The sequence below is a fragment of the Genypterus blacodes genome, unplaced genomic scaffold (assembly GCF_046128005.1).
Source record: "Genypterus blacodes isolate CSIRO-AG114 ecotype Tasmania unplaced genomic scaffold, CSIRO-AGI_Gbla_v1 ptg000055l_1, whole genome shotgun sequence".
Lineage (NCBI taxonomy): Eukaryota > Metazoa > Chordata > Actinopteri > Ophidiiformes > Ophidiidae > Genypterus > Genypterus blacodes.
In genome coordinates, this window is record NW_027466867.1 from 2,958,746 (window position 1) to 3,067,129 (window position 108,384).

General features: G+C 45.9%; 5 protein-coding genes and 2 long non-coding RNA genes across 12 annotated transcripts; 2 read left to right on the forward strand and 5 right to left on the reverse strand.

The window, feature by feature from the left end:
- Nucleotides 1-821: 821 nt before the first annotated feature.
- On the reverse strand, nucleotides 822-12,564 carry ace (angiotensin I converting enzyme (peptidyl-dipeptidase A) 1). Its single transcript, XM_076151908.1, has 24 exons — nucleotides 12,194-12,564; nucleotides 9,970-10,140; nucleotides 9,790-9,877; nucleotides 9,160-9,303; nucleotides 8,547-8,738; nucleotides 8,267-8,364; nucleotides 7,988-8,157; nucleotides 7,657-7,880; nucleotides 7,424-7,568; nucleotides 7,024-7,122; nucleotides 6,089-6,211; nucleotides 5,773-5,978; nucleotides 5,497-5,633; nucleotides 5,087-5,245; nucleotides 4,851-4,938; nucleotides 4,608-4,751; nucleotides 4,330-4,521; nucleotides 4,120-4,217; nucleotides 3,650-3,822; nucleotides 2,662-2,885; nucleotides 2,430-2,574; nucleotides 2,221-2,319; nucleotides 1,871-1,993; nucleotides 822-1,725 (listed from the first exon to the last, which is right to left on the reverse strand). The coding sequence occupies exons 1-24, from the start codon at nucleotides 12,425-12,427 to the stop codon at nucleotides 1,332-1,334; spliced, it is 3,870 nt and encodes a 1,289-aa protein (XP_076008023.1). The 5' UTR covers nucleotides 12,428-12,564; the 3' UTR covers nucleotides 822-1,331.
- Nucleotides 12,565-17,373: 4,809 nt separating this feature from the next.
- On the forward strand, nucleotides 17,374-21,294 carry abi3b (ABI family, member 3b). 2 transcript variants are annotated; one of them, XM_076152311.1, is made up of 6 exons: nucleotides 17,374-17,808; nucleotides 18,358-18,525; nucleotides 18,608-18,787; nucleotides 18,891-18,961; nucleotides 19,539-19,828; nucleotides 19,931-21,294. In XM_076152311.1, exons 1-6 carry the CDS (start codon nucleotides 17,665-17,667, stop codon nucleotides 20,128-20,130), a joined length of 1,053 nt encoding a protein of 350 aa, XP_076008426.1. In that variant the 5' UTR covers nucleotides 17,374-17,664; the 3' UTR covers nucleotides 20,131-21,294. The 2 variants fall into 2 exon arrangements, with proteins under 2 accessions (XP_076008426.1, XP_076008425.1); XM_076152310.1 differs by having other exon boundaries at nucleotides 19,539-21,294.
- A 5,821-nt stretch (nucleotides 21,295-27,115) lies between these two features.
- LOC143002139 (uncharacterized) lies at nucleotides 27,116-42,677 on the forward strand. The gene is made up of 4 exons (XR_012963754.1): nucleotides 27,116-27,136; nucleotides 32,876-33,081; nucleotides 33,223-33,306; nucleotides 39,407-42,677. It is a non-coding gene; the product is annotated as an uncharacterized LOC143002139 (long non-coding RNA).
- Nucleotides 32,561-35,828, reverse strand: LOC143002140 (uncharacterized). The gene is made up of 2 exons (XR_012963755.1): nucleotides 35,270-35,828; nucleotides 32,561-32,797 (listed from the first exon to the last, which is right to left on the reverse strand). It is a non-coding gene; the product is annotated as an uncharacterized LOC143002140 (long non-coding RNA).
- Nucleotides 42,678-44,110: 1,433 nt separating the features above from the next.
- On the reverse strand, nucleotides 44,111-59,088 carry LOC143001957 (ATP-citrate synthase). 4 transcript variants are annotated; one of them, XM_076151828.1, is made up of 30 exons: nucleotides 58,929-59,088; nucleotides 56,054-56,236; nucleotides 55,399-55,521; nucleotides 54,648-54,710; nucleotides 53,952-54,142; nucleotides 53,782-53,861; nucleotides 53,085-53,215; nucleotides 52,774-52,892; nucleotides 52,545-52,681; nucleotides 52,174-52,235; nucleotides 51,862-51,979; nucleotides 51,617-51,771; nucleotides 51,206-51,296; nucleotides 50,889-50,945; nucleotides 50,024-50,053; nucleotides 48,541-48,682; nucleotides 48,287-48,455; nucleotides 48,080-48,184; nucleotides 47,785-47,981; nucleotides 47,608-47,689; nucleotides 47,402-47,512; nucleotides 47,183-47,310; nucleotides 47,006-47,099; nucleotides 46,762-46,916; nucleotides 46,480-46,630; nucleotides 46,232-46,375; nucleotides 45,981-46,094; nucleotides 45,777-45,859; nucleotides 45,564-45,640; nucleotides 44,111-45,473 (listed from the first exon to the last, which is right to left on the reverse strand). In XM_076151828.1, exons 2-30 carry the CDS (start codon nucleotides 56,210-56,212, stop codon nucleotides 45,379-45,381), a joined length of 3,363 nt encoding a protein of 1,120 aa, XP_076007943.1. In that variant the 5' UTR covers nucleotides 56,213-56,236; nucleotides 58,929-59,088; the 3' UTR covers nucleotides 44,111-45,378. The 4 variants fall into 4 exon arrangements, with proteins under 4 accessions (XP_076007943.1, XP_076007944.1, XP_076007946.1 ...); XM_076151829.1 differs by lacking the exon at nucleotides 58,929-59,088 and adding an exon at nucleotides 56,381-56,478; XM_076151831.1 differs by lacking the exon at nucleotides 50,889-50,945.
- Nucleotides 59,089-59,448: 360 nt separating this feature from the next.
- On the reverse strand, nucleotides 59,449-65,023 carry LOC143002158 (dnaJ homolog subfamily C member 7-like). Of its 2 annotated transcripts, none has more exons than XM_076152118.1 (14): nucleotides 64,913-65,023; nucleotides 63,617-63,705; nucleotides 63,292-63,416; nucleotides 63,084-63,197; nucleotides 62,901-62,975; nucleotides 62,655-62,773; nucleotides 62,395-62,548; nucleotides 62,114-62,278; nucleotides 61,751-61,842; nucleotides 61,586-61,659; nucleotides 61,338-61,484; nucleotides 61,078-61,236; nucleotides 60,884-60,964; nucleotides 59,449-60,764 (listed from the first exon to the last, which is right to left on the reverse strand). In XM_076152118.1, the coding sequence occupies exons 1-14, from the start codon at nucleotides 64,981-64,983 to the stop codon at nucleotides 60,727-60,729; spliced, it is 1,503 nt and encodes a 500-aa protein (XP_076008233.1). In that variant the 5' UTR covers nucleotides 64,984-65,023; the 3' UTR covers nucleotides 59,449-60,726. The 2 variants fall into 2 exon arrangements, with proteins under 2 accessions (XP_076008233.1, XP_076008232.1); XM_076152117.1 differs by having other exon boundaries at nucleotides 61,072-61,236.
- A 1,305-nt stretch (nucleotides 65,024-66,328) lies between these two features.
- Nucleotides 66,329-107,723, reverse strand: LOC143002155 (zinc finger protein 385C-like). Its single transcript, XM_076152113.1, has 9 exons — nucleotides 107,010-107,723; nucleotides 89,489-89,776; nucleotides 74,865-75,019; nucleotides 74,668-74,775; nucleotides 71,407-71,590; nucleotides 69,272-69,631; nucleotides 68,779-68,981; nucleotides 68,592-68,690; nucleotides 66,329-67,484 (listed from the first exon to the last, which is right to left on the reverse strand). Exons 1-9 carry the CDS (start codon nucleotides 107,053-107,055, stop codon nucleotides 67,254-67,256), a joined length of 1,674 nt encoding a protein of 557 aa, XP_076008228.1. The 5' UTR covers nucleotides 107,056-107,723; the 3' UTR covers nucleotides 66,329-67,253.
- Nucleotides 107,724-108,384: the final 661 nt, after the last annotated feature.

Below are 108,384 nucleotides of genomic sequence, written 5' to 3' on the forward strand. Positions count from 1 at the left end.
ATCCGTTGATTTTCCTCTGATTGTATTCATCTGTATAGCTCAGCGTCGCTCTGTGGCCGGTAGCTGTTAAAACGGCACCGGTTTTGATCCGCACGTTCAGATGCGGTTGACCAGAACCAGTTGAGCGTCTAGTACAGCGACGCCAACCTCGCATAAAGTTGTACGCAGGAGGTGAAGGTACGTGAAAGCAATATTTCCCTGATGTCAGGGAGCATTGTAGAGGTACGGAGAGAAACCTTTTCATTATAGGTGAATAATGAGTTTGAACCCTGCTGGGCTTGTTCTTATTGTCACAAAATCCCCCTGATAGTCCTGTAATCAACTTCTGTTTATGTTTATTTGCCTCATGCCATCACTTGTTGATTGGATGATGGGAGTACACTTGAAACCTCAGTAGACCTTGTGATTATTATTTATTACACTGTTCTATGTCATAAGAGTAGAGGTCCTACCTGGATATCCTTAACAAAACACAGAAACATGGAGTCACAACACTGAATTATACATGAGGTGATCATCTGTCTAGACTTTGTAATTCTGTAAATTCCAGTACAGATATATTATAAATTGTACATATATCGATGATTGAAATGCATATTGATGGCTTTTGTTGTTTCGCTGTCCTTACCGTTGTGTTTTTGTACAAGTCACTAAGCTGACACTTGGATTGTTTCCAAGCCATTGTGGCCCCCATTGAGGTCGACCTCCAGCACTGCAAATAGACTGGACCAAGAGAAGACATTAAGTCATTCAATGGCCTCTGTTGGGACGGAGTGTTACGTTATCACTCCAGTCTGTGTCACCTGAGCAACCCACAGTTATTCTTCTTCTGTGGCTGTGACAGAGGCGGCATTGACTGGGTGAGGGAAGAGGGAAGGGCTAAAAGCAACGCACGCAACTCTTTATCTGCGGTGTTGTTGTTTTTTTACTGTGCAGTTTCCATGTAATTAAACAGTTTGTAAGAACCTTGAATAGTTACATTGTAATTCTGTGTTTCTACAACGTCTCGCTTTAATACTTATCAAAAGAAATATTGCATATTCAAAAAAAATGCTTAAACAATTAATGACTTTACAAACATTCATTTCCTCCTGAAACATTCAAATATTACAAATAAATTACAAAACTGTAGTGTGCTTCTTGCATAGGCAAAATAATTGGACTCCAAGTGTTATATACACAAGACAAATATACACGACTAGGAAGGGAGGCAGACAAAAGCAAATTTGATCGGACGAACTGTACAGTACACACACACACGTGGATGTTCACATTGAGGTTGGTACTGTGCTAGCTACAGCAGGTTAGACGCCTCGGCCCCTGGCTGCTGACTAGTCCTTCAGCTTGAGTTCCATCGCAGATAGAGACCTTTCTGGTTTTTTTGACTTCCTGTACTTGTAGGCGAGCAAGATGGTGGCCACCAGCAGGACGACGCCGAGGACCAGCAGGATCCACTGGCCGACGCTGGCTGCAGAACTGTCCACGCTCAGACCCAGGAAGTCCACGTTTGGAGTCTGGGTCACAGGTGGTTTGGACGGAGCTGAAGGTTTCCAGTCGTACTCTGGCCACCCACGGACATCCATGTTCTTGTTGTTCTCTGCTTCCAGCCATTGAATAAGGGGTTGGAAGTACTGCATGAGCGGCTTGGCGCTCATTTTGGGCTGGCCGGTGAACATGGTCATCGCCTCGGGCCACGGCTTACTGAAGCCCAGCTTCATCACGTCACTGCAAACACAGGAACACGTCAGAGAGGTCAGAGGTGATCGTGGTGAGAAGCGACAGTCAGCTCAATGTGTTTTATGGTCCGGTAGACAAAATTTAGTCCATGTTTTTGTGTGTGTGTGGGGTACATGTGGGTGTGTGTACTTACCCCAGTAGTTTCCCAGCATCCTTGGACTTGTAGATATCGCAGGTATGCAGGTCACCCTCATGCTTGGCAGCGGCACACAGAGCTTCCTGGAACTGGAACTGGATAATGAAGCTAACAAAGTACCTGAGAGAAGACGACACTTGTGACCTTTGGGACGAGCCAGACACACAAAGCACCCGCACCCACGCCCTCAATTGTTCAGAGCAGCGATTAAATTTTATATAAGCCATGTGATTACATGTTGCCCACGTGTTGGTCTTATCTATCTTCCGCAGCTGATTTAAGTCTGTTGAAGCAGATATCGTCAATGCTTGATTATCAGTCTGCTCGGCCCAATCTGGTGGATTTACCTCACATACGGCACGTTAGCAGGGATATGGAACTTTGCGCCCGGGTCGAAGTCGTCCTCGGTACGCAACACGGGCGGACAAAGACCCTGGTACTTTGTTCTGCAACAGTAAAGGAAAGAACACGGCCTTATCAGTACTCAAGTTTGGTTAGGCAATCATTCCCCTTTTGTTTGTGTTTTTACAGGAGCTGAACTGCGTCTCGTCTTCACCTGAGGTTCCACCACTCCTTGTTGTACTCTGATGGTTGGATGCGTCCGTCGAATACCTTCCATCTCCACTGATCCATCAGGTAGCCGAACGGGAGGAAGGCGATTTTGTCCAGTGCCATGCTCATCAGGAAGTTGATGTCGCTCTCTAGAAGAAGAACAAGATTAACCCGGCGCTCTAACCCGACGCTCTAACATCACATAACAACGCCGTCCACCGCACACGTTCGCTCACCCTTGTTGCTTTCTACTTTGTCGAGTAGGCCGATGCTCTGCAAATGTTTGGGGGTGGACACGGACAGCGCGAGTACGTCGCCGATGGCCTCGTGGAAGCCGGGGTTGGCGCCGTCGCGGAAGGACACGGGCAGGTCTTTGTACTGCAGGAAGTACTGGACGTGGCCCATCTCGTGGTGCACAGTGATCAGGTCGTCCATTGTCACCACAGTGCACTGCTTGATCCTGGGGACAACAGGGGTCGCAGGGTTTCATACACTGGACAGCGCACAGACGCAAAACCTTGAAGCGACAAGAGTGACGGGACGAAGGTCTATGTTGGAATATAACAAATAATGTCAACACACATATAAGTAAATGCAGTAACTGAAGTTAATATAGTACAAGTAACCAAATGGCTGGCTCCGGGAAAGTCTGGAGATGGAGTAATACATACGAACATTTACAGCGTCTCTCTCCAGGAGGGCTAGATAACACATATCTGCCAATAGGTGAAGAGGTCACTGTATTACTTTATCAAAGCTACAAACATCTGTGGTCAGGAAGAGGGAAGAGAGGGGGTTTGCATGGACGGGCAGTCAGGGGGAGCTTCTTCAGATCAAAGGGCTAATTACACTATACTGTTGTTCTTTAATTTACACAAAGAGAATTCTACTTTCCCCCACAGACATCTGTTCATCCCTCAGATTTGAATCTTAGCGCTGCCCCTCTTGAAGCTGGCTGACCAAAAGATAACAGTTAAACTACATTGTCATCAGTGAATTAGAATATTATGTAAATGCCCTGTATATGCGGGATAAATAGGGAAGCACGGAGATATTTGATTGTCCTTCTTTGATGCATGCGAGAGTTGGAACCAGCGCTGTCCAAGGTCTTATTCCAGTAAAGCTCTTCTGAAGATTCCAGTTCATCTTTGCCTCATCTTTTCCTCTTGATTCACCACAAACGAACACGCAGAAGAATATCAGAACGATTCTTCAATAGTCTACCTGAAGTCTTTGCGGTTGTAGAAGTCCCATGCTGAGGCGTGGCACACCACCTTGCGTCCGTCTGTGGGCTTCTCCAGCATGGACTTGTCCCAGAATTCCTGAGGCATTGGGATCAGGCCGAGAGAGGTGAAGAAGTTATCCGATTCCACGAACATTTTGGTGGCATTCCATTTCTGAGTGGAGAGAGTGAGATTAAAGATGTGGCTGTGCTGCGTATAAACAATTACGCTCCACAATGAGACATCCATCAAAAGCTGTGAGCCTAGTGGCGGAAAATATGCACAACTGTGTTAGCGAGCATGCAAGTTGTTGCACACACTCTTAGGCAACTGCCAGAAGATGAAGATTGTTTGGAAAAGCAGATGTCAACATAAACGAAAGTATTAAAAAGCGAGCGTGGCGAGTTCTTCTGCCGTGTTTATGCGTTTTGTGTTGATCATGGTGAACAGCTGGACCGCGTCTTCACTCACCTGGTTCACCATAGCCGGCGTGGCGTCGACTTGTGTGGCATGTGGGTACGGCATGACCAGATCCATGATGCCAGACCACGTCTGAGCCCACATGTTGCCTAGAAAGAGAGAAGGGACAGCGGTGAGGTCGCAGTAGAGGAAGGAGGGGTAAGACTTTGCTCAGCCAGGATCTGTGAGTTGGTCTGAGTCAACAGCTCTGCACCTACTCACCCAGGAGATGAGCAGGGATGGGGCCCTTCAGGTTGATGTGGTCGGCACCGTATTTCTTGTAGAGGGCTCGGCGAACGTAGGCGTGAACGTTGTGATAAAGTGGCTCCAGCTCCTTCCACAGCGTCTCCAGATCCTCCTCGAAAGTGGGAGTTTCGTACAGGGATCGCCAGAAAGCCCCATTATCAGAATGACCTACAGTCGGTACATCCATCAGTGAGGAGTGTTTGACAGAGGAAGTTAACATTCACTTCATCTACATTTACTTCATGCATTCCCACCATTGAGCGTAGCAGCTTTGTTGGCCAGCTCCACGTATCTCTTGTAGTCTTGGCGCAGCACTTTGCCAGCGACGTCTCTCCACCCTTTCCAGGCGAACAGCAGCTCGTCGTAATCTCTCGACTCCGCCATGATCTTCTGGAGATCTGAAATGTGCCGCGGATTATGACTACACCACATTACTACAGCGGTACACAGCCTGAGGGTTATTAGTAAGTAAGGACTGTCCGGGTGCATATTCCTACCTGGATCCAGTGGATGGCAGGTGCCGCCCTCCCTGCAGACCTCAGCCACGCTGTACTTGGTCTCCATATCGGACAGGAGGTTGTTATACTGAGAAGAAAACCACTTTGAGCTAAAGGACACAGCGCGTACTCGTACTCGTATACAGTTTGCTGTTGTCATGCAAAACATCAGCTACACTGTTTACTCGATCACTATTTGATTTAAAGCAGCAATGCAAAGTTGCCATTTTTCGCACCTCTTTCAGCTCGGCTGGGGACAGCGCTGCCCGCTCGATGTCGCTGAGTTTTTTCATGATGCGTGTGACTGAGCCGTCCTGGAAGTCGGTGGTGTCATACTGGCGGGCCTTCTTCCCGTATTCCAGCGTGTGTGCGGACATCTCAAGGCTCTTCTGAAGCTAGACAACGATAATACAGACCTTAAGAATAACAATGTGATGGATGGATGGATGGATGGATGGAAGATGGCGAGATGGACATACATACTGAACATTCATAGATTAGTGGACACACTGATTTCTGTTTATTTTATTGGTCAATCAATCATCATGAATCATCATTTTATTGATCAGAGGTCTTTCATGTTTGGGACGCATGCAGATGCTGGAACAATACGAGGTGATGTCATGGCTCAGTCTGACGAGCTCACCATATTCTGCTTATTGGTTTCGCTGATGTCGGTGTTGTAGGCCCAGGAAGCCTCTGTGTAGGCGTTCCAAACCCCCTCTGCCGTCTCGTTGTACTGATCCAGGAGCGCCTTTGCATCCATCTCATCTGTGTTCTTGTCTGCATGGACAAAGAGGGAGAGAAGTGTTAGTATGGCAGATAAGAGATTCCTGACTAAAGTGAAGCTAAGGAGTGACACTTCCTAACTGACAGTATGAGCTCTGTCTCCTTTTCCAGTGTCAACGTGAGTAAATCTCACCGATATCCTCCGGGTAGCCCTCAGGGATGGGCGGGGTCCACGTGAAGTCAGGCCATCCCAAGGTCTCATTTACATTTTGCTTCTTCAGCCATTGAATAATTGGGTCAAAGTATCGCATCAGTGCGCTTGCGTCCATTTTGGCGGTGCCAATAGCCTCTTTGAGGACCTCAGGCCAGGGTTTGGATGAGCCAGACTTCAGCACCTTTCTGTAGGAACAATCAAACTTCAGCTAAAGCGTTTTGCGGTTGCCCAAACATAACTTTTTTTAAAAGAACGTGCACTGGTACTGGAGGCCGGACAGGATGACGTAACGTACTCTAAAATGGCTCCGGCTTCCTTGGATTGGTAGATGTCACACGTGTGCAGGGGGCCGGTGTGTTTGGCTGCCACACACAGTTTTTCATGGAACTGGAACTGCAGAATGAAGCTGACAAAATACCTGCAGAGGAAACAAAGAGCTCAGTGTCACTTCAGTGTCTTACCTTTTATCATGAAGACAAGATGACGTGTAGAAGCACTGAAGAAGTCTTTAGGTTTCCTTTACATCATATTGATTAATCAGCCCTGGGCAGGCTGCTCTATGTCTTTAAGCTCTGGTGGCAGATGTTGATGATGTGAGTATATACTGTATATTTCTACTTTCAGGCATTTTAGGGATAATTTGGGCCATTTTTCGTACATTATAGCTCATAATTGTAGAGATCCTGAATGAAAAAATACAATTTGGCAAATATTCAGCAGGTGAAAAATGGAAGACTTCATATAAACAGTTTAGATGGCAAAGTATGCAGTCATTGTGTGATTCAGCGACTAAAACACAAAAGAAGTGTTGAATGCTCTGTGTCGTTCTTAACACAACATCTGGGCTGGGAGGCTTTTGTTCCAGATCCCCCTGCTTCTGGATCAAGCTTCCTGCTTTTGTGGGCTTATTGTACCGTTTAAAAACATACTCACCAGACCGCTACACACAGATTACAGCCTGCTTTAGCCCCACCAGCCATCATTACCCTGCTGCCCTCATATGCCCTCGTATGTTTGCAGCCTTGTATAGTCAAATGCATGCCACACAAACATGAATACACACACACAGGTTTGTGAGTGGAGAGGGTGCCGTGTTATGACAACCACCATGACGTGACGGAGTTGTATATGGAAGGAGAAGAGATGCGTTGGAGGTTTTGTTCCTGCACATAAACGTAGTCAGTGAAGGATGCGTGGTGTAGCAGAGGCGTGGCTGCAGTAGGATCCTACCTGATGTACGGCGTGTTTCCAGGAATGTGGAATTTTGCCCCTGGATCAAAGTGCTCCTCTGTGCGCCTGGTGGGTGGGCAGATTCCTTGGTATTTGGTCCTTTAACAACAGCATAACAGAAGGGAAAGGTGGATTGAGAACATGGATCAGCGTGAGTTATGAAACGTCTCAACTCCTGGAACACATTTCTTTTTTTGATCTAGGGAGTGTCCACCCCACCCAGCATGTTTTTCTAAGCGCACCTTCCCTCCCACAGACACACACTCACATATGCAGACGTGGGAACCAACAGTCAAAGCTAAATAAACAATAAAGCCACAGTCTCTAGGACAGATTACCAAACAGGTCGGCTCACACACTTTACCACGTCCCCTCGTTAAGTCTTCATGTTGATACACACCTGAGGTACCACCAGTCCGAGTTGTAGCGGTCTGGAGTCGTGTGTCCGTTGAACACGCCCCATCGCCACTGATCGATGAGGTAGCCGAAAGGAAGGAAGGCGATCTTGGACAGAGCCATCTTCAGGAGGTAGTTGATGTCAGTTTCTGCAGGGACGCAGAACACAGTGTTAAGTCTTAGTAGCTTTATAACTTTATTGATATTGTCTTGGTTCTATCTTTGTGGTCTCATTACCCTCGTCAGATAATGCATTTTCCAGGAGGCCGATCTTGTTCAGATGTTTGGGTGTAGAAACGGAGAGAGACATGACATCGCCGATAGCCTCGTGAAAACCTGGGTTGGCTCCGCGACGGAACCCTACAGGCTGGTCCTTGTACTGCAGGTAGTATTCCACGTGTCCCATCTCGTGGTGCACGGTGTTGAGCTGCTCCATCGTCACTGTGGTGCACTGCTTGATCCTAAACAGACAACAGGAGAGGTTGCAGTATGTAACAGTTTGTTGTTTCTTCATTACGTCCTGATCGCTGTTATAATTATAAGTAAATGACACTTTGGGTGATTGTACCTGAAGTCTTTGCGGTTGTAAAAGTCCCAGGCGGACGCATGACACACAACCTCGCGATCTTTGGGCTTCTCCAACATGGACTCTGCCCAGAACTCCTCCGGCATCTCAATCAAACCCAGAGAGGTGAAGAACTCCTCTGCCACACGGAACATGTGCGTGGCGTTGTAGCCCTGACCAAAGGAAACACATTGCCCTTAGAGGATTGCAACCTCATTTTACTAAACAATCTACCGTCTGTAACGTCCCTCGGTTCACCCCGTCACCTCTCCCCTCACTCACTTGTTTGATCATTTCATTAGTTACATCAATGTTGGGTTTGTGAGGAAATGGGATCATCGTACTGTAGATGTTGTTCCAGGTCTGAGCCCACATGTTTCCTGAGGGAGAGGAAGAAAACACACTTCAGCACCAACGCAAACTTGCAATGGGATACTTCACGCACAAGCGAGGTGAGGAAATGCCTCCAGGCAGCATGTAAGCAGATAAGCGCTCTCGGAATTCATGACTGCACGTTGTTATTTTAATGTACACATCACGTAAAGAGGTAGACTTGCTGTACCGAGCAGGTGGGCGGGGATCGGTCCTTTGAGGTTGATGTATTTGGAGCCGTACTGGTTGAAGAGCTGGCGGCGCACAAAGGCGTGTAGGTGCTGGTAGAGCGGCTCGATGGTCTTGTAGAGCTTCTCCAAGTCGTCCTGGAAGGTCGGCGACTCGTACCCGGAGCGCCACTCGTCTCCGGCGTCCTTAAATCCTAGATGATGAGGCACAATCATCATTGCCTTGCTCTCTCCTCTTTGATGCTGCAGTGACTAGAATGTACTTGCTAACACATGTAGCAGACACAACGTCTTGAGTAATCAGGGATTTTAGTGATTTTGTCATCTTGTCCGCTTGAGCTCAGTTTCTGTTTCCACCAACTCCTGAGAAAATCGTCTCTAGCTCGCTGGACTTGTTTAGTCACGTAGATGTTTTTGCAGCTTTGTCAGTTCTGAGACGTGACTTTGATGAGTCTTAAAACACGACTGCTGTGAGAAACACTCTGACCCAGAACCTTTATAGCCTATTTGCTACCATGGAAACCAAAAACTACTGTTAACATTGGACAAACGCCAAACAATTTCAGTTAATGCAGGTTGAAGGATGTCGTGTTACAGTGGAGAGCGAGTTCTCACCGTCAGCTTGAGCGGCTTTATTGCTGAGCTCCACGTATTTGATGTAGGGCTTCTTCAGAGGCACGCCGGACGCGTTGTGCCAGGCCTCCCAGGCGTACAGCAGCCGCTTGTAGCTCCTGGAGTTGGCCATGATATTGGTCAGTTCTGGAACAGGGAAAAACACGGAGCCCAGATAAGACAAGAGCAGCTCGGGTTCCTAAAACAGTGGAGTCACATTGGGGCCAAGAGATGAAGTTTGAGTGATGAGCATCACTTAACAACAACATAGCCTAGGAAATGAAGGTGAGGAAATGGAGAAAGTCGCCCTCTACACGAGACGGTCAGGGTGGTGGAAAGTCAGCTTGGTGGTTGGATGTGTTTGTTGTTGTACGGAGCGGCGTGTTTGTGCTGAGGGGTGCGATGATACTTGGACTAACCCCGGTCCGCCCTCGATCATTTTGGCCATCCTGTTACTTTTCTGAGAAGTGATAGATTCTTAAGCGCTTACACTTGTCTTCCTGTCTCAAAACCCCCCTCCCCCCTCCCCCTACCACCACCACATTGTTGGGTTTGAGCTTCTTTTTAGACTCTGCATCATGTACTTCAAACGTTTACACCATCGCTTGGCTGTTTGCTTGTGTGTCCACTCACCGGGCTCCAGGCTCCAGGTCACGTTTGGCTGCGGGTGCACCTTGGCAGTGGAGTAAATGCTGTCCATGGTGCTGAGGATCCCGTTGTACTGCAGGCCAGAGAAGAGATCAGAGGTCGTTATTAAATATCAAATTATCGCCAAAAGCATTTATTCATTTGGATTCTTTTCATGAAACAAACCTCCTCTCTTTCGGCCTGTGGCAGGTTGGCGGCTCCCAGCAGGCTGATCTTCTTCATCAGCTTCTTAACTGTGGTATCAGTTAGCTTGTCCAGGACGCTCTGAGGGAAAACCTCCTTTGCCTTCTTTCCCCAGGCCTCCGTGAAAGCTTGCTCATCCAGGGACGCATTAACCTGCAGACAAGAGGAGCAGGATGTGTGTGTCATGACAGGATCTGATCAGCTTTTGGCTCTTAATGGCGCCCTGAAGGTGCGGAGCTCCACGCCACTGATTTAGACCAGCGTGTCGTCTTTGTGACTTTCTGCTTACTCATCTATCTACAGATGGTTGCGGTCATGTTGTAATGGAGCAAACAGACAGACAGCGTTTTTCCTGTGATGTTTTCCTTGACGCTTCTCTTATCATTTTTTTTCCTCCGCCACAATCTGAAATAACATGACGGCGTGGACGGGAAAACCGGTGGCAGCGGGTTGAAGTATGAACTCCCGACCTTTGTGCTCTTCCTCTCAATCTTTGTCTTTTTAATCAGCTGTTTTTCTTCCCCCCACCCCACCCCCGGCCGGACTACAGCCCATCACCCGCCCAGGCAGATAATCGCTTTTGCACCCAAAGAAACGTGATAAAGATAAAGCTGAGATGACACTCTAGTGCATTCTCTTTCCTTCAAGGCCTTCCTATCACACAAGCTGTCATATACGCTTGTGTTAACTGTGAAGCAATGAATTCACAGCTGCAGCTTACAGGATAACTGCACCAGAATCATTACCCGTATGATAGTAAGAGCCTCTCTTGTTAAGTTAAGCATTTTACAGTCGCATTGTTTGTCCCTGTAGCACTTTTTTACCTGTGTGAGTCACGGGGCAACGCTGGTAATATTCAAATGGAGAGGAGCAACTTTGAAGGTATACAAGCCTCAGGTCTGACTGAGACACAAGGTTTCCACTGGGAGGTTCAAAGGACGAGTCAGCCACGGGTGCCCACTCTGATCTTTCTCCTCTTTCTCTTCAGTATAATTACAAGCCATCAAACTGCTCCTGGTGCCATTTGATCCTCCGCATGTCTAACCTGAGTCTCAGTTTGAATCCAAGTCACCCACGACCTCTTGAACATCGGCTTAAGTGTGCGTGTTAAAAATCTAACAGGACTAACGGCGGAGAAATGCCAAAGTTGGCAGAGGAAAAAGCTGCAATAGCCATTTTGATCCCCGTCTCCTCGCCTGCCAGATCCCGGGGGACTCGAAGCTCTGATTCACTTTGATCCCATCTTTGAACTGTCCAGAAAAATCATATTTCCCCCCTTTATAAATTATGTAGAGCAGAACACATTCTGACATTCTGTACTCTGACCCGGGTGACACTGGTGGGGGGCGGAGGGGGGGGCTACACCTGTTGTGATCAGGGTGTGAGGGGAGAAGGATCCGAAGCCTGTGCAGTGGAGTGAAATTCTGTTGTGACAGCTGTCTAAGCACAGAGGGAAAAGAAAGCCTGTGCAGACTTTGTGCAGAGTGTGTTTGTGGGTTTGACAGACTGCCTGTATAAGTATGCATGCATGCATATGACTACGCACGCTCACACCAATGTGTGTTTGTTTGGCTTTTCTCCTTCCCTGAGGCCAGCAGAGACTCTGCCATTAATTTTCCCTTCCATCCTGTTTAACTCTGTCTTCACTACACAGTCAATACTGAAGCTCCTTAGGTATTTGCTCTGAAATTGTGACACAGAAATCATCTGCCATAAACATTAATGTCTCACGGCTTACCTAGTTTCATTTTAATGGTTTTATCTTCATCGCCTGCAAATAGTTCCACACAGAATCATAAACACATCCAGAGTCCTGAATCCTGAATCCTGAATCCTGCACGCTGTAATGACTCTAATTTCCATCTACACAAAATACATTTTCCTGACTTTCATCCCTGAGTGAAAATGTCATAAAAAAATGCACTCAGCCCTTGAAGGCGCTCACGCCACAGGCATTTAGATCCGTTTCAGCGTTCCAATAACACACAAGCTGAGTTGGTCACATTGGGAGGAAGCTGAGCATGTAAATCTGGAGCGAGATGAATAGGGGCGATCTCCAAGTCTAACGGGGGCCCCGGCTCCACAGAAACTCTCCACCGTGCCTGAATTTGTGTTGGCGAGAACACGCTTCACGCCCAGCGCCTGGGAGATGTCTGTGTGTGTGTGTGTGTGTGTGTGTGTGTGTTCCCTCTCTTGTTCCTCTTACCTGGAGTGCAGAGTTGTTTTCAGTCAAGTTGGTGTTGTAGTTCCAGCTGGCAGTAACGCTGAGGAATAGCACCTCCTCGGCCGTGTTGTTGTATTCTTGGACAAACTGTAGTGCCCCCACGTCTGTGGGGGCATAGTCCCCTGGCAGCCAGTGGGCTGGCACGGCCTCACAGACCCCCAGGGCTGGCAGCAGCAGCACCGCTCGCCACAGAAACCTAACCATCTCAGTCCGCATGGCTCTCCCCCGCTAAGATACTGACTGTAATGTGGAAGAGTTGGAATTGCAGGCTATAAATACACTGGCTGCGATGAAGTGAGAGAGCACCTTCCCCCTGGAGCTGTTGTCTCATCCACTCCTTTACTCTTCCCACTCTGGACTGCTGGAGAAAAATGCACAAGACTCACCGCCAGCTCCTTTTAAGCAGGAGTGTAAGCCAGCCCACACTTCTCTGCAGCCTTCCCTCTCACCACTCCCCCCCCCCCCCCCCCCAGCTCCCTTCCTTAATCCAAGCTTTCCCCCCCCCTCCCGCCCTCCAGTTTCTAGTATCTATGATCAAATCCAAGTTTGTTATTAGTCAGATGTGGGAGATACGAGATGAGATTAGGGATGCAGGGCTGTCGGTGTCCCCGCCTGCCTCACAGAGCGGCGGCTCCTCAATATCCAGCACCGGAGTGAGTGTCTGGGAGGGACTCCACATACTTTGCTCTCAGTTTCCTCCTTCAGCTTATTAGGAACAGAGGGGAGGGGGTTCTAAAGAGAGGGGCGAGTGAAAGAGAGGGGACAGAGGAATGAAGGAGTGAGGGGAGAGAAGAGGCACACAGCCAGTACAAGATAAGAGAGGCTTGCCTTGAATGAGCCATTTTAAACCACGTTATGTTCAAATATCACACATTAAATGAACACACACTCTTCTCTTCGTCATCACAACTGTTCCTCTTTCATTATTATCTCAGGAAATGTTGATGCTCCTTTCCTAAAACAGGGTCTGTGTATGTATGTATAGTGACACAAGTTCACTGACAGTAATCCAAGCAAGAGCGGTAACAAATCCTGCCAGACGGGTTTAAGTTTAAATTGACACATGGACCGGTTCAGCTGTGGCGTTGATGTAGCGCCTGCTACCGGCCAAAGGGTGGCTCTGTTTGCCCTGAAAGATTGTCAATGAAGTGGTGATTCCACTTGTGGTCAAAGGGCCTTAAGGTTTTTACCAAATCAGATTCCATCAGTAGGAGGCGCTGCAGAGGCAAAGCATTAAATGCGTCAATGCCTATCAGGACGTAAGGAAGATTGCATTCAGAGCTTTGAAATGGTTACATAGTTTAACCAAACAAATCAGACTAAGTGGTCAACTCGGATGCGAGCCAGTTTGTTTTGTCAGAACACAAAATGAATTACTTCATCCAAGTTCCCAAGAGGAGTCCTGACCTGAACAATGTCGCAGTAACACAAAACAGTGGAGATATTTTTATTTAGCTATGCTGTGCAATATGATGTCATCGCCACATTGTAGAAGAACGTTGAACCTGAAGAACGCACACATCTCAAGGAGGTGACGGGTCCCCTTTACTGTTTTCCTTCTTATAGATTCTCATGTTCTCCCTCGTTTCTACAGGGTCCTGAGAATCCAGGAAAGCTCCATTCTCTGGGCGAAAAGAGTGAAAACCCAGCCAGTGTGGTAAGTTCTGTTTTAGCAAGATCACAGCACCAGATGAAGGAACGCTTCCTTTCCTCGTAAATGGGACATTTACAATTCAATTCAGTCTGTGGCCCCACTTCCTACATAGTAAATGTAAATATAAAAATCATAACCAAGCAGCTGTTTTAGTAATCAGCTATCCTGGTCGACAGGAAGACGACTGACTGAGGCCATAAACACCAGCGGATGTTAAAGTGAGTGATCTCACATTAAGATGAGGGACTTGTGGGTATAGACGTGTTTTCTTTGGGGTGAGACGTGAAATCTGATTTTTAGACATTTTAATTCTCTCCCTGTGTCCATCATGTTGCTTTGATGTGTAATGGAAAAATCCCATCTCTCCTTGCACATGAAGTATCTGACACTACTGTGCTTATCTGGTGTCTATATCATGTAATATCTGTATAAAACTGGGATCAAAGTCTTGTGTACTGTCGTATCTGACAGTGTGTCCATGATCGATCAAGGCTTTCTAATAATGCCCCGTAATAATTTCGATCCTTATCATTAAATAAAGGTCCTTGATTGAAACATCATCTAAAAAAGATGCCGGCTTTGTTTGTGTAGGAACACAAGCGGCTGTTAAGATAAGATCTCCCATCTGGTCCTGATAAGATTTTAATTGTGCTGGGATTGTACTTTAGAAGTAATTGACCTCGAGATAACTAACGTCAGCCCGTCACCATATCTTGATATCTCCAACACGTTCTTCTCAGGTGCTGATGTCGCTGCAAACGTGAGGTACATGTCCAACACGTGAGGCACCTGTGGTAACTCATTCACAGACAACAACCAAGGTGATCTGATAGATAACAACGTGACGCCGGGAAGTAAACTGGGGCAGGTGGCTGAAGATGCCTCGTCATGATGATGTCATGCCAGAAAAACAATCATCAATATAAAAGTGACAAAATATGATAAAGAAATGGTAACAACAAAGTACATAAACAGTTATTAGACGTTACGGTGTTGGTATACGTGGTGATTAGTGAGTATTATTACTGAGTACAATGACACAAACAGTAGTTGTGGTAGTGAATAACAAAGAGGCTGCTGGTGTGATGGAGGTTAACACACAGACAATCATTCACAGTATAATTGACTGGAAGTGAAATCAAACATGCAATCAATAAAAAGTGTTATCTACTAATGACTTACTATGTACCTGTCTGTTATTCAGCATGTACCAGGGAACTTTGATATGAAAGGCAGCAGCTTGTAAAGTGATAAAGAGCCAAAACAAGGTGACTGTTGGGTTTAGGTTCAAAATTATGAGGCCCAAAAGCCCATCAAACAGCTCGCAGCAGTGTTAACAGTGTGTGTAAGCCCATCAAACAGCTCGCAGCAGTGTTAACAGTGTGTGTGTGCGTGTGTGTGTGCGTGTTTGTGTGCGTGCGATCTCGTCTGTACAGAAATGTAGTTTTCCGACAGATTCCAGCACAATAATCGAATTTGGCTTTTCCTTTAATGGAATTCTGTGAAGTGTGGAGAAGGCTGTGATAGCCCAGAACATCCAATCTTGACAAAGAGGCATATGTCGCACACCATTGGACATGGCTGCTGGGCTCCAGTGTGTGTGTGTGTGTATGCGCGTGTGTGTGTCTGTGCCTGCGTGCATGTGTGTGTGTGTGTCTGCGTGTGTGTGTGTGTGTGTGTGTGTGTGTGTGTGTACTACAGGGTATATGGTAATGTGTAATCTCTGAGAGTTGAGATGTGCTGTTTCCTCTCCCGTGAACCAGACGAACTCTAGCTACATGCATTTCACATTACACACTCACAGCCAGGAGGCACCGTCATCCAACACGATGTATGCATGTGTCCTGCTTTGCAAATTCTTAAAAAATATGAAAGTGACAAAGCCAGACGTCATCGTTTCATGCCTCCATAAGATAGAAAATAACAAATTAATGGTCATTTTGTGAGCTGGATATTCCCACCTGTTTTATAACTCCATGTGAGTGAAAGAGAACAGTTTGTTCCACTTCCTGTTGATGATATTGTCTTACATTACTTTAATTGCGTCTGGCGTCACATTGTACACCCTGGTGTCGCCTGTCTCAATCTTAAAGCTGTTTACAGGGAGCTGGGCTGTCAAACCCACGAGACAGCAGTGCACTTTGCTTCTCTGAGTGAGGATTGTGATGATGAAGGTCGGAGTAGGTGAATGTATTTAATAAGTAGTAGATGACAGCACAAAGAGCCAAGATCAGCTGAAGATGTTTTATTTTGTTAAAATCATAGTACTTTCATGTTCACAGCAGAGTCAAAACCGTATTGAATTTGAAGTATTAATACTGAAATTTGTAAACTTACCTCAAAGTTTGTATCAAAGTTTTAAATTGTAACATTATGACATTATTGTACAGTATACAACATTAGGACATGTTATATACAGCGTTTCATAAGAGGGGAATGCGTTACTGACCTTTCTGATAACATTCAAGAAGATAAAATGTGCCTCAGAACAAAGCAGTCAGTATAAAGGTGGGATAATGATGAATTAGGCCATTGGCAGTTACAAAACCTTATACTGTATGTAAGTTAAAGGTTGGGGTATAAAATGAAATAATGGCCAGGGTCAGTGAGAGTATAGAGAAGGTGAGTGTGCTGTATCTCTCCCTTTCCCTCTCTCTCACTCTCCCCCACCCACCCACCCACCCACCCTCAGCTGCAGTGGGCATCTGCTGCTGCTTTCTGTCGGTCGGCTGGAACTCTTCACGTCTGTTGGAATCATACAAGTCTCTTTGCGAGTATACATTACAGACTGCATCATTTCAACTGGAACACAGAGCATGTGAATCCATCAATGCCATTCGCCTCTGCCAGAAATGGCTCGGAAAGTTTAGTTTGCTGCAGCACAAAAAACACACAGGCTGGAGGAACAAATCAGACTCAGTGGCAATAAGAGGTTAAGCTACTTCACCCACAGCTGTATCAGTTGTTTTCTAATATATCGGTAATCATTTAACTAATCCTACTTTATGATGCCAACTACTGACCAAGCAGAACTGATTCACTCTCTCTTATCAGAAGGACAAAGATCTTAATCGTTCAATATTAAGGAGTTAGTATGTTTCCTATCTGGATGGGCGTCGGTGTTGCGCGCTCTCTCTCTCTCTCTCTCTCTCTCTCTCTCTCTCTCTCTCTCACACACACACACACACACAGAGAGGGAGAGCTCTGATGTGGAATTCAGCTGTTTATACAGGATATCCTTCGTACTACAATGGGTTTTGACTCCACAGTATTCTGTAATTAGGCGATTGTGCAATTATGTAAGTGTTTAGGAATGAGGCTTTAACTGGCTTCTGTCGAGTTAAATGTTGACAGTGGGTTGTGCTGACTGCGGTGGCAGACCTGGCCATCATCGTCATCATCACCACCTGTGGATCATCAAACTAATGAGAGATGCACTTTACACGAGGCAACACTGCCCTCTAGCGGACATGATAAATATCGCAAGCGGGTCACTTCCAAGGTCCTGCGCAGTTAGTCGGTTGATTACTTTATATCACGGCAAACGCAGTGTTGATGTGAAACGGCGGCGTACAAAACAGCGTGTAAACTACGGCAGACATGATGAATGTGATTGTAACCAGTCTCGGTGGTCTCGCTGATCACCTGCGACGGTGGAAATGTGTCGCCTGCGGTGATTCCACGTCCGGCTCCTCCCTGCCTGAGGATTCCCTGGAAGTTCTCCCGACCGCTCCAGAGCAGTGTGAGGGACACGGTGAGAGGACGCCGTTAACGGACGCTGTGACACGCTTTGCTCACAATGGGAGAAACGGCGGAGCCCAAGAAGCTTTCTGAGGTCATTACTCAGATATTCGAAGAAGCTCCGGCCGCCAGGAAGGGGCTTGTTGACAACTGCAGCAACCTCTACCAAGTAGCCGATTACTGCGAGAGCAACTACCTGAAGGTGAGAGCTGATCGAATCATTCCGATCCAAGGGAGAACTTTTTATTGACTAAGTTTCATTTACCACTGGGCTGTAGTCGCGCACTTTTCAGGTTTTTCCTCAAATCTGAGATAAGTCTCTTATTTCCTTCATTTCCTGCTTTATTCTATTTCTATTCTGTCTTTCTTCCATCTGCACTTTCGCATTCCCTGGTGTCCTTCCTTCATTCCTTCCTTCCTACCATCTTGAACAGTGCAGATTTAAGCTTTTCACTTAAGTTGAACTTTTACTTTTGAAACTTCAATATATCGTGTTTATCTCAAATTACAAGATAAGATCAAAACAAACATGGCGTGACTCTGCAAGGTAAGCGCAACCTGCTATCAGTGTGCAATGCTTTATCTAATATACAACAGCTGTAAGGTGTGTGACTGTGTCCTGACTATTTGCATCCCAGTATTTTGATCCAAACCTGGTACTGGTGCCCTCGGGATTTCAACCTTCAACCATGTTTGATAACATATATATGGAACCTTTTATTGTGACATTGACCTTGTAAAAACCCTGTAGGGTGACGACCCGGCCAAGGCTACAGAGGAGACCAAAGCTTTGGCGGCCCAGGCTTTGGCCAGCGTGACTTACCAGATCAACAGTCTGGCCACGTCTGTCCTGAGGCTGCTGGACTCGGAGGCCACGCAGATCAAAGACATGGAGTCCTCCATCAACCTTCTGTCATTGGTGAGGAATCCCTCCGTCAGTTAAAGGAAGTTGTACCCTTCTTTCCTCCCCGTGAGGCTGATAGCGCTGTGCTCTGTCCCAGGCTGTAGCCTTTCACAAGGACAAGGTGGCGAGGCGAGAGATCGGCGCTTTCACGGCTCCAAAGATCAAGATGCGCACCAAGACGATGACCCTGCCCAAATCAGGCAAGGAGCCACTAAGGGGCTACACAAGAGTGCCGATATCATACTCCAGTCTGGACTACGTTGGACTCTCCTTTCAGGTACTTCTCCTCAATTCTCCCCATCACATTCAGCTAAGCACATTATGTTCTCCTTTATAATGTGTGTATGATGTGTTTGTCCTCATCCATGTTCTCCCTAAAGGCCTCAGACCAGAAGCCCAAAGAGACGGCAGAGACATCGGACAGCAAACAGGGCACCAGGGACATGAATGTGTACGTAAACATGCCCTACAAACACATTGTTCTATACATGGCGTATAGTTTTGGCAATGACTTGAACACATGGGCTGAGAGGTTCCTGGCAGTGGAGCTCAATGTTATCAGCAAACAAACACGGGAGGTAACGCGCACCAAAGGAAGCTCTCACTGTCGCTTACAATGGCCGTGTGTGTGCTGTAATTTGTTATCACATGGCTGCTGTTGTCGCGGCGGCCGGCAGGATCAGATTTGTGTTTGTGTGTTTGCTCTTCATCAGAGTGTTTTTGTTTTTCCATTTGGAACCCGCCTACTGACAGGAAGTTGGGCAATTCAAGCAATAGGATTGTTTTGAAGTGCTGCAACCTTTGTTTTCCTGCAACACACTTCAACTTGGCAGAAGTACAAATCCGGATTAACTGTGTAAATTCAGACTGATCATGGTCTGCAGAAGCCTGCATGAGTGAACTCATATTAACATTAAAATAACAGATAAAGCCACTTCAACAACTGGTGAAACAAAGTGCTAACTACTGACTCTCACTCTCACTTGCACACATTAAAGATTCTGAATATTTTCTCTCTTGTCCTTCAGCACCGCTCATGGCATCGCTGTGCCTCCTCCATCAATTCCCACCTTGGCGACCTCTATACAAACCAATGGCGGCCCTCCTCCCCCACCTCCCTCTTCCTCCATGGACACAGGCCTTCCCCCTCCGCCATCTTTGACCTCACCCACAAGTGTGCCTCCTCCTCCACCTCCTCCACCACCAATTTCAGGAAATTCCCCCCTTCCACCTCCACCTCCACCAGTGTCGGGCGGTTCCTCTTTTCCACCTCCACCATTGTCAGGAGGCCTCCCTCCTCCACCTCCACCACTGTCAGGTGGCATCCCTCCTCCTCCACCTCCACCAGTGTCAGGTGGCATCCCTCCTCCTCCTCCACCTCCACCACTGTCAGGAGGCCTCCCTCCTCCTCCACCACCAGTGTCAGGAGGCCTCTCTCCTCTTCCTCCGCCAGTGTCAGGAGGCCTCCCTCCTCCTCCTCCTCCACCAGTGTCAGGAGGCCTCTCTCCTCTTCCTCCTCCTCCGCCAGTGTCAGGAGGCCTCCCTCCTCCTCCACCTCCGCCAGTGTCAGGAGGCCTCCCTCCCCCTCCACCTCCTCCTCCTCCTCCCATGCATCAATGAATATCATGTTTGTGTTATTTTGTGGCATTATTTACATTTCCTGTTTGCATGTTGTGTTGCGTAAATGGTGATGTAATATTCTGTGTGTGCAGCATGAGAAATATTTGGACGAGTGTGGACTTGTTCATCAGTGTAGAATCCAAGTAAAAGAAGCTTGGAAAAGGTGTGACACTTTCTCTTTAGACTTGAGTCTGTGTTGTACCGCTGTAGTTGTCGTGCGATCGGCAACATTTAGGTGAAATATTTGAAGCAGGGAAAATCCTTCAAAGTGAAAGATTCTTGTGCACGGAGAGCTGCAGCAGCAAGTCTCAACACCTCCGCTGCATTCCAACAAAACAAGCTGAAACACAACTTCATCCTTATCTTTTTTTTGTGCAAAATTTCACCTCAAAACCCAAATGCATGGATGAGTCATGGTGCAGTGGGTTTGATCCCCGCCACAGCTTCTTTTCACAGTTTGGCTCACACGGTGTGAAAAGAACCGAACTATGAAAAGAACTGTAACTGGAGATCTTGATCCAAGTCCCACATTTCACAGAGCATTCCACTCTGTGCAATGTCACACAGACAATTATCCTGTTGAATCAAACAGCAAACAACAGTATGCCTTGAACTCACAACCCTGTGGTCACCAACCATCAGCTTTACTCTCTAAAGAGAGGAATGAACTTCTTCAATGTTTTCTTTTGTCTTCATGCTGGTTTGCCTACAGGTGGCGACTTTCCACTTGATGTGTGAATGCGCTCAATATAGAAACCCTTCATTAACAAGCTGTTCTGTAGCTCAATGAGTTAAGTTGCTGCCACATGACCACAAGGTTATGAATTCAAATCCTGGCCTTACTCACAGTTTCTTTTCAAAGTGCAGCTCCAAATCAAAGAGAAGACGCATCAAGTGAGAAGTTGCCACCTTGTGGGCAAACGAGCCTGAGGACCAACGAAAACCTTGCTGTTGTGTTCTTTGCTGTTTGACTCAACAGGATGATTGAGGCTTTGTCTTTATTGGATGTTTGAAGGTTGGGCCTTGAACTCACAACCTTTTGATCACCCAGCACCACCTTTACCCTCTGAGCTCATGTGGTTTGGTTTGGCGGCACAAAAGTAAAATCATGTAGTGTGCCGGCTGCCCCCAAAACTGTTAAGTTAGTAAAATCATGTGGTTTGCCGGCACACCACACAACAGCTGTGAATCCCCAGGCCCTGGGTTGTGAGACCTTGAACCAGCTGGTGGTGTGTGGGGGAGATGGGGTGGTGTAAGGATGGAGGTGCGGCATGTCCATCTTCACTGGTGGTGTGTTTGCATGCACACTCAAACACCATCAGCTGATTGATGATGCATGACTCACTCTTAAGCTGTGTCTCTATTTGATAAACATGTAAAATAAGAGACAGTAAGAATGACAAGGTTTGAATTCATATCATATATATATATATATTAAAGAATCAATACTTACAATATTCATTATTAATAATTAATTATTTCTTATCCACACATCATTCAACTGAATAGAGGGTCGATGATATAAGATGACGTCATTATAATGGAAAGGCAATACTTAATACAATGATCACTACATTAAATTACAGATCGTTTCAGTAAAACTCTCCCATGTTATCTGCTGCTCCTTCCTCACCACATGGCCAAGCAACTGGTGTGGATGAGGGTTGGTTGATAAATTCTGTGCCTAACACACACACACACGGACCTAAATTTGAACTATTCCCAGGGGTTTGGACCTCTTAGACTCGACTTGGAATCGAGTGATGAATTGACTTGAAATAACTTCACACAGTGCTTGTTAAATGCAAACACATCGTCCGGAAATCTGTTGTCGAAACAACACACACGCACACGTTACATACACTGCCAGCCAACATTAGCACCGCGCTTCTTGAATTGGGAGAGTTCATTAGAACTTTAAACACGCAAACAAACTTTAGAACTCTTTTTCTGACTCAAATGCAGTGACATCATGTAGTGCACATGGCGCTGTATTGTTGTGAGTACATGTATGTACTTATAAGCACAACACCGACCTGATAACAGGGAACTAACGAGATGTCGCTTTCTCTCGCTCGCTTGTTTCATCTGCAGATTAGTGATGGAAGTATCGATTCCGTGGTATCGATATATCGATACTGACATGAGTATCGATTGAGTATCGATGACACTCATAAAGTATCGATTCTAATTTATAAATGAAAAATGATGTGTCACTTCCACATCTTTTAGGGTTATGTTAATACATACAGGCTTCTGTGCTGCAACACCCGCAACATCCATTCATGTCACGTGGCCACTCCACGGAGAACGGAGAAAGTGCAACAGCAATGTCCTTGCACCAGTGAAAAAGAGGTGCGGTGTGTGGACCCACTTTACGCACTTTGCGCACACCCAGGCTCACGACACGACACAACAAGACTACTAGTTGTGATGTTTCAAGCACAAATCACATATTACTCTATTTTTACACTGTGTAACCTACTTTTTTATACATAAATATTTGAATCAACTTCAGTTTTGCTATTAAATACCAAATATTTGTTTTCAAATATTCTAACCGTCATAATCAGGACTGAAGTTGATCAAAATATATTAAAACTATTATTATTATGGTTTTTGAAGAGGACATCTTTGTCCCTTAATGGTAGCAATTAAACTATTTAGGTTAGATTGTGTAAAAATGAAGCAATGTAATTTGTTATGACTCAAGTTGTGAAAAATACACATTTAAGTTGTTAAATTGCCAGTATTTGTCATTTGTTTTATTGGGGTAAAAAAAATCACCCAAAGTAATCGTTATCGGTATCGGTATTGAAAACGATTGCCGAAAAAGTAATCGGTATCGTATCGGATCAAAAAATCTGGTATCGCCCATCACTACTGCAGATTACCCCTGTTCTCACACGGAGACACCGCCCCCTACTGGCGAAAGCAGGATTCGCCCGCAAACCAATATTCAAGGCAACTCAGTGCTCGTTTGTTGCTAGCTAGTGGTGTTGTGACCCAAGTCCGCTTCGTCTCCGCTCCTCTCTCAAACTCTGGTTGTGGTCGGAGAAACCGGCGCAGGTCACACAGCAGCTGACGGAGGCTCGTCAGTCACACGGGAGCCGCCTGGGCCGGAAGGTAAGTGACCGTAAAGAGGACGAGAGGTCATCGGCTCGCTCCATTTATCTGCGCTGCGTTTCACTCCCACCATTCGCTCTGAAGACGCACCAGCACGCAGACGGTGATCAGGAGCGAGCAGAGGGAGAGAGAGCCTCATCCACTCACACATGATCCAGGATCCACTCATGCTGTCCTAGTGGAGGTCCTGGACACCAAAGATCTCTGACGCTCATCACTACTATCATCACTTCAATACATTTGGTGTGGTTTTCCTCAACAGCAATGTAATCCTAATGCCATCTACATGCTGTGTTTGAAATTCTAGAGCTCTATCTTTTATAAATACCAAAATATTGGCTTTTTACAAAAACAAAGGATTTGGAAGAGGTGACAAGGGCCTAACAAAGTGCGTACGATGACCTGTAGGGTGGTGAAGGATAAAGAGGGAAATGTATTGACAGGAGACAGAAGTGTGATAGGAAGATGGAAAGAGTATTTTGAAGAGTTGATGAATGAGGAAAATGAGAGAGAACGAAGAGTAGAAGAGGTGACAGTTGTGGACCATAAAGTACCAAAGATTAGTAAAGGTGAAGTTAGGAGGGCATTGGAGAGGATGAAGAGTGGAAAGGCAGTTGGTCCTGATGATGTACCTGTGGAGGTATGGAAGTGTCTGGGAGAGGTGGCACTAGAGTTTTTGACTCCGTTGTTCAACACGATCTTCGAGAGCGAGAAGATACCTGAGGAATGGAGGAGAAGTGTGATGGTGCCAATCTTCAGGAACAAGGGAGACGTGCAGAGTTGTGGCAACTACAGGGGAATAAAGTTGATGTGCCATACAATGAAGCTGTGGGAAAGAGTAAGAGAAACTAGGCTACGGACAGAAGTGAGCGATATTGCTTCATGCCAAGAAAGAGTACCACAGATGCAGTATTCGCCTTGAGGATGTTGATGGAAAAGTACAGAGAAAGACAGAGGGAGCTTTATTGTGTCTGCAAGATGGGGGAAATTTTAACCTCCAACATATGGGCTTCTTAAAAGACAAACGATTTGGTCCATGGTTACACTGTTGTTCGGGAAAATTGGACCAAAAATATAATTTGCCCAATTAAAGGAAACACAACAAGGCTTCATAATTTAAAAATATGTCACCCACCTGTGTGTAGATTCGGCTGAGCCAATAAAAAAAAAAGAAATCAGGATTCAACGGTAGATGGGCAAACTTTGAAGTTGTATGTATCTGTATATGTCACACAGCGCTCTCTTGTGGTTAAAATTGAATACTGCATTCTCAGCAGCTCTTCAGAAAACAGTTAAAGAGAAACAAGTTGCTGATCACAAGTTGAGGATGTGCTTATTTGGAAAATTAAATGATAATCATTTGTATTTAATGGGGATTCTGACTTGAGCCCCAAACTAAAATGAGTGTGACCCCCCTGCTCTAGGCTCTTTCCATTTGCTCCATGGTTACACTGTCGTTTTGGAAAATCGGACCAAAAATTAAATTTGCCCCAAACTTACAGAAAATGATCCTTGTGTCCTGTAGATGCTACGTTTTTTAAATTTTAGAGAACCTTGCGGAGAAGAGCGCAGCAGTGGAGGGAGAGAAGAAAAGCATTTTTGAGGTTTTATTAATTTATTTCCATCCATGTTTACATTTTGTCGGCATTTTGCTCTGAAACACGACACCGACTGCACTGTATGATGTCTGCGGGGAGAATGTCTTCGGTTCTAAATGTTTTACATGGACAAAGAGTATGACATGGTTCAATGTTTCATAGAAAAACATTGAAAACGTGGTTCAAAATGAAAAAGAGGTATTCAGTTAAGACCATTTGTATTAAACGCTGTGTTTAAAGTCTTGCTTTTCACTTTTGCAATCCTATGAATGTAACTTTTCATTCAATTGAAAAAGTCAACACAGCTTTGGAATCTGTTGTTCACTTGTTATGTTGTACACAAAATGCTGAAAGAGTGTATCTTTATTTGAATGAATTAAACATTTTGCTAAAATGTTCATTGTTGAACGTTTCATCCCGTGCCTGTCACTTCTGGCTGAAATGAGGAGCTGCTGTGACCAGGTAGGAAACATAGTCACTGACGGTGTTCCCGACGGAATCTTACACGGATGCACGTTCCATACGTCCCCAAATTGTAAACAGACAAACATGTTGAGCAGTGTGGCCACTTTAGCGACTTCCTCGCTAATCTGGCGACTTTTTTTGAGACAAAAGCGACTAGCGACAAATCTACCGACTTTTTCTGGTGTTATTGGAGATTTTTGGAGACTTCTGGTGTTTTGGAGACTCTGACGTATCGTTCCGCAGTTACTGTCCACTTTCTCTCCTCCAGCGTCCATTACAATGACATCCAACCCGCCAATTGGGCAAATTAGGTGAGTGTGTCATATGGCGACTTTTAGGACAACTTATAGCGACTTTCCTTACTGAGAAGTTTGCAACAGTGGTTCTTGTGTATTTATTGAACAGGAGAAAGGTGTGAGGTCATTTGGTTGGACTCTTGAACAGTAAGCGTACAGAGGTATAATGTAGTCACTGATCTCATGATTACATTGAGTGATGATCCCATGGTTTACATTACTACATTTAAGTATATTCAGTCTGGGCATATCTCCCAAATCTCCAGTTAGACCACCTGGAGTTGTTTAAATCCTTCAATACTACCACATGTGTCAACTGCATGTCAATAGTCCTGCTTGAACCTCTTCAACCTGGATGCCACCAGCTGAGGGTCCTCCAGTAAGGTCAGGGAGGTACACACAGACGCAAAGCTGATTGAAAGAGTGCAAGTAATAGGTTTTATTGGTATTAATTGATCATTAGTTTTTATGTGTTAGTATTACATAATTTAATATTCCCCTCTCCCTCTGTACCAAGTTTGTGTCGTGAAACTACTCCTGGCTCAGTTCGCACTTGGCTTGTCTTTTATTGAGGCTTTAGTTCCCCCTTGTGGCCATTCTGTAAACCGCAAACAACAGACAAAGAATGATGTGCTGTCAATTTTAAGGCTTCACCTAATTTGAACCTTAAAATGCCACGCTCACATGCTGGTGCACCGCCTGTACACAGTGTTTCAAAATGAAAACGTGGTTCAAAATGAAAAAAGAGGTATTCAGTTAAGACCATTTGTAATAAACACTATATTTAAAGTCTTGCTTTTCACGTTTGCAATCCTATGAAGGTAACTTTTCATTCAATTTAATAAGTCAACACAGCTTTTGAATCTGTTGTGTACATAAACGATTTCACTTGTTATGTTGTACACAAAATGCTGAAAGAGTGTATCTTTGTTTGAATGAATTAAACATTTTGCTACAATGTTCATTGTTGAACGTTTCATCCCTTGCCTGCTTTCCCCCGGGTAGCCACTGGGTGGCACCAATTGATGACTTTAAAACCATCAAACACAACAGCAAAGAACACAACAACATAGATAAAGACATCAACTGGTGAGTGTATCATCACAGTTGTGAGTGTCTCTTTTATGCAATTACGACAAGGTTGTGAGTTCGAGGCCTGACCTCTCCCAAATCTCCAGGAAGACCAGCTGGAGCTCTAGAAATCTTTTAATACAACCACATGTGTCTCCTGCATGTCAGGGTTTGCAATAGTCTATCCTGCTTGAACCTCTTCAACTGTCAACTGAGTGTCCTCCAGTAAGTTCAGGGAGACAAACTAGATCACCTCAATGCACCTTCCTCCCTGCACCTCCACATACATTGATGTACACTACGTGTTTTCCTTTTAAGAACCATATTTCAGCCTGTTTATTGAATTGAGTTCGTGTTGGTTCAAAGGCGATTCCTGGTTTCGCCGGTTGGGGCGCTGTTGCCATTTGAGACCAGGAGAGCGGCAGGTGAAATAAGCGAAGGAGTGAAACGGTATGTTATTGTTGTCGTCTCGTTATTTCTCTGTTATCAGGTCGGCATTGTGCTTATAAGTACAGATATGTGCTCACAACATGCAGCGCCATGTTCACTACATGATGCCACTGCATTTGAGTCAGAAGAACAGTTATAAAGTCTGTTTGCGTGTTTAAAGTTCTAATGAACTCTCCCCACTTAGGTAGCTCGGTGCTAATGTTGGCTAGCAGTGTACGTAATGTGTGCTTGTGTGTGTGTTGTATTAACTGTTTCACCAACAGATTTCTGGACGTTGTGTTTGCATTTATCAATTATTGTGTGAAGTCTTTTCAGGTCAACTCATCACTCGATTCCAAGTCCAGTCTAAGAAGTCCAAACCACTGGGAATAGTTCAGATTTAGGCCCGTGTGTGCTTCTGGCACAGAATCTATCGACCCTCTATTCAGATTTCATTGACGTTGAATGATGTGTGGATAAGAAATAATAATTATTCTTAATAATAATAATCAATATTGTCAATCTTGATTCTTCAATGTATATATAGTTATTATGATATCGATTTTAACCACGTCAACTTTGAAGTTGGATGTGTATATGTCGCCCTCTTGTGGTCAAAATAGAATACTGCATTCTCAGCAGCTCTTCAGAAAACAGATAAAGAGAAACAAGTTGCTGATCACAAGTTGAGGATGTGTTTATTCGGAAACTTTAATGTAAATAATTTGTATTTATTCTGACTTGAGAAGCTGGGCTGTAGTGGTGCACAGCAGGCCCTTGTAGCCAGTAGACTCCACAGAGTCTGTCCAGTTGTACCAGACGCTCATGCTTCTGATTCATGACTTTGTGAAAGTCTGGCATAACTGCTGCTTCAGGTCCTTGTAGGCAGTAGACTATTCTGAGACTCTTTAGATTCTCCGGCCTCAAACGACCAGCTGTGTGTCTACAACAGCAGGCCACCAGAGCACAGCTGAGCTGAGTTACTGGGTGTAGAACTTCACACTCTAAGCTGAGGTCGAACCTCCTCCTTGGCTGAGTTGTGGCGCAGTGATCTTGGTTTCACTCCTGTTTATGGGAGGAGCCTAATGTAAGAGCAGTCAGGATGTCTTGGTTTTAAGTCGAATCCTGCTTTCGCCACTAGGGGGCGGTGTCTCCATGTGAGAGCAGGTAATCAGCAGGTGAAACCAGCGAACGAGAGAAGCCGTGTGGTTGTTTTGTCGCTACCAGGTCGGTGTTGTGTTAACAGTTCATATATGTGCTTGATGTGCTACAAGATGTTACTGCACTCTACAGACAACAGGCAGGAAGTCAGGTGTTTACGTTCCTGCTGAAAGGTTAGAGCCGTTTAGCCTTCGTGGCGACGCACCGGTATTGAGCCATTACGGTGTGTGTGTGCCTGTTAAATCCATGCTACGGAGGGGTACAGTAGTGTGTGTGTAAGCAGTAGTGACTGTCTGTTGTGTGAATGTGTAAGTGTGTCTGTGCGTGCATTTGTGTGTGTGTATGCGTGTGCTGTTTTAAATGTTTGCTGTATTTCTCAAGCTGTGGTGTTTGGATGCTGCGTTTGAAAATTTTAAAGCTCTAACTCTTAAACTGACCAAGATACGGGCTTTTTAAAAACAAATTATTTGGTCCATGGTTACACTGTCGCTCTGGAAAACTGGACCAAAAACGAAATTTTCCCCAAACTTACGGAAGATGATCCTCGTGTCCTGTAGAAGCTGCGTTTGAAAATAAGGTAAAGTATTTGTTATTATATATATTATATTACACTTAGACTAACTACTTTACTTTAATCTTACTGCTAATTTCTTTGAAATATGTTCAATAAGTAAATATATAAATGACTTTTTGAGATGTGAACACATATCGACTTATAAGCTAAGTCGATTGAATAACTAAAAATATCCTGTTTAAGTCATTTAGGAAAATGGGACCAAACTTTTTTTTTTTTTTTTTTTTTGTGATGTCAGCACCAAATCAAAGAGACAAAAGAAAAATGTAACCTTTCCAAGGTTGGGTGGGCGGTGGCTCATTGATAAGGCACGCGTCTGGGAATCAGGCACACGCTCCGGTGCTGGTTCGCCTCCAACCTCGGTCCCTCACTCTCCAGCTGGTAGCTGGAGAGTTGCCTGTTACCCTCCGGTCCAGAGCCTGTTACCTTCCGGTCCCCGCGCCCACCTAGGCACGGAATCTACTGCATTCAGTCCGTCTGTCAGAGAGAGTGACAGACACATAGCGAGAGACTGATAGTCATAGTAGAACACGTCACGTAGATTTAGGGACACACAGTGTGTCGCTCGGGCTGCGTGGCAGGCACAGTTCTTGTGTCTGGCACCAGAACGAGTGATGCACTGTGATAGAACATATAGGAACACATAGGCACTGACACACAGACAGGCAGGCAGGGTGCGGAAGAGGAGGTGCTTTTAAATAAACTCACTAAGTGTTTCACTGGGAAAGATAGATAGCAGAAAAAACGTGTGACATTTTTTTTTTCTTTAGCTCAGAGGGTTAAGCTGATGGTTGGTGATCACAAGGTTGGGAGTTCGACTCCCAGTTACAGGAAGGTAACTGGCTCTGGACCGGAGGGTAACAGGCAACTCTCCAGCTACCAGCTGGAGCGTGAGGGACCGAGGTTGGAGGCGAACCAGCACCGGAGCGTGTGCCTGGTTCCCAGACGCGTGCCTTATCAATGAGCCACCGCCCACCCAACCGTGAAAGCCTCAATTTTTCTTTTGTCTCTTTGATTTGGAGCTGACATCACAAAAAAAAAAAAAAAAAAAAGTTTGGTCCCATTTTCCTAAATTACTTCATATATGACTTTAACAGGATATTTTTAGTTATTCAATCGACTTAGCATATATGGTAATGTTTTGTTTGGATCTCAACTACGTGTTCACATCTCAAAAAGTCATTTATATATTTACTTATTGAACATATTTCAAATAAATTAGCAGTAAGATTAAAGTAAAAATGTAGTTTTTGGTCCAGTTTTCCAGAGCGACAGTGTAACCATGGACCAAATCGTTTGTTTTTAAAAAGCCCGTATCTTGGTCAGTTTAACAGCTAGAGCTCTAAAATTTTCAAACGCAGCATCCAAATACCACAGCTTGAGAAATACAGCAAACATTTAAAACAGCACACACACACACACACACACACACACATGCACGCGTACACAGGCACACGTATACAAACATACACACACCCTTCTGTACCCCTCCGTAGCATGGATTTAACACGCTCACACCGTAATGGCTCAATACCGGTGCGTCGCCACGAAGGCTCAGCGGCTCTGACCTTTCAGCAGGAACATAAACACCTGACTTCCTGCCTGTTGTTTGTAGAGTGCAGTAACATCTTGTAGCACATCAAGCACATATATGAACTATAAACACAACACGGACCTGGTAGCGACAAAACAACCACACGGCTGTCTCTCGTTCGCTGGTTTCACCTGCTGATTACCTGCTCTCACATGGAGACACCGCCCCCTAGTGGCGAAAGCAGGATTCGACTTAAAACCAAGATTCGACTTAAAACCAAGACATCCTGACTTCTCTACATTAGGCTCCTCCCATAAACAGGAGTGAAACCAAGATCACTGCGCCACAACTCAGCCAAGGAGGAGGTTCGACCTCAGTTTAGAGTTTGAAGTTCTACTTTATCAAAAAATATTAGCAGTACTCTCTCTCTCTCTCTACACCAGGAAAAGGAGCCATCTTGTGGTGATTTGTGAGAATACACACGCTTGTTTCAAATTAACAAATGATTTATTCAATCACAACTTTACATTATATGCGTCCATTTTAAAGCCAGTTTACGTGAACATTTAAATATAATTATAAACGGGAATCCAATGTGTACTCGCAACTTTATCAGCAGCGTTCTCGTAACATCGCGCCAACAACATAACATGAGTAACATCCTCTCTGCTCCCTAACCCTCTCTGGTCGCTATGGTAACGTTTAAACATGCCTTAAACATAAGATACACCACAAAAACAGATGTAAAGGGCATGAAAAATACAACTCACCATAACGCTGAATCAGTGGGAGCCCTGAGCCTGTTTCTCTGTAAACAGACGGTCCCATCCAGGGCGAATGGGAGACACTGACACCCAGGCCCGGCCCTGGGCATGGGCGAACCGGGCGGTCGCCCGGGGCGCCATCTAGTGGGCAGGGCGCCAAACTGCAATCCACATAAAGTACATTTAAATAAATTTGTTAATAATCATTTTGACTTCTGGTCTTAATCTGTGAGTGTGAGATCATGACCTGTCGCCCTGAACCTGACCTGCTGTTTACAGTGAAAGGTGGGGGGAGGGGTAGCGGCCTGGCTGCATTGTGCGTCTACAACTAGAATAAGATGACTTTATGATGCACAACTTCACTACATAATCAGAGCTAAACCCAGGTGTGTTCTGATACATGCCTAAAAGCAAAAACGTGATGTCCGTGATTTTAGCCGGCAACGGACGTTCCCGGCGCCCGCGCAAAACTGGTTCCGGGTTAAAGATCGTCCAGACCCACTAATTATGTCGGACAGTGATCCCGGTGGCCGGAAATACTCTAAAGGCAAAAACGTGTTGTCCGTGATTTTCACCGGCAAGCGTGCCGGCAACGGACGTTTCCGGCGCCCGCAAAACTGGTTCCGGGTTTCTGGCAGGAACCCGGAACCAGTTTTGCGCGTGAGTGACAATGGTTGACCATTTCCATAACACCTAAAAGGAGGACATTATGCGGCATGTCAATAAATTACCATGGTGTGCATGGGGCTCTGGTATACTCTCATTAACAATACAATTTTGTGTGGTTTGAAGATGTTTGTGTAGCTGAATAGGAAAAAATATTAATGAAAAGTCAAAAAGTGTTTGTTCACAGTATTTGCATTTATTCAGTACATTGTGGTGTTCAAAAACTGATCACTGAGATGAATCTTTTGTGCCACAATACATAACATGTGTGGACTCAAATGTAAAAAACAAATAACAGGTAACATATATAATAATAAAAAAATGCTTTTTTGAAAAGCATAAATAACCTTTGATGTCAACAACATCTGCCCCCCGCAGGAGCGACATGCAGCGCACACCCCATGCAGCGCACACCCCAACCCTTGTGTCTGCCCCCCGAAGGGGGCAGGGCACAAATACTCCGACTGTCATAGAGACACTCTGCCAGGAGAGTCCGACTGTCATAGAGACACTCTGCCGGGAGAGTGTATAGAAATACCTTTTGCTGGAACTTACTATGTGTCACTGTCACTGCGCAAGATAAGTAGCACAAAAAACACCTCGAAGATTCTTTTTATTTAACTCAGAGGGTAAAGCTCATGCTTGGTGATCACAAGGTTGGGAGTTCAAGACCTTCACACATCAAATACAGGCAAAGTCACACATGCACACTTTTCACACAAAGAGGAGACCAATCTCCAGGCAGCTAAAGGTAAAGGTACTTTATTTATTTGATTTTCATCTCTCTTCCTCTCTGAGCCAAGTGGACCTGGGAGTAGAGACTTGAAGATCTTTGGCCTCTCATCTGCAGGCTTTGCTCCAGCTCCTGGCTTGTGGCAGCTGCTTGTGTGTGTGGGCTGGGGGGTGGACTCCTCCAGTCCTCCCTCATTTCCTCTCCCCTTCTTTGTGGGCGTGGCTTGATGCTTGGCGTTCTGTAAAGCGTCCTGATAACAGAGAAACACAAGAATAAAAGGTCAACATAATCTTCATTCATTCTTCCTAATCCCCTTTTTCCTTTTCAGGCATCCCCACATGCTACACTGTTCATTGTTGAACGTTTCATCCCTTGCCTGCTTTCCCCCGGGTAGCCACTGGGTGGCACCAATTAATGACTTTAAAATCATCAAAAGCAACAGCAAAGAACACAACAACATAGATGAAGACATCAACTGGTTTACAATAGTCTATCGTGCTTGAACCTCTTCAACTGTCAACTGAGTGTCCTCCAGTAAGTTCAGGGAGACCAACTAGATCACCTCAATGCACCTTCCTCCCTGCACCTCCACATACATTGATGTACACTACGTGTTTTCCTTTTAAGAACCATATTTCAGCCTGTTTATTGAATTGAGTTCGTGTTGGTTCAAAGGCGATTCCTGGTTTCACCGATTGGGGCGCTGTCGCCATTTGAGACCAGGAGAGCAGCGGGTGAAATAAGCGAAGGAGAGAAACGGTATGTTATTGTTGTCGTCTCGTTATTTCTCTGTTATCAGGTCGGCATTGTGCTTATAAGTACAGATATGTGCTCACAACATGCAGCGCCATGTTCACTACATGATGCCACTGCATTTGAGTCAGAAGAACAGTTATAAAGTCTGTTTGCGTGTTTAAAGTTCTAATGAACTCGGTGCTAATGTTGGCTAGCAGTGTACGTAGTGTGTGCGTGTGTGTTGTATTAACTGTTTCACCAACAGATTTCTGGACGTTGTGTTTGCATTTATCAAACATTGTGTGAAGTCTTTTCAGGTCAACTCATCACTCGATTCCAAGTCCAGTCTAAGAAGTCCAAACCACTGGGAATAGTTCAGATTTAGGCCCGTGTGTGCTTCTGGCACAGAATCTATCGACCCTCTATTCAGATTTCATTGACGTTGAATGATGTGTGGATAAGAAATAATAATTATTCTTAATAATAATAATCAATATTGTCAATCTTGATTCTTCAATGTATATATAGTTATTATGATATCGATTTTAACCACGTCAACTTTGAAGTTGGATGTGTATATGTCGCCCTATTGTGGTTAAAATAGAATACTGCATTCTCAGCAGCTCTTCAGAAAACAGATAAAGAGAAACAAGTTGCTGATCACAAGTTGAGGATGTGTTTATTCGGAAACTTTAATGTAAATAATTTGTATTTATTCTAACTTGAGAAGCTGGACTGTAGTAGTGCACAGCAGGCCCTTGTAGCCAGTAGACTCCACAGAGTCTGTCCAGTTGTACCAGACGCTCATGCTTCTGATTCATGACTTTGTGAAAGTCTGGCATAACTGCTGCTTCAGGTCCTTGTAGGCAGTAGACTATTCTGAGACTCTTTAGATTCTCCGGCCTCAAACGACCAGCTGTGTGTCTACAACAGCAGGCCACCAGAGCACAGCTGAGCTGAGTTACTGGGTGTAGAACTTCACACTCTAAGCTGAGGTCGAACCTCCTCCTTGGCTGAGTTGTGGCGCAGTGATCTTGGTTTCACTCCTGCTTATGGGAGGAGCCTAATGTAAGAGCAGTCAGGATGTCTTGGTTTTAAGTCGAATCCTGCTTTCGCCACTAGGGGGCGGTGTCTCCATGTGAGAGCAGGTAATCAGCAGGTGAAACCAGCGAACGAGAGAAGCTGTGTGGTCGTTGTGTCGCTACCAGGTCGGTGTTGTGTTTATAATTCATATATGTGCTTGATGTGCTACAAGATGTTACTGCACTCTACAGACAACAGGCAGGAAGTCAGGTGTTTACGTTCCTGCTGAAAGGTTAGAGCCGTTTAGCCTTCGTGGCGACGCACCGGTATTGAGCCATTACGGTGTGTGTGTGCCTGTTAAATCCATGCTACGGAGGGGTACAGTAGTGTGTGTGTAAGCAGTAGTGACTGTCTGTTGTGTGAATGTGTAAGTGTGTCTGTGCGTGCATTTGTGTGTGTGTATGCGTGTGCTGTTTTAAATGTTTGCTGTATTTCTCAAGCTGTGGTGTTTGGATGCTGCGTTTGAAAATTTTAAAGCTCTAACTCTTAAACTGACCAAGATACGGGCTTTTTAAAAACAAATTATTTGGTCCATGGTTACACTGTCGCTCTGGAAAACTGGACCAAAAACGAAATTTTCCCCAAACTTACGGAAGATGATCCTCGTGTCCTGTAGAAGCTGCGTTTGAAAATAAGGTAAAGTATTTGTTATTATATATATTATATTACACTTAGACTAACTACTTTACTTTAATCTTACTGCTAATTTCTTTGAAATATGTTCAATAAGTAAATATATAAATGACTTTTTGAGATGTGAACACATATCGACTTATAAGCTAAGTCGATTGAATAACTAAAAATATCCTGTTTAAGTCATTTAGGAAAATGGGACCAAACTTTTTTTTTTTTTTTTTTTTTGTGATGTCAGCACCAAATCAAAGAGACAAAAGAAAAATGTAACCTTTCCAAGGTTGGGTGGGCGGTGGCTCATTGATAAGGCACGCGTCTGGGAATCAGGCACACGCTCCGGTGCTGGTTCGCCTCCAACCTCGGTCCCTCACTCTCCAGCTGGTAGCTGGAGAGTTGCCTGTTACCCTCCGGTCCAGAGCCTGTTACCTTCCGGTCCCCGCGCCCACCTAGGCACGGAATCTACTGCATTCAGTCAGTCTGTCAGAGAGAGTGACAGACACATAGCGAGAGACTGATAGTCATAGTAGAACACGTCACGTAGATTTAGGGACACACAGTGTGTCGCTCGGGCTGCGTGGCAGGCACAGTTCTTGTGTCTGGCACCAGAACGAGTGATGCACTGTGATAGAACATATAGGAACACATAGGCACTGACACACAGACAGGCAGGCAGGGTGCGGAAGAGGAGGTGCTTTTAAATAAACTCACTAAGTGTTTCACTGGGAAAGATAGATAGCAGAAAAAACGTGTGACATTTTTTTTTTCTTTAGCTCAGAGGGTTAAGCTGATGGTTGGTGATCACAAGGTTGGGAGTTCGACTCCCAGTTACAGGAAGGTAACTGGCTCTGGACCGGAGGGTAACAGGCAACTCTCCGGAGTGTGAGGGACCGAGGTTGGAGGCGAACCAGCACCGGAGCGTGTGCCTGGTTCCCAGACGCGTGCCTTATCAATGAGCCACCGCCCACCCAACCGTGAAAGCCTCAATTTTTCTTTTGTCTCTTTGATTTGGAGCTGACATCACAAAAAAAAAAAAGAAAAAAAGTTTGGTCCCATTTTCCTAAATAACTTCATATATGACTTTAACAGGATATTTTTAGTTATTCAATCGACTTAGCATATATGGTAATGTTTTGTTTGGATCTCAACTACGTGTTCACATCTCAAAAAGTCATTTATATATTTACTTATTGAACATATTTCAAATAAATTAGCAGTAAGATTAAAGTAAAAATGTAGTTTTTGGTCCAGTTTTCCAGAGCGACAGTGTAACCATGGACCAAATCGTTTGTTTTTAAAAAGCCCGTATCTTGGTCAGTTTAACAGCTAGAGCTCTAAAATTTTCAAACGCAGCATCCAAATACCACAGCTTGAGAAATACAGCAAACATTTAAAACAGCACACACACACACACACATGCACGCGTACACAGGCACACGTATACAAACATACACACACCCTTCTGTACCCCTCCGCACGCACAGACACACTTACACATTCACACAACAGACAGTCACTACTGCTTACACACACACTACTGTACCCCTCCGTAGCATGGATTTAACAGGCACACACACACCGTAATGGCTCAATACCGGTGCGTCGCCACGAAGGCTAAACGGCTCTAACCTTTCAGCAGGAACGTAAACACCTGACTTCCTGCCTGTTGTTTGTAGAGTGCAGTAACATCTTGTAGCACATCAAGCACATATATGAACTATAAACACAACACCGACCTGGTAGCGACACAACAACCACACGGCTTTCTCTCGTTCGCTGGTTTCACCTGCTGATTACCTGCTCTCACATGGAGACACCGCCCCCTAGTGGCGAAAGCAGGATTCGACTTAAAACCAAGACATCCTGACTTCTCTACATTAGGCTCCTCCCATAAACAGGAGTGAAACCAAGATCACTGCGCCACAACTCAGCCAAGGAGGACGTTCGACCTCAGTTTAGGGTTTGAAGTTCTACTTTATCAAAAAATATTAGCAGTACTCTCTCTCTCTCTCTACACCAGGAAAAGGAGCCATCTTGTGGTGATTTGTGAGAATACACACGCTTGTTTCAAATAAACAAATGATTTATTCAATCACAACTTTACATTATATGCGTCCATTTTAAAGCCAGTTTACGTGAACATTTAAATATAATAATAAACGGGAATCCAATGTGTACTCGCAACTTTATCAGCAAAAAAGTCAAAAAGTGTTTATTCACAGTATTTGAATTTATTCAATACATTGTGGTGTTCAAAAACTGAGCACTGAGATGAATCTTTTGTGCCACAAAGCATAACATGTGTGGACTCAAATGTAAAAAGGAAAATAGCAAAATAACAAGACAACAATCACATGGGGTTCTCTCGTTCGCTTGTTTCACCTGCTGATTTCCTGGTCTGAAATGGCGACAACGCCCCCGACTGGCGAAAGCAGGAATCGACTTTGAACCAATAGGAATTTAATGCACAGGCTGAAATGTGTTTTTTAAACATAAAACAAGTATTTCAAATCACAAAATGCCAATGCAATTCTAGTTTGTAGCTCACTTGTTATCTGTGATCTCACACATTTATACACACAACCCATCTCCCCATCTCCCCATCTCATTCTTGACTCATTCATCTTGCATGTATTGTAATGATTAAATCAATGTATGTGGAGGATCAGGAAGGAAGGCGCTGTGAGGCGATCTAGTTTGTCTCCCTGACCTTACTGGAGGACCCTCAGCTGGAGGCATCCAGGTTCAAGAGGTTCAAGCATGGATGGACTATTGACATGCAGTTGACACATGTGGTTGTATTAAAGGATTTAAACAACTCCAGGTGGAGATTTGGGAGATATGCCCAGGGACTATGGTTAAAGGTCAAGTCCTCCCAAAAGACACAGACTGAAAATACTTGAGTGTAGTAATGTAAACCGTGGGATCATCACTTGATGTAATCATGAGGTCAGCGACTACATTATACCTCTGTACGCTTACTGTTCAAAAGTCCAACCAAAGGACTGCACGCCTTTCTCCTGTTCAATAAATCCACAAGCCCACTGTTGCAAACTCCTCAGTAAGGAAAGTCGCTATAAGCTGTCCTAAAAGTCGCCATATGACACACTCACCTAATTTGCACAATTGGCGTGTTGGATGTCATTATAATGGACGCTGGAGGAGAGAAGGTGGACAGTAACTGCGGAACGATACGTCAGTCTCCAAAACACCAGAAGTCTCCAAAAGTCTCCAATAACACGCTAGTCGCTTTTGTCTCAAAAAAAGTCGCCAGATTTAGCGAAAAAGTCGCTAAAGTGGCAACACTGCTCAACATGTTTGTCTGTTTACAATTTGGGGACGTATGGAACGTGCATCCGTGTAAGATTCCGTCGGGAACACCGTCAGTGACTATGGTTCCTACCTGGTCACAGCAGCTCCTCATTTCGGCCAGAAGTGATAGGCAAGGGATGAAACGTTCAACAATGAACGTTGTAGCAAAATGTTTAATTCATTCAAACAAAGATACACTCTTTCAGCATTTTGTGTACAACATAACAAGTGACATCGTTTTTTAAATGTACACAACAGATTCAAAAGCTGTGTTGACCTATTAAATTGAATGAAAAGTTACCTTCATAGGATTGCAAAAGTGAAAAGCAAGACTCAATATATAGCGTTTATTACAAATGGTCTTAACCGAATTCCTCTTTTTTCATTTTGAACCACGTTTTCAATGTTTTTCTATGAAACATTGAACCGTGTCATACTCTTTGTCCATGTAAAACGTTTAGAAGACATTCTCCCCGCAGACATCATACAGTGCAGTCGGTGTCATGTTTCAGAGCAAAATGCAGACAAAATGTAAACATGGATGGAAATAAATTAATAACACCTCAAAAATGCTTCTCTTCTCTCCCTCCACCGCTGCCCTCTTCGCCGCAAGGTTCTCTCAAATTTAAAAACGCAGCATCTACAAGACACAAGAATCATTTTCTGTAAGTTTGGGTCAAATTCGATTTTTGGTCAGATTTTCCAAAAACAAAACGACAGTGTAACCATGGAGCAAATGGAAAGAGCTTAGAGCAGGGGGATCACACTCATTTTAGTTTGGGGCTCAAGTCAGAATCCCCATTAAATACAAATGATTAACATTTAATTTTCCAAATAAACACATCCTCAACTTGTGATCAGCAACTTCTTTCTCTTTAACTGTTTTCTGAAGAGCTGCTGAGAATGCAGTATTCTATTTTAACCACAGGAGAGCGCTGTGTGACATATACTGATACATACAAGTTACAAAGTTTGCCCATCTACCGTTGAATCCTTTTTATTGGCTCAGCCAAATCTACACACAGGCGGGTGATATATTTTTTAATTATGAAGCCTTGTTGTGTTTCCTTTAATTTGTTACCACTCTGCTGTTTTTCAGTGTGACAGGGTGTAGAGTTTCTCAGCGCTGCTCTCCAGTCGCTCCCTGTTCTCCAGGTTGGCAAAAGAAACTTGGTGCGGCACCCCCTGGGTGCGGTAGAGGAGACCCCAGAAGCAGCAGGCAATACCAGCTGTGCTGCCACTGTCGCCTGGGAGGAGAGAAAGGAAGACAGCCATGGTGAGAAGAGCCAGAGCCAGAGACCCCTGCAGTGAAGACACACTGCACCAATACAGTTCTCCTATCATTAATGAAGTTCACTCAAATTCACACAAAATGTCACTGTAACTATGGACCATGATGGTCATTTCTGAGACACCGCCCCCTGCAGGATTCGACTTTAAACCAAGACGAATTCAATTCATGAAATGATTGTTGTCATTTGCTCTTGATCTTGAATGTTGTCCTAACGTAACGAATCTGGTGGAATACCCTACAAATGTCAGTGGCAAATATCACTTCTTCTCTTCATAATGAAATGCTGACATCAGAGAATGCACAATTTTATAAAGTAATAGCAGAGAGATTAGGAAATGTGGTTTTAATGGAAGTCAATGGGGCAATTTTCATATCATTGCTAATGAAATGAAAATTGCTTTAAACGGTTAAAATCCTGAAAATTATTGAATATTTTTTAGTTTTGAGCAGCTGAGAAGTTGTTTGAGATTTATGAAAAAAAGTAGAACAAATATTGACTTAGACACTTAGACATACACACACACACACACACAGTTGTCATTCATAATTTCATCTATTCAGGAGTTGTCTATGGTTTGTAAGATCATTTAGAAAGTGTAAGTAAATAATTAACAAACTATTTAGATGTGCATTTATACATGTAATGACTTAGACATGCACTTACATGCAGTAAAGACAGCAGTTTGCCACTGCTCTGAGTCACTAGCCGATCTCAGGCATAAGCAGGGACTTGTACAGCATTTCATGCCCAATGCAGCCATGTGCTATGGCAGCTCAGCTGATGTTCTCAGCAGGGCTGTATGGTACACTGGGTTTGCCATTTGGGGCCAACTAGGTGTTGTCCAAGTTTGGCACTCGTTTGGCATCGGTTCTATTCATGTACATCTAATAACCACCGATATTAACCAAATTATTTAACTCATAGCTTGAGCCTGCAAAGATGTATATTTACATAGGATATTACCACTGCTGCAGCATGTAGGAGACAGAGAGCTACCTCTCTTTGGAGATGTCAGCAAAATGGTCAGCTCACAGAAGCTAACATTTTACTGACACCTTGGCCACGACAGCTCACTGGGTATCCAATGGGTCGTCTACCACAGCCAACCACCTGTAGCCAATAGCCCTGCTGAGAACATCAGCTGAGCTGCCATGGCTGCATAGTGCATAAAATGCTCTATCCAACTTCAAAGTTGACGTGGTTAAAATCGAATATCGAAATCATAACTATATATACATTGAAGAATCACTGTCTACAATATTGATTAAAATTATTATTATTAATTATAATTATTATTTCTTATCCACACATCATTCAACGTCAATGAAATCTGCATAGAGGGTCGATAAATTCTGTTCCAGAAGCAAACACGGACCTAAATCTGAACTATTCCCAGTGGTTTGGACTTCTTAGACTCGACTTGGAATCCAGTGATGAATTAACCTGAAAAGACTTCACACAATGTTTGATAAATGCAAACACAACGTCCAGAAATCTGTTGGTGAAACAGTTAATACAACACACGCGCACACATTACGTACACTGCTAGCCACCATTAGCACCGAGCTACCTAAGTGGGGAGAGTTCATAAGAACTTTAAACACGCAAACCAACTTTATAACTCTTCTTCTGACTCAGATGCAGTGGCATCGTGTAGTGAACATGGCGCTGCATGTTGTGAGCACATATCTGTACTTATAAGCACAATGCCGACCTGATAACAGAGAAATAACGAGACGACAACAATAACATACCGGTTCTCTCCTTCGCTCTTCTGGTCTCAAATGGCGACAGCACCCCTACCGGTGAAACCAGGAATCGCCTATGAACTAATACGAACTCAATTCAATAAACAGGCTGAAATATGGTTCTTAAAAGTAAAACACGTAGTGTACATCATGTATGTGGAGGTGCAGGGAGGAAGGTGCATCGAGGTGATCAAGTTTGTCTCCCTGAACTTACTGGAGGACACTCAGTTGACAGTTGAAGAGGTTCAAGCAGGATAGACTATTGCAAACCCTGACATGCAGGAGACACATGTGGTTGTATAAAAAGATTTCTAGAGCTCCAGCTGGTCTAACTGGAGATCTGGGAGATGTCAGGCCTCGAACTCACAACCTTGTCGTAATCGCATATAAGAGACACTCACAACTGTGATGATACACTCACCAGTTGATGTCTTTATATAATTTCCCCTCGGGGATCAAAATAAATCACCTTTATCTCTGTTGTTGTGTTCTTTGCTGTTGTGTTTGATGATTTTAAAGTCATCAATTGGTGCCACCCGGTGGCTACCCGAGGGAAAGCAGGCAAGGGATGAAACGCTCAACAGATCAAAATACCATTAAATGAAAAAGACAAAAAAGAAAGAGGAAAGATTGAATCTAAAATTAGACTTTATAAAGAATAAAATAAACATGAACAATAAGGCGACCATAGTTTCCCTAACTAACTTGTCTCATTCTGCCCCCACTCCTCCCCTCCTAAATGTCCCGAAGCCTTTTTTCTTTTCCACCCTCCATCCTTTGCCTTCAATTCCATTTCAAAACGAGAAAACTAGAGCAGTCAGAAAGGCTTGCCAGCCTTATTTTCTGTCATTGATTCCTTTTTCCACGATTGCTGTCCCTCATGGTGTGTAGGACCTTAGTGGGAGCAAGGTGTCAGAGGTACGTGCCATCTAATCATTCACAAAGCTTTGGTCCTTTTCTGGTGTCTTCCTGCTCTTCCTCAACTGATCTGATCTGAAAACATGAACTCTCCCAAACTGGAAATACAAGGTTTTTGATACAACCAAACTCTACCCGCTGCTAGAGCTCTAAAACTTTCAGAATCAACATCTACAGGACACGAGGATCATTTGGGGCTAATTAAAAAATGTTCCCCATCGACACTGTAACCATGGACCAAATCACGGAGGAATGTTTGCCTTTCACCATGGGAGGCCCTAGAAACATGCATATGACTAGACAGGAAATGGACGACCTGAGCCACATGATAAAGCCTTGTAACGCTTCGCCATCCAAGGCACACCCACACACGTACCAACTGGTCCACAATCCAAAGGCCCCATACACACACACATTACATTACGAGCATTTGGCAGACGCTTTTATCCAAAGCGACTTACATTACATTACCACCCTACGCAGAGGGGGGAGCAATTGAGGGTTCGGTGCACTACCCACTGTGCCACTGCCTCCCTACACACACAAACTCACACTGGCTCTACTGGTGCGTGTCTAGCAGGCGTGTGTGTAGACACGCACACACACCTACACACACACACACACAAGCTAAACATTAGTCCGACACACACCCACACACAAACTGAACACTAGTCTGACACACCCACCCACACACAAACAAACTATTAACACTTCAGTGAAGAGCTTGACACACCAACATCCACATGCACACACACGCGTGTGTGTGTGCCTCACCTGCTGGAGGATGTCCTGCACGGTGCTGTAACGGGTCGCCTTTAAAACGGTGTGAGGCTGTTCTGGAGAGACTTCAGGGACCTGGACAAAGAACATGTCGTCCTCTCCTCCCCCTTCTCCGCAAGATTCTGCCCCCCCCCCCCAAGAAATTCAGTCAGAGTGAAAACTCTGTGTACAGGCGGTGTACCAGCATGTGGACGTGGAATTTTAAGGTTCAAACTAAGTGAAGCAGATCAGAGCACAAAATCTGAAAAATTATCAGCCTTAAAATTTACAGCACATCATTCACTGTCTGTTTGCGGTTTACAGAATGGCCACAAGGGGGAACTAAAGCCTCAATAATAGACAACACTACACTATGAGCCAAGTGCGAACTGAGGCAGGAGTAGTTTCACGACACAAACTTGGAACAATGGAAGAGGGGAATATTAAATGATGTAATACAAACAGATCAAATCTAATGATCAATTAATACCAATAAAACCTATTACTTGTACTCTTTCAATCAGCTTTGAGTCTATGTATGCCTCCTCTCTCATTTTGAGGCAGATTCTCCCGACGCATCCCTCCCCGGCCTGCCAGCTGTAGACCAGCCTGACCACTTCCTCCTCGGGCGCCAGGGGGCGCTGTTGGGCACAGCGCTTCACCTCGCTACGCTCCTTCGAAAGAGGAAGCTTCTCCTCACACAGGAAGTACTCTGACGGGTTTTCTGTGGATGGTACAACCTGCAGGAATTGCACAACATATCACCTGACCTGCCATCTCGCTCTCTCTCTCTCCGTGTGTGATGTTTGTGCATGCGTTTGCCGTTAACTCACCGTGTATCCTCAGGGTGTCTCACTCTAAGCGGCTCCTTAACTCAAATCACCTGCTGAGGTTTCCTGAACCTTTCTCTTGTCTCTCAGTCTGGTTCAGTCGGCAACACAATCATGGGGAGGACGACGAGATTCTAATGATTGAGATGCACCTGTACATGCTGAATATACACTTAAAGCTTTGACTTGACTGGTAGAAAGGTCTGTATATGGGTGTAATTTGTGTCCAAAGACAACAGGACCACAGCCCAAATGAAAAGTAAAGGTTTTTATTGTACCACTATATAACAGCATATATTAAAAACAAAAACATAGCATTTATTTCACAGTTAAATAAAAACAGCAAAACAAAAAGGTCAAACGGAGCAGAGGCCATACAGTGGGCATGTACGAAGCGTCTTGAGGCGACGTCAAGTCATCAGAGAAAGTATTTCTTCATTTTCTTTACACAGCCAGACATCCATAGTGCGTGAAGTGAAGCAAACCGCTTTCATGGTCCCTCGCCAAGAGAAGCTTTAAGACTCACTGGGCACATTCATGAAACACTTTGTTCAACCCCTTTACATCCTTCCACTACATTTGTTTCCTGACAAATAGAAATTGATTCAGCAATGCAGAAGGTCCAGTTTTTTGATACTTTGTGTGAAAGACTTGAACAGAAACACCTCAACATTGCAATCTAAATTAGTTTATAAATTTCCAACTACAAAGGAGGGTTGTGGCACGAGGAAAGGCGACGGTGGAGTGTCACTTACATCGTCACGCGATTGCTTATAACACAAGATGTGGACAAGCCCTGTAATATCTGCCACCGTACAATTGATCACCTGGTTTAACAAAGACATCAAATACTTCAATTACTTTGGTTTAGCTTTTTGATGATGGTAGATTAGAGCGGAATTGGAATCGCGCAAAGGAAATGAACTGATCAGATCTAAATTTGCATCAGACACAAATCTTCAAAGTGAACTCGGTAATCTTTGCTTGGGTCTCACACTGTCAAATGCTGAATACAACACCAAACTGTTGTTAATTTTAGAAAACAGGGAAATGACAACATACAGAACTTGCCGAGCTTGAACGTGACTGAACACTCAACATTAACTGTTAAAGCAAAGGAACATGACCGTGTTATTAAACAGATTCATGTGCGTTTCCCCCCCTGAGCATCGTCCAATTGTGTGCTACTGCAATCGCTGGAGTTTGCATTGGTTTGGCTCTTTGTTCAAAACTGAATAAGTTAAATTTCAGGCCATCTAAACAGTCGGTCAAAAACCTCAATTTAAAAATATAGTTCCCCTTTTACTCCATAAAAACTAGATCAGAAACTCCTCCCCCCCAACCGTCCCAACAGTACCTTCATCTTCCAGAATCATCCCACCCAGTTTTTCCCCAAAGGCATCCGTGGTCATCAGCATAGAGTTTAAGTGTGAAGTGAAATGCTGCCCGACTCATTTGGGGCGGTTTCATCCGGAGGCATGTCCGATCCGGAGGTGTGTGTCCCACTGCGCGGCGTGGCGTTTACATGGACATGTGTTCAGGAAGCACGTAGGAGATGTCATCCCAGGGATGGCGGTACAAACCCTGCTTCAGCCTCTTCTGGTCCAGGTAGTGCCCTAAAGCAACACAGGTGCAAGTTTGATTTCCTGGTTTAGGATTGCAGTCAGAACGCTGCTGAAGCACCGAGACGAGCTGCAGCTACTCACCAATGAAGCCCATACTGCGGCCCAGCACAAAGATCCCATTCAGTGCACCGATCTCCACAAACTCGTCTGCTTCATCCCTGGAACGCACACCAGACACATCAGGCAGTGATTCAATCATCATTGAAATTGATGACATCATCAATTTCATACATGAAGACTGAAGCAGCCCCCTTTTGTCTCCTCAGCCTCACATTAAAGTTGAAACCTTCTTACCTCGTGAAGCCTCCGCACGTCCTGAGCAAGTCCACAAAGGCCACGCCGATGAAACCGTCTACGTTCAGGATCAGATTGGGTTTCTAAAGATGACACAGAAGTCAGTGTGGTTGAGAAATAAACCAATAAAGGAGAGGCAGTTAGGTCAAATATTGTGTGGAACTTTTAAACAGAGTGTTAGTGTCATCAGTCTGCCTGCAGCACCTTGGAGGTGGTGATCTTCTCTACATCTAAGGCGTAATCCAGCAGCTGGGTGGAGGGGAATTGCTGCTTTACAAAGTCCTTCAGGATCTGCACTCGCATGTCCGGGTTGTTTATCTGCCAACAGACGGGACGGAAACGGAAGGAAACGTTAGGTGACAGCAGCGCTTTGTGTTTAGTTGTAATGCAGATGTAAATAATGTGGCGGTCGTCACTTATGGAGGACGGCGTTGTGAGTGCAGAGTGCCGCTTACAGATTTGACCCTGTGACCAATGCCCATGATCAGCTTGCCGTCCTTCTTCATCTTATTGACAAACTCCATTGGCAGCATGCCGCTGTCGAACGCCTTGCTGAACTGCTTGGCCGCCGCGTCCAGAGCTCCTCCAAACCGATCCCCCTGGAACAACAACGCACCGTTTCACAACAGGAAACCGCTCTGTGGAGATCAACGCAGCCTTTACTCATAAACGGCAAACAGATGTGAGCGTGTGAGGGACTGACGATGGTGAGCAGGCCGGAGGTCAGGCTGGAGATGAGGTCTTTGCCCGCCCGTGCACAGACGATGGTGTTGTGAGCCCCGGACACAGCGGGGCCGTGGTCGGCCGTCACCATCAGGCACATCTCGATGAACTGGCAGGCGTAGCGCGGTAACCTAGACAACAGCACAGCGAGGCTCGTCACGTTTACGGGTCGGATAAATATTTATAAAAAAATCAATTATTCAACGCCACCGACAAACCCGATCCGCTAACACCGGAGTGTCTCTCCCTCGCTCAGACGTACCTGCGCTGGAACCAGAGGAGGCCCAGCACCCCGCCCAGACCCATCTCCTCCTTGAAGACCTCTGTGATGGGCATGCCGGCGTAGATCAGCTCCTGGCCTCGCTCGTCACAGATGCTCGTCATGAAGGAAGCCGGTTTACGGATCAGACCCAGCTCCTGGTTCAAACACAGCAAGAATAAAGAAGATGTGGACCAACGTGGAAACTATATGAAGCCTGTTTGGATCCAGCTGGGAGCGTTCTTACCCTGGCCCATGAGTAATCCATGGGGACTGTAGGGGGAGGAACCTCCTGGGCCGGGACGATGGTGCCACAGATGACCAGGTTATCATAAACGGTCCTGTTTCAGCACACACACACACAAACATTGGTGAAAATGTTCCCACACCGTTTGCTGCCACAGTTTGGTACGATGCCTCTCACCTGATGACGTCGCCCAGCTCGTCAAAGCTCCGGGGCACGTAGGCGCCGGCTTCCCTCAGAGCCTGATTCTTGGCCACCGCCGTTTCGGAAGCCTGGTTGGCACAGGCGCCGGCGTGGCCGAACTGAACCTGAGGAGGTCGGGGATCGCGGGTTAACACGGCGCCACTGGCGTTACAAAATAAAAGCCCCAAATGAATTCCTTTGGCTCTTCCCACAGACCTCAGAGGAGAACATGGTGGCACAGGTTCCAATGCACCAGCACACCACAGGTTTGGTGATCCGGCCCTCTGTGATCCCTTGGCAGATCCTGTACTCCTCTGTGCCGCCGATCTGAGTGTGACAGCACCGGATTAGAAACACGTCGATTCATAAAATGCATACAGGAGCCGGAGTAAAGCCTGAAGGTATAAGGAAGGAAGTCTCACCTCTCCCAGCACCACCATCATCTTGATCCCTGGGGTGTCCTGGTAACGGAGGACGTGGTCCATAAAGGTGGAGCCTGGGTATCTGGACAACAACAACAACAACAACAGAAAGGTTTTGGCAACTTCCCCAGACTCCTCCCTCACCGTGCGCCACGCCGCCGCCCCTCGCGCCGTTACCTGTCTCCCCCGATGGCCACGCCCTCGTAGACGCCGTCGGTGGTGCGGGAGATGATGTTGTTCAGCTCGTTGGACATTCCCCCGGAGCGGGACACGTACGCCACGCTGCCCGGCCGGTACAGTTTGGACGCCAGGATGTTGTCCAGCATGCCGCCCGTGTTGCCGATCTTAAAGCAGCCTGGCTTAATGCCACCCACCTGGCAGATAAGATAAGATCGACTCTGTGAAGTGGTTCATACCGACACACACACAGATTACACACGCAGGGCGGCGTGTTTAGCCTGAGGTCACATACCGTGGCCGGGCCGATGATTGTGACACCTTTCTCATCTGCCATCTTGATCATCTTTCTGGTCTGGGCTTCGGGGATTCCCTCGGCGATGATTGCGATCGTGTGAATCTGTAGATGGCAGAGCGAACAAAGTGACCAATCAGCTTTCAAATGGCTGCGACTCTCTGGATGATGATGATGATGATCCAGGGTGGTTTTGTTTTTCCTCACCTGTGAATACTGCATGGCTTCCATCGTGCTGTCGAAGGCGGAGCGCAGCGAGGCGAAGCTGATGATCACGTCCACCTCCGGGTGCTTCTTCATAGCGTCGGCCATGTTCTTGTAGACGGGAATCAGGATTTCTTTGTGGCCCCAGTAGAACTTCTGCTTGTGGTCGCCGCTGAGAAACACAGAAACAAAGGGCGACTGATTAATGAAGCTTCAGATACTTAAGAATAAAACACAATGTCTCCCTCTAAACCTACGTGAAGGGGTAAACCATGGCCGCCACAGACGGCTCGTCCCTGGAGCACACGTAGTCAAAGTCCAGCATGCCTTGCACGGCGCGCGTCTGCATGCCCCAGACGATGGACTTGGTGCTTTTGCTGAAGAGCGTGGTGGCTTTGGCTGAGGAACATGAGACGGCACAGAGAGAGCGAGAGAGAGAAAGAGAGAGAGAGAGAGAGAGAGAGAGAGACACACGTTAGAGGGGGAACGTGGAGGAGGAGGAGGGAGGGGAGGTCAGGATCAGGAAGGCCACAGGTACAGGGGTAACATCAAGCACAGGAGGAAGAAAGAGAGTGCACACTTCAACACAAACCAGGACTATTGCAAACACTGCTACACATGTTTTTTGGAGTACGCAAGGTCCCACATCAATCAAAAGTGTTTGTCGACCTTCAAATACTCTGGGAGGACAAACCTGCGACCCGTCTTTGTCCATCCAGTTTGTCTGCATTTGGGGAATTCTGCACACTCGACCCCTTTGACCCGATCGGCCTTGAACCATCGTTCGACACAAACACGCAACTTTGTAGCAGTATTTGTAAACGTCCATGACCTCCACACACACTTCTTATTCTGTCCGCCCCCTCGTGCTCCACAAGATTAATACAGCGTCTCAAAGTTAAAAACCTAAATGAACTGAACACTTTAAACTCCACACTGTTAGTTCTGTGAAAGCCAGAGACGCCACACACTGTACAGCTTTGGGGATTCATAGATGGATTCTTTGATAACCTTGGATTTGTGAGTGTTTAGGGAGGAAACTGATCCCAATCATCAAGGGACTTCACCAATGATGTACTGCTGTGTTTAAGATATGCAACAAACAAATTATTCTCCTTTACTTTCATCGTTTTAGACATTCCAGCAATATTCTCACCCCCATTCTTATTAAGCCTGAGAGTTACTGAGCGCTCCAAAGCGATCTTGAGATAAACACACTTCAAAGCAGCAAAGCTCCAGATACCACAGCGACCCAGCAGTGCTCAAGCTCCCCCCACAACACGCACGCACACACACACAGTTATGTTGTGCGTCCGAGTGCAACAAGCAGAGATCAGTTGCACACACAAATGAGGCATCGGTCACAACTGAACGCCGCCTGGACAGAGAGGAAGAGTGAATCATTTGGTTTTAGAAAGAAAATTGCAAAACACATTGAAACAAATCCACCCAGAAGGTCATGTTAACGTCTCCGAGTCTCCCCTCCTCTCTCTCTCGCTCTCTCTGCATGGACTTACTGCCTTCTGTTGTCACATCTGAACACTGAATAGGGAAATCTTCTTAAACTAATGGAGACTGGGGGTCCATTAAGGGGAGGGGCCACAACCATGAGGACAAAAACAGGGAGAGGCCGGAGAACTGCAGAGGAGGAAATAAAACACAGAGCAGAAGAGGGGCAGAGAGGAGGAGGTGGAGGAGGAGGAGAAGGCGGGGAGACAGGTTCATCACACCCTTCCATACCTCCGCTGTAGCCTGAGGAGGCCTGTGCTTCTGTGGCCCCACAGGATGGAGACACACACACACACACACACACACACACACAGACACACACACGACACAATGAGCACAAAAAGAGAACAAAACAATGAGTTCATCTTCAATTTGATTCCCACAAAACAACTTCAATTGCATTCTACAGTCAGCCGCATGTGTGTGTGAGCGAGTGTGTCATGGACGACGTCACGCCGTGTAGAAGCTGAGTGACAGCAGAGGAAGGAGCATGCAAAGCTCGGCTGCTGCACGGCTTTAAAAAGCAAAACTAAAACATTCTTCAGCCACGACTAAACATCTCAACACTACACAGCCCACACTGATCTACGTCTAACTCTATAACCAGAGTCTACACGTCTAAACCTGATCAACCAACACCACTCTGAGCATTTAAAGACCAAGCAACAAGCTCAATGTGTAGAATTTGAAGAAAGCTGATGACATCATTATAAATCTTCCATAGCAGATGAATGAACTGCAACCGCAAAAGACTTCTGCAACAAAAGGAGCGACCGATGAGGAGCAGACATGTAGACGTGAGGCCACACACACACACACACACACACACACACACACACACACACACACACACACACACACACACACACACACACACACACACACACACACACACACACACACACACACACACACACACACACACACACACACACACACACACACACACACACACACACACACACACCCATAGATCAGGAGAGCCAACGGGGAGGAGCAGAAGCAAAACCGACCCTGTATAGTGTGGCGTGGCGTGGCGTAACGTAGCGTGTTTGGCGGTGGAGTGCAATGTGGGCGTGGCACACCTGGGACTTACCTCTCCAATCTGCTGTGACCACATTCCTCGAGGGCCACAACAAAGACTGAAGCGAGTCTTAAGAGAAACAAGCACGGGAGAGGGGAGGGGGGGGGAGAAAAAAAAGACGACGGTAAGTGGACAGAGCGCAAATTAAAAAGGGGAGGGGCTTAGGGGGAGGGGGCGGAGACGTAGCGGCGGCAGAGAAATACAACAAGAGAGTAAGAGAAATAAAAGAAGCAGAAGTGTATGAATATAAATGGAGTCTTGCCGCTGACAAAGCACTGCGGGGAGGAGGAGGAGGAGGAAGAGGAGAGGGGAGCTGCTGCTGTAATCACCTGCAGGGAGACCCGCCTTGGACATTTTGGTCGGACTGGAATCAGCGGGCCTGTGCTCGGAGAAGGAGGCCGTCCTGGTGGCGGCCGGTGTCTGGTGCGGAAGAAGAGAAACGTTGCATTATTCACAAACGTACAGGAAGGAAGACGAGAGATGAGGCAACTGGACGAAGGTTCTGTGCCCTAAATCAAACTTTTTTGAACTACAATGATTCATATTTGCAAGTTAAAAAATGTGTGCTCTAAGGGGAAATAGATTAGAAGAGGTAAACAGGAAAAGCCAGAGTAAGAGATCAATCATAACATTAGAAAAGAGGAAGAGGAGTGAATTTATGAATGAGCGGCGGCTCTGCTGTGATGTTGAGGCGATTAGGAGCTATAAATACACATCCCCATGTTATTGTGTGAAAATACCACAACGCTGGCGCTGGCGTTGAGCAGGAAGTTGGCGGTGTGCGCGTCCATGGGAGGCTGGTTGGGGATCGGCCGGTGGCCCAGAGCCATCCCCACGATGGCCGTCATGTGGGTCTCTGTGCCAAAAACATGGATAGGGATACCAGTGGTCTTCCCTGCAGAAACAAACGCACCCAAAGCTTAGAAACAGTCCAAAGGACACTGTACACACTGTACACACAACCATGACCTTCCTCTTCACTCACCTACTTCCCCCATCACCCTCAGCCCCTCCTGGTAGTTTGGCCCGCCACGGCGAACAAAGATGGTGACCTCATGCTCCTTTAGAGGGCCTTGGTAGTCTTTGATGGCCCTGACGATCCCCTGCGGTAGTGAGATAGCACTAGTGAGTCAACTGGGTGTAAACCAAAGAATGAAGCAACAGTCCTGTAAACCCCACACCTTATTTACTTTAAGAAGAAAAGAAATGTAATGTTTGACACAGGTGGTTAAGTCAAGTGGGAGCCAAGTCCGTGTTTGAACATGACTCCAGACTGAACGCTTTGAACGCGTCTCACCTTGAACGTAGCTGCGACATTGGTGAAGTTGGCAATGCTCCCCCCAATGATCAGAACTTTCCCTGCAAGGAGATAAGACACACACACACACGTCAAGAGAGAGTCAAGCGCTCCGGTGTAACTTGACACTGCGGCACACACACACACAGCTCGGTGGTAGGCATGAAGTCTATAACTGGAGACCTACAAGGTGAACGCCGGCCTTACGCAACACTTAGAGACGTGCAGCTGAACGACTGCAGGCCGGAGAAGGAAGCGTGAACAAACTCCTGCTCACAACGTTTATGAGACATCAAACTTCTGCTGCTGTAATCTAAGTCGTCTCCTGCACATTTTGCTTATTTGACGGCGTCCGGTTGAAGTGCGCCCACCTTGCTGATGCTTCTCGCGGGTCATGAGGGAGAGGATGGTCTTTGCGTAGTCGTAGGTCTGCTGCTCGCTGGGCGCCCCAGAGTACTCGCCGTAGTTTGCCAGCTCGTCCACCCCGCCGAGGTCACAGATTGTGTCACTGAGAGAATGGAGACAGACAGTTCCTTTAATGGCTGCTGATTCATGCGTTTCACTTCCACATTACGGCTTTGAACAAACTGTGGTGCCCACCTGTACACTACTGAAGCCCCTCCTCCCGCCACCATGGTCCAGATCCTTCCACGAGGGTTCAGCAGCGTCAGCTTGAGGCTGGCGCCGCTCTTTGCATCCAGGTCAGCTATGTAGGCCTCCTACAGCGGAGGGACCACAGAAGGGAAAGGCACTCTTGGTAAATTAGCAAACAAGGCCGAGAACAGAAGCTCAACCAAAGACATTTAAGCTGCTTGTGCGTTTAAATGAAACAAAGGCGGCGTGCCAAACTCATAGACAACCTTCCCCTCACACGCCAGTCAAAACACGTTCTGAACGAGTCACATCCTCACCTCTGGATAAGCTTCTCTGCCAAAGGGCGGAGGAAACTCCACGTCGCCCCATTTGGCCTTGCAGAGGTAATCGGCCGTGGCGTCGATCTTTGCTGCCATGTCCAGGACGTACACGCCTTCATTCGTGACAACTGGTAAGAGGGTCAAACAAGGAAGAAACATCAAATTGGACTTGTTATCTTTAAGCCGATTGTTATTTAAACACATCTGCACTGGATTCATGCGGGCAGAGTGATCCTCTGTTACGACTGTGCCCGGCCCGGCCCTTTCACATTGTTTGAGGTAATGACATAGGAGAGCGGTGCATCATTTTCAGCGGTATCAAGAAAAACAGGTATAATGACATTATTCCTGCTGCTTCCGCCTTATAATCAGCAGAGAGAGAGAGAGAGAGAGAGAGAGAGAGAGAGAGAGAGAGAGAGAGAGAGAGAGAGAGAGAGAGAGAGAGAGAGAGAGAGAGAGAGAGAGAGAGAGAGAGAGAGAGAGAGAGAGAGAGAGAGAGAGAGAGAGAGAGAGAGAGAGAGAGAGAGAGAGAGAGAGAGAGAGAGAGAGAGAGAGAGAGAGAGAGAGAGAGAGAGAGAGAGAATCCCCCCCGCCCGCCCCAGTGACAAGCCTGAATATCTGCTTGAGCTTGACTCCACACATAACGCTCCCTTTGTTATAACTTCACCTCACATGTCCCAGAAGGTAAACGTACCTAGGGGGTTGATCTCCAGGTATGTGAAGTAGAGGTCCTCATACAGGTTGAAGAGGCCAACGATAAAACTGGACAAGACGCTAAAAAGGCAAAGAAATTGGATTGAAATCAGCACAATAACAAAATAACACCCGACCACCCGTTTTTTTTGGAGAATGATGGTTTCCTACTCTTTCTTATCGTCGGGGACGTTTGTGAGGAGCTGCTCTTTGACTTCGTCCCCGCTGAGCTTCTCGTCCACCGCCACCATCAGCCTCTGGGCCTTGGCGTCCACGTCGCCCACCTCCACTCCTCCTTCGTGGTGGAAGAGGACCTGGTCGCCCTCACGTGTGGCGTAGATGCACACGTAAAACTCTTCCTCCTGGGTGAGCAGAGTTCAAAGTTAAGACAAATCTATACACAGCACACGAGGGGAGGAAATACTGATTTTGCAGTATTTCTAGGTCACTAATCACAAAAGCAGGACAACACCATGAGAAGACCTCATCACACACAGGAAACATGCTGGATAAAGATAAGGTAGAGTCAGAAACCAGGATACATTGTCTCAAAGGACGAGTAGCAGTTTCTGAACGACACATCAGGACAGGAAACGGGCACGGGGCCAAGACAAGTTTAAGTGAAAACAGTGTTGCAAGTTGTTTGCAAATAGCAGAACATACATTATTTGCTGAAGAGTCTTGAGGAACACCCGGTTCCTTATTCTAACCCATGCAACCCTTTGAACACAAGTACAGGCTGTCATTTTGTTTCTTTCTTCTCAAACTAACTTCAATCCAAGGAGAACAGACAAAAGAAACAAAGTTGACCTTGGTCTTCAAACATGACGCAGACTTTAGAAACAGAAGACGCTCCCAACACATTACCTGTTCGTGTGGCACAAACGGCTCGATGAGGAAGTTCTTCAACACACCGTTTGCTCTCCCCACCTGTTGAAGAGAAGGAATAGTTTGTTTAAACTCGTCTAAACTACTTAGGGACTCAACTGGAAACTTCTGGTCAGGCGTGGATGTGAATAGATTTAGTGAAGGTAATGACTTAGCAATGTCTTCACTGTGTGTGTGTGTGTGTGTGTGTGTGTGTGTGTGTTACTTTATGGTGGCATCTATAAATAGAAATGTTAAAGGTATGGCTGGCTTTGACTATATACTGGAATAATGCAAACAGGTTGTGCGAGGTGTCGGGTAAGGATGGCGGGATGACGGGAATAGATCGCCCTCCTCCGCTGGGACAAATTACCTCTGACCCCACAGATCTAAACATAAACACACACACCGGTCGCGACAACATGCCAAAGCACATATGCTGGGACGGTGAGGCTCGATAGCATTGCAACAATCATTGGCGACATAATGACATTGAGGAACACAGCTGTCACCGTGGTTACATACAATGTTCAGTGAGCAACAACCGCCTTTGTATCTGGCTTCCAAGACATTTCAGGTGTGGAAGACCAAAATTGAATCTTTAAAGTGTGTGTGTGAGTTGGTGTGTGTGTGCAGAGTGGTAAAGGCTCAGTCAAATGAAGTTGTTTTGACAGCTGATGGCACGCGACAGCTGATCTTTCACACAAGACAGGACAGCCAACAGGAAGACACACAGACAGTGCCGACTCACCGTGGTCTCTCTCATGAGGTGGCCTTTGAGCCACTCCTGGACACCTTGCAGGTCCAGGTTGATGCCCACCAGCCCCAGCTTCCCACGGCGCTTTATCAGCTGGTCTGGCTTCACCACCAGCCGCTGAAGGGGGAGCCAGCAAAAGCCATATTGGTTAGATATTGAACAGGAGCCAAGACATCAGGTCAAACAAACGCACCCAAACTTTACTGTGACCAGTTATTAGTCTCAGGCACTTAAATAGGTGTTAGTTATCCTTTCATCTGATGTGATACAAACACACACACACACACACACACACACACACACACACACGATGGTTGCTCAAGCAAGGGAGGAAACGCTTGCTTAACCTTTCAGTCAACAGCGAGTGTATTCACCCTATGTCTCATGTGAGGCAAATACACTGTGAGTGTAATAGGAGGCACATGAGCTGCACAACGTCCAGAAGTATCACATTATATTAACCCCTCATGCAAATAGATTAAATATCCTGTTCACAAAAAAAACTCCTTCAACATTCCTTCAAATATTTTGGATGCAGTAGTAGTAGTTCAGCAATCTAAATTAGTTTAAATTATTAAAGTACACTCAAGGTCACAGTTTCAATAGAGTAGCTCTTGTGGTCACACTGAGTGCGTCGCGGCAGCCTCACCTCTGTCAGCAGCCATGGGTGCTCCTGTGCCAGGCGGTCCCAGTCGGTCTCACAGGTGACGCTGGCATAGCGGAAGCGGTTCTGCACTGCCGCTGTGGTGCAAATGTGTTTGTAGAGGAATTCCTTTCCGGTCTGCTCTGAGATGGCCTTCGCTGACATGCTAGCACTGAGTTAACACAGGACCTGGAGGAGAGAAAGAGCAACATTTAACTTCATATAAACAGAAACAATCAGATGTAATGTTGATACAAGACGAGCTAGAAACTCATGTTACTGAGAGCCACGGGCAGAACAATGACACTAATATGATTTGAATGGAATTCAGACCGAGCAGCCTTGTAGAGCCTTCTGCTTCCTTGACAGCAACACTCGTCAGTTTGTGGCTCTTCTATTTGAACACAAGCCTGTACACACATGAGGTGATGATGTGTTCACTGGCAGTGGTGTGACACGCAAACGTGAACATCCCAGCCAACCAGCCTGGAGGACAATGTCTACTAGGTCATAAAATGATGTGGATATTTGTCTACGGGGTTTTCCCAGCTTGAAAAAAAAAGTTACAAACGTGATTGAAATCTGCGCAACTGCCACATTTAGGAAATAAGTAGACTTTGATCCACACAACTGTATGCTGCATACAGATGTGCATGTACTTTGTCCCAGACACATTGGTAACACCAGAGTCATAAAAAGGAATCTTATGATATTGCATTAAAACAAACAAACAAAAACACATCAGTACATTTAACTGATTTATTTACTAAATGTTTATTCACTATACCGCCAGGCTGGATGATCACGAAGCTGCCGGTGCGGTTAGACACCAGCTGAGCCTCCTGAGAGGTGTGTGTGTCCCGCAGGTGATCTTCTTAACGCCGCTTCTATTGCGTCACACATCTTTAATAATGGAACTCTACTAGCAGTTATGAGCGCGAGCCGAAAATATATAAGGGGGCGCAGAAAATAACCGAATTATCCATCATCGTCTGACGTCACAGCGATCTGACGGCAGACACACACACACGCTCCCGCCGGATGCTTCGAGCTGGAGCGTCGATTCCTCCACCGAACGCACGCAATGGAGACGAAACCATCTTATTCACGTTAAGATTTGTGTTGTTTCGGTTTATTCTCTCACCAGACGGAGCGCTCCGGTGGTTTACAGAGATTTGACATTTATGACTAATGAATACAGATTATCCAGTAGCAAACACTGGTAAAACATAAACTCAACAGAAAGTACTTTATGTTTAATCATTTCCAGTTGTACAGAAGCACATTTACCAACCGGTGCAGTGGTCTTGCATTTCTAATATGTATGTGTTTGTGTGTGAGATCATCAGTTCAGTCACTTCATTTCAAACTAGAATCATTAAATACAGATTGTATATTGCATGTGGGAGGAATTTGTTCTCTGCTGTATCCCACACGCTGAGGTGGAAAGGTACCTGCACTCCTTCCTCCAATTATAAAAGAGTCTTGGCCTGATGTGCAATAAAACCCCAAAACAGCCTTGTTCATTAAGAAGGTGTGGTGTTATGTCTGGGTGTCAACCCGTCTCAAACCTAATTAAAAACTAGTTTTATAATTACATGATAATCGCTGGGCATCTCAACACAGCACAGATATGATTGGAATTTTACAACAAGAAAACCCGATGAACTCTTTGAATTGGACTGGGATGGCTGCAGTGGCGTTCAAACAAACCCAACGCCTTAACAATCCACTTTATGACAACACAGCATGTTGTCAGACCTGCTCAGTCAACTCATCCCTGCCAATGCTGCTCCAGTCAACACATACATACACGCACACTTTTGGCCCGTCCTTTCTTTAAGTACTTGCAGTTTACAGCTGGGGAGCTTGCGTGAGGCGTTCAGGTGCTGCATTAATAAACAACATCAACCACCATAAAGCAGTAAACCCTGATAAATCATCTTATCTAATCTCGCTAATAGACATCAATAATGGAGGTTTCTCAGCATCTGTGTCACCCCGGATGCAGTTTCAGTGTGTAACTCATCACACACACACACACACACACACACACACACACACACACACACACACACACACACACACACACAGGCTTCAAGATGTTAATGATACATTAACGAGCTACTTAGCTGGGATTTAGCTTTAAAAGGCTACGCTGGAATGCTTTCAGAGGCAGATGCCACAGATTTAACCTTACATAATCCAGTGGTCAGGGCATTGTTCGAGTCGTTTAAGCGTGAAATGTGTGTGTGTGTGACGGCGCGGATTGGAACAACTTGTACGGCTCTGTGGCCTGGACAAAGATGCCCCAAAAACAAACGCACCACATCTGCCGTGTCGTTGCATCACTTTTACAGCGACAACTAACAACGCTACTTTCATGTGCGTCAGCTGGTCCAGCCGCTACCACACCCACTAACAAAGATGCCCGGACGAGCTAAACCAAGCAAGTTGAATAACTGTGTCTAAACTGTGAGGGATACCGGAGAAACTACCTCCCGGGTGTAACAGACCGGGGGGCGCAGGTAGTGAGGCGTTCAGGCCCGCGGGGAAGTAAACACGCTTGTCCGGCAGGGAGACGCTGTTTTGGGGGAAGATGTCGCGGTAGTTTAGCCTGCATTGGCGGCGCTTCTTGGCCCAAGCTTTCCAGAAAACACAATGAAGACATGATAGTTTATAGTTTAACATTACACCACCGGGCAGCTAAGCGGGACGACGTAGATACATGGCGGCCGTGTCGGGGGTGTCGGTCAGGGGAACTTGACAGCATCATAACCGCGCGTCCTCACTCACTGGCCGGCTAGCTGCTGTAGCCGCACACTACTAGAGCATAAAGCTCACAGGCTCTAAGCATTTAAAATGTAGGAACATATGTTACCTTGTCAATGGAAGTAGCACCTCCTCGGGAGTGTCGGGACGGCGTCCTGGTGGAAACTGGCAACGTTACGGTCACTTCTTTCACCGGAGTCTACTTCTGCTGTCAGACGCCACCTCACTGTCCTGTCGCACCATAATCTGGCGACCGATTACGCGTCCGCGTGACCCCTCCGATTGGCTCGTACGTGGTCACGCGGAAGGAGAGGCCACGCCCATCGTCATCATGCTTCAATACCCACATTAAACTCACTGTCAGGACACATGACTGGAATTTTGAATGAAAGATTAAAGCAAAAATAACATACAATTTTGAGAACTTACTTGTAATAACTGCATGTAAATATATATAATAATACATAAATATTGGTCAAGGCTAAATTCACGTTAACTATCAAATACTTAACTATACAATCATTTTTTCAAATTTGACTCAATCACGCCATCTAAAGGGCACTGAAGAAAGTACAGCAAGTCAGAGTCCAAGTAATAATGTGAATAATAAAGAAACAAAACAAAATCCGAAGAGTAAAAGATGAACTTTTATTTATTTCTGTTACGAAAGCATGTCTTGTTAACACGGCGACATGTTTTGAAAATTATACATTGGTCAGTGACGAAACCCTGATGACGGCCAGTGGAGTGTCAGTGCGGTCGTACAGGTGGAACGAGTAGGACGAGGGCTGTACTGGCTAAACGGGCATGACAAGTATTGGTGTGTGAGCTTGGTGTGACAGGAAACTAAATAACTTTAATTTTTGCTGGATAATTTCATATGAAGAAAAGGGATGTGAAGTATTTTGCAGATTACCATTATAACAGATTTGTGTCTTTTTGAAAGTGGGTTTCACTGCAAGGTTTGGGGGGGTGGACTTCTTTGCTCATTCTGTAAGGCATCAGTCACTTCACTTTGATGGGGGACAGGGATGGTCCATGCTGAGCAGAAGTGCAAATACCTTTGAAGAAAAAATCCTTGTAGATGTACACAGATTTGGCCATTCACAAAGTAAAGCAACATGCACAATCACTGAAAGATACACAGATGGGATGGAAAACCTTTACATCTGATTTACAAAAACAAAAGATACTTGCATTCTGCTGCATTCAGTTTATAACATACAATAAATATAAATAGTCCAAAGGAAGACCGAAGAAAAAAGATGTATGGACATAACTTTTGTTTTTTACATTCGAGTCAAATGTACAATGCAGCGTGGAGCCGAGGAGAAAACAAATACCCTGCAGAATGATACATTTGGCAAGTGAGCCAATACATACCGGACACGCTCGCAACAGACCACCGCCGTCCTGAGGCCTGCGTTGACAGACCACCACCACATTGACTCTCGCTTGTCCCAGGAGCATCTTGAAATCTGTTTACCATCCATTTATTGTAAAAGTGACCACATGTGATGCTTTAACTTGCAATGAATTCGTCACTACTGATCACTTTTAATCAAGTAGGGTGGCAGTTGGACAAATTTAGATTCCGCTCTCCTTCCGTTATATATATACATTTTCTCATTTTGGCAATAGGGTCCATGCTTTAAAATAAGCTCATCCAAATTTCTAATGGCATCTCAGGGCAGTTTTTCCCTGAAATGCCCTTCACTATGCTCATTACAATCGACTTGAGGAGTAAATTTAAGAGTGAAAGCGACAATCAAACGCCTCTTGAAAAAAAGTACACTGGGGGAGATTTCGCAAGACCCTGGTAAATATAAAACTTAGGTGGTGATAGTGGTGTCCAGCTTGATATTGTCCATTGCAGTGCAACTTTGTTCCTGCGAGCTCCTTCATTTTTAGCCAAACTGGAAAAAGAAATTTCCAGGCCCAGCATCTTGGTGGGGGAAAAAAACGAGAGAAAGAACGTAAGAATGGTTAACACACACACACACACTCTCTCTCCGACCAGATGTTCCATATTTCAGCAAACGTAGAAAACTAAACAATAAATACCTGAGTTTTGAGATTCAAAAGGGAAACCTCCCCCGCCGTGGCCACCGAAGAAAGCCCTGAAGATGTTGTTGGCATCAAAATCTACAAAGAAATGATTACAATTAGGATTTAAAAAGGTAAAGAGAAACATCTAAATGTGCCTATGTGTCGGCAAAAATAATGCACGGGAGGGTCGTCACTCTACGCGCCTCTACCTCCGCCATCAAACCCGCCGCACTCTTCTTCCAGGTCGTGCCCATTGTCGTAGCGGACCTTCTTCTTCGGGTCAGAGAGCACCGTGAAGGCCTCGCCAACTTCCTTGAACTTCTTCTCCTCCTCCTTCTGCACCTCCGTCGTTGCCGCACTGTGGCGATCTGTAAGAAAGCAGCAATGAGATTTCAGAACCTGACGCAGACCTGAACATCTACGTGAAAGATCCTTGTAGTTCCCGTGCAAGTGTGTGTAAAAAAGGTACCTGGGTGGTGCATCAGTGCTCGTTTACGATACGCTTTTTTGATTTCATCGTCGGTTGCGTTCTTGCCGACTCCCAGCACCTTGTAGTAATCTTTCCTCTTGCTCTTCTTCAGCTCCAGCTGGGCCGCCTTTAGCAGATGCTTGTGTTCTAGAGTTGGCGACAGGAGAAGGCAACATGATCCGTGAATGTCTGTGTGTGCGCGTTTGGGCAGAGAAACGTAGGAACTCTAGACGGTGACAGCTGCCTACCCGTGGTCTTTTCGGTCTGGTAAACCTTTTCGTAATCCCGTACGCCCTCTTCATACAGCTCTGTGTCCATGTAACTACAGATCACACAAAGTCCAAGTCACAAAAACTGCACAATGAAAAATACACAACAAAAGTAAAATCTCTTTGACCAAAGACGCAACATACCACTTGGCTCGTCTCAAGTAGGCCTTGATATAGGTCTCGTCCAGCTTGATGGCACTGGAGCAGTCGTCGATGGCTTGATTGAGTCTCTTAAGCTGTGGATGAGGAAGGAGTTAATTGATTGACTGACTGTGAAAATAGACAAACAGGAAAGAGAGGTTTGGGCTTCTGCATGGATTTGATGCAGACAGGACTTTCCATGACTTCCAATTTTGTCATTATCCAATAGTGCCAGAGATGTAAGGGAGCTGGAAAGCCTGCCACATGCTACAGGACGCATCAGCCCTGCTACCCAGGTGTGACATGAGAAATACAAGAAACCTGAGGCGAGCGGCATTAAAGCTTTAACCGTGTGGGTTTGTTTACCTTGGTCCCCGCCGTGGCTCTGTTGCAGTAAAGTTTAGCATTTGTCTTGATGTTGTTGGGGTCTATTGCCAGGGCCTCGGTGTACAGCCGGTACGCCGCCTCATAGTTGTTCATCTTAAATGCCAGGTTCCCTTCCTCTTTCTTGGCTTTTAAAGCTTTGGCATTCTGAGTTCAAAAGAGAACAAAATGAATGCTGTACAGACATTACTTACTGATATCAATTAGTGCAGTTGACATGAAGTGTATCAGAAGAGGATTGTGTGGCAGGATGACAAACGTACCCTGCAGGCGAGTCGGGCCTTTTCATGGTCAGGTGCCATTCGGAGAGCCTGGACGAAGAACTGCACGGCTTTGTCAATGCAGTCCTCATAATAGAGACACAGGCCTCGAACATACAGCGCGTCTGCGTTGGTGGAATCCATTCGCAGGATATCACTAGAGAGAAAAGTTAAACACACAATTTTACTATTATGGCGACGGTCCATTAGGATATCACCAGATAACTCCAGTTCCTGCACAGTAAAAGCTTGGCGATGTCTACCTCGCTACAGACTGGGCTTCTGGATAGCGTCCCAGCAGGGCCAGACACTCCGCTTTCAGGATTTTGAAGCGGTGGCAAGCAGAAGCGAGCGCCAACGCCCGATCCATGCAGTACACGACCTGCAGAGGGGCGAGAACACGTGAGCAGAACAATCACACACTGCCTCTTAGATCTCTCACCAGCGTTACGCTTAAACATGATGGAAATGCAAACGTGTGTCGAGATGAACTTGTGTGTAAGAGTTACCTTTCTGAAATCCCGCTTTTCAAAGCCAAATTCAGCCATCCGCTCAAACTCCAGCAGCGTTGTTGCATTCTTAAACTAAAATGTCGAAAAACAATTATCCGTCAGTATCGAGGTTTGTGTTCAACATTTCTACTGTGATACAACAAAATGTCAAAGATTAGCGGAGCAGTAATTACAACTCACCTCCTGCTGGGCGTCTCTGTTACTGGGCTCCAGCTCTAGAACCTTCTGAAAGCAGCGACTGGCTGCCATGGCGTTCCCCAAAATCAGGTGGCACTTGCCCTCACGCAGATGACCCTGAGGGACAGGAAGGTCACGACCGAGTCAAGTCACATACACGCTCCCTGAACGCAAACCAGAGTCTGTATGGAGAGTGATGCAATGAGCTGACCTTCATGAAGAGGTCATCCAGCCGCACAGCCTGCTGGGAATCTTCTAGGGCCTCTCGGAAGCGAAAGAGCATCATGAGTGTGGCTGCCCTGTTGCCATAATAACTGGCATTTCTGGGGCTGGCGTCTTTGGAGGAAGAAAGAAAATGATCTTAACACAAGGTATTCTGAACGTTTTCAAAGGTCTGTTACTCCAACTCAACACAATCAAGAACATGGCAGGACAAAGCGCTCTATAGTTTGTGGCAGTTTATGAATCAATGCTGACAACGCAGATACTCTTATCAGTTCATGCCAGGGTGACGCCATGCTGAATGGTGACCTCACCGATGGCCTTAGTGTAGTAGTTGAACGCCTCAGAATAGTCTTTCTTGCTGTAGAATGCATTTCCTTGCTCCTTGAAGCCTTCAGCCTCACTGGGGGGAGAGAAAAAACAGAAACCAAAGTCGAGATTGAACAAGTTACTGTGTGTACTTAGCTGTAATAAACAAATAAAACATGGAGCGATGACAAAGCAAGCCTCAATGAATCACGTGACTATGTGAAGACCTTCCGTTGGACACACATCCTTAAAAAATTATTTCTGGACTTGTAAGAGTCACAATGTCTAAACCAGGTCATGTTGAAGGAACTGGGACTGGATTTTTGCTTCTTTGTTAGTTTAACTCACTGCCAAAATCCATCCCTGCTGCTTTGTTGATCTCAATTTGCATTAATCAGGGGAATTCTTTGGAAGGACTTAACTATGATGCATTCACAAACGGAGCCGGGGGAGCACTGCCCCAATGCCTTATGTGAATGCTCAACTTTTTGCTAGAAGGACAAAAATGTCCCTGTTGAGGACGAATAATAATTTCTAAATATAATTGATGTTTCTGTCTCTGTAGATCAGTGTATTGTTATTATTATCAAACAGACCGTATTTATATTAATGACTTTAATCTCCATTACAAACCACGGTTTTCTAAAAGTCAAATTACACTAATTGACAATTTATCATGTTGAAATGCGGCCGATTTTGTTTTAGTTAATCATAAAATTAGTGTGTCACTTCGTGTGTCAGGCGGCTTTGAGTGGAACTTTCTAGAATACACAGGGAGGGAGCAGCTAATAGCTAGCATGCGCTTTAGCAAGAGGAAGCGCTTGGCGTCCCACTGACCGTGTTGTAATCTACAAAAATGTTCACAAACCTTTAAAGTAAGTTTGTTTGGCGTGTTTAGGTTCACTTCCAACGATTCGTTTGCTTTTACAGGTACACGCGGTCGCTACAGTTATGTTAGCATACGGACACACACACAAACGTCTTATCGATTACATAGATGGGGAGCAGCTTAGGTAATGACGGTGGTTTATTTGGCTGAATTCGTCGGATGTTTTTAATTTGACCGATTTGGTTAAATTGGCGATGTTTTGGTGATTTATCACGTTTTGTTTCCCCGTGGTTGGTTGCTAGCTGGCTCGACCCGATCACCGCACTGTCGTTTGTTAGCTTTGTCCGCTAACAGTTGTTCGGGTCTCTCCGCTTATGTGGGGAATCACCCGCAAATTCTTGCTTTAGATTTAAGTTGACGTGACAAGCGACTCGCCATCTATACGCGGCGGGTAAAATATTGTTATATTTACCGCTCCAGGTCGTCCGGATTGCAAAAATTGGATTCTGTGTCCACCGGCACGTCGATGTCAACAGCCGCCATTTTTACCAGAGGGAAGAACTGACGTCACTTCCGGGAAATGAAAGCAGCCTTTTGGTTTTGTGTCCGAACCCGAGGAGACGATTATTAACGATATAAACACAAATAAACCAGACTAATATCCACCATGTATTATGTATTAACCTCATTACTAGAAGTGTTATTACCATTACTAGTAAAACAGTATTTGTCAATCTTCACTATTTTACCACATATTGTGGGATGCAGAGATGCTTGAGAATTGAGAAATGACTTATCAAGCATCTCTGGAAAGAAATAAAATAAAGAAGACTGCATTTAATTTAGACCGACACTTAGCTCACAGCAAACAAAGTGTCCAAACACTGCAAGCCCTGCCTGGGAAAGCGTTTGCTGTTTATACATTTCAAAGAAGATTCTAACGTTTTATTTGCATAACGTAGCTGAGGTTCTAAAGTAAGTATGGAGATGCAATAATCAAAAATAAATCAAATATCTTTTAAAGATTTTTAATTTGTGATATTAGTGGATGAACTGTTAAACGTAATCAGTTATTGTATTGTGTCTCCGATGCGATTTGCCCTTTCATCAGTCACTCAGGTCAGAGAGATATTATATATATTATCTATATTGCTTTAGACAACATATGTCTTAAAGTTTATTTGTAAGCTCTTGCTTTTATGATGCGTTAATACCACAATACTATCAACCAATACCGAATTTTATCAAACCTAAAACCTAATCCTACACACCTACCTGCATTTGCTCATAGAGACCACTGGGGGGCACTAAAGGATCAGTTTTATGCCCTTGGGCCTATTTCAAATTGACTTTGCCTTTTTTTATTTGTCTTTTAAATACTGAACACTACATTAAATTTTGCCTAGTTGCAACAATGATAAGCAGCTATTTCCCTTGGGTTAATACACATCAGTACTTCAAACCTTCAGGAGTTTGGTAATGCCAGCATATATAATTTACTTATTTAGCATTTGTTATCTAAGATATCAGTCACTTAAATCCAACTACCAGCATTCATTCAAAGAAACAAACAAACACCAATGTGTAAAAACAGTACTATTTATAAGGTGGTATAGAACACAATATGGACATATTTAGCAATTAATAATTTACATTATTGCAATCGATGCACAGTTACACTAGTCATGGATTTCACCAGGTGGCACTTAAAATGCAACTTCAAAAATACATATTGCTTAAGATGATTTAGCACAGTCAGGTGGGAGGTGATATTTTTTTAAAGTGAAAGAATGTAGGTATATAACACAACTCTATAAAAAGAATCAGTTTGAATCAATAATGTCAAAGTCACTTGTCACATTTAAGAAGTGTGGATAAATCATTTCCGTTTGGGATCACGGTACCAGTCTAAAGCACATATCGACCTGTGCAAAAACCAAAAATCTTATCATACTCATCAACCCCTGAAGATTTTCGTGGCTCATTAGGAAAAACACACACATTTCATTAAATGAGTTTGACCACTAGATGGCGCTAGGAACATCCATTCTGTCTGCCTCCCTGTAGTGAATAGACTGTACTTGGCATCATATTGGGGTGGTGGTTGATTGTCACCTCATAACAAAGGAGAGCACAAGAGAGGAAGACAGACAGAAAGCAAGAAAGGTTGAATATCTATATTCATCTAAATATAATTTATAAAAATGCAATTCAGATAATGGCTATAAATACATAAAGCTGTTGAGATGCAATAATCTTTGTTGTGCATCATTTTGTCTTTTCATAGGTGGGATGAGGGTAGGGTTGAAGTGGACAGCAGCACAAACTGGATTCCACTGATTAAGATTTGTGTGATGCTAAACCAGGATTGATAGCTCTTGCATTTGTTCTTCCAGAGTACAACTACAAAACCTTTAAAGACATTGGCAAAGGACATTTACCATTTACACAGCCTAGTAGTGTATCAGTATCTTCTATTATAGTCTCACAAAGAATAAAACTTATGACGTTATGGCTTCCAGAAGGGTCCAGACCCCAGGGAGCATGCACATGGCAGTTTGTGAAGAGGGGACAAGGGAACAGATGATGGTCCTTCCATTTTGTAAGAGACACACTGCTCAGTCTAAATCCACACACAAGGATCATGCCTACTCTTCTCACTCACTGTCCTGTTGTCACTCATGAGGTTTCATACTTTATCCACACTGTGCAAGGCTAGACTGTCATGCTCGTTCAGCTTTGACCAGGCCGGGTTTAGTTTGAGTCGGTCTGGGCCGCCGCTCCAGCTTTTTCCGGTTTCTCTCTGCGCTGAGCTAGTAAGGAGAGAAGATGATGGGTGTGTGTGTGGCCCTCAGAGGTCCCGGGGCAGGCCTGAAGAGTGTGGGGCTGATCAGGGGCCCCTGGATGATGGCTGTGGGGCAGTGCGGCAATCGTAGGCCGAGGGGCCCGGCGGCCATGGTGCACAGGGCGGCCGGGCTGAGCGCGCCGGTCATGAACCCGGCAGGCAGGACCTTGGACAGCTGCTTCTGCAGGGCCAATTTAGTCTGTATGAAGAGACACACAAGAGACACTGCTCACGGACTGGAAGACACGTTGTTCAAGCATCTATCAGCTGCAGAAACGTACGCTCCACTCCAATAGAACAGCTGTTCATTCTACATTAATACGGCTTCATTGAATTCTAATGTGTGTTATTATGAATCCTCTTCAAATTTGACATTGAAACGAAGCAGCAAATCTCAAACAGCACGGATACTTCACATAAAGACACTAATTATAACTTTTACTAACTTCTTCCTAACCACGGGGAAACCACCAGCTACTGCGATATATATATATATACATTTATTGAGTTGAAAACAATACAGATTTTGAAGGTTGATAACAGTATTCTTGCTATGTTGTTATTTGTACCAGTCCCTGCAGGATATAAACAGGCCGAGGGGCAGTGGGGGCTTGGAAGCCATGATGACAGAGGTGCTGTTGTCTCCTGAGCTGCTACATGCGAAGAGACCCAAATACTGACACACACACACACACACACACACACACACACACACACACACACACACACACACACACACACACACACAGATGAAGACACTGAAGACAAGTCCCCAAATGACTGAAGCACTTTAGAAATGCTATACTTTTTGAGCAGTTGAATGTAAATGTTGTTTTCTTTACTATCTCCTTTGTTGTTAACATAAAAGGTTATTTATGCTTTTCAAAAAAGCATTTTTTTATTATTATATATGTTTGCTGTTATTTGTTTTTTACATTTGAGTCCACACATGTTATGCTTTGTGGCACAAAAGATTCATCTCAGTGGTCAATTTTTGAACACCACAATGTATTGAATAAATTCAAATACTGTGAACAAACACTTTTTGACTTTTTATTAATATTTTTGCCTATTCAGCTACACAAACATCTTCAAACCAGACAAAATTGTATTGTAAATGAGAGTATACCAGAGTCCTATGTACACCATGGTAATTTATTGATATGCCGCATACTGTCCTCCTTTTAGGTGTTATGGAAATGGTCACCCTACTGGCAAAGCTTACCAATGGCATCAGTTTGTGCTCTTGACAATGTGCTGTGTGGATCTGTGTGTGTGTGTGTGTGTGTGTGTGTGTCTTCCTTACCGCCAACACAGCACTGGATTGGATTTTATTGTAGGGGCTAAACTTTGGCTTGACAGGTTTCCCAGCCAAACGTTCTTTGTGTCTCCTGCTGTTCATGTGCTGAAAGGGGGGGACATGCCAGAAAGTGAGCGGACACACACAAGAAGCCCAATGTGTTAAGACGGTTGAAGCCGAAGGTCCTGCCTACCTGTTTCAGCTGTGTCTCCGAGTTGACGGACACCTGGCACAGCTCACAGTGAAACGGCTGGGAGGACACGCCCACCACCGCTCTGGTCTTGTTGGCGATTCGCTGTTTCATCCGGCAGGCGGGCCTGGGCGACGACGTCATCTTAGCTCTGCGTTGTGACGGGCCGCTTTTCTGACCGTCCTGCATCTGCCTGTGCTTCAAACCTGACGCAGCCAATCACAGGAGAGGGTCGCATGTCACTCATTTCACTGTGTTAATATGAATGTAACTGTTGTCTAAAAAAGCTCCCAACAAATTTGATCGTGACAACAATGTTGACAATATAAAAGACAAGGAGTGTAAGGAGTGTAAAGTGATGCACTGGATGAAGTTATGTTGCATTTGAGTACTTGATAACTTCATAAAAAGGCCATATTCAGATTTGGATCTAGAAAATAAATACAACTGACAGGCGAAGGTCCTCATTCTGACAGAGTGAGAGCAGAGTACATACCACTATTGTGAGCTTCCAGTTGGGAGCAGGAATTGACTGTCACTTTACATGTGGGACAGTGGTGGTGCTGCTTTTTGTTGCTCCTCTTGGTCTCTTTAACCTCAACCTCATCTGCCTCCTCCTCACCTCCTTTGGAGCCTCCCTGCGGGTCAGGGTGTGAGGCTGAGCCGGGCCCCTCTGTGCTGCAGCCCTCCATGGCCGCGTCGTCTGCGGCCGGCTTAGAAAGCTGAGCCGAGCCCGGGGACGCTTCGGGGGACGGCTGAGGGGAGCGGAGCGAGGCGTCGTCTGTGGACAGAGCCAGCGAGCTCTCCTGGCTGTGCTCCGTTTGCTGCTGCTCCGTTTGGGAAGAGGAGCTTGTGCCTATGAGACGGGCAGATAGATGGGAAAGCTGCGTTATGATGCCAGGCGGGTCCGGAGCAATTTGTGGCTCAATAGTTGGCTTTGTCCCCTCACAGCAAGGTGCAAATGCATACAGCTGGCATTTCTACCAGAATGTGACTAAATCAGTCATACACAGAAATCCTATAGTGCACAAAAGAGACATAATCACAGTTCCTGGCAGTTGTGTAACACGGATAAGGATGCTGGATGAGTTCTATACCCTGGAGAGGCAGAACGTAAAAGAAAACTAAAAGTATTATTGATTGTCTGACTGTGTTTAGGTAAATTCCACTCTAGATTCAGCAAGAGAAGTCAGCAGCTCTGGCCTATTTGCTTGGATTAGTAGTAATGCAGCATGACAGCAATGGGAGGCATACGGGGCCTTATTACCAGACAAAATCATGATCTGCTGTAATTTCTCATCTGGTGATCCGACACTCGCTATGTCTATTTTTGTTGACAGGAGAGGAACTGGCTCACCGCGTCTCCTCAGCTACTTGCCAGCTTAGCAGAGAGCAGAAGAATAAGAGGATCTAATCACAGTGCAGGCAGAATGCAAATGACGTTGAAGGCACATGAATGCCAGCTGTAAATGCAGCGACATGTTTGGATAGTTTCAACAGAATCCAGCTATAAATACATCGTCAATGCGGCAATGCTGGATGAGATTTCTCTTTTTTTCTCAATGTGTTCTACTATCTCCTTATTTTCCTCTTTTTTTACGATGAGATCACCTCTCCATCTCTCAGTTTCTGTCAATATCCTTGTTGCTCCTTTTCTGTCTCTCTTATCTCTCTCTGTTTCATTTGTCTCTGCTCCAGCTCTCGCCGCCACCATCAATCAACAACCATGGCAACCGCTGGATGTAACAAGCTCATCATTATGTGGTTCCAAGGAAATTGATAGGTGCTGGGAGAAAAGGGGGAAGCGGGGAATCAATAATAAAAAAATGGAAACCAAGGCCGCATTTAAGGGTGTGAAAGGAAGATGGAGGAAGTTTGAGTCCAAGACCAAAAGCGAGTAAAGCAGAGCATTGTGGTTGCTCTTTAAGCAGCTCTTTCTCTGGCACTGTCGGCTAAACAAAGCATAAAAAATAACACATTGAGAATATGAGAAGGCTTTATTGCTCAGATGCAACATAGACGACCAAACTGAGTTTCCTCCATGTGTATGGAACCTATATTATAGATCTGGCAGTCAATCCTGCCGTCGTCAGTTGTAGAACCCTCTGCTGCCCTCTAACGACGATCTGCTGAACTGCAGTGCCAAATCAAAAATCAAACAGTACAAGATCACATGTAGTTTTTCTATAGAATACAATTATGAAAAATGATTATGATATTTGTAAAACAGTGTCTATGTGTGTGAATTTCTGTTGTTTTAATGTTTGTGGCTCTAGATTCCTTCTCAAACTCCTGGTAAGACAACAAGCAAACATAATTTCTAAAAGTTCAAGTACATAAGTGGGGGTTGGGTTGAGGCGCTGCACTCGAGCTGAAAGCAAAGAAAGTAAAGTCCTCACACTCCTCTTCAGCCTGCGTCTCTATTTGAGTCTGCTCATCTTGCAGATTGTCTCGGCTTGATGGGAGTAATTATCTATCTGACAGTCAGGGAGCCCGTGATAGCAGGACAGGTAATAGATGGTAATTAGCCAGCTGAGAGGCAGCGACCAAGCCTTAGCGCTCGAGACTCCCCAATTACGGCTAATTACTCAGACGATGGAGGGGGGGGAAAGAGAAAAAGAAGGCGTGTACCTGTTATGTCTGTAAGCAGCGAGTCCTCCGCCATCGCTCCTCCTCCTGTCTTCCCCTTCTCTCTGTCTCTGTCTTTCCCCGGTGTGGGAGGACTGTGTCCATTCCTCTGGCGGTGCCTCTGGTTCTCTAAGGCCTTCAGCTTGCGAGCGTGCTTGTGGCCCTTGTAGTGAGCCTCTGCCTGGTTCTGGCCATAAAGCACACATACACAAATATGCACACACATGAGCCACATCAAGAGGAGGAGAGAAGTCAGTGAGAGTGAATCACTGACACGATTAAAATGGTGGAGGACAGCGTAAGATCAGCAAAGTGTAATCTTTCCATCTGTTACATCACTGTGGTTTGTACATGCTTCCATGACATTGGAGAGAAATGATGCAGCAGGGCATTTGACTTGGAGGAAGAGTCACATCACCATCTTTATCATCATCATCGGAACAGCCGTGCACCGATGAGCATGAGTTTGACCCGTGCCCGGCCTCGGGAGCTCGTCGGCTCATCGCTCTACAGATTCATTCTGACACAAAATGGCCCCGTGTGCATTTTGCTCCTCCACAAAAAAATGACCCCTGTGCCTTTCTCTGTGGGAGAAAACACATTTGTGGCAGTGCGACAACGGCTGCATGCAGATTTTGAAAATCCTCAAATGGGCTTTGGATGGCTGCAGATGAAGCAGAATGTGCTTTAAGGAGGAAGATCAGTTTGCAGGAAAAGAAGTGAGTGCAGAAAAAGAAAAGAAAACCACTTGCAAAAACATTTAGTACTCACAAAATACACACACGTACACACAAATACGTCACATCTTATACGCAGTAGGCATGTGACAGACGATCGTCTACTCACATTAAGCCTGCTGTAACAAAAGCAAAGAAAAAGCGATCAATCAAACCGACCTGTTTACGGTTCAAACAAAAAGGGGGGGACAAACGTTTTTTTGCAAATCATCCACGATACCGCCGTGTAAACAGCAAGCAGGAGGGTTCAGGCACCGCACGGATTTATGCAACTCCAGCTTTCACTCTGTCACCAAAGATAACCACTGTTATCTGCACTTCCCCCCATAAAACAAAACAAAACAAAACAAAACAAAACAAAAGAGAGTCGGTGGACTGAATCTGAAACAGTGAAATGCATTTGTGTGGTATCACTGCCTAATAAGACAACGTTCTTACAAAGGGTTTGAACTGAAAACTTCAATAATAGACTTAGTAGAGTACTTAGATGCAGTTATAGATGTTATGTTTAATGAGCCTCACAGAGTTCAGCAGCGTCTTCATATTTGTGACCTAAACAACAATAATAAAGCCATTTCTTCTAATCTTTACAAACCCTTTATAAAGAATGACTTATTAGCTACTGCTTTGGCGTAGATCAAATCCCTGCCTTCACACAGGACTATTAGATAATTTGTCATGACTCAAATTATCCAGATCAGTTTTCAGACACACACACACACACACACTGGTACACAAAGCACTTTAGTGACTGTGTGTTCGGGGTGCAAGTCCGCCCGTCAACACGTTGCCAAAAGCCGGACCTGGCACACAAACAGAGGTCGTCACCGAGGGTCGACACGTGCGTGTGTGTGTATGTGTGTATAGCCATTCAGCGTAACTCACGACGGAGTCAGACGGACGGATCTGTGCCTTTCTGCATACTAACAAACGGTCATTGTAGTATGTGGCTGTGCTTTACTATGTCCCAGCATAGTAACATGTCAAGTGTCCCCTGGAATGGCAGAAAAATGAAGAGGATGTGGAGTTAAGGACATCTGAAGGAGACTGTCAGAACTGCCGGGCCTCTGCCGACTTTGATTCAAGCAGCTTAATGCGTTGTTACACGGCCGAAGCTCAAAGTCCACTCAGTGAGGAATCACCGTCCTCCACAAAAGGGCAGCGGAAATTAGAATGTGGCCCCCAGGCTTGAATCCTTCATGCTTGTTTAGCAGCCTTAAAGGAATACTTTGGAATTTCTCTGGTCTGTTGCTATTTTATACACACCGGCCATGTTGAGTTCTCACAGTTCAGGGTCAAAGCCGGCTCATTATTCAGTGCAGAGAAGGAACAAGCCATGAAATGAGCCAACCAAACCTCTCTACTGTTTATTATAGACTTGAACTTATCTATTGTGGATGATTCTGCTCCTGTATATCTCGTGAACACATGTAAAGTCAATCATAGCTAATTTAAGAATAGTTTCATGAGTCATTTTGGGACTTTCTTTCCTTGCAAAACCTACAGATCATGGCAGGAGTGGTGAGTATAAAATACAAATAGACTTCAAAATATTCAGAACTATTCCTTCCGCATTAATCTCCCTTGCAGTGTGCAGAGTTCCAGCTACTCAGTGACGCCCCCTGCTGGGACCTGGTACCTGCCTGCAACAACCCGGCATCCACCTCGCAGGGCAGAACGGCTTCTCAGCTCGGCTGCAGGTGACACAGAGGGGAGGAGGAGGAGGAGGAGGAGGAGGAGAGAGTCTGTTAGCTAACAAAATGACGCCTGACAACACTGCTGGACCAAGATATGTGTGTGAGAGAGAGTGAGTGTGTGTGTGTGAATTAGAGAGAGAAAATTTAGGGTGTTTGTATAATGGGTTTGAGCCAATGTCCTGCTTCCCTTTCATGATTCACACAAGTCATTGTCATTCCTGCAGGTTCCTCCTAACAATATAAATGCAAATATGTATAAATGAACTCTATAGGAAACGGGAGCCAAATGAATATGAATTGCAGGGGGGGAGAGATAAGGAGAGGAAAAAAGGCAATGGGACTTGCTGAGTCGTTTCTTCTCCGAATCCACCGGTCCTGCAGAAAAAAACAAAACCCGCACGCTGATAAGGCCGACAGCAGGTGGCGTTAGGCGGAGAAAAGGTCGGTGCGGATCGCCGGGATGCAAAGTTATGAATCGCGCTGTGGAAATACGGACGCGTCGCTGCAGAGATAAGCAAACGATGACCTTTAGACAATACGGGAGGTCGCGTGTGTTTGAAATAGTGAATGTTTATCCGCGTGTGGAAAAGCTTTCAGCCCACATCAAGAGGGTCAGAGGGCTGTGCAGTTAGTAAAACGCTTTATTATGCTAAAAGATGCACAGTGGGCTGATAGGATTCAACCGCACAGGCAGGGAACAGACAGACGGGTGTTGTTTTCCATCATTTAATCATGAAATCCAGGCCTGTTATGCTTCTGTTCTCTCATAAAACTTCATTTCCTGCCTCCAGAGCAGCTTTGACTGGGACTTTGTTGGCTTGTTGACTTACGGTGGAGTTGAAGCGCAGGTGACAGATGTTACAGGAGATGATGGGCTTCTTTTTGGGTGGGGAGACACCAAATGTGTGGTTGATCACCGCCTTCTGCACCGGATCCATCTGGTGACGTAAAACAAACGGGGTCAGAGTTCAGAATCAGCGTTGTGGTTGAGGCGGAGGTGACGTAAGCGTGTTGTGTCTCATCTCACCGCGTTGAAATTGGGGAAGAGGCTGAGCGGCGAGGAACCGTTGACCCTGAGCGGCAGGAAGTGCTCCAGCTGGGCGTGGGCCTGCGGCTGGAGGGCTCGGCCCGGCAGAGGCAGGGAGCCCAGCAGAGGGTGAGCATGGCTGAGGGACAGAGTACCTGCAAGTCAAAGGAAAGCAAATCTGTTAATACGCCGCAGGTAATAAAGCAGGAACGTGACAGATCTTTCCTTCAGATTGCTTCTCCTATTCTTCTTTTCACTCTGTATTCACTGTAATGTATTTTCCTGTTTAAACGCCACTGCAGCTTTGGGAGAACGTGCCCAGAAATGCAAACCATCCCATCAACGTCCATTTGTTATAGTATCAAACGTTTTGAGGGGGATTTTTTCCATTTCAAATTGGAGTTAAGTGAAAATCTGTGGTAAGTGAAGGTGGAGGGAGAGGTTTGGCTGAAGGAATCCTCGGCCGGCTGCTGGAAAAAAGCTTCACTCACGAGCTCAAATACCAGAAACACAACATGACAGAAGACTGGAAAGAGAGACCATTCACTAAACATGGACCTGAGCCATAATATGCAGGGAACCTCTGAACCGATACGTCTCATTATCTTACTTTATATTCCTTTAAATGCTGCAGGTTTGGTTTAAAATTGCAATGATAGATGATTACAACATGATTAGACCTGTTCACATAGGACACAGTGTGTGTGAGTCTCCACTATGACTGTTGTTATGATCACGCACCAACACACACACACACACCCACACACACCCACACACACCCACAGGACTCACGACGGTGAGTGTTTATTGATTTAATTTCATTTTTGATGAAGTCCAATATCACTTAGACGCTCAACCGTGACAGCAAAGCGCATTGAATTAGAGAATTAGAGAGAGAGAGAGAGAGAGAGAGAGAGAGAGAGAGAGAGAGAGAGAGAGAGAGAGAGAGAGAGAGAGAGAGAGAGAGAGAGAGAGAGAGAGAGAGAGAGAGAGAGAGACGCAGTGTGTTTTCCCCTCTGTTAGGCTGAGGGGCCTAATCTGCCATCAGTGTGACTTTGGGGGACGTTGATTGTCTCTCCTACACAAATGTGAAACTGATCGCATTAATCTCCTACGCAGTCACTCAGGAAACACAGCAGGGTGCCACGATTCATTTAGTTGAGCTTTTACAGCGTCGAGTTAGAAAGAGAGAAAGAGAGAAAGAGAGAAACGAGCTGAGCTGCACGGTCGCACCTGAAGGTAGCGGGCAGGAGAGAGGAATCCATGATACCAAAGGAAACAGGGGGGGAGACGGTGCAGGAAGTGGCGGCGGCGGTGGCTTCACATTCTTTGGTAAGACAGACATCAAAATGAGTCACGGATCTGTGTTCGCTTTTCTTTCTGTTGTGACGCAAGAAGATGACTTTTCACAGCGTGTAGGTCGAAAGCAGCGGGGCGAAAAAAGGGAAAAGATTATGAGCAGGAGTGAAACATGAAAGAGAGTGAGAGAGAGAGAGAGGGAGAGAGAGGGAGAGAGAGAGAGAGAGGGAGAGAGAGAGAGAGAGAAGCTTAATTTCTATTATTTCCGAGATAAGTCTCTGGGTGACTCAACATCACAGCAATCACAGAGGGAGAGAGAAATGGCGTCTTTGGATGAGATGGGCGAGTGTGTGTGTGTGTGTGTGTGTGTGTGTGTGTGTGTGTGTGTGTTTTTGTGTGTGTGTGTGTGTGTGTGTGTGTAGGGACCATCGGGGTGAAAGCTTGAGAGGAAAAGCAGCTTGGGCTCTTTTCACGCTCATCATTCTGTTTCCAACATGAAGGTTTGCTTTCCTATTTCTGACACCAAACAACCATCACCTGCATGGACTTCTGGGTAAATCACATGTTAAATAAGCATAAGCATGTCTAGAAAAAGGTCAATCGAGGTGAAATGAAGTTCCCTATATAGATCCATCCCTCCTAAACCATCAGTAACCACACACAGCCTCATCAAACAGGCTGGAGTAAACACAGAGGAAAGCTAAATTAAAAGCTCTAAATGACGCTCCTCTGTTGTTACGCCTGCAGAAACACATTGTGGCATAATGAAAATTGAACGTTGTGCTTTTAAACTCTTTCGGAGTCATAAAACAGAAGTGGTTAGTGCGCTGTGCATTTGCAGTAATGATGATGTCATTGGCTGCTCACACAAACAGGCGGAGCAGGCGAGGCTTTTATGGCGGCGAGCGCAGGAGGAACATGTGAGCATCCATTAAAAATTGCCGCTGACAGCTCCACTAAGCTCTCCGCTCTGGAAACAATAAGGTGGAGAGTGAAAGTCTAATTTCCATCATGGCTTATAACGCTGCCCTCTGCCTCTGCACTGTCGGCTCCTCAAATAAATCATCTTTATTGTGACAACGTCCATTTAGGCCGCGACGGACAGCCAGCAGACGCGTTCCCCCCCTCTGGTTGTCACCGGCTATTTAAACTCACGCCGCCGCCGCCACAGCTGGCAGAGCCCCGAGGATCCGCGAGAATTTCAACCTTGCAGGCTCCCCCCTAACTCCCTAACCCCCCCAGTTCAGGCTTATCTGCCCCAGTTTCAGCACAGTAGGCACAGTAGGGACCTGTTTGCACCCCACAGCCCGGGGAACGTCGAATTGGTGAGATCCAGAGTTGTGAGGTTTGGTTGAAAGAGGGAGCGATGAGGATATCCCTGTCGACCACACACACACACACACACACACACACACACACACACACACACACACACACACACACACACACACACACACACACACCAATAAAGCAGAGACGTGTTCCAAAACGATGCCTGACTTTGTTGTTGAGGAGACTTCAAAGTTCTGACCTCTGCACTTTACAGCCCAAACGCTTCTCTGCTAAAGTAGTTTGAGCTTCTTCTTTTTCTTAGCTCCGCCATCCATTAAGAGCCCAACTTTAAAAGAAAACCGCCACCATCTGTCTGAGCGGAGATAAGCCCGAGCCAATCAGACGCACAGCGAGGTGGCGAGGGCAGATGTGAAGTAGGTGTACGCGTGCATATTGATGCTTTAAAGTTCTGACTGCAGCTTTATCCGCCCCGTGAACTCAGGTAATTAGCAGTTTTTCCAGACTGGATGCTCTTCTGTGGGGCTTTGGCGAGTTTGGCTGTCTGCCTGCTGGAGCGCGTCTGAAGGATCCGTCCATCAGCAGCTTCCCACGTGAGAAACGCAGCAGCTCCTCTTACTGACAGAGGGGAGGATTGTAAGTCGCTTATCCCCCCGCGACGTAGAACAGGAATCTGAGTGAAATGTGTTTCGGGGGGGAAATATCTGGTCTGGTCTCCCTGCAGCTGCACGCTCGTATCAGCAGGCTTTGCATTTTCTGCTTGATTGTGGAGGCCGCAGTGTTTTCCATTCAAGTCAGCGTTTCGCCAAATACCAAAACGCAAATGTGCTTGGCTGACAGACGAGCGAGAGAGCGCGAGAGAGAGAGCGCGCGAGAGAGAGAGAGAGAGAGAGAGAGAGAGAGAGAGAGAGAGCGAGAGAGAGAGAGAGAGAGAGAAATGTGTTCACCATAAATACACCACACTGGAGCCTGCATTGCATTTGAGGCCCGTCTGTAACAATTAACCTCAAAGCCTTGCCGCCAAAAGACCAAGACTATATAAAGCTACAGGATGACGCGTCCTCAGGCCTCCGGGTCGTGCAAAGCAAACTTCCCCACACCTCAAAAAGTTTAGAAATAGATCAGGCTTGTTCCATATTCGAGGAGTAAGTTTTCCCCTCCCTGCTTAATGTACAAACCTGACGGCCGCGACACAGAACCCACGACCTACTTCCACGCAACACCCTGGCATTTTGACAGACTGACAATTTAGCTTTGTGTTCTACTAAAAGTCCCTCAGGAGAGAAGCCGAGGCCAGGCCGAGATGCCAGTACGGATCATCTCACACACGGAAGAAAGCGTACAAATGGCCGCGGCTTTGTTGTTGCTGTTGCAGATGGTATAGGTAGATGTGAGGAGGAGGAGGAGGCTGGAGGAGTTCAGTCTGGGCAGAGAGCTTCATGCAATCATGCAGTCTGGCGGGTGTTGACACAAAAAGAGCATCTCAGCCTCTCCGTCCTGGTACACGCGGGGGATGGGATGATTGCTTGGAGAGAGGGGGGGTTCGGTTTATCCTCCACCTCCACGCTGAGCTGAGCTGTGCTGAGCTGTGCAGGCTCAGGCTTTGTTCATCTTGACGGCTGGCTTCCAACTCCCCTGCACTCAATGCCACAATAAGGAACACAACGCTGGACGCTGGATGCACGTCGACGTCATCTTGCAGAGGTTTCAGTACTGTTGTTGTTGTTGAACCAGAAGCTCAAGAGTCGCCATCGCTTCACGCAAACTGAAAGCTCCCAACAATTTGAAGAAAATTGTCATTTAGGCGTTTGTTTGTCTAATGTTTGTTTTGCTTGTTTTTCTAATTGAAGCTGCGTCGCCGTGGATTTTTGTGAACGGCTGTGATTAGCTTGTCTCCCCAGTTTTGCAAGACTGGGGAAGCCTTTGTCACGCCGACAGGATAATGAGACCGCAAAAAGAAACGTGGTTGACGGGGGAGACGCTCGGTCACAACTTCCAGGGCCTCTGGCAAGCACGGAACTGCAACTGAACCATCGCTCTTCATCTTCTTCACCTTCACTCCCACGTGAGGCTCCTCTCCACCCGCCTTACCTTAGATAGTGACAGGTGTCGTTGGCGACTCTCCTCTCCTCTCCTCTCCTCTCCGCTCCAGGGGGGCGTCAGCAGTGTCGCCTCGCTGACCTTTGCCATGACAGACTGTGGGCAGTGAGGGAGCATCGGAGCTGGGCAGGGGTGGCTACAGAGCTAATAGGGTCCAACTAAGCCAGGCTGCCAAGTGGAGTGATGAGGGTGGCAGGGCCTGGATGAGGGCCGGGTGGGGGGTGGGGGGGATCTCTGTGTCAAACCTGCTCCAAGACAAGTCAAATTAATTTGCCCTGACCTAATTCCCCTCCGTCGTTTGTCCAGCTGCTTATCGCCAGGCCCCCTCCTCCTCCTCCTCCTCCTCCTCCTCCTCCATCCATCTATGCTCATCTTCATCAGCAGATTTGTTGACAAACCTCTTCGCCGCCCTTGAGAGATGTCTCTTGCGCGCCGAGGAGGGGTTTGATGTCATTTCAGTCCAGGGTTTAGGATTTGGGGAGTAACGGAGTCAAAGCTGTTTTCACTTCACGTCTTCAGCGACCGCAGTGACTCACACTGGCTGTCCTCACGCTCAGACTCCAGCGTTTAAACTTAGAACAGTTAACTGCCGCTAAGCTCCTGAGATCATCCTGTCACTGCCTTTTGATGGCACCAGGCCGATGATGAAATGCAGCTCACCCCCCGGTTACCTCATATCTGCGGGCTCAGTCGGCCTGGAAATGCAATTTAAATCCAAATGCAGCTCAACTTTAACGCATCAAGTGGAGTCAATGTAAGCGTGTGGAAGCTCAAACACACAATTATCATATTTTTAAACAATACACACATTTCTAACTTCGAACACAGACCTATTAAGATGCTTAATCTTCTTTTGATACCTTTATGAAATCATCCAGTAAATAAAATATATTAAACCAATGGCTTCAGAATGTAAATAGAACAATTTCACACAAATCCCCTCGCATTAAAATATGAACAGGGACTAGATTGACTACATTCCCATGCAAATGTTCTGCATAATATTCAGGCCTTTAATGGCTTAAAACAGCTTAAAGAATCAGCAAAATGAGCGTGTGTATGTGTGTGTGTGTGTGTGTGTATTCAGAATGTGTATCAAACGCACACTGTCAAACACGCCTGCAATGACCGATTGGGGCCGTCAGTCAGCGTTTGCAGGGTTAAAAGTTCCGCAATTAGAATCACACCGTGCTGTCGTCGTTAGGATTAAGAATAAAGACTCATCGGCTCTGCGGGAGAGAAAGAAATCTGAATCCCAACCAGAAAACCTCCTCCAAATGTTTTTCCGTTAAAAAAAAAGAAAAAAAAGAGGCTTTTCTCTCCACCGCCCACACGGCATATGGATGAATGTCACACAGCAAACATCACGGCTTCTACTGTCGCTTCTGGTTTGTATCGTGTGTGTGTGTGTGTGTGGTGAGATGAATCAGTGGCGTCATTAACTGCAGCCACTCTCACTCTCACTTATCCTCCAATGTCCTGATTTGATTCCATTAGGCATCCACGCACATTAAATATTCAACTTCAAGCAGCTGAAAACGTGACTTAATGCACCAATTACAAGTTTTTAACGGTTATATTCTACAGTTTGGTGCATGTACCTACTAACGAACTAACTAAAGGACGCAGGAACACTGGAATTAATGAGTCTTCTGTGACAGCATGGAGCTTATTGTGCTTATTTCTGCCTGTGTTCTCATTTATTCTTCCTTTCTTGCATATAAATCGTTGCATTTGACATTTTTCCACATCTGTACAGTTCATTACATGCTTGTTCTAAGATTTGTTACGCAACTAGTTATTGCAATTATTACAGGTGACAATGATACCAGGTCCAGATTCAAACCGTCACCTCATTTCAGTCCGTATTTCACGCTCAAGCTCTACTTTTACTCCAATTTTATGCCGTTTTATCGGTTTGAACACCGGAAACGAGCAGACAAACTAAAACATTCAGAGGAGGATGTGGGCGTCGTCTTTGTTTTGGGCTCCTCAGACTTTTGTCTCATCTCCTACATGTTACACTGAACACAGAAGGAGATTTAAACATAAGCTGTCAGCCTCAAAGCGGCGGCGCAGGGAGAAAAGGAAAGAGGACAGCTGCAGCATGGCCACCAGGCAAAACTCCACACACTTATCTCCTCTCCAACTGCTTCCCTTTGATCTCCTAATCTACCATTTAAAGAAGAAAGCATCCCAAGCGCCGCTCACACACACATTTGCCACATTTGACTACTTTCATCCAGACATGCATATGTGTGCAGAAGATGTTATATTGTATCACAAAGTGCATATATTTGCATTTTTAAACCGTGTTCCACCTCTCAAAGCACTGCAGCTCTTCTGCCCTATTTTAATTATAGGAAATGTTTCATCTCTTTTACACTTTGCATAGTAATGCCGTCTCTGGATTATGAAGTCCGATGTCAGGATCGTCCACATTCCAGGCTTTAAATTTGTCTGAAGGTTTAAGATTATTTTGGGGGAATTGGAGAAAACCTAAAGAAAGAAACTAAATGTCAACGAAGAATACAGAAGTAGTAGTAGTTTCAGGCTAATCTTAATAGAATTGTTTTACCATAACAATGGATGAACACAATATGGAGAAGCCAAAAAAAAAATTAAATAGAGTAAAACCTAAATAGATCAATTACGATGACAGCAGTCAAAATGTAAATAGATCTATAATTGGCCACATGGTGGTGCTATTCTTACCAAAAACGGATCACTCCATCCTTAAACCAACAGAATTCCAATTTAAATGTTCTGCAAACTGACACATAAACAGACAAACAAAGGGCAGCTTTGGTGGAATATGTTACTTAAATTGAACATTATCCATCTAGAGTTGTCATTTGTGTGTGTGTGTGTGTGTGTGTGTGTGTGTGTGTGTGTGTGTGTGTGTGTGTGTGTGTGTGTGTGTGTGTGTGTGTGTGTGTGTGTGTGTGTGTTACTTGGCAAAAGTATAAGGATCATCTAAATTTAAATGCCCTAAATGCTTTTGTCAGTTTGCTTCAGAGGTGAAAATCAGCAATCTCAAATTAGTCAAAATCCCCACACTGCCTTTATCTTTAACAGGTTCCAATTATGGGAGCTAATCTGGGCATATTTCCCCGGGGAGGCAAAGACATAATTGCCAGCAATCTGCACGGTGAAATCAGCCCCTGTTCTTTTTGCTGTGGCATTGAAATGACTCGTCACATCTGGGAGCGGCGGTGTTGTGCGGTCATGAAAGGGGGTCAATTAGGGAAACAAACGGGGCGCCGGGCCTCATTCTGTTCACGGAGGCGCTGGAGCGGGACAGATGGTAGGCGGGAGAATGAACTTGCCCCCTGAGCGAAGATGTCGAAGACGCACGCACGCAGGCGAGGAGACGACGCCGGCATTTAGGCAAATGGATTCACAGAAATTACAAAACATAAGCAGCAAAATAAAATAAAAATTGGATTGGTTTAAGAAGTCTGAGGTGAAGTTGCTGAAGCATGGAAAGCTGCACTAAAACGCCGTGTCAGCACGTCAGAGTAAAGCGGCGGTCTTACCCAGCAGCATCTCCACGTGTGTGTGTTAGTTCCTACGTCCGACGCCGTCTGCTGTGTTTGGTCTTTATCCTGTTGGATTGTCCTCCATCAGAGAAGTTGAACGCAAAGCAGCAAAGTGCCGTTAGGAGCTTCTGGTCCTCTCCGAGTGCAAACGACAGTCGCTCCTCTGTTAGTGACACAACTCGGCTCTGAGCCAATCTGCCACAGTTGAGGAACGACACGCGTGCGCTTCAATTAAAAGCTTCATGCTCTGCTGATCAGCCTGCCCTTTGTAGGAGAGGAGAGGAAGGCGAGAGAGGAAGGGGGGAGAGGGAGTGAGAGAGAGAGAGAAAAAAGAGAGAGAGAGAGAGAGAGAGAGCAAGGGATGGAGGGAGGGAGGGAGAATGAATGCAGCGGAGAAGCAACGCCAGCCGAGAGTGTGACGGTGAGTGTCTGAAAGAGCACGAGTGTGTGTGTGCTTGTGTTTCCACGAGTATGCGTGGAAGAGGAAGAGAGGGTGAAGGAGAGGGAGAGAGAGAGAGAGAGAGAGAGAGAGAGAGAGAGAGAGAGAGAGAGAGAGAGAGAAGGCTGGCAGAAAACTGACTATTACAACACCAACATCCCACTCTTCCCGCTTCTTCTTCTTCTTCCTGCACCATTTTCTATTCAGGCTCCACACCTGCTCGTCGCCTTAGGAGGACACTCCAAACTCCATTTCCTTCCCGGCATTCCATAAACAACAACAGGCGTCACTTATCCACCTGTTTCCCTATGGTGCCTCCTTTCCTATTCCTGCTTCAAATGGCAGCCGTGCCACAATGTTCTCTCTAAGTTATCAACTTTGCGAGCAGAGGGCGTTTGAGAAGAAGTGCAATTAGTGGCAGATGCGTCATGGACTTCATCTTTGGAGGGGCAAAAGGTTTCGCAACATCATGTCCATAACAATGTATCATAATGCAACAACGCAACAACATGCACTCCAGCTCAAATTGTTTTTTGTCCACTGGTTTGGACACATTTGGTCCGGACTGCATGAGGCCAAACACACACAGGCTGGGCGGAGTGGAAACTCTAAACAGGTGGCGTTGGCATCACGAGTCAAGAGCAAGAAGAATCGCTCAAGGACACACAAGATTTCCCCTAAAGTGGTGAGGGGAAAGAGTTTCAAACCTGGGACCTGGGCGACGGTGATAACCGCACATGGCCTCAGAGTTTTCTTCTTCTCTAAACAGTTAGCGCGGGTACTTTTCAAGTCCTTTCAATTCCCACAATCCAACGCTTAAACAATGAAATAGAACGGGGACGCGTCGGTGTGAAAGCAGATAGAAACAAGGAACGGAGAGGCGGCAATTTAGAACAGAAGAAGCTTTGTGAGCTGCAGCTTGATGGTAACAACACAAGAGGCCAAATTAAGTAGCATCGATCTTTTGCCGGTTGTGCTGCAGTCGGGAGTGGCGGTGGCGGCGGCCTGTTTGATTAGAGAGAAGCTTTTCCACAGCCATGCTTACGTTTCCAACAGAGTGAGAGTCACACAGCACAAAGCCATCCAGTTATTTTCACTCTGTCTGATATCATTTGTATAATAATTAAACATGCAAATAGCGGCGGCTCCGGTTTCACCCTGTGCAAAGCCTGAACACATTTACAGGGATGTTGTACCTCCATGTGACTTTGTAAGAGAGATGTTTGTCGTCGCCACTTTGTCGTAACGATCCGTTCTTAAAGCAGAGAGACACACGCCGGGTCGAATCTACCCAGAAACGTAACTAGTAGTTTGTGAGCCATTTTGTTTTTGCCCCAGCGTTAATACAAAAGCTCTTCCTCCCCTCGCCGCTGTTGGGGAACGGTTTGAGATTCAGCTGCAGCGTCTTTCAAAGCCTTTTTTTTCTTTCTTTTTTTTCCTCTTTCTGTTGCTGTAACAGTGTGTTTGCTTAAATGATGAGAGCAGAGAGATTACCGCTCGCTAAACGGCTCTGCAGTGATAAAGCTTCTCTGATCGTTGCCGTATCAACGCTCTGCAGAGACAGAGTTTGACTCCGGCTCCATTTGAACTGTGCCAGATTAGATTCGCAGGGTAGCATTTTCCCCCTTTTTTATTGATGATATTGACATTTGCTCGCTTTCAAAAGAGGCTCGAATCGGAGTTTTCCCCGTTCAACGACAAAGCGCCATTTTAGGACCGATCCAAAATATCATAAAAACATCAGTTTAAGGGGAAACAGACGGAAAAAGAGGCGACAACCGATCAGATTCTCTGTTAATTCATAAATATGTAAAGCCACAATCAGTAATTTTGATTTTATATTGAACCAGGGGCTGCCTGGCTCGCTGAGGCTACGGCTCATTTCATTCACCGCAGGCATGGAGGCTTCTTATACGCCATTAGAAAAATAATTAAAAGGAACAAAGGAACTGTTTACACATAGGGACCTTTATATTGTGTCTAAAGTCAAACAGAGCTAAAGCAAATATAGGCAGGCGAGGTATTAAATGGCACTATATTCTGCTTTCCTTTGTCCATTTGTGGTGGCAGCTCCTTCTTAGACACACGCCATCTGCTGGTTGGATGCTCACATTGCGCCAATAGTGAGAAAGCAATTTCAAATACAGTATATATGTTTATGTTTTTCTGATATTTCCTGTAAATTCTGCGACACGCTTTTACAATTTCTCTTGGCAAGCGGAGCGGAAGCTGTTCGCGACTCGACACGACTCATTGCAGACGTTAATAGCGAGGTATTTGCAGAGACAGTGTGCAGGTTTGTGTGCACCGCCGGAGGAGGACGAGCCGTCATCCCATTATTATTCATCCTGCAGTCGCCATAATCACTTCAAACAACACAATTATTCTCACACTCTGCTCCTCTCTTCTCCTAAACCCTGGCCCTCAAATGTCACGCAACAAATACACACACTGGCTTTGTGCGTGTGTGCCCTGTATGCTCCTTCCTGAGCTCCTTGTCAACTTGAATAAGAGCGGCGAGGAGGCACAACACTGACAAACCCTGACAGCTCTACACTACATTTCAGGCTGCTGCATTCAAATGAGCGAGCAGAGGAGGAGAGAGCCTGGGGTTTGGACGGCCGGGCGTCGGGTTCACACACGGTGCTTTCATCTAGACAAGGACATGTGTGTGTGTTTGTGAGTGTGGGTCACGCCAAAATGAATCCCCATGTTACAGGACATACAGATTGTCATACATGCGGCAGACGTTGGTTGAAATGCAAAAAGAGCTTTAGAAGACCCCTCCTCTGTCTGCCTTTCCTCCCAAAAACCATTATATTCTGTATCTTAACAGTATCTTATTGCTATTATTACTTGTAATAAAGTTATACGGGAGCTGTAACAAATAAGATGTGCTGTCCGCGGTGACTGTTTCGCTGGGAAAACAAGATGAACCCGGCGCCCTTTGTGCTTCTTTCCCCAGTAATCAAATATCCACGTAACTCTGACTCACACACAATATGACTCACGACTCACACTCAACACTACAGCGCACTGCAATCCACAACAGCAAACAGAAGTTAAACATTGTATAAATTCAGATCCAGGCTCCTCTCCCGTTTTCTACTTCAGTAGACTATTTATAAAGCCAAACGGGGGCTTTAACTACTTTAGTTCCTGAGGGTGTTTTTAAAGCCCGTATCCTGCCAGCTACTGAAGCAAACATGGCGAGATGGTTAAGAAGCTCCAATCGCCGCCTCCAGCTTGCGCTCCTTCCTGCGGGCCTTTTTGGAGTTCGCAGGAGCCGACGTGAAAGCGGATGGAATGAGGTCTTAAAAATGGCTGCTTGTGCTCAGCGGCGTCGGCTCTGTGTGAAATGAGGCCACAAAACTCCAGCTGATAAATGTTCTACTTCACTGAGTGTTTGAGTGTGTGTGATTATACGTTTTGGCGCACACACATGGCTTCACAATGTACCTTACTGTATGCTGCAGTGGGGGAAAGCATTGAGTCCAGTCGGTCAATGTCCAAACGAGAAATTGAGAGATTTTCCATTAGTGAGCCGAGGCTTTGTTGCACGGGAAAAGAGAAAGCATTAATTTTCCATTTCGGTGGGAAAATTGCTGTAATTGATGTCGGAAATGTTTTAGGCCACAGAAACTGTTTTGATTTACCGTCTGAATTTGAAAAGGCCTATAAAAATCACACCGAGAGACCGAGGGAGAGACCGAGAGACCGAGAGAGAGAGAGAGAGAGAGAGAGAGAGAGAGAGAGAGAGAGAGAGAGAGAGAGAGACAGAGAGAGACAGAGAGAGAGAGAGACAGAAGAACCATTTTCCATACATTTCTCATGTGCTCTACCAGCAGGGGGCGCTTCAAGTTCCGCCACTCCTGCACGCACCACAGTTTGGGCAACCAGTGACGACAGATTTATACGGTAAAACACACAATCTGCCCCGGTCGCATCCTATGAAAACAAACCAGGCGACCGTGGCAACCATCCCAGCACATTGGGGCGGGTCTTGTTCGTGTGTGTGTATTAAAGGTATGAAGCTTTTGGAGAATGAGACAACCGCGTGGCTCTGTTCTCTCTCCGCCCGGGCCCCCGGCGAGACGCAGCCTATTAAAGGAACTCTTTTCATTTGAGCAATCACTTCACGCTGCTAAATAAAGGGCCGATGCTAGTTCAGCTGCCGGTGTTATTAGGCCGCTTCCATGGCAGCACTGATTGACTCTTTCTGCTGCAGAGAGAAAGGTTTCCCTGGGTGGGAGACATGTCTGAGGTGTCCACTTGTGTCTCACTGTTGTATAGTGCGACCTCGGCAATCTGCATCTTTAAAGACGTCATTCTGGATCCTGTTTGTGTGTGTAGATGTTTAACAAAGGGACACAAAAGGTCACAGATGCGTTTGCCTCACAAATATTCTATATATATACTGTAGATAATATTCGCTTACACAGCAAACCGGCTCCGTTCTGCCTCGTGTAGGCGTTCCATTTGTTCCAGTTTAATTTTAAAGCCAACAGCAGAGATTAACCCCGGCAGGAAGGGACGGACAATGACGAATGATCCGACCGTATCATAGCTGGAACAATAAACGCTGATGCTACGGACGGCACCGGTGTAGCAGAACAACACTGCCCGCTGAAGGTCACACACACAGCTCTGCTAGAAGATCAGTCTCATGCTGGTTACTCAGCCCAAGTCGTCCCTTTTTCACACTAAGATCCATGGTTGCTATTCAGATGCCATGGAGATCATGAGGTCCACGTGTCGACGCTTCATTCAGGGAAACTATCCCGCCCGTTGTAAAACGTCCCTCCGCCTCCTGTTTCATAGAGCGCAGCCGAGCACAGGTCTTATTTGTATTCAGTGGCAGAATGATGATCGATCACAGAGCAAAGGGAGGAAGGAGGAGCTTCCATTGATCAATTCATCCCTCCATCTTTCATCATCTACAGCCACCGATCCCGTGCAGGGGAGCGAGGAGCTGGAACCAGAGGTGATTGGGCAACAGTCAGGGGTGCAGACAGACTCCCATTCATACCCCTACACACACACACATGCACACACGCACACACACACCCAGTCTGCACTCCAGAGGGAGAAACTGAAGGAGCACCTGGGGAGAAACTCCTCCATGCAGGCAGGTGGGGACACCAAACAAACCCCACACACAGAGAGGCCCCGGAGGGATTCAAACCCACAACTCATCATCTGGCATTAAAGACTAATTCATTACACGCTGATCATTTCCAGCAGGGGCAAACTGTTACATCAGGCATTAAGGCAACAAAACACAAAGTTCAGCAACCGACGTGAAATACAATTAAAAAACGGATTGACTTCATACGGCAGATGGAAAGAGTGACGACACAAAAACAGGTATCTTGCACACACACACACACACACACACACACACACACACACACTCTTTCTCTGATTCCCTCCTTTGCATCGGATCAGTCTGGCACTTTTGAAGTATGACTGATGGTCCTAAAGGGGAACGCTCTAATGTAAATAACGGCGGTGCCATTCTGACCACAACGAAACCAAGCTGGTTTCCCCAAGTGTGTGTGGGGAGCGTCGACAGGCAGCCACGCTCATAAATCAACATTAGAATTTGCCATCTCATTGGCCGGCGTTGCTCATTAAAGCCTTTTTCGGCGAGGCCCTGATTGATCGAGGCCGGTCAGTGTGGCACAGAGTGACACAGGTGCTGGTGAGTGACAGTGATTAATGGCCCATCATGGAAACAGGTGTGCGGAAAATGCTTGGAAACGGAGAGCGGCTCCCTCGGAATATTAAGCATCACGACGCCCGATGCTTCGCAGATGTAAACGCTCGCAGAGAAAGAGAGATCATTACGAGTCCAAATAAATAAACACCTGATGGACAGAGTCTGTTAGGTATGAGGGTGTGTGTGGTAGGCAGTCATCCGTCTGTGTTCGTGTGTGTGTGTGTGTGTGTACCTGTGCTGGCGGCCTTCGTCAGGCGCCGAAGCCTCCTCTGGTGCGTCTTGCCCCTGTAGTGGATCTGGGCCTGGGCGCTGGAGTTGAGCTGGATGCTGCACACCTTGCACATGGTGGCGCTGCCTCCGCCCTGACGGTGCTCCCGCCTGATCTTGTGCCCTTTCGCCCCCGCCTTCCTCTCCTCCTCCTCCTCCTCCTCCTCCTCTTCCTCCTCCTGATGCTGCTCCTCCTGGCTCCTGGGCGGTTTGCCGTCGCCCAACAAGTCTGGGTTCTCGGGGCGCTTCATGTCTAGAGGAGGATAAGGGAGCGACAAAGGGCGGCGGCATGAGAAATCATTACTTTGAATAAAGGCAGTGTGTGTGTTTCTTCACTCTGAACATGGCGGTGTATGTTGCTGAATCGTCCACATGGGGGCAACAGAGCAGCACGACTGGACTCAACAGTATTCCTTTCTCCCTCCTATCCATGCGGTTGAAATCTCCTTTGCGGCGCCATGACAGAGTTTGATGTTTCACACAAATTAAATTTGTGCCAAACAGAAAAGGTTTCATCGCCTTGTAAAAGATGTGCGTCCCTCGTCTTCATCTACATCAAGCGGTCCTGTGTCAGCGCGCGCACATCTCTGTCGTCCAAACGAAGGCGAGAATGTGTTAAAAAACCCGACAGCCCCTTTTTGAGGGACTTTAATTACACATCTGTGAGCTGATAGGAGAGCGTTACATCACGGCGTTACATCAGAGACGTGAACACGCTGGAGATAACCATCTTGTTCCAGCTTTTCCTCTATTTATCAGATAATAAAAGCCTTTTCCCCCGGCACACAAAATGACATTTTTCTTTGTGAGAGCACACGGGCCTAATACCTGTAATGGCTGAGCAATTATGGCGAGTGACAGCATAAATCAAGCGGCGGCTCGGCGTGGGGCTCTGCAATCAAAGTGGAAATGTCAAGCCAAGTCGCAACGCGTGTTCTCTTCGCTTTCTCTGTTGCCGCTCGTGTGATAATCGTGTCAATCAAACGCTGGGGCGTTTTTCTGGACGTATCATTCCGCCCAGACGCTTCCTCCTCTGCGCCATTTTGCCTTTGCTTTTCCTAGAAGAAAAAAAAATTCAATTTCCCTGGTTTAGAGAGATGAAAGCAGAGAGGAAATGTGCTCAGTGGGATTCATTTGCCTCCAACAAGCAACGTGGACTTCAAAGCTGAACTCCATGCGTGTGATTACATGAATCGTGTTCAACCGCAGTCACATGTTGGATGTACAGGACCGACCTGCTGCTACCTGGCCCCGGCCGCCATTTGGATACCAGCGCTCGTCGGCCTGCCTGACTGTCGGGTCCAGGATCTGTGACTGGATAGCATCAAAGCCAAGCGTGTAAAGAGCAGCTCGTAAGGGCCGGTTTATGTTCCCGCCGCTCGCTGTCGCTCAATCGCCCCCCCCTCGTAAACTTTGCGTTACGCCCTCGTCGTCACGAAACGAGGCATCGCTTAAGTGTGTGTGTACACGGGTGTGTTCAAGAGCTACTTAGATGATAAGTGGTATTTTTCTTTGTGTTAACAGGTACGGCCCAGCTGGCTACACACACACAAATATCACGCTGTGCTTTATGGCCTGAGACAGCTGCATGGAAATGACCTGTCGCCTCCATGATCTACTTTATCAGGGGGCTTGTACTTAACTGTAATGAGGAATCGTTCATTGTGGCCTTTGACAGACACACACACACACACACACACAGCCACACACACACACACGGCCACACATACAGGGATGCTGTGAGAGATTTTGGGGGCCCAGGGGAAGAAACACGTCGGGTCTGGCCACCCCAGTATTGTTAATGGAGGCACTGATTGCCAATCAAGCTTAGGAGCCGACAACCACTTAACGCCAGCATTACCTCACTGAAGAAGTTACTAACGAGCTCATTAGAAACATCAATGCAAAAATCCATAGATCCAACATCCACACACACCAACAAAGCCACTGATGGCAAAACTTTTAAAATCCTGTTTAAATTAAAATGTAGAATTTGTTTTACTGGCAAACAAGTAAGAGTTAAGATTCCAGAGCATTAAAATTGTTATTTAACATATATTTAAACAGTATATGCACTATATAACATGTATTCTGAGATGTGTCCTACAGTGTTGACACTGAATTTACGCTTTTACTTAATCCGACTACAATCATCCTACAAATCAGTCATATTTCCGTGTCGGGTGTGTGTGTGTGTGTGTGTGTTGCTTCAGGGAAGTTTACAGGAATTCTGGAGCAAATAAAAAACAGCAGCTTGTTATTCTAATGCCATTAATAATACAATCAGAGTGGTTGTCAGCATGCGGCTCACAGGCCTATATTTTACCGGGGGGGAATGGTTCCGCATAGCAAAGCTGTATAAATAGCAGCGTTAAATGCGATGTAACTGTGTATCGATTACACTATAAAGGTTATGTCTACATGGCTACATAATATTTTACAACCGCCTCCTCTGTAAACTCTACCCCGTCTCTCTACCGCAAAAACTGAATCCATGATGAAAAACCCGCTCAGAGGAAACCTAACAACGTATTTCATGGAACTATAAACCCTCTGTTTGGATGTTTGGGGGATAAGATCCCACGCCGGCCTGCGACCGGGGGCCCAGGGAAACTCTCGGAACTTCCCCCCGTCCCGGAATGAGACAAGGCCCCGGATCCAGATGTGATACGATCGGCCGAGGCCCTTTGGCATTTACGCCGGAACAGCTGCTCGGGCGGCGTTTTAACGTGGGCTTGGCTCTGCTCCAGGACGCTCGGGTCTCTGCAGCTGTCGTCTCTGCGGCTCCGCTTCAACGCCAACGACGGACAAACGGCAACTCTGGCTTTGGACATTCTGCACCCGTGGGGGGGGAGGAGGGAGGGAAGTGTGTGACCATTCCATTGTTTCTAACGATCACTGGGCATGTGCTCCTCGGGTTCAGCTGTGGCACTTTCTTGCTCAGAGCCCTTAACCTCACCTGACCCCATCGTTTCTTTACATTGTAACTGAATTAGAACTAGGATGAGATCAAACTCTGTCTTTTAACTCTTTTTAATGATTTTTCCTTGGTTATAAGCAGAACAAGGCAACAAAACACACTTTAAACAGAGAGGTGAGGCACTAAACTACACTCATAACAAACCTACACACTAACTCAAGCACCAAAGTATATATGTATATGTACCACAGAAACATAAGGGTCTTGGTACACACACACACACACACACTCCCACAGCATGAGTGTGTCTCCTGCAGGTCAGACCTCTACGATGAGGTCGCTCGCAGACGCTCCACTCATATGCAGCAATGATTCACACTGTTAGGTAAGTGAGTGGGAGCTGTAACAAGGGTGTGTATTTTTAGTATTCTCTCTGTTGTGTTAATCAGAGCTGGGAATAGGATTGAAGCGTCTCGTGTGTGTGTGTGTGTGTGTGTGTGTGTGTGTGTCGGCCGGAAATTTCTTGAACCCGGGTGCAATCTGGTGGGCCGGTGGCGGTGGTGGCGGCGGTGCGATACTGGCATGAGTGCAGCCAGACAAGGACATTAATAGCAGGAGGAATACAATATGAGCAGGTGGGGACAGTTTTGATAAAGGCCAATCACACCAGTTAGTCGTGTCCTCTAAAAGCGGCGCTCGGCACGGGGGGTGGGGGGCAGAGCCGCAGAGCTCCCTAAAACCATGGAGCCCAACGGCCCCCAGTTCCTGTGCGTGGCTACCAGCGGCTTTGCACCGGCATTAAACCGCAGGCCCGAGGTATCACGCTTAAGCCCCCGAAATAAAAGCAGAGTTAGAATTAAGACTGTCTCATCTGACCGAGGGCGAGTCACGACCAGAGACTAAAATAAAACAGCGGCGGTAAACGAGTCCCTTCCTGCCTCTGCTGTGAACTCAACATGTACCAAGAAGAAAGAATGAATAATCCATATGGAATCATTCCTCAGACGAGCTAATGCCTAATCAATCGCATCAACAGATTGGACGAGATGATCTGAATGATCGGACGGGACGTGACCTCATAACAATCCTGCTTTGAACTGACGAGGGAACAGAAGAACCAATAATGATTATTGTAGCCATTAGTCGGCTGTTACCTTTGACATTTTACATTACAATGAACACTGAGAGACGCGTTACACACTATAACTACTGGAAGATGGGGAAATAATGGCGAAACCACACACACACACACACACACACAATGCATAGTTTGGTTGCGTTCCAATCATGTCTGAACAAATGTGGCATCCATCTTGCAGACACCTCGCAGGAACCAGCAGATAAAAGGCACACACACACACACACACACACACACACACACACACACACACGCACGCGCACGCGCACGCGCGCACGCGCACGCACACACACACACACACACACACACACACACACACACACACACACACACACACACACACACACACACACACACACACACACACACCGACTGTAGAGGGAGATTAGGTCCTGTGTTAGACAAAGAGACCGAGCAGATTTTTGACATGCCAGTTCTTTAATTAGAACGCTCGTATCTGGGGACACACACACACACACACACCCACAAACAAACAAGCAAACACACACACGCTGAAACACACACATACATAATTAAACTGTTGCTTTGAGAAATAGCAAAACACAAACGCCAACACCTTACAAGAGGATTAGCTGGATGGCCTCACGTTGGACGCATGCAGGTACAAGTACACACACACACGTACACACACACACACACACACACACTCATACACCTCCTCCAGATAAGTGGCTGTTTAATCCCAGTTGTTTGTCTGTCTCGTGTTAAGCACAGTGCGATAGCGACGCGGCCTGATAGGAGATGAAGCAGCCAGTCAGCTTGTCACCTCCTCTGATGTGTTTGGAGTCTCCACAGGACACAGAGGCGGCGTCTAAAAGTGCACAGCGATGATCCCCACACTGAGATCTGTCCCGGTGTCACACTCACAACAGGCCAGCGGGCCAGAAGACAAATGGACGGACGCTTCCTCAAGTCAGAAGTTGCTGACTTGTTTGAGTTGCTACGACATTCTGATTGGTTTGTTGTGAGGGAAGAAACATGTTTGGGTTTATATCAGGGGCTCAGAATACCTTGTTTATGCCGTTTATATGATTACTTGTGATGAGATTACCAAAGCAAAGACACACACACACACACACACACACACACACACACACACACACACACACACAAACACACACACACAAACACATGCTCGCCATACTGTAGTCACGTGTTGCATGCTGGGGCCTTGGGAGATTTGGCTTCACCTGTCCTGCATGTCTTTGCCCTATGGAAGGAATGTGGAGCACCAAGAAGCAACAGACACACACACACACACACACACACACACACACACACACACACACGCACACGCACACACACACACACACACTTGGGAGATAACAATTTGGCTCATATACAAACGAATGGACCAATTAAGCACAACACATACACTAGATACCACACACACACACACAGTCATACCACTGCCCTGACAGGTTTCCATACATTGTGTTCACTCTGTGCGTCACTGCTGCAGCCGCCATTTTTCTCGTTCACCGCCACACACGGCGAGGGTAAAAAATCTGACAATGAAAGCCGTGTGGGGCAGCAGGTGCATCAGTTTGACCTCTGACCTTCAACACGAGTCTTTAAAGAGGCCCGCTGTGGCCTCAGCTGCAGAGGAGGTCAGGGGCCCCTACAGGTGGCAACTTCTCACCTGTGCAGATTATGGGTTGCTAAGAGACGCATTTACAAATCAACGACTAAGTAAATGTAGGATTAAAATGAAGAATTATCCACATTAACGCCAAAACCAGAAAACACAGTATAAAGTCGAGTGTCACATATGGGATGTGTAGGACAGACAGAAGATAAACATCAACCACTGCTGCCGTCACTACTTTAAATAATAAATGTAGAAATATAAACATAAATATATAGAAATGTACACATTGATACAGTGAGATACATTGGGATGAGGCATGTCAGTCAGATTGTATCTCCTCTGCACAGAGACACGCTGCTGCTGCACAGAATCATGCAAATCCATTATCTCTGCTCTCAAGAGTGTGTGTGACTGTGTGTGCTGTATTCACACGCACTCTCTCTCTCTCTCTCATTCTCTTGTATGGCAGCGATTTCGGAGCTGGGCTATAATTTATTGCTTTCATACCAAACGACTGTATCTCAACAAGTCTTATTTTTTATAAAGGACCAATAATCCATATTGTCCCTCTATATTGTAAACAACAGTAAACAGATTCAACACCGTGCATATTAATGCAAACTTATAACCTGGAATTGAACACCGTCCAAATTCAGGTGTGTGTAGCTAGCGATTTCCATAACCAGAGGGACGAGTTAGAATGAATCCACATCCTGTCGCTTAATCTCTCTCTGCCAAACCTGGGCACATTGGCACCAGATAGTCTCGTTCCCGGCGTAAAACGCAGCCGAGGTGGCTCTGCAGTCAGAATCGACTAAATGTAATCTCCTTCCCCCAGATGCTGTCTCTCGTACTCTTTACAAGCCCGCGACCTCGTGGACGACCCGAGGAAGGAGGAAAGCCACAGGGACAGACGAGGTGTTAGGGACGTGATTTAAGAAGAAGAAAGAAAGAAGAAGAAATATCCTGTTTCATCCTGCTGTCATTACTTCATCATGTCAGTATCTCTACCTGCTTTCACCGCACGTACTCGTGTTTTACATGACGGCCGAGCATTATTAAGCCTATACTGTAGGTGAGCAGGTTCAAATGGTCCCCTGCTACATTCTGTACACAATGACAGGAGGACGTGAAGGACATACTGGAGGAGTGGACGCATCATTGTGGCTAAAACCCTTGGTAAGCATCCAGCCTCGAGATAAAAAGGAAGCAAGGCGGTGACACGTGGGGGTTGAGCCAAGGACGAGAGCGGCGCAGCAGTGCTGACGACGGGAGATAGGAGGAGAGGAGGACGGTAGACGGGACCAAGCGGAAGACACGGAGAGAGACGGATGGAAGGACAGGCCTGGGACAAATGGAGGAATTAGGGAAACGCAGAAGATAAACAGAAGAGAGACGGAGAGAACGGCTCCGAGGCAGAATCAGGCCAGGACATCAGGACGCCAGGACAAATAGGAGGCCTGGGACATCGGTGGGGAGTGGGGGACATTTCTCTATTTTTTTATCCCAACTGCACTCCAACCAAGGGCAAAAAGCAATTGTGGGCATCTGTCATGGGCCATCTGGGGGAGCCCGGAGGCTGCTGTGGGGACTGGAAGCTAATGTGCCCTGTATTTGAACAACGGCGGCGTACTGGAAAGCTAACTACGCTCATAAGTCACACACGAGGACGCCAGGACTTTAAATAGGGAAAAAAGCAGCAAAACCCGGCAAACTGGTGTACAGTTATGGCTGAGGTTAGTTGTCCACTGACTAACCCGTCACGGCGTTAAATGTAACTAAATACCAGTCGTTCCGCGCTAATCCAGGGGGGGAGCCGTGAAGGAGGATGGCGAGGGGCTACTGGTGATAATGAGGCGGATCAGCTGGGAGGTGTGGGCCGCTCAGGGGGTTGATGTAATCCCTCTCCTCCTTCTGAGCTAAACACAACACTTGACCTGAATTCCCTTTGACGGCTGCAGATGCAGGATATCGTTTTGCAGCGGGGGTCCGACTCGCTTCAGGCACGCCAACCGACCGCCGAGCGAGCTGCCCGTTGCGTCCAATCAAGCCATCGGCCCATTTTCACCACCCTGTAGGCTCCTCGCCCCTGGATCCGTAGACACTAAAGCGGTAGAATAAACTTCCGCGATAATTAACGTGTTCATACTTCTAATTGGTTTCTAAGACGACAAGACAAAAGCACGTTAAGTTCTTATACATTTAGCACTCGGCGGTAATGGTTTATAAGTATACGGTAGAATTACTCGTGAATAACTGAGCTTCTTGCTTAGGTGCAAACACAGTCATTAAGAAATCTGAGCAGAGGAGCACTAAGCTGTTCCCTCGATGCTTCTTCGCAGGTGTGAACATGTTTACATTTGGACAGGACCTCAGGGCAAACCGGGGTTAAGCCAGCGCCCGCCGGGGTTCCCTTGGTGCTCCTGACAGCTTTTTTACAGCAGCTACATGACACCGATAGCGCCAAAGTCTCCAGCAGGGAGGGACGGGCGCCATGGCTCAAATGTACACAAATGTATATCGAATGTACATCGCCACCGCCTCTGGTGAACTTCCAAAGCAAAATCCCAAATAAGATGATGTGCAGTGAATCCTGCCATTAGCGGGTGGAGGGGGGGGGGAAAACGTATGCTCTCCATGTGGAGTGATGGCAGGAGGTGGGAGGTAGGAACCAAGGGAGCAAGGATGAGTAATGATGATGACTAAGAGGCGAGCTGAGGATGTTTCCTATCTCGCTTGTCAGCTGATGGATTTGCATTTTGTGCCGTTGGTGGTGAGCCGACTGTGCAGCGCCGGCTGACACTGTGTACGTACGGCTGCTCATCCTGTTAACCTAAAGAGGAGGAGTGTGGGCTGAAGAGACTGCCGAAGGCTGGCAGACTATATGAGTCACTAGAAGAGAGTGCATACCTACGCCAAGGCTGAATAGTCCTGCGATTATGACTCAGACGTGGCCCGTATGGATGGAAGCGGATAGAACCTCCATTTTGATGATGGGACTTACAATTTCAAAAGTTATACGCTGAAATCAGGGGCTATTAAGTTACTTTATGAGACATTTTGCGAACAAACGGACCAACGTGATGGAAAACGCGACCTCCTCGTCCAAACAGATCGATTGGGTTACTCTTAGGGAAGGAGTCTTTACCGAAAGGCGACGGAAATCAATGTCGTTTTATTTCTGGTGCCAAATTATCCCAGGAGATAAGATCACTCCTCTGTCTCCGTCTTCCCCCCCACACACACACACACCTCCCACACACACACACCCCACACACGGTAATCACCCAGCCTCTGAATCCTTATCTGTGCTGACTCACAATGGAAACCTGACGGGCTAAATTGGATTGACTTTTAATTAGCTGCACTCCCAGGATGAAACGGGGTTTAATTGCCTGCATTATCTGGCTGGTTACTTAAGGTGGCGAGGCGAGCGGGAGCACCTGGATGAGCTTTTCCAACAAACGTCAGATGTCAGATAAGTCGGAATGAATCTCGGGGTCCGTCTTTAATATTCCTGTCGTGTAAGCATCAGTGTTTCCATCGTCTTCCCGTCAAACAAATGCTATAACTTGTAATGTTCCCTCATACTTTCGACCTAATTTGAAGTCCAGAAAGTCCTATGAACCCTTGAGCAAAGCACTGTGAAGTAGTTTTGCTGTGGCAGCTGAGAGCTCCATCAGATATCCAGATTACATTACCATAACGATGAACTAACCTCAACGTTCTCTCAGGTCTTTCTGTTATTTCGTCCACATTCAACCGCACAGTTTGACACAGCATTTCTCATATCCCAGCATGCAGCGGGGGGAAATTGCAGAGCACAGTACACCCAATTCACGTTGCCAGGGGAAACACACCTTAACGTAAATATTCTAGGGCAACGCTGACAAGAACAGCAGGCGAAACACACACACACACACACACACACACACACACACACACACACACACACACACACACACACACAGAGACACACACACACACACACGCTCGATATTGATGCAATCATTTTAAGCATAATAAGTGGGGCAACATAGCAATTTTACAAATAATAGAGCCGCACCACATCAGAGCGAGGAAGAGCGTTATCTGTAAGAAGTAATTATCACACACACGGGCACACACACACACACACACGGTGATATATATGTAACTTTTTACAGATTGCAGGTAGAAGCAGAGTGCCTTGAGAAATAGGTCGAGCTGCAAACCACTGAGGTCCGAGCTATATTTACTCTCGGCGGTACGATTCCTCATTCACAAACTTTCCCTCGCCCTCCATCAGGCCGGGGCCCAGACGGAGAAATGAGCGACGTTGAGTGACTATTCCAAAAATAGCAGCAACAATAGTCCACAGGCACAAAACGCAATCCAGGTTTCGGGATTTTTGGAGCAGAGTCGAAGCCAATTCAAGTGTAACAGGGAAGAGCAAGACACACACACACACACACACACACACACGCCACATCAGTTTGATTTGATCGTTGTTACAGGAAATAGATTATAAAGACACACACACACTCTTTTTAACCATTTTATAAAAAGAGATTTACCTGTTTTTGCACACAAGCTCTTTGTATATTTGAGATAATTTCCCAGTGTTCACTGTGACTCACCGCTCAGTAACGATTGAAGCCGACAGCACTTTACAGGCTCCAGGCCGGGGCTGTAATGGACGTTTACCTCTGGCTGCTCGCTGTTATTTTGTGTTCAAAAGTAAGAAAAAAAAAAAAAAAAAAGCATCACAACACTTAAAGGGGTTACAAAGAGGAGAATTATTTTGAAATAATGGATCATGCGACTTCCACTTTGGTGTTCGCCTGAAGGTAAACGCACTCAGCACGGATGTGTGTGTTACTGTGCTGTATGTGACCGTCCTCTATGCATTTTAAGGCTTTATTAGCCTTTGATCTGTTCTATATTCAACTTCAGCTGTTTTCCCCTGATGATGTCCGTGTGTGTGTGAGTGTGTATGGGACAACACCATGGTCAGATCGGGTCCAATCACCAGGCTAAATCAACTTAACTAAAACTTTGAACTAAAACTTGACTTTTCTATCAAGAAGGTTTGAGGATAAATAGTTTGTGTGATTTGAAGAAAGTCCGATGATGTCATCCAACCTCTAATTAGAGTCTTATTACCCAGAATACCTGAAAAGCCTGCGTGGGTGTGCAGGACGGTTCAATAACCAAAGTAAGTAATTTCATCCTGCGGTGTGCTTAAGTGTGTATCTTCACTGTTGAAACACCTGAAGTCTCTACTTAAGAAAATCGATCATTCACAAAACTCTTAAGGCATTCTGAGTATTCACATTAGAGCAAAATAGCACACACACACACACACACACACACACACACACACACACACACACACACACACAAACATCTTCCCACTGGCGGCCTGCCGTGCTGAACCTGCACCCATACTTCAGCCCCGGGGGGAATAGTGAGGTAATGGACCACAGAAAAATTCAACTTCCCACACAGCCTCCAAGCATTTTGTCTATCGCTCTGACAGGGACCCAAAGAGAAAGCATCTATTTGTGCCGCATGGTTACGCACATATCAGGCTTTTCTGTTGATGGTGTTGTTGTTGTTGTTGCAGGCATCGACAGTGCGGGCATCCACTTCTCAGCAGAAACACAAGACCCCTCTTTATTTCCACACTTATTAGGAAAGGCAGGTATTTATAAATGCAGGTAATGTGGGATACGCTCTGGTTAACGCATGCACAGGCAGAAATTCCAATTTGGGGCGAAGTTGTTGATCTTGGATGTATAAACGCCGGCATTTTTGGAAAAAACGCTGTGGCCGGAGGAGGCAGCTGGCGTTCCGAGAGGCGACTTCACAGGTGCCTTAAAAAACAAAAATAAAGAGAAATCAAAGGCGTCTCTGTGCTGTGTGTATGCACGCTTGTGTACTTAAGGGCTGCGGGCATCGATATTACGTTACACGATATGAGGGCAGGCCCTGCTTACACACAGAGCTGATTGTGTGTGTGTTTGTGTGTGTGTGTGTGTGTCAGTTCTGGCTGGTATTTTCTGTTGATTGATCAGCTCAAATTCCTTCGCACCGATCCAACGGCAGAGCTTCTAACATTGCATTCGTGAAGCTGGAGATCCGAGACGAGCGAGTATCTCAAGCTGCGGCCCGTCGATGACCTCGCCACCCGGTCGCTGCATCCCTTCCATTGATCCCTTGAAGACATTTGAGACGTTTTCTCGGCACCTTAAAAGATCGTTTCTCGACTCGTTTCCATCTGGCACGGGTTTGTTGAGGGGGGGGGGGGATTGGGTGGTGGGGTGGGTTAAGATCACAGTTATCAGTCCCAAAGGGAGGCTTAAGCTGCCACCGTGTGAAGGAGACTGTCATCTGAGTTATAATGACACAGCCCAAGAGCCATTACATCTTTGATGGGGAGACTTAGGGCAGGAATCCATTCCAGTGTGTCTGAGGTGACACCGGCAGAGGGGGAGGTGGAGGTGTGGGGGGGGGGGGGTGCTGGAGAGCAATCTGTTGCGAGTGTGTTGTGATAAGGTGCCTGAGCCATAATAATTCAGTGATGGGAGCCTCCTTTTGTGGATGAATGTGGCAGGTCATTGATTGTGGCCACAACTGTCCATTTCAAATGATGACTGGTGCTCAGCGCAGTCCAGGGTTGTGTCAGCCAGCGTACACACACACACACACACACACTCACACACTGTCAGACTGAGGCTGGGAGCGCTCCTGTCTACACACTCAGCATGACTTTTGTGATGTTACCGTCTTGGCGTTTGCAGAGGGAAATTATGCGTCGTAACACATCACAAAAACAATCTGCCGACAGTCTGGTGACCTTTGCATTGAATCTGATGCTGTGATTTATGCTGCATGTTGTGCTTTAGTATTGTGATTGGAATTAGAATCAAAATGAAAATAAGGCAGCAGTGAGATACCTTAACTAAAATACAAATGGATATTTGTTTGAACTGTCATCGCTCATTTTAATTCAAAATATGGGAATGATCGGAATTTGAGTGGACAGGCTTTCACCGGAGCACGACATCACGTTAAAAGAGGAGAGAAAAGTCCAATAGGAGAACTAAACCTCTGGCTGGGCTGAGATGATGATAATGGGAGGTGCAGTGCCCTGACAAATTTAAGGGCTGTGGTCCTTAGTGCCACAGAGCAGATGTTCCTCTCCATCTGCACCTTCACCAGGGCTGGAAAACAACACAGAATACCTGCATGAGGAGCAAATAACTGCATACGAGCCAAAAGCACAAACGCGACGAGGCTTTTCCTGATGCATTGTTGTTGCTCCAAAAAAAAAAAAAAAGCTGCTCATCCTCAGAGGCGCCAAGCAGCCACAGGGTCACAGAGAGAAAAACCCCAAATCCTTAGAATTACACGCCATTATGTACCACGTGATGTCTGGAATGGCCGAGCGACTGCAATCTCACAGGGTGCACCTGCTCCTTTGAACAGACAACGAGGGAGAGAGCAGGATTATTATTATAATCATTACTCCCACCCAAAAAAAGGTTATGTATTCAAGCTATTTGTCTGTTTAAGAGGTAAGTACATCTCAAAAGCCAGTTGACATTTTGGGTGATTTACATTTGATGTAGATTCAAGAATTACTCTTTTTTTTGCATTTACTTGAGAGAAAACAAACCTGGCAACGTGTGCTCTGTCACAGGATGGTGCAGCCTGGTGCAGCGTACCGTTTAATGATGTCATTTGTGTGCGTGTGGGGTGTTTTCATTAAGTACCGGCCTCCAAGAAAAACTGGAATTGATGAAGTTCAAATACTTGCTCACCGGACTACAGTGTGACATCTGTGTTTGCTCAAGCAAGCACAAAAACACACACACATACACACTCATCTCCTCTTATCTCACTATTTGAAATCACAGAAAGTCCATCCGGAGCGCAGAGGCCTCTAGTCTGAATGGGTTAATCTGCAGGAGACACAGCTGACACTAATGAACTTAACAGGCGGGGCTAATTAGCAGTAAGGAGACCCATTGGTTGTGCTGTAACATCAAAGAAACAGATTAACTTTGACTTCTTCTGACAGAAGAATAGCTTTTGTTTACCCTGACCTACTAATTCGGGGCCACGTTATGAGTCTGGGACGTAAAGAAACAAGATGAATGAGCTTTACAGTCAAAGAATTAAAGATATTCGACTGCAGGGCCCTTTGATTACATCATCAATCCAAGCTGACGACTCTCGATGCATATTGTTGCATTTCGTCAAACATTATCTTATATTTTCCATTATAACATCTCATTTGAAGATAATTGTTATGTAGCCACTCACACGCGTGTTATTTGCGTGTATTTTCCCTCATACGTGTGTCAAAACAAACAATCCCACATTAGCGTAGCGGCTGTTTATATTTGTTTGGTAGCCTATCATCCATTTTTTCCCCCCACTTTATCTCCCTAGCACAGGCTGTTTATGTATGAGGTTCTCCAAATAGAGGGGGGAAGAGGATTGTTTGCCAGTTGGCTGCCACGGGCAATGATGCATTAGTCAATCTTGCGCATCGTCAGTGGAATATTCGTTCAAAAAAACACCCCCACGCGGTGATGGTATAGTGAGGATTTAGTATGTGGGAGTAAGAATATCTCATTAACACCTAAAGAAACCGTTGCCCCGTGTGATTATTAGCTATTAGGCCTTTTTTTAGTGGCCTGACTGTGCTTTATTTATGTACTGTAGACAAATGTGTTTCACTATAACGGGTCACATAGATGATAAAATGTAATCTTCCTCACCCGTCAACAGGAAATGTTTTGCGGGTGATTGTTCTGTCCTTGGTGGACTTTATCAGTACGAAGCAGGGGTCCACTGACAGCGAAGGGCTGGAGCTCAAGCTGCTCCCATCCCAATCTCGTTCCACATGATTATTCTCAATTTCACAGCCGATGGTTTTTACTGAGACAGACGGCGGCAGCCAAATGCCAGAGTATAGACGGGAGCGCTTTGAGGTGGTGGTGGAGGGGGAGAAAGTTCTATAGAGGGAGAAAAGGGACCGGCTGGCTATTCAAGTTCATTACCAACGTTTGGGGGGAGGATAGAGGAAATAATCTGTGAACGTGACCGGCTGCAGAATGTCGACTGATACCTGGGATTGTAATTTCTGTCGACCCCAGAAATGGACCGAAACTAAATTTGGCTCAATAATTGTGCTTCTCGTGTCTGTGAAAAATATTAACTAACCCTGCTACACTTGGTGCAGCTGTGTCACACACGCACACACACACACACACGCACGCACACGCGCACGCACACACACACACACACACACGCACACACACACACACACACACACACACACACACACACACACACACACACACACACAGGGAGCGTAACCGAGGCCTGTTCCTCACCGCACAAGACTTTAGGGCTGTTTTCGTCTATAAAGCAGTAAAACGACCTTGTACAATGTTTCTTAGATTTGGTTTGAAGCTCTGAGTCAAGTCTGTCTCTCATTTTAATGCTCCTGCTTCAATCGCCTGCTCCATTTCATTTCAATAATGGCTACAAGGAATACTGCATAGTACTAATTACACTTTGTTTCTTAAATTCGGGAATTATTTGCATTTTATTTTGCGTTATATTGCGGATTTTTTATTTCTAAAGATTGTTCATCAAACAAACCATTACCACACTTTTTGTTTATAATAATCACCATAAATAGCGATAATAACTTTGCCCTTGTGTACGATGTGGTGCTACATAAATAAATAAACTTGCCTCAGGAAGCTTATTTTGTGTGTTTGTCATGGATGTATCGTGTGTGTGAGACAGGCCCAGCTGTGTACGTATACCTTAGAGCCTGACAGTATCACACAGAGTACTAATAAAAGTACAAGCTCTCCCACTCTCGCACAGGAGTGCTTGTGAAAATTACAGCATCCCTCTGGGGAGTGGGCAGCAGGCAGCGTGGGGATTTGAAGAATCAAGGACCTTTTGTTCACCATGAAAATGACTGCTCGCATTGCAGTGGGAGAGAAGGAACATCGCTTCTTAGGCGGCAGGAAGGGAGGGAGGGAGATCGGGGCATCAATTGGAGCAATTTAGGTCTGAAGCAGAGGAAGAGGGGGGGGGAAGAATGAGAGCAAGGTCATTTGAAGAGGATGTGGAGGATGAGGAAGATGATGATGTCGTCCTCGCTGGGTGTTTAAGTGGCGAGCGAGGTCTTGTCTGCTTGACTTGAGTGGCGGCTGAGGACGGCATGGCAACGCTCACTCACAGTTATGAGTGAGAGAGGATTCTATGGGAACAGACGCATACCGACTGAACTGAAGGAGGCCACCTGACTCACTGTCACAATCAATCAATCATCACCATTAAAAAAAAAATATTGATTAAAACAAAATCTATAGGCTATATTGCACACTTGAAACAAGACAACAACTTTTATTCCATTAGGCAACTTTTAGTTTTTACGCATTTTGTAAAATAAGCATTCTAATTCTAGATAACACAACCAATGATTATGTGACACATCATCACACCGGTCACAACACGTCATCGCGTCTTAAAGTGACAACACGCCATTTACTGTCTTATAATGTCGTCAATGGGATCTTCAATCACATCCATGTCAAACGGGCCAGAATGATGAATTTCTCCCTCTAACAGAAAGAAACTCTGTAAAAGACACAAATACTGAGAGTGTCTTCAGTAAATAATATCAATTCATCAATCAATAGACTAATTGATTTTCATAAAAGGAGATAGTGACGTCCCTGATCACATTTGATGGAAGGAATTTTAAAGAAATCAGACGAGGATCTTTTGCCATTTTTCAACCAGAAACCAGATGAAAAATTCAGCAGTTTAAGTTTCCGCCTCCTTTCCTTTCCTTGGAATATTCTCATAAACACACACACACACACACACACACATGCAGCAGCAGCACAGTGTCTGTCTGTCTTCTGCTCAGGTCATGTTTGCACTTCCACATTTCTTTGACCCTGACAGTCAATTTGCCACCCAAAAAAAAAGCTGCACTGCAAACACAACTCTCACACTAAACACAACAGCACAAATGTGGATGATGAAAATCTGACATTTCTGTTTGCAATGTCTCACCGTGACTCAAATGTGTGGGAATTTTCAAGAATGTGTGTTGTTTATTTTGTGCTGGTGCAGCGATCTGCCTGATTCTGTCTAGTTTCAAGACCCTGACACTCTTTTCTAGAACATTCCTGGAACAAGCTGATTCCTATTAGAAACAGGTTGCAATAATCTTAAGGCAAATCATCTTCATCACCATCATCATGTTTCCAGGACTCAATAACAGCCAAAGTGATTGATTGATTGACAAGATGAAGATTTTTCAGGTGATAATTGAATTGAATTTTGTCAATTTGTCAATGTTTTTCAAAATTCACATCTCAACCTCTGCACGGCTCCATGAATGTCAAATATTATTTTGTTTTAAAGCATCCTATCTTACAAGTTGGATCAATTCCTGTGACAAAATTGTAGTAAATTTGAATACAAGCATCATTCCATGCAGATTCTCTCAAACATGTGCTTGTTTGTGTTCAGTCCACATCAGAATACAAACGTGCCAGAGCAAAAACTAACTATAGGAATGTTGTTGTGGTGTTAAAGGAACCATAACGATGAAATAAGATGACCTTAGACTATTTATTTACATCAATTTTGCACCAATATTTGCTGGTTTATGACAGTTTCCTTACATCCCTATGTGAACCAAATTCCAAGGAGAGTATGGGAATATTTACGCAGAACAGTCAAAGAGCCTCGACATCAGAGCCCCGGCCGGTGTTTCCTACCTGTGCCCGAAGCTTTGGCAGCTGCCCCGGCGTCACCACCGTCCATCTCCCCGCCGCTGTCTCAGTCTCCGCCGGTGTGAGTCCCTGGTGAGGCGCTGCTGCTTCTGTGCGCACTGAGCCGCCGCCGCTGCCGTCGCCGCCTGCGCAAAGCGGACACGGACACCCAAATCACTGCGCGCAGAGGGGACAAGAGAGGAATAAGGGACACATGGAGGCTTCTTCCAGCGGGAGGAGGAGGAAACAGAGCCGAAGCCGCAGCAGCGCGATGAGACTGCGAGGCTGTTTCATGTGGTGAAGCTCGCATCCGCCACAAACCGACGTGACCAACTTTTTAAAGCCGCACCGAAGACGTCTGTGCGCAGGGGCGGACCGACGCTGATGCGCGGCCCTCACACGCATATGGATGGAATGGCACAGATCATATGGAAATGTTGATATTTGAAGAGTTAAAAGTGAAGGGGGAAAAGCGGGAAAAATGCAGAGAAGAAGAAAAAGTGTTGCGTTTGCGTCCCTCTAAGGTGATGGTGTTTTTGGCCGCTGGTTTCGTCTCATTGTGGTGGAGGAGTCGGGGTGTGGCTCAGGGAACAAGCCATTAACTTTGGTGCTGATCCAGACCCAGAGCAGAGGAGGATCAAGGGCTTCGTTATTTCTTGCTATGTTCCCATTTCTAATGACCAATAAAACAATTTAGAGAAACCTGTTATTAGGGTTGCTTGCCTTGCCAAAATGGAACATTCAAAGACCGCAGGGATTTGTCAGAACCTGTGTTCACAGTTCACACTTTTCCAGCTGCCCCCACATCTTTAAGTGCAATGCAATTACACCACAGTTGTAGTAGTTGTTGTCTTTGTCTAGCCTTGTTCAGCCTTGGTGGTGGTAAAATGCACTACAACGAGTGCCCTTGTAATTCAATTTGGGGGAGAATCACACTCACCTGAGCTGGAGAGCTTCACTGGGCACTGAGACTCACAGTGTCCAGAGATACTTTGAGGTTTTTTGAGCAGGACTCTGGCTCACTTCACACACCACACCTGTGATCCTGGTCTGGTTTGGGCCTTGATGGTTTCTGTAGGTGACTGTGACAAGAAAGAGGAGGTTTAAGATCAGACCTGAGTCACACACAGTCTAACCACGCATTGATTCTTTTGTTCACATCTGGATCACAGATTATACCTTTATATTTCTATACCACCAATTCGATAACACACACCATGAATACACAGTGCACTGTTTGTATTTGCTCCTGTTGTCATATAGTAGAAATAAAGATTTTGCCCAGTGAAAGTCCTGTTTTCATGACCTCACATAAAGTCTGGAGGACTTTACACAGCAAATAATGGCATCTTAACAGCCCTCCATCCAAGCTAATGTACAT

What these genes read in the sequence shown, in the direction of transcription:
- ace (XM_076151908.1), bottom strand. Translation starts at nt 12,427, where the DNA reads ATGCGGACTGAGATGGTTAGGTTTCTGTGGCGAGCGGTGCTGCTGCTG. An exon ending in TAAAGCCGCTCAAGCTGACG is followed by an intron (nt 8,739 to 9,159) that starts GTGAGAACTCGC and finishes CTCATCATCTAG; the next exon opens with GATTTAAGGACGCCGGAGAC. An exon ending in CTGCCATCCACTGGATCCAG is followed by an intron (nt 4,752 to 4,850) that starts GTAGGAATATGC and finishes GGCACATTTCAG; the next exon opens with ATCTCCAGAAGATCATGGCG.
- abi3b (XM_076152310.1), top strand. Translation starts at nt 17,665, where the DNA reads ATGGGAGAAACGGCGGAGCCCAAGAAGCTTTCTGAGGTCATTACTCAG. An exon ending in GCGAGAGCAACTACCTGAAG is followed by an intron (nt 17,809 to 18,357) that starts GTGAGAGCTGAT and finishes AAAACCCTGTAG; the next exon opens with GGTGACGACCCGGCCAAGGC. An exon ending in ACGTTGGACTCTCCTTTCAG is followed by an intron (nt 18,788 to 18,890) that starts GTACTTCTCCTC and finishes TTCTCCCTAAAG; the next exon opens with GCCTCAGACCAGAAGCCCAA.
- LOC143001957 (XM_076151828.1), bottom strand. Translation starts at nt 56,212, where the DNA reads ATGTCAGCGAAGGCCATCTCAGAGCAGACCGGAAAGGAATTCCTCTAC. An exon ending in ACCTCATGAGAGAGACCACG is followed by an intron (nt 54,711 to 55,398) that starts GTGAGTCGGCAC and finishes TCTCTTCAACAG; the next exon opens with GTGGGGAGAGCAAACGGTGT. An exon ending in CGTTTGTGCCACACGAACAG is followed by an intron (nt 54,143 to 54,647) that starts GTAATGTGTTGG and finishes CTGCTCACCCAG; the next exon opens with GAGGAAGAGTTTTACGTGTG.
- LOC143002158 (XM_076152117.1), bottom strand. Translation starts at nt 64,983, where the DNA reads ATGGCGGCTGTTGACATCGACGTGCCGGTGGACACAGAATCCAATTTT. An exon ending in AGGCCCGACTCGCCTGCAGG is followed by an intron (nt 62,279 to 62,394) that starts GTACGTTTGTCA and finishes TTTTGAACTCAG; the next exon opens with AATGCCAAAGCTTTAAAAGC. An exon ending in CCAGACCGAAAAGACCACGG is followed by an intron (nt 61,485 to 61,585) that starts GTAGGCAGCTGT and finishes CGCCAACTCTAG; the next exon opens with AACACAAGCATCTGCTAAAG.
- LOC143002155 (XM_076152113.1), bottom strand. Translation starts at nt 107,055, where the DNA reads ATGGACGGTGGTGACGCCGGGGCAGCTGCCAAAGCTTCGGGCACAG. An exon ending in TGCCAAAGCTTCGGGCACAG is followed by an intron (nt 89,777 to 107,009) that starts GTAGGAAACACC and finishes ATCCTCCTCTAG; the next exon opens with ACATGAAGCGCCCCGAGAAC. An exon ending in ACTGGAAGCTCACAATAGTG is followed by an intron (nt 68,982 to 69,271) that starts GTATGTACTCTG and finishes TGGCTGCGTCAG; the next exon opens with GTTTGAAGCACAGGCAGATG.